The 144,179-nt window shown below is 37.6% G+C and overlaps 1 long non-coding RNA gene across 2 annotated transcripts; it reads right to left on the reverse strand.

Annotated features, from left to right (window-relative positions):
* Nucleotides 1-13,103: 13,103 nt before the first annotated feature.
* Nucleotides 13,104-118,978, reverse strand: LOC134299426 (uncharacterized). 2 transcript variants are annotated; one of them, XR_010006635.1, is made up of 5 exons: nucleotides 118,888-118,978; nucleotides 118,334-118,438; nucleotides 33,337-33,406; nucleotides 32,336-32,431; nucleotides 13,104-13,309 (listed from the first exon to the last, which is right to left on the reverse strand). It is a non-coding gene; the product is annotated as an uncharacterized LOC134299426 (long non-coding RNA). The 2 variants fall into 2 exon arrangements; XR_010006634.1 differs by lacking the exon at nucleotides 13,104-13,309 and having other exon boundaries at nucleotides 32,151-32,431.
* Nucleotides 118,979-144,179: the final 25,201 nt, after the last annotated feature.

Below are 144,179 nucleotides of genomic sequence, written 5' to 3' on the forward strand. Positions count from 1 at the left end.
GGTTTCTGCCAGAGTCTTTGAAGTTTAATCTTGAGGTCCTGATAGCGGCTGAGTTTTTCCTGTTGTTTCTCATCAATGCGACTGTCACCTGGGATGGCGACATCAATGATCCAAACCTTTTTCTTTTCCACAACTGTGAAGTCTGGTGTGTTGTGTTCCAGAACTTTGTCAGTCTGGATTCGGAAATCCCACAGTATCTTTGCGTGTTCATTTTCCAATACTTTTGCAGGTTTGTGATCCCACCAGTTCTTTATTGCTGGGAGGTGGTACTTGAGGCATAAGTTCCAATGAATCATTTGGGCCACATAGTTGTGCCCCTGTTTGTGGTCTGTCTGTGCGATTTTTTTACAGCAGTTGAGGATATGATCAATAGTTTCGTTATTATTATTATTATTATTATTTGCCTTTTTCTGGAAAATCTGTATATGATACAGACATAATAAATACATAGTTGTTTTCAGCATGTTAAAATCTACTTGGTTCACTCAAAATTGTGGAGGAAACAATATATTCCCAAAAATTTGTTGACCAGTGTAATTGAACAGCCTTCCGGTTTTACTGGATGTATGCAATAACAACAACAATGCTGCTGTTCACAATACATGACTGGTGTGGCTTGGTCATTCTTAAAACACAAAAGTCATTTTTATAATATCACCTCCAGTCAATGACATCACAGAATGGTTGCTTACAGTTTATTGCAAGTAACACATTTTTTATACTTTTTGGGAGGTAGAGAATATAAAACATCATGAGACAAAAAGAACTTCTTTTGCGCTTTCTTTAACCACCACCATACAAGGCAAGGACAGGGAACAAACAGGTGCTGCAAATTGAGTGGGTGCGCTGTAAATGTAATGAGTGATTTGCATGTGTAGTATATTTGCTTTGCATAATATGTAAATTAGAATTCTAAAGATTTAGCAGTCTTAGGTTTTGCAAGAGAACAGTCTCAACATAAATGTAGCTTGTTAGTACTCTCCCCACCCCCACATTTTTTTTATTTATAGCTTTCCTCTGAAATATAATTATTTCTCAAAAGTAATTCTGCTATTTAGCACTACATACCTATAGCTGACACCAAATTTCATCTAAATTTAAATTTGAGGGGCATTTTGAAAGTGCTTGCTCGCTCAAAACATCCATAAAATTTCAAGAGAAGACAAATTTCTCAAAAATCGCATTAGGGATGGAAAGATATTTCATTACACTCTATAGTCTTGCTGTAAGTAGCATTATTACATTTCCCTAGACTTTTTGCAAGAAAATCCTTGCCTCACCTTGAGCATGCATACATTTACAAGGCCTATAGGGTATTTCTGAAAAATAAAGTGCCTCTATAACTAGTTGCATAATTTAAAACACAAATGCTAATAATTAACTTCAACACTCAGCAATAATTCCAGTCAGTGAGATGTAGTTGTGTGAACTGGTAAATTTTGCAAATAAATATGCAATGTAAGAAAAAAAATGTATCAAAATGTATGGATTTCATCAAAAGGTGAAACATATGAAGAATTCCAATCTGATACAAAACCATGGTGAGATGAAATTCAGGTGGGATTAGAAGGACAAAACTGAAACAAAAAAGTGATTTACCCTATTTTATCCTCTTCAATTATTAAAATATTCATTATTTCATTTGTGAAAAGGACCAGACATCATAACCAGGAACTTTCACTGTTCACATCAATCTCTTCTTAGGTGATCCCTTGTAGTTCGAGGATGATGGTCCTCCATTTCTTGGAAGACGCCCAAGCATGATTTTTTTTAATGTGTGGAGGTCGGTGCACGGTCGGTCAACACACAGTCTTCACAGATTGAGGTCCCAGCAGTGGTGTGATTAACACAACGAGAGTGGCTTCTCAGTCTGTTGCAGCCTTCTTCCGCCTTCACAGCCATTGTAACATGTACCATGTTATCCTCCACCTGCTCCATCGTTGAGGTCTTTGGGTCTTCGGATTGTGCTTGGTCTGGATCCTCCCCTGTGGCCACTCCTGGGAGTGTGTGACTCCTGTGGTTGTGCCCTCAGGTTCATTGGAACACGCAAGCCCCCTCACCACGTCAAGGTGACAATCCATCAATATCTGCAACAGGCTTACCACCTCATCACATGGGACAATTTGCCTGTCACATGTTGCTTCCTCTCCATTTTCAGCACGGAACTCTTCACATGACACACAGGCACTTCCAGTCAGGCTCCATGCTGAAAAGGGAAAGGAAGCAAAGCCTTCCTGTGTTGCCTTCCCAGCAATGGGGGGACACTGTCCGGTGACACTTTCCACCATGGAATGAGGGGCATGGTAAGACAGGCAATGTGGGGGATGGAGCAAGGGGTTCTCCATGCCCCCCACTGGGAACCCATGGATTCGCCCTATTGCGGGGTGAATCCATGGGCCTTTATGATGAGATACTGATTCTATTTTCTTGAAACTTCCTTCAAATTAGTAATTACTATAGTCCCATGTCTTGCAAATAAGTTTTGATTGTATTTTCTTTAAAACAAATTGCATGTATAGGTGGTTAAATGTTGCCTTTAGAATTCCACTAAAATGCTAAATTGAGCATTAATTTTGAAGTTCCATTTCAAGGGTTACATCTGAGGAATAGTGAGCACCAAACGGAGGCAACCTACTTATTTATAAATGCCTCCTCAATTAGATCAATTAGAAATTTCAAAAGAAAACAGAACACTTACAATATTTCTATACACTGCAATATTTATCTAGTATATGAACAAATTTAATTAGTGGAGATATTTTTTCTTAAGCATTCATTTACCCAGTGAGCCCTAGCTATTATTAACTTCTATTTTGATACTGTTCTAACAGTTCGAGAGTGACAAATTTGGATGTATTTCCTGTCCAATTATTCCTTTCGAGAACAATGTGATGCAATTAACAGATGCTTGCAACTTGATTTTCTCAGGAGCTTTCAGTGATTACAATTAGTGGATAGATGATAATGAAATGAAAATATTGTCAAAGACCACCTTAACAGCACACGTTTAAACCAAAATGACAAAAATATCTTCGGGTCTATTTGTTTCCCTCCACAAAATGTTAAATACTCTATTAGAAGTTAATTTTAAGAAGCAGTTTAGAAAAGCTTTTTGCTCTGCTCAGCAAAACCAGCGTCTGCATATTATGGACTTTACTGTTCAATAGTGAGCAAACAATAATGTCATGTTGCACTAACAGCTCTACCATTACATATACATTCAGAGGTAAACCCCACAAACTCTAGTGGGCCCTTTTACTGAATATACAAAATGTTCATTTAAAGTCTGAAGTTGTAAATGGTCTGTTAATATGGCTTTAACTTTGGTGTGGTACTATTGTGATTGATGTGATATAATTGTGACTGTTATCACTTCGTTGCTGAAAGGAAAATTGTCCCCCATTAGTTAATTTTGTAAAAAAAAATTAAAAAGATGGCAACCATCATTACAACTACAAGAGGCTCTTAGTATCTGCTGTGGTTTGGTTTCAGGTTCCCCCAGGGATATCATAATCGATTGATGCTCAAGCCCAATTATATACAACTGTGTAATAAAGTGGTGTTTAATATGGCAAAATCAAAGTTTGATTTTTGGATTTTATTTTGAGGTGGAGAATATATTCAACCTGTGAATAACTGAAACATGTAGATCCCATGGATACCAAGGGCTGATTGTATCTTCATAAGGACTTCTTTATCCAGTGAATATGCATGATAAGACTAACCCAGAAGTGATAGAGGGCTTTTGTCAAGAAATGGATGGAGAAAAGTTTAATTCTTCTACTCTTTAAAAGGCATTTTTGTAACTAATCCCACCTTTTCTTCTTACAAAAAAATGGTTTAAAAACATGGAAGCATTATGAGCTAAGGACAGCATGACATAAAACCATGAAATTCAGTGAGTCGGCAGAGCAATGTCAAAATGCAGGTAGGGCATCCCCATCTGAAATTCCAAAATACCCCCAAAATTCCAAAATTCCAATTGCCCCCAGGGGCGACTGACAAACTTTGCTTTCTGATGTTTCAATGTACATAAACTTTGTTTCATTCAAAATAATTATTTAAAATATTGTATATAATTACTTTCAGGCTATGTCTGTAAAAGAGATGTATGAAAGATAAATGAATGTTTGTGTTTCCACTTGTGTCTCATGTGCAAGACATCTCATTATGTATGTAATTCATTTTCAAATGCAGGCATTCCAAAAATAAAATAAATTCTGAAGTCAAAAACACTTCTTCTGCCAAGCATAATCCTTTTCTACAATTCAAATTTTATTATAAAGTGATTTGTGGGTTGGGCTAAGCCGTCCACAAAAGTAGAGAAAAATCCTGGAGAGAAGGGAGATAAGAAAAAAATAATCAGTGTACCCATTCTTAATTTTTCATGAAGGGTTAGAGCCCTGCTCTTCAATATATTCAAGCTTCCCTGAGAAATGGAAAAGTATTTTTATCAATACTTATAGTTACCTTTTGGTATTTCACAATCGCTGTAGTAATATCATTAACATAAGATAAAAAGGTATATAGAGTGCTTTTTCTTTATGATTCCAGCCCGCCAGCTGTACTTTGTTCAATGATATTCCTATCCAACCCACATGTATATGTGAACATAAACACACACATTGTCTTTCTGTCCATCTAATGCAGTGGTTGCCAGACTGTTGGTCTCCAGATGTTTTGGCCTTCAACTCCCAGAAATCCTAACAGCTGGTAAACTGGCTGGGATTTCTAGGAGTTGTAGGCCAAAACACCTGGGGATCCACAGGTTGACAACCACTGATCTACTGATTTGCTTTTATCTCTTCTCATGGAGTTGCTGGTATCCTTCCCTTTAGGGTTGTCATCCTAATAACCAGTTAGTATGTTAGAAACACTGTGGTGATCAGAGATATATGTAATCCTGAGAAATAATAACATGGTTCTCAGTATGGTAGTGCTTTTCAGTATAGCAATCCTTACTAGTGTGGTTATAAGTGCTTATTTCTGGAGATCAGAATTTCAACATGCTTGCTCAAGGCAATTTCTATGCATATCTTTAAACTCATCTCTAAGTTCATTTATTTATTTTGTTTATTAGAAAAATACATATCCAATATGTTCACTTTTCATAATAGTGCTCAAGGCAGCCAACATTTTTTTTTTTAAAAAAAAACTATCTTCAATAATTAAACAATATAAAATAACCGAAAACTAAAATAAATAAACAAATAAAACAGAAGCATTATTGCAAATAGTTGTACACCGGCAGCTCTTCAAAATTATTCATCTCAGTTTTGTGAAATTGGAAGAAATCATTTTAGAGGATTTCTCCAGAAGCGGGTAAAGAGAAGTTGTCTAATAGCTTTTTCAACTTAAGGATTACTATTAGCATATCCTTAGGCTTTTATTTTGCTATGTGTCTTGGAGTTTTTGTTTTATTTTATTTGTACTGTCACTGTAACAATTCTGCTCTCAGCCTGTCCACCCTTTTGGGTCCTCTAAAATATTCTATGTTGAATGCCATCATTCAACTGTAAGGAAGAGACAGTTACCATCTGAGAACAGTTGAAACAATTTAGAGACTGGATTGAAAAATGGCCTTCAATTTCTAGTCAGTGGTCAAGAAGGCGAATAAAATCAGAGACATTTCAACTGTATTTGCATTGCCAGTGTTCAAGATTCAGCACATCACTTTATGGAGCACCTGTAACTGTCTGAAGAGCAAATCCTCACTGGTCTTCATTTTCCCACATATATTTACATATCTATGCAGAACTGTACCCGTTTTTCACCTAATGTTTTGTGTCCAGTTTCATTATTCCCTGGTTGGTCAGCAATGCAGACTTATACCTGTACAATGAAGGATGCTGTGTGAAGGGTACCATCCAATGGATGAGAGCCCAATGATGAAAGATATGGTGGAGAGCATAGAGGGTCATCTTTCCTCATTGCTTCAACCCACCCTCTCTCCTACATTGCAGTGTGAGCTTCACTATCCCTTGGGATTGGCCTGGGGGGGGGGGGCTTTGCCCTCACACTAAGTCATGTGACTTGGGAGTGGGGTTCTTTTGGTCTGCCTTCCAATAGATAGTCAGATGGGAGCAACTTAGCTATCAGGTTGCCCTTGGGGCTCAGGTGGCTCACCTGGAGAGGGCACTGAGGAGGAGGTCAGATGATGACCCTACAGTAGGTTTCTCCCCATTCTTGCTCCTTTCTAGTTCAATGAAGTTTAAGTAAATTGTCTAAATAAATTAGCCCTTACTCAACCCAGTTTCTGTGTCCAGTCTCATTATATATTCAATGGTCAGCTAATATTTATATCCAATCTTCCATATCTATATCTATAATTTTCCCATAATAGAGGCTTCTATTTATCTGTTATATTCTTGGAACCCTTTATAGTTCCTTTTTCTATTTCTTTTCCGGGTGTTTCTGACTTACATTGTAATTATCACCAAAGTCAAGAGTAGTATGCATTTTTCTTATGTATTATACTTGTGGCCAGCAAAATCCACTCCACCTCCCAGCAGTGCCAACTGGATAACCAACCAATGGGACAACAGTCTGCAGTTATAGGCAGTGCAAAATGGCAGCTGCAGTACAAACAATCACATCAACCTGTCAAAACCAAGAAGGGCTCTTTTTTCCCCTATTCTGCCTTGGTTAGACCACACCTGGAATACTGTGTCCAATTCTGGGCACCGCAGTTGAAGGGAGATGTTGACAAGCTGAAATGTGTCCAGAGGACGGCAACTAAAATGATCAAAGGTCTGGAGAATAAGCCCTATGAGGAGCGGCCTAAAGAACTGGGTATGTTTAGCCTGCAGAAGAGAAGGCTAAGAGGAGACATGATAGCCATGTACAAATATGTGAGGGGAAGTCATAGGGAGGAGGGAGCAAACTTGTTTTCTGCTGCCCTGCAGACTAGGCTGCAGAACAATTGCTTCAAACTACAGGAAAGGAGATTCCACCTGAACGTCAGGAAGAACCTCCTCACTGTGAGAGCTGTTCAGCAGTGGAACTCTCTCCCCCGGACTGTGGTGGAGGCTCTTTCTTTGGAGGCTTTTAAGCAGAGGCTGGATGGCCATCTGTTGGGGGTGCTTTGAATGCAATTTCCTGGTTTTGGCAGGGGGTTGGACTGGATGGCCCATGAGGTCTCTTCCAACTCTACTATTCTATGATTCTATGATTCTATGAGAAATGCCCAAGACAGGCAAAGTGGACCCTACAATTTATGGGGAAAACGCTAGGAATAATAATAATAATAATAATAATAATAATAATAATAATAATAATAATAATTCACTTCTTGTTGGGTGCGGGAACATGAGGAGGCAGATTGTCTCATGATATCTTCGCTTTTTCATGACAATATGAGAAACTGAGAAGCTTGCAGATTATATTAGAATTATTGTTACTACTATTATTGACTAGCTGATTGACTGAGCCCACCATTTTCTTAAGTCCCTCCCCACAAAAAACCCGCTAAAAATACACAACATGTTTTATTTAGGTGGTAAGGTACTTTAAAAACATGTTCTAAAACTGTTTTTAAATGCAGCAATGTATGTTTTAGGATTATATATTTTTTCTCTATTTTTTTAAAAAAAATCTGTTTCTGCTTTTATGTGCTTTTATCTTTATCTCCTTTTAATTCTGTTTAGGGTCACAGAGCTGAGAGAAGTTGGGCTACAAGTCAGCCATGGACACAGACAAGCAACTTTTTAAAAAGTGATTATAAGAACTGATTATAGTGAAGTGAAAAAGTCAAGTGATTATAATGAACTTGGAGAGCTACAAGAGAAAGTGAACTGCACAAACTCCAGTTCCATAATTAATTGCAGACATTCTCCTACTAAAATTGGAATTCTGTAGGAGTATGAGTCTGAATGACCCAGTGAAATAATTAAGGAATGGATTGAGAGGAATCTGTTCATATCTGGCTAGCCTAGCTGTGTATGAGGTGCTTAGCATTAAGATAATTGTATGAGCTCAGAAAAGAAAGAGGAAGATGATGAAAAGTCATTTTTGTGGACTCCAAAAAAGCAATATCTACCTCACAGCCTCAGCTTTTGATAGCATTTGCTCTGTAGGCATGAACATATAATAATAGCATGCACTTATGGCTTTGCAAATTTTCCCTCGAATCAGTTTTGCTTTACAAATACCAGGAATACAGGCCTTTGCATATGTTAATTGGGTAGTAAAAATAAGAGGGAGCACTTTGCTAATCAAAGCCTATGTTATGTGTCTTCAGTCTTTCCTACATCTTGAGCACCCAAAGGTCAGTTGCAGTTATTATAGAAGCTGATCTGCACATCTATAAGGAAAATGCCACATAATGTAGTGTGAGAGAATGTAGTTTTGTAAAAACTCTGATTTCTTAATTACAGCATATGGTTTTATCAGTTTCTCTCCAGTACATGTGCTTTGGGTGGGTGTCAAAGTTACATATCACAAGGCTTTTTCAATGCCCAGTGCACGTTGCTAAGTAATTCTTTCTGCCAGGAATGTCAAAAGAGTTTCTATGAAGGGTTGTTATATGTCTTTTGGGCTGTGTGGCCATGTTCCAGAAGTATTCTCCCCTGACGTTTCACCCACATCTATGGCAGGCATCCTCAGAAGTTGTGAGGTATGGATAAACTTCTGAGGATGCCTGCCATAGATGTGGGCGAAACGTCAGGAGAACATACTTCTGGAACATGGCCACACAGCCCGAAAGACATACAACAACCCTGTGATCCCGGCCATGAAAGCCTTTGACAACACAGTTTCTATGAAGTGTGTGGGACACAATATTCAGAAACACACAATATTATTGAAACCCCATCCATCTAAGATAAAGCAGTTCAAACTATTGCATGAAAGAATAAAACAAAGAAGTATTTGCATCCCTAACGAGAGTTGCATCTTCTGTGTGAATAATGGCATCTTCACCTCCTTGTCCTTTTTTGTTTAACAAGGGTTTTTTTTGCCAAAAAATGAAGACAAATAGTCCTGGTATAGATAAAAACTTCTTCTCACACATACCAGCATACTGTTAAGAAAAAAACCATTAGCCCTTAACAATTCATTTGAGGCTTCTAGCATGCCATGGACGCCTCTACTTCTATATCCATACTTCCATTTACTGGTATACATCATAGCTCCGGAGCAGCTATATCTTTCCCATGAGTGTATCACTCTCTCTGCAGTCAATGTGCAAAATGAGACTTCTCACAGCCTCACACATTTTGCTTATGATAGATCTCATCATTATAAGTCTTATTGACTTTACAGTATCAAGGCCATTCTTGTCAGATTCACAGACTTGTCCTCATTTAGAAGTTTATCACACAATAAGTACAGTGTCACACTACAGAGTATATAAAATGTAGTGTGATGTATCCTGGTGACAATCTGTCACATATCATGTCCATTTCCTTTGGTATGGTTGAAAACCACATTGATAAAAGAAGAAGATAGTTTACATGACTTCACAAAGAACCACATGGTGCCCTGAAACTTGAACCCACTTTTCATCATAACATTTTTAAAAGGAAGGTTTTACTGTTGTAATAATTATTACCAGATTAAATATTTTTGTTCCTCCTGAGACTATTTTTAACAGTGGATACAGATGTCTAGCCGTGCCATAAATTTTCAGAACAGCAGTGGATAGATAGGGCAGATTGTTTGGACACTAAAGGGCAACCAAACCTCTGGGATAAGAATGAGGAAAGGTTAAAAGGAGACTGAGAGAAAAGGTACATTTAAGACAACTTGCCTTTGAAAACCTGTGTTTTCCCACCCTTTTTTTTGGAGCCAGCAGGACTTTTAAAATATAATGAAGAATTCTAAGATCTAATGCATGATTCCTTTTCATTCTCTTAATATTTGTATTACTTTTGAGAAAGGGGGCAGGGATGAAACAGAGGCATAAATAATAAAGATTAAAAAATTCAAGAAATCCCTCTAGTGTCACTAAAATAGAGTCTCAGCAATTACATTCATAAAGGTAATTCATTCAGTTTTAAAAAATATGTCCCTTTCAGGTCCATAAGATAGGATGTTATTTCTGATTAGAAGTTGTCTTATATTCATGGTAACAATCAAATTGGCATGCTTGGGTCTTATTCATGCATACATCTAAAACATGTATTAGGAAACCTTTTTAAAAAAGTACCTTGAAATGTGATTGAAGGGTAGCATAAAAATGCCTATAATAAAGACATATTTCAAGAATACTATTATAGAAAATAGATGCCATCAAATAAAAGTGGCAGCCATTGCCATGAAAGCTCCTTGGGGATTTTTTAGTATAAAGTTATAAATAACATTTCAGAATAATATTGTAAAAGAATGCTGCTGGTTCTCTACCTGCTTGCAAAGTTTAGCTTTATAAGAATTACAAGATGCACCTTGGTACAAAATATTGTTTCCTTCAAAATTTCACAGAAAGTTCTTTGGTTCTCTGGGGCTAGTAAGGCTGTCTGGAGAAGACCAGCCTCACTACTTCAGAAAGAGTCTCTTTGATGGTGTGAAGTGGGTTGGCTCACTTGGCTGACAGGTGAATGGATTGCTGTTATTTTCTTCCTCTCTTCCTCAAGCATTCTTTACACCAGGCTCCTTCAGCTCCATCAAAAGACAAGACTGTCAACTGAAAATTCTCCTTTCCTCCAGCAAAAGGGGTGAAGTGCCATGTGGTTGGCTTCTGAAAAGGGACTCCTACACAACTGATGATTGAAATCTAGTATTAAATCTGTTTTCTAGCGCCTGAAAACTTAAAACAGATAATATGGAAGTGTGGGAAACAAAATGGAAGCAGTCTGGAAACATCCAGCAAAGGATGCCCATATACTTAACACAGAGCTGGCCCTAGGTATTTTTCAAGTGTAGGTGAACAGAATTTTGGTGCCCCCCAAACCAATCACTGAAAAATAAAAGCGAAAATGTTGGATAATGAGGAGGATAATTAAGGAAAAGCCTATTAAACATCAAATTACATTAAGATTTTACAAATTAAGCATCAAAACATCATGTTTTACAAGAAATCCACAGAAAAAGCAGTCTCAACTGCGCCCCCATATGTTTTGCACCCCAAGCGACCGCTTAATTCGCCTCATTGTTGGACTGGCTCTGTACTTACATTATAAAATATGTTCATGAAAATTAATGTAAGAATTAGCCCTAAATGCAATAAATGAACCAGCCCTGAGTGGAACAAAAATTGAATGGCCACATAGAATAGGAAAGAGGCTAATTTACCATACTTTATTCAATGAATTCCCAGACAAATTTTTACCTTTGAGACACCAGAAACTCCCACAAATTACCTTGCAGGGGAAAAGCCCTAGTGATTGATTGTACTGTGTGAAACAATTGTCATCTGCCTGCAGCTCTGCAGATATGAACCATTTCATAAACGTCACTGCATGCAGCACAATTATTATATTTAGATTTGATCTATTTGTCCTTGTTGACTGGGCATTACCTACCGTCAGTGTGACTGATGGGTGAACTGCACAGGCTATTTCCTTGCAATGGCATGTTGCTTTGTAGAATGTTGGCCCCAACACCTAATTTCTCACTTTTGAGATAATGCTGACTTGAATTTCCCATGCAATTTTGACACACTGTGGTGAAGACTAAATGTGTTTCCTTTAGCTACCGATATGCTTTGTCCTGACAGACTACAAATCATTTTATTCCCTGCATTCTATTTGGCTTTCGTACTTCATTATTTCAAGCTGCAGTTGCATATGCCAATCTGATATTGTCTTGAATGACTTGAGGGAGTTAGAGGAATTACTCTTAACTCATTTGTGTGGCATGGGCCCCAAATAAATCTAAAAAACATTTTAGGAACATTTAAATGATAAAATATCAAGTTAGAGAATTTAGATCCATTTTCTCAGCACTGTCTCTCTACACTGACTTGCAACTGCTCACCATGTTTTCAGAGAAGGGCATTACAAATCCTTACATGGGCCAATGTCAACATTCTGTTTTCCCCATGTTCCATGATGCTCCATGTAAAAAGGGATGGCACTTAACCATGCCATCCATCTCCATAGCAATAGCCACAGAGAACTCCTGTTCATCACAGCACATTTGGTGAGTAACAGCTGGGAGAGGTCATCTGGAGTTTTGGAGTGTGGTGTCATCTATACACAGATGATGGCCAACTTTATCACTCCTTTCCACCTAATTCCAAGGCAGTAGCTCCTGTGTTAAACTGGTACCTGGCAGCTGTAATAGACGAGATGAGGGCAAACAAATTGAAGCTTAAATCCAGACAAGACAGAAGTGGTGTTCCTGGTCAGTTGTAAGACAGATCTGGGAATAGGGATTCAGCTTGTGTTAGATGGGTTCTCACTCCCCCAGAAAATACAAGTTTGCAGTTTGGGGGTACTCCTGGATCCGGCTCTGAACCTGGAAGCCCAAGTTCAGATCAGTGACCATGAGTGCTTTTGCACAGTTAAAGTGAGTGTGCCAACTGCACCCATTCATGGAGAAGTCAGATCTGACCATGGTGGTACATGCCTTGGATACATCCCAGTTGGACTGCTGCGATGCACCCTACATGAGGCTGCCTTTAAAAAGTGCTCAGAAACTTCAGGTGGTCCAAAAGCTGCAGCCAAACTGGGGATGGCTACAGGGAGCATACAACTCCTTTGTTGCAACATCTCTAATGGCTGCCAACATGTTTCTGAGCACAATTCAAAGTGCTGGTTTTCACATACAAAACCCTATATGGCTCTGTTCCAGGTTGTCTGAAAGACCATATCTCTTTCTATGAACTTGGTAGCCATCTAAGATCTACTGGGGATGGATCTCTCTTAGTCCCTCCACCCACTCAAGTACGCTTGGTGGGAACACGAGAGAGGGCCTTTTCAGTGACTGCTCCCAGACTGTGGAACTCCCTCCCAAGAGAAACCAGGATGGCCCCATCCCTTCCTGCCTTCCGCAAGCAGGCCAAAACCTTCTTCTGCCAGCAAGCATTTGGAGAAGTGTAGGGGGCAGGCTTTGGGGAGGTTGGGTGGGATGGGGGCTGTGAATTTTAATGGCCATTTTAAGTATATTATATTTTAATCTGTTTTTACCACACTGTTACTATTTAAGAACCAATTCTATTTTTCCTGAAATTGGGATAGTCTCAGGGCTGGCAAATGTTACTCTTTTAGACAATCTTCCTCATTCTCTCTCCTCCCCCCTCATTCATCCTCTTCTATTTTTATACTTTTGCTTACCTTTTTGGACAAGCCAGCAGGGATATGAACCATGTCTGCTGTATAGAGGGGATTCTGGGAATTGTAGTCCAATTTTTTTCAAAGCTTTGGAATATCTTGGAAGGGATTGAAAGAGAGGTAAGGTGAATTCCATCCACAAGCTCTCAATTTTTCACATTAAGGAAAAGAACTTTTATTCCCATGTTGACTAAAATAAGCAGAATGAAGTGGTGTTATAACAGCTTTGATGCCATCAGATGAATGTGAGAAACTGGCCAAAATGAGACCAACTTCTTTTCCTAGGCATTGTTGCTAGGTTTGCTCTTTCATTTAGAATATGAATGTTTCCATCTATCCTTTGTGATTATTAAACACATGTAGCTCACAGTACTAGCAATTATATTTGGCGTTGTTTTAATGGTTATCTTTGTTTTCTGTCATCAGTCTCTTTTCCCACCTCACTCAGGAGAATACAGTCTCATTTGGGGGAAAAAAATGTGTATAGAAAATAATCAAAGACCTACAAAATTTCAAGTCCTTCCTGCTCAGAACTGAAGGTTCTCATCCCTTTTCCCCTTGACTGTTGGGGAAGCATATAAATAGAGCACATAATCCTTTCCCTTGTAGTGGATTGTTTAAGAAGGGTGAAGCAGAAATCCGAGAATTAGAGGCAAAGTTCAAAAGCCTCACATTGCCCCATCCATAGTCCTTTACTGATATGTACCCCAGAGAACCGACTAAAGCAAAGCTGGCTTCAATAATTTATTGAACTGCCAAGGACTCCATATTTGTTTTGGCTGTATCTGAAATATTGTCAGCAGAGATTGGGAAGGGGGGGGGGGGGGAGAGAGAGAGAGAGAGAAGAAGAAGAGAAAACAACCCTCTGATACTTGATGTTAAATTTGTTTCAGAACAGTCTCGTAGGGCAATCCACAGAAGCAATGCCTCAGACATGGATTTGTGTATTCCTAGGTAATTGGATATTTCAGTTCAGTTCTTCCCTCTTCCTTATTTTGCCTCAGTAGTTCTGTCAACGGTGTTTCCGAAGCAGTAAATCATGTAACTTGCATAATTGCCCTTCCTATCAGTTCAGAATTTAGATGGGAATATTTAGAAATACCCATCTCCTTTGAGAAGATCAAAGCATCTATTAAATGCTCAGTGTCTGGTCAATCACTAGGGAAAAGCATTTGGTTTGCTTTTGCATTGCTTTCCTTAACATATTGACTATCAAACTATTTGGCTCCCTTGATTGTTCAGGTTTCTAGAAGACTTTTTATTTTCTTTTTTTAAAAGACACTCGAATGGAGAGAAAATATATTTTTCTTACCAGTTAATGAGATCAAAACCATGCTTAATGTGTTTTAAAAGAACCTTGATCTGTGGATAGGTTTCATGTATTTTCATTGATTAGCTAAAACTGAAGATTTTCCCTAAGACACAACTCCAATGACTTAAAACTAGTAGTGGGAGGGGGAGAGAGATGGAGAAAAGGTTTTAAGAAAAGACTTGCAACCTAATTCCACAGTTGCTTCATTTCTGTCACTCTAACTTGGTGAATGGTAACTCAGCAACACATTCTGCTGGTGTAGAAGGCAGCTGCCTACTTATCAAGTAACATTTCCTCCTCATTATAGCTTAGCTCCGAACATGCTCTGTGTTTCATTAAACCTTTTGTGTGACAAGCTTTAATCATGGCTATCATAGCAAGAAGAATCTTGTGCAGAACTACAGCACTTTGAACATGTTGACTATACATGGGGGAAGGGAACTCTGCCACATCTATCCTATAAAATGTCATTTTTGTTCCCCTCATGTGTGTCTGTTGGGTTAGTCTGTATCATATAAAATGTTGTCTCATTAACCTGCTAATCCACTACACTTGCATTATCTTTGATAGCGGATACATACTGTGTTGAGCACCTTCAATATTAAACCGCTCTTTGCCAATTCACCAATCTGTAGCCCCACAATCTTACCTCTGCACATCCTCATGGCCTCATCTTCCTGCACTACCACATATTTTTGTTATTATTGTTGTGACTTCAGTGCAATTACACAATTCCATCATTTAAAAACCACAAAAATGCAAATATAAATATAAACTATAAAATAATATTGAAACAGTGAGGGGAATGGAGAGGAGAGGAGGAAAATCCCACCCTCTAATGCCACATTACAGCTGGCATGCTATCATGTAAGTGATTCAGAAGGAAGCAAATAAAAAAATTAAGACCTTAATCAAGCAGATTTAAGGAGGAAATCACATCTGCCATTAAGCCAAGTCAAATGTTGGGATCATTGTGTACCATTGAGTGATATTCCAACTTTTCCAACTCCCACCCTCCCTCATTTCTATGTCCTAAATTGGTAGAAGTGGGAAAGATCACTGATGTTTTAGTAGATTGATGAGAGGGGCGAGTTTCATTTTAGGATAGAATTTGTCAATCTGCTTTACAGAACATTTATTTATTTATTTATTTACTATATTTATATCCCGTCCTTCTCACCCCAGGAGGGGGACTCAGGGCAGCCTTATAACTGACAACCATTAAATGCCAACACAACAATAAGAACAAATACAGTTAAAACAATTAGTTAAAAACATCAAGTATAAAACATCATTTAAAAATTACACCAATTCAATGTCATAATCTAGAGTCTGTCCATTGTTGACCACAGAAATCATTCTTGTTAATTATTACTCCATCTACTGCTCAAAAGCTTGGATCCAGAACAATGTTTTGAGGTTTTTTCCTAAAGGACAGGAGGGAGGGGGGAGGACCTAATTTATTTAGAGAAAGAGTTCCACAGATGGGGGGCCACCAATGAAAAGGTTGTGTCTCTTATCTCCACCAATGACGCCTGCGAGGGTGGTGAGATTGAGAGCAGTGCCACCCCCGACAATCTTAACCTGTGAGGTGGATCATAGAGGGAGATACATTCAGACAAGTAAGCTGGGCCAGAACTGCTAAGGGCTTTATAGGCTAAAGGCAGCACTTTGAATTATGCTCAGTAGCAGACTGGCAGCCAGTGGAGCTGAAGTAACAGTGCGGTGGTATGCTCCCTGTACGCTGGTCCAGTGAGCAATCTGGCTGCCATTTGTTGGACTAATTGAAGCTTCCAAACAGTATTCAAAGGCAACCCCATGTAGAGCACATTGCAGTAGTCTATTCGGGATGTAACAAGAGCATGGATTGCCATGACTAAATCAGACTTCCCAAAGTATGAGCATAACTGGCACACAAGTTTTAGCTGTGCAAAAGCTCCCCTAGCCACCGTAGGACATCAAGATGAGTTCTTGCCTAAAATATAGTTCCCTCCCTCCTTACTTGTTTTAAAAGTGAATAATTGAAAAAAATCTAACAGCACATTCAAATATTTTTCCTTTGGGATAGATTTAGAAATCTTGTTTCCAATTTGATATTCTTGTTTTTAAAAGCACTTGATTATATATAGATTATAATCGTGATAATCTAAATAAGGTACATTTACACTGTAAAATTAATATAGTTGGAACCACATGACTTTGGAGGCATCTACAGATAACGCCAGCTCTTTGGCTTAGAAATGGAGATGAGCACCACCACCAGAGTCAGAGTCAACTAGACTTAATATCAAGGGGAAACCTTTACCTTTACCTTTATGGAGTAGTACTCACTCTAAAAGAAATAGGTAATGCCATCAGAAGAACACTAAAGAAAGATAACAATTCTTTATTCTGTCTATTCAATTCAGTTTAGTTTAGTTAATTAATAAATACAGTTTGGCTCCACTTTAACTGCTCAACACTTTGGAATCCTGGGGTTTTTAGTCAGGTGAAGCACAAGCATTCTTTGGTATATAATCATTGGAGTTATATTTTTACAAGGCCTTCAGCTTCTTCCACCAAAGACCCTATCTACATTGACCATTTAGGCTGCGATGGAGTTGGGTCAGCCTGTAGGTGGTCACAAAACACACACATGCTGATATGAGTTAATCCAATGAAAGCCATTTAATGGGTTAAAATAGTTTCTATGTGGAACTGATTGCAGGTGTCCTGGCAGCCATCCTGTGCCCCCCAGATCCAGGAGGGCAGGAACATGGAATGGCCATCCACTCCTGCCCCCTCCCCATGTCATTGCTGGCTATAGCAGCAATAATGAAACCTACCTTCTCCTGAGACCTCCACCAACCTCTTTCCATATCTTATGAGTGATGAAGGAGGATGTCAGGAGGGAAATGAAAGCTTTCCCTACCATTTACCTTCATGAGGCTCACAGCACCCCTGACAACCCACATATTTTTTTCTGTAGGGAACTATCCAAAGAATGCAAAAGGTTTGGGGGGGGGGCAAAATTCTTTTCGCCTACACTTGAAAATTATATTGGGCTGGCTCTGGTGGTACCTATTAATCTACTCACATTTGCATGTTTTCAAACTGCTAGATTGGCAGAAGCTAGGGCTAACAGCAGGAGCTCACCCCGCTCACCAGATTCAAACCGCCAATGTTTTGGTCGGCAAGTTTAGCAGCTCAGTGGTTTAACCCACTACACCACTGGGGTTCCATATATGAAAATGGAGAGGCTTGTGCTTTTAGTAGCTTTTTTTAAGGCAATCCAGAGAGAAACAAACCTGGGCTGTGTAAGAAGTCATTTGTGCCTCGTATGTCACATCTATTTTGTAAGATCTGTACATATGAGATGATATTAGGGAATGCAAGGGCCGCCCACACAAATAACTTAAGACTCAAAACACTCAACTATGATTTTTTGTTAAAGTTCAGTAAGCCTAGTAAGTCTCCCAAAATCAGTTTCATTTTCAGCACAAGCAAATTATACCAAGGGGTGACTTCAAACAGGCAATTCCTCTTTAAATTAAGGAGACTCAGGTTGCCTGTCACCATTGTGGTAGGGCAAGCCTGCACACACCAGAAAGCCCCAATAAGGTAGGGGACAGCTGCTGTCCATCTGTAGCAGCAACCAGCCACACAATTTAGAGTTCCAATAAATTATTGAATCTGCAAAGAGGACTGATAATAAATCTGTGCTAGACTGGGAAGAAAATCCCTAAGTTGAAATTCTATGTTATGATGTATGTCATATAGAGATGTCCAAGGGGATAGTTAATAATAATAATAATAATAATAATAATAATAATAATAATAATAATAATTCTATCGTTATTATTATTATTATTTTATTTTTATACCCCGCCCCATCTCCCCAAGGAGACTCGGGGTGGCTTACATGGGGACAAGGCAATATAAATAAATATAAATAAGCAATATAAAACTCAGCAATAAAAACAAATCATAAACAGATAAAATCACATATGTGATTGATGTTGTGGCTTTTAAAAAAAGTTTTTGTCAAAATTTTAAATCTCTCCCCCTCCCCAAATCAGTAGATGTGGGAATCTTTCTGAAAGTTGGGGGGGGGGGGGTGATGCCCTGGTTAGATTGTGTCATTGTAGCTAAAATCAAGGAGATAGCTTTTGTAGTTTTTTTTTAATTTTAGATGTCAGAGAACTTTTTAACTTGTTATGCTGTACCAAATAGATTTTCTATTGAATTCTGATCCAGCATCTACACTTGCTTAAATTATCATCCATCAAAATAGTTTATTGTACGGGCCCAAGGCCATGACAAAAAGCAGCACTTAAATTACAGTAGTAAAAGTAGATTAAAAGAGGAAGGTTGAATTGCTGGACAGGAGAGTGGACTGTTTCTGTTGTGAATGAGCCTTCTGGAGTCAATGATACTACTGATAGTAGCAGGAAGAGAAGAAAGACTCCTCAGGAGCAAGACTCATTTGAGGAGTTACAGAGAAAGAGGCTTAAAGAGATATTTGAGGAATCAACAGATAAGGATTTGCTTGAGGGTTTTGAAGGGGATGAAGGGCTTGAAATGGATGTTGGGGATGTGGCACGGGCTGAAGAGGATGGCATGGAGTGGACACGCGCTCCAGAGGATTGTGATAGGGAGACTGGGCTCACTGGTGATGGGGATGCTGAGGAAACCTGGAGTCCTTCAGGATCAGACCCAAGATTGTCTAATTGGAGGAGTGGGAATAGTTCCACAGCTGAGGGTAGGTCTGGGTGTCGGCAGGGTGGTTTCAGCTCAGATGAGGAATGGAAACAACCTGTGGGAAGGGCGGTGCCCAGCTCAAGTTCTGAAGATGAATTGTAAATAAATTGTGGGCATTTGGCCATTGGGTCCTTGCGTGTGGCAAAGTGGTTGTTGGGCGCCATTGGGTTTCGTGTTAGTGTTCCTGAAGACTGGCTTGAGACTGTGCAACTGACATAAGTTTATTCCGGGATACTTCTACGATGGGGGTTGGAACTGTGTGGGTTTTCTTTAGACTGCATTGTGATTACTGTCTGCATTAGTTCGCCTCCGTCGTTTTGGCTACTTGTGTCAACCCATTGACGAGGACTTTGCTGTGACGACTTCTCATCTTGGACCTTGGACTGGACATCGTTTTGGCATTATTCTTCGCTCCCTATTCTGGCTTGACTTCGTTCTCAATCCTGTAACTATTCTCCATTACCGACTGCTGGCTTCATTCCTGACCCTGAAGTAATGCTCCACTCCCAATTCTGGCTTTATTCCTGGTTCTGCGATTACTTTTTGTCACCGACCGCTGGCTTCGTTCCTGACCCTGAAGTAATGCTCCGCTCCCAATTCCGGCTTTATTCCTGGTTCTGCAGTTACGCTCTGTCATGGGTCATTGGCTTGGCTTCTGACCCTGCAGTAACTCTTTGCTCTTCATTACTTGTTTTTGGCACCGGGTTGTTTGTGCTGCTTCCAGTGGCAAAGTTCAGCCCGGTTTGGGACGCTGTTTGTTTTGAATCTTTGAACTCTGTTTTGTAACCCAGTTGGGATTCTGTTTATTTTGATTCCTTGGGAATTCAGCCCGTAGTTTGTTTTGTCTTCTCCATTTTGCCCTGCAACTTTGAGATGAATCTAAGCAGTTTTGTTTTAATCCGGATTATATCTCTGGATAATCCAGATTATTTTCCAGTTTGATTTTTTGGAGTTTTTTCAGTTTAAATGTCTGTTTCACACTGAAGTTTAAGCTCCTGTGTTTGTTTTAGTAGCTTTTTTGAGTTGTTTATACAATAAACTGTATTTTCATCCATCAGCTGGCGTCTGGCCTTGACAGTTTCTTCCACCTTTTCTAATATCTGCAAAAGCTTTAATTTTTTGGGAAGTTAAGTGATAGCATGATTGGATAAAATAGTAGGAAGGATGTCATGGAGGGTTTGTGACTTCATAATACACTTTATATCCTGCCCCAAACAAGTTAATGATGACCTCTCAGTCATGTCCTCATCTGTATACTTCCATGATCTACTGTGAAAATAAATTTTAAAAAACTTAATAAAATATACTTTAGAATGTTGTACAAATAGCTATGAAATATTTTTAAATGTAATGGTATCAAACAATTTCCAGTAATCGTTGTACTTTTCACAGATTTTTCCCCAAATTGCCTAATAAATAGGCAGCTTGTCACTATTTACAGCTCCAACAATCTTCTTTGTTTTTTACAAGCAAAGCATGTCAACTCCACCCCCGTGTCTAATGATTTGTTTGTCAATCAATAGGCTGACATTTGAGGACAAGCTTGACAGCAGGAAAATTAAGAGAGGTTTCACTTCAAACTGAAACTTCTATGGACTCTTTGATGTAATTATGAAGCATGACCCAGTGCCTTTTCTGTAATATCCACAACTTTATGAAAGGGACAGTATTCTTTACTATTTTGTAAGTGATTAAACCTGACATTTGCTGAGCTACCAATTCAAAAACATAAGAAATGTAGCATAAAGAGCAAATCAGTCAGTTGAAATGGTTACTTCTTCCATGCCCTTTTCACTGTCCAAGAGTCATTCTGTAAAACCTTTTACAGCATATTATTTTCACATATTTATTAAATGTATATTTAGGTTTGTTGGAATTCCTACAGGATAATGTCAATCAAATATCAATTGAAGGAAAGGGAAAGACTCCTGTGGACTAGTGCAGTTCTTTCTGTTTTCACAACATACTTCATATTTTTATTTTATAGATGAATTATGTGGTTTTCAACATAATGGTATCAGGTCCCACCCATAGTGCTGATGACAACTAACCCTGTTACTCCTTTCCAACCAATACCAAGGATGCCGTCCTGTCCTAAACTGGTGCCTGTTATCAGTAATGGACTGGATCCTCCTAGGTAGGGAGCAGCCTGTTTACTGTGTTGGAAAAATGAACTATACACACACACACACACACACACACAATCCTTGGAACATCATTCACCCCTTTAAGACAGGGAAGGCTGAGACCCCCCATTCTCTTGAAGGGCCAGTGTTATATAAAATGGATATGAAAAAGGGAAAACATCACCCCATACCCACTCCCCTTTTATATAATACTAATCCCCATTCTTTCAAAGGAGAAGCCATCACCCCCTAATGCTCCCTTTCCAAAGTATCTCTTGCCCTTTTAAGAAGAGGAAGGTGAGTCCCCTATTCCTTTTTTAAAGGGGGAAATATGGGGTGCTGGCTTCCCTCATCTTTATAAGGTCTTCCCCCAAAACATTTTCCTACACATTTCTTACTCCTCTCAATGGAAGTAGTATAGACCCAACTTTTATTAATTATTAAATTATTAAATCCCCCTCTTTCCAAATTATATGTCACCCTTTTAAGAAGGAGAAGGTGAGACCTCCACTCTTTTTTTTAAAGTGGTAAATATATGGTGCTGGGTTCTTCAAATTGAAAAGAATGGGACTCAATTTTTTTTTTCTCTCTCACTCACCATGATGCAGGCGCCTTGGCTGGGGCTACTGTGGTTGCTGAAGGTGGCGTTGCTAGCCTCCATGGCAGAGAGAAGGAAGAGGGAAGGAAGGGAGAGAAGAAGTAAGCCTGCATATGCAGCTCTCTTTCTTTGGCATGGTCACGAGGTCTTCTGAGAAATGTAGTTGAATCCGATGTAATGCTTGGCTGGGACTCTGTTTACTGGCATGCTCTTGAGACGCTCACCTCACAACGGTTGGTGTGTTTTGGCTTTGGGGGTTTTTATGCTAATTCTGGTTAATTTCTGTAGGATTTTTATTATTTTTAGTGAAGGACATACCTTGGATGTGTTTGTATATTGTGGCCAAATTTGGTGTCATTTTGTCTAGTAGTTTTTTGTTTACTGCATTGGAAAAACATACATTACATTTTTATAGAAAGAGAGATTGGTAATTTATTGGGTAATTTTATCATTTATTTTTCCTTGATTTTTTAAAATTTTTGGTTGTTGTGAATGAGTCTTCTGAGGCTGTGTGTGATAATGGTAGGATCAGGAGGGGAAGGAAGAATCCTTGCAATGAGGGCTCGCTGGAAGATTTACATAGGAAGAGAGTCAGGGAGATAGATGAGGAAACTTCAGATGAGGATTCATTTGGGGAGTTGGAAAGGAATCCTGAGGTGGAAATGACTGTTGAGGACCCGGTGGTGGCGGAAGGGGTTGGCATTGACTGGGCACGAGCTCCGGGGAGGAAACGGGGCCCATGGATGCTGAGGACGCAGGAGAGGCTTGGGTTTCTTCAGAAGCTTGGATTCTGATGAGGAGTTTGGGACACCTGATCCTAAGGCATTGGTTGTTTGGACGCCCAAGGAAACCTAAATAAATTGGGGTTTTGTGGCCATTGTCCCTTGTGTGTGCCAAGGTGTTGTTGGGCGCCATTGGGTTTCCTGTATTTGACTCCAAAGACAGGCTTGGGGCTTTGCAACCGATGTAAGTTTGATCCGGGTTATTTTACAACAGAGGACTGGAACTGTGTGGGTTTTCTGTGTGGACTGCATTGTTATTACTATTTTGCATTAGCTGCTGCTCGCCTCCGTTGTCTTGGCTCTTTGTGTTATTCCGCAACGTGGACCTAGCTGTGATGACTTCACCCTTTGGACCTTGGACTGGAACTCGACTTGGCATATCTCTTCGCTCTTTAACTCAGCTTGGCATCATTCTCGTCTCTGTGGCTGACTTCCATGGCTGACTGCTGGCTTCGGCTTCGACTCCAACGCTGTTCTCCAATCCTGTCTCCGGACCGGTTTGACTTCGCTACGACGTTTCATTCCCTTGACATCTGGCTTGGCTTTTGACTCTGCAGCAGCTTGCCGCTATTGCCTCAGTGTTTTCCTGCTTTATTGCCTGTGCCGCTTTTGGCAAAGAACTTTAGCCCGGTTGGGGCTTTCTCTTTAGTTTTGGGCATTCTGCTGTGCTTTTGGGTTTTGGGGAGGTTTTGGGCCTTTGATAACTCTTGCTTTTGTTTGTTTTGCTGTTTTGACCTTGCTTTGCAATTTTGAGCTGTTTTCAAGCACTTTGGTTTTAATCCGGATTATATCTCCGGATAATCCAGATTATATTCCGGTTTGCGTTTTTGAGTTTTCTTTGCTCTGAACTGTTTAATCACACTGAAGTTAAAGTGTTGTGAGCTCTCTGGACTTTGTGCTGAGCTTTTTGAGTTATTTTTGAATAAACTATATTTATCTTACTGGCTGGTGCCTGACCTTTGACATTGGTGGTGCAGAAGTAGTGTGGAGAAATTACAAATGGTAATTGAGTATGAAAGCTTTATCAGTTCCTGACAGTGATGTCTGTCCTACATCAAGATTCTTAGTAAAAATGAAACACAAAATGTACCCAAGTTTGATACAGTTTTATGTAGAAATGTGCGTGTTTCAATATTTATGCACATCCATGATAGCCTCAATGCAGGTCATAATGATCCAATTAAAACAGCAGCAGAGGGAAAGAGAGAGAGAGAATGCAAAAGCAAAAAAGCAGCAATGTGAAAAGTAGGTAACACTTAATCTAGTCCCTTGGTGCAGTGAATGAAAATACCTTTCCTAAATATGCCTAGGAAATTTTTAAAAGAGGGAGAGATGAAGCAGAGATTGTCTGTCTGTTAAAATACACAATGATGAGTTAGGCATACAGTTGTGTACCTAATATGGTTATATCTCATACTAACAGAACGACCAATATTTGTGACCTGATCAGCTAGCCTTGGATCCTGGAGTTGTAGTTTGGTGAGACACCAGCACTCTTTGTCAGAGAAAGAGAAAGACTTTGTAAAACTACAACTGCCAGGAACCATAGCAATTAAAGTGGTGTCAAACTGCATTAATTCTAACAGTAAAACTTGGAAGAGATGTAGTTGCTGGTGTTTGTACCAACTTGCTTTAACAATTCTAACCTACATTTCAAACAATATTTCAAGCATGTTGGGGATTATGTGTTTTTAAATGTTTATCTCGATGAATTAGGCTGTGAGGGTCTGGATGGCTTTATTATTTCTTTTATGCCTTCAAAATGGTCAGATAAAGGTATTCAAATGATATTTAAATTTAGCCAATTTGTTTTTTTGCATAGCCAGAACAACTGCAACTACTTTTCAATGGTAATTACCTAATGCTTTTTTATTGTATAGTTTATATTAATGTAAACTATAAAAGTAAGATGCACTGATAAGACAAAAGATTATATATATAATCAACAATACCAAGTTAATTCAAAAACTAAGTGGCCAAAGTTAAAAATGGCTACTTCTTTATCTTCAGGTTTTTTAATTAATATTTTAAGCCTCATTATATAAGAAAATACTTGACAACACATATAGAATTGCTGTGAGATAATACTAATCAAATTCACAAATAATACTGCAAACATTAAATGTGGAAGACCAACTAGCTATGTATGTGTGACTATAAACCATTACCTGACATTTGCTGGCAATGTCACATTCTTCCTATTTTTTGTACTGTATCTGAAATGCAATGTCATTATACTATTTTCCAAGGTCTTTGTTTCCCAATTAATTTGAAACTTTCAGATTTTAGAGACATTTTGATAGAAATTTGTCAAGTTTCATCTAATCTCATTAATAGAAAATAGAAATGAAGTAATGAAAAGTAATAGCTAGTACTGGTAATACATTTCACTACTTTTTATCATTCTGATAAGTAATGGCTCCAAATTGCATTTTAAATAATATAATTAATGAATAATTGGAATAAACTACTCTTTGGAAGTTACTGTATATACTCGAGTATAAGCCTAGTTTTTCAGCCCTTTTTTAGGACTGAAAAAAAAAAAACCTTCTCAGCTTATACTCGGGTGAAGGTCCTGGTGGGCTTATATTCAGATCGGCTTATACTCAAGTATATATAGTATATTTATTATTTTTCTCTATTATTATTGGTATTGTTACATTTATTATTTTACTCTATTAATTATTATTATTACATTTATTATTTTACTCTATTATTGTTGAGACTTTTACATTTATTTTACTCTATTTTTATTATTATTAATACATTTATTATTTTACTCTATTTATTATTACATTTATTATTTTGCTGCATTTATTATTATTATTATTATTACATTTATTATTTCACTCTATTATTATTAAAAGGATACATAAGCACATTTACATTGAAGAAGATGAAAATAATGATTTAATCAGAGTTGGACACTCATATCTTAAATTACAGTTTGATGTAAAGATTTAAAAACATTTAAACTACTTTTGCCTCAATTAATGCAATTTTATTGGTATCTCGGCTTATACTGGAGTCTATGTTTACCCAGTTTTTTGTGGTAAAATTAGGTGCCTCAGCCTATATTCGGGTTGGCTTATATATATATTTGAGTATATATTCCTCAAGTGAATTTCTTTTCAGGAATCAGTTTACCTGGTTTGGTCCCTAATGTCACTGATTATTTGAAACTGGAAAAATGTGTTTATAAAACCCAGTAATTATAAGCATTGGTGTTTGTTTGTGAAAAATTCCCTAAATTCTCTAGAATACATCATTCTCATTCACCAGCATGGGCTCTATTAACAACTTCTCAAAATCAAATAACATTATGATATATTGAAGAAATGTGAGGAACAGACTACTTTAGGATGTGTTCTTCCTGTTCATCACTGCTTATGGCAACTGAATGTGAAGGAGGGGGGAAGAGACTTTTTAAACCTAGCAGCAAAGATAAGAGACATGATTATATAACAACCTGTTTTCATAAGACCATTTTGTACTCAGTGGGTAGCTTAGCTAAGATTTCTTTGGTGGAACAATACATTGAATGAACTGGAAAAAAAAATCTATGGCTTTCCCAGCATCTCTCTTGGGGCAGCAGGGGCTCCTTTGGTATAAAATTGGATCAAGTAGAATGATTATCCCTTAAATAGTGTGTCTATAGAAAATAACTAATGGATGAAGTTGGAGGGCTCGGCCACTTTAAAGCTTGTTCTCGCAGTATGGGATTTCCTGCCCTGCAGGATGGTTCCTATTCAATTCTGTACTCAAAAGGAAGACCTTTCTTTTTATAGGGTACACAGTCTTTGAAATGGGACATGCAGCACATTGCTTGGAAGACAGATACAAAGAGAGTATAAGAGGGAGGTGGGGGGAAATGAGGAAGATATGTATTATTTTGCTTGGTTTGCTCTGAAAGACATTAGATTGCAAAGCAAAGCAAATGTCCCTGAAACCTCTGTAGAAAACATGAGTAATGGAAAAAAGCAGATGCTTTTTATTCCAGCCTATTTATTTCCATATTTCATCTCCCACAAAAGAAATACGATGTTTCCAATGTGCCAGTTATATAGGAATGTAATCTTTTAGTACACATTACTCCAGAATTCCCCTGAGGATTTCATATGGGATGCACACTCTTTGCCTAGTCTTTCAGCTCTAGTGTGATAACGGACAGAATAAGGCCTGGATTGTGAACATTCATATCAGTCCAGAATTTTCCTCATTAGGGTTTTTTTAAATACTTTTTAAAACCATTTACTGATTTTAAGTAATATTCTTCACAACCTGAAGTTAGAAAACTTCAGGAAAATAAGATTTCTGGTTAGGCAAACATCTTTCATGTCCTGGAACCATAGGGTTTTTTTTTCCGTGTCAGGAGCAACCTGAGATGCTTCTGGAGTGAGAGAATTGGCTGTCTGCAAGGACATTGCCCAGGGGACGCCCGGGTGTTTGATGTTTTAACATCCTTGTGGGAGGCTTCTTTCATGTCCCCTCATGAACCATAGTTGAAGCACCTGATATGGAGCACGATGATAAAATCAATCCTGTTAGTAACTGATATTTGGTTTCAAATAAGCTAATTACATCTCCAAGAGTCAATTAACTAAATTCTTGAAGAAAAGTATCCATGTTGTCAAATAATGTTCCCTACATACACTCACATCTTTAATTAGGATATCAAAAACCCTTTAAGACATCAAAGAGACATCAAGGAAAGGAAAGATCTACCTGAGCAAAATTAGTTTTCAGATGGGATCTAAATTGGACACTAATATATCGCAGGGTTAACTATTTTTGCCTGCAGATGGAGATAATTCCATTGAAAGAACCTAGAGGACCCCCCTCTTTCTGTTCTCTGTGAAAAAATACACGCCTACTGAGTAATAGAAGAAAACTTCTTTAGATGGATACAATGTCTTCAGCATGCTCCATTTATAAGCAAGAAACATCATGGTAATGCACCCTGCTCAAACCATATGTGCACAGACAAAATAAAATTTCACTTGAAAGGAAAAAGGCCCCCAAAATCTAAGATTATGGATTTGATTCTACATTTTCCAGAAATTTGTCTTTTCTGCTGCAATAGATGAACAAGACAGGGCTGTCAAAACAGGCATAATGAGTTATTCAAGACTTGAAACAAAAGACATCATTTGCTGACCATCAGATAAGGCAAATTTTAGTCAAATGATATTATCTGAGGTAACCAAACCTGGCACAATATAACATCCTTGAGCCCCCATATCATTAGAAAGGTGGGATAAAAATAAAGTAAATAAATAAATATAAAAGTGGGAAAGTGCAAAAAAAAATAGAGAATATATAAAAATTCTGTTTCCTTGAGAAATTAAAGACTTTATTATATGAAGTCATCATTCCACAGTAGCCACATGATCCTGGATCTTGGTAATATATCAAGATGGTCATTCCCACTATCACACCTTTCTGTAATGTCACAACTATGATGCGTCTCTAGTCCTGCTATCCCCTATACGAAGAGAACCTGTGGGTGCTGTGAGGCAGATGCAGAAGTGGAGGACTCAGGACACTTTTTCTTAAAATGCCCCTATTACAACAGGATTCGATCTTTCTATTTAGAGCCTCTGCTGGAGAACCATCCTCATTTAGAGAATAAGGAGAAATTGCACATCCTTCTACAAGGTTCAGATAAAAACTCTATTTTAAAACTGAATATTAATATTCATATTAATTAATGATATTAATGCCAATAACAAAATCCAAATTTAAAATTTACTATGGACAAGACACTAGTTTTACCTACCCTCGCCCCTGCTTAAACCTTACCTTAAGGGAATAATTAATTTTAATTTTAATCTTTTTATTCTGTATTTGCACAACTACCTAGGAGTGGGTTGGTAGGCTAGTAGGCCGGGATGCTTTGTATCTATACATGGTTTTACATGGTTTTACTGTATGTATGGGTAAGTGTGTACGTTTTGTATGTTTCACATGTTTTGATATGGTCAAAATTGACTAATCAATAAAGAGTTGTTGTTGTTGTAGTCAATGTGTTCAATACATCGTAATAAAATAGTCCTGCAGCTGGGGTTCATGTGGGGAGGGAACTGTGCCCTTCTGTGTTTCTGTTGCTCTGTACATTTTTTAAATTTATTTTAAAATGGAAATTCAGTTTTTTCAAAGTTTAATTCCTTAACAAAACACATTTAATTACTGGGAGATCTGAATAATCCACCTCCTGACATCATTTCTATGTTGGCAGAATCGACATATTGCACAAATAAATCCTGGGACCATGGCACTATCGTGCTATTGATGGGTTTCTCCCATTAATATCAGAGGGCAGGTTTATCACAAGCAGATGGCAGAGCAGCAATGAGTTGTATGGAATATTGTGCAAATTCTGCATTTATGCCAGTTTGCACCCTAGGGCAACAAAATCCTTAATGATAGATAAGGGGATTTAATAATAAAATGTGTAGCAATCCACAAGGTAAACTACAACCAGTACTTCAGAATGCAATTGTAATAGTTCCCTCAAGCAAGACAGATAGGCTCCCTTATCGGAAAGTTTCTACCTTTAGAATTCATGGCCTTTGGGTAAACATTGTTTTAGCTCCCACCAGCTCACAACGTAATTGTTTTCTTGAAATTGCCATCACCCAGTGGTCACAGTCTTTAAAATAAAAGAATTGCTTAAAAAACTAAACATCTAACAGGGCGGAAATAATGCTATAAGTCTGCATATGATGTGTTAAGATGGATGGACTTGGCTGAAGAAGCGAATTAGATGGAATTAGATTGGTCAATTATTTTAAAAATAATTGAAATTAAATCATTTACCATCTGTTGTGACCACATTAAAAGGTACAATGAGTTCCATGGTGGACATGGCCATGCTTTATATCACTACTATATTGACACTAAAAATGTGGTGCCTCTTCAACAAGAAGAGAGAGAGAAATAAGGAGGTGTTTTAATCGAGCACAAACATCAATGAATACATAGGGATTCAAAACCAGTTTTTTAAGAATTAAGTGTTCAGTGCTGTTGAAAAGGAAGGGCAAATTCTGCATTACCCTTCTACAGTAGGAAGGATGTGGGAGAAGATTTGATAATGGCTTTCTTAATAAATTGGGTAAAATATTTTAAAGAAAACATGCAAATAGTCAAAGGATTTGCAAAGGAAGAACCTTAAACTTGTGAGAATTTACAGAGTTTAGGATTTATTCTGAGCAGAAGATAGCATTATTATTTCATGTGAAGAAAATGTTGTTTCCTGTGTAGAAAATGCTGTTCTAAATAAAACAAGCATACACTAAAACAGAATAAAACAATTTGTGAATGTTGTACATAAAAGGTCTCCACCTTTCTGTAGAGGAAACAAAATGTTATGTGCAGAAAATAATATTTCCATGCAGGAAATGCTATTTTCTGTGCAGAAAAAGATGTTATCTTGCAACAAAGTGTGAATTTTTCACAAACTGAATCTGAATCTGAATTCATAGGTATTGAACAGTTCTATAGTGAAGGAGCCCTGGTGCACTGGTAGAACAGATGCATTCCATACCAAAAGTCCATTGCATTCCTAGGTAGCAAAAGAAAAGTCTGAAACCATTGAAAGTTGCTGTTATTCAGTAGGGCCAAATGATATCATTAGATATCATGTCTGACTACTGGGCATACTAGCTTAGTCTGATAAAAACTAAAGTCCAGTAGCATCTGTAGATGTACATGGACTTTGTCCACAATGTTAATTATATTGCTGTAGGTGGCCCTATGGTCTAATCTGATAAAAGGCAACTACTTTTGAGAGCTGACTAAATCTTTTATAAGTGGTATGTTATTTTGGCCCAAAATGAAATTTACCATCACTGGCAAAAAATAAAAATAAATCACAGAGGGGAAAGGCAATTTTGAGTATTATATTTTGTTGAATACATGACTTTGGAATGAGGGACAAAATGAGTCCCTTATGAGCATAACAGTCTCAAAGCAAATAGGGTCAAACCAATTATGTAGAAGTTGCTTCACAGCAACACGATTCAGACCATACCATGAAGGCTGAGATACATGAGGCAAAACTTTGCAATTTAATGGTATTGCAAGTCTCTCTCTTGCTCTTTTTTTTTTTAAACGTGTCAGCTCTGTTGGAAGTAGGTGTTTAGGTTCCACTTCATGAAGCAAAATATATTTGACTGGCAATGAAAAGAATGCCACTGCAGATCACTAAATGCACCATTGAGATGTTGGCATTGGAAAAACAACCACTCGGCCTGATGGAGGCCATCAAGTAACAATGTCTGCTAGATTGCAATATGAATACATAACATGATCCCACATTACAATCTGTCATTGTACATCACCTTCAGCAGGACTGTGGCACTTTCTTGGGAACAAGAGTGGCCAGCAGCAGAGCTCATAAGGATTTATTATTGTTTCAATACACAACTGGCCACAACTGGGTGAAATCTAGCAACCTATCCTCTCTTCAAGTTATAGAACAGGAACAAATATTTCATTTTATGAAACAGATAAAAACCTACACCTTTGGGGATTTTCCATAATAGTTGATGGAAGGGAGGTTAGGTGTCTTTACATATTTATCAAATTAAATCAGGTGATATCAGACACAAAGAAATAACAGATTACAGGGAAAAAAGAATACATGACTTAAAAGTTGACTTTCAACTTCTCTATCAGTGGTGTATGATAGTAAAAACAACTTCCCATACAGTCATGTTACCACACTTGTACTTGATCTAAACTATTAATTCTCAAACAACAAAACTAATGCTTTGTCACCATGGTCTCACAAAAAAGCAATCATTGGTTTCTAATTTTTCATAAAATTTCCCATTGAATTTTCTCTTTATAAACATAGATATATTATCCATTTATGTAAATCAGTTTTGCTCTCCAATCTTTCTGTCTTGGTATTTCCACATTCTTTCATTTCTTCACACACAACAGCTGCTGTGATCATAAGTTGAAGTACTCTCTCATGCTGTCTCCCTATTTTTCAGTCATCAGTTCCAATAAAAACAATTTATTGTTTTAATCAATTTTTTTATCTTAGATATCTTCTAAATTAAACAATGTACCTGACTACATTATTGTTTTTTTTACTTTGTCGCAAGTCTGCCATATGTGGTAAAATGTTTTTGCTATTTACCTTCGCAACATATGTTAGCAAGTCCTTTATATATTTCAGTAATTTTTTTCTGGAGTCTATTAGTAAAAATACATCATTTTATATAAATTCTCCTTAAGGTCATGATACAGCATAAATTTTAGTCCCTTCAACAACATTTTACCTATTTTCCCATCTGTTTATTGCATAAACCATATAATATTTAACTTGTTCCTCCTCCATCTCAATTTTCAGTAACAGTTTATGCACCAGAACAATCTAATGTTCAACGTCTGTTCACAACTTCAGTTAACCACTTAGTCATCTGACAATGCCCTCCATTTCAGCATTTTGTTTTTCAGTGCTCATACCTTTAATCCTCTCCTTTTGTGTTATAGCTCTACTTAACACTTTCTGAGCCAAAATAAACAACAGAAGTGTGTGAGTGAGATCTTACCTTGTTCTTTTTTGGAATTTCACATCTATTTATTCATTCTCCATTAACCAAAATCTGTGCTTTTTCCATGTTATAAATTATTAGAGCTATGCAATTCTGACAAAAAGAAAAGGAATAGAATAGATTAATACCATCACCTTTTAACTACTCGCCCATCCTGAAAGTCTACCCACTTCCAATCTTTTTAAGTGAGTTTCAAGTTCAGACTTCACAATACCTTAAGACATTTTGAAAGACTGTCCAGAACATCTCTACACAGAAATAAGATGGAAATCCATTAAAACATCCATTAAAATTGGCAGTTATTGTCAAGCTAAAATTACGAAATATGTCATTGATTGCAATTGAAAGCTAAGCATGTGCTTTGACAGCTCTTGTTGAAATAAATTTATCTTTAAAATACTTACTCAAGAGTGGTTTTCATCCAAAGGTTTAGACTACAAAAAGGACCTTAGAATGTCCTCAAAATATTGCCCAGAAAAATCCCTTCTTGTCATTTGCGTGAAGAATTTAACAGCTTGGAATAATACCGCCTATCTCTTCCACCTTTTGCGTCTAATTGCAAAAGTTTAAATGGAACTATCAGAAAACGAAATGACCAGTTATGCTTTCCAGTGAAAGGTAATAGTGATAAATGAAATACAGTCTGGCAGTTGAAATTTAACAAGCATGTCCCTGTTTTGTCTTAATATTGGTAAATCATCCTAGTTTGAATAGTCAATATATTGTTCTGTATTCTCTCTTTATTTACAGTGGAAGGAAGTAGTCACTCACTAGTTGAGCGAGGAGGCGTTAGTAGTTAAGTCTACAAATAAGACACCAAATTAAAACTGAGATATAGCAGACTTTACTGATGTTACAAGCCTGGAAAGAACCATGATCTCACCTTCTCCAGTTATGATAGTGAATATAGTCTACATTCTGAGGATTTCATTTGCTTCATCAAATATTTGTTTTGAAAAGTTTCATAGTGTTGAACATATGATTATTTATATATTTACCATATTTATATCCTGCCTTTCTCAACCCCTGGGGGACTCAAGGTGGCTTACAAATGGCATTACATAGTGCCTACAACATAAAACATAAAAAGTTGCATTAAGATTAAAATAAGCATACATAAAAACATATTTAAATACAATCCAGTGTTAAGACACAGCATCCTGTTAAAGCTCCTCCCTAAACTACAAACTCCAGAATTCTGCAGGAGGCAGAAACCAGATTTTAAGTAGATTTTTCTCTAGTGTGATGAGGTTGTACACAGACCTCTTTCAAGATTAATATCCCCTAATCTCCCACCCTCAGTTCAGTGTGAGTTTATCTGGTCACCTTGGGGCCATTTCAGCTAGGGTTTTTTTTCTTCTCTTTTTTCTCCTTTTATATGTCATCTTTGCTTACCCCACAATGTTTCGTGAGGACTTGGATTGTTGGCTAAGATTGTTTCTACAAATAGGTATTTGTCTGGCAGGTAATGGGAGGGAGAAAATTTAAGAGTTTGGTGTTCACTGTGGCACTTGTTGGTATAGGGTATTTCTCTGGATCAGTCACTATTGGGTTGCATAGCCTACGGGACTTGTAAAGGAGATACACTTAAGTTAAGACTGGGAAGTAGTAAGTTCTGAGGCTTCAGTAGGAGTGCCTGACATTTACTTTCCAGGAAAAAGCTGGAAAAGCAATTCAATTAGTTGGCTTGCCCTCAGGGCTCAGGTGATTTGCCCAAGAATAGGCTATGGGGGTTGATCTCAGAGAAGACACCTAACCACTGCTAATTCTGCATCAGCTTGACCCCCCCCTTGTTCCGTTCATCTCAATAAATAAATAAATAAACAAACAAGACAGATAAAATAAAGTGGTTGTGTTATTTCAATCCATGTTTTGTGTCTGGTCTCGTTATTGAATGGTTTTTCATCAATTACTTACCTTCAACTCCAATATTATCACTGGCTTCTGTGAGACAATAAATGAACAAATGAAGACTTGAGACCTATTTTTCACCATTTTAATCTATGAAGATAATCAGAATGCAGTATCCTTTGGGGATAGTTGACTCATCTTTGTGAAACCAGGGGATTTGTCATATGGAGGTGTACTACTGTCGGGGGACCACACTCCTTTCATGTCTTCTAATCCCAGCTCATGTTATAAGAGTTAATTGCACAGACAAACACAGAATGTTTGTTATTAATGAGAGCATCTTTTTAAAACAATTAATTCTTTCACTGAATCTTAATTAGTGTGCATCTGAAAAAAGTAGCACTCAGTTCCTCTCCCTTTATTATTTTCTATTTCTCTAACATCTGGCAGCTCAGAATTAGCAATAATGCATTCACCACTTTGGTATTTTGTAGGGAAAATTAATAAGCCTATTTAAAAGAAAAACAAAATTATAAAGCATGCCCCTATCTAATATTGTCCATTAAAATATCATTTAACTATTCTATATGCTCACCTGTAAGTCTAGAAATTTGAGTTAAAAAATCATTCCCAAAAAACTGGGTCAACTTATCCATGGGTCACTATGAGTACTGTACCTTAATACTTATAAAAAAATAAGCCATCTCCTTGTGTGAGTTAGGGAGGTGAAAGGCAAGAGCATAGTCTATCTTGGGAGTACCTAAAATAAGCACTAACCCCTTCTACACTTTCAATCATGGCACTGCTTCTGGCCTCTCTGAATACCTGAGCAAGAAAATTGTGGCAATGGCCAGGGGCAACTAGCCCCCTGAGATGGCATAGATGCTTCACCTTTTCTGTGGAATGACCCTTTACTTATTTGCTGGTTATACCAAAATCTATCATTTGTTCTCAAAACCTAAGGTTGACTTATATAGTCTACACTGTAGTTTAAAAATCCAATCTGTATGATGTATAATGATTGAGCTCTTATTATCTATATTTTCATATTCAGTCTATGAGCTGGTCATTGACTGTAATAAAAGTTTATTTACTTACGTATTCAGTCATTCTAGATGTGTCTTTACTCCCTGCTTCTATAAAAGTACACACACTGCTGAAATCCTAGAAAAGTATGTTGGGACATAGGGAAGAATCATGTGCATAGTCAAAGGTAGCATAGGAGTTTCTAGTGAATTTACTTTTACGGCCAAACAGGTGAGACAACATTGGTTGGAATTAATAATATTCCTGGTTCAAATCCTCTCAAATGACCTGCTGTCATCAAGTGCAGTAGAGGATCTCAATACTACTGTGGAAGTAAATTCAGCTAGAAATCCTGTCCTCATTGCCATATGGCAATGGGGAGGAAGGCACAATTCTATTCATCTCTGGCAGCAAAATTACTTGGGCTGGCTCTAGATGTCATAGCTGGTACTATATGTGTATGTGTATCCCCCAGGGAATGTATACTCCAGAAAATGTAGCAGCAGGATCAATAGGGAAGCGGAAGGATAAAAATAACAGGAAGGGAAGGAGGAGGGAGTAAGACCAGAGCCGGCCCTAGGTATTTTTCAAGTGTAGGTGAACATAATTTTGCCCTCCCCCCAAACCAATCACTGAAAAATAAAAGTGTTGGATAAGTGAAAATGTTGGATAATAAGGAGAGATTAAGGGAAAGCCTATTAAACATCAAATTATATTAAGATTTTACAAACTCAGCACCAAAATATCATGTTTTACAACAAATCAACAGAAAAAGCAGTCTCGACTGCGCCCCCGTATGTTTTGCACCACAGGCGACCACCTCTGAGTAAGACAAAAGGGGTCAAGATATGAAAGCAAAATGAAGATGCCTGCATGAAAGGCGTAATGTCTTTTAACTTAACATTGTTGCTTAGACTGATGCCTCTTCTCCACTGCCATATAAAATCCTGATTATCTGCTTTGAACTGGATTAGATGGTAGTGTAATCTCATAATCCAGTTCAAAGCAGATAATGTGGATTATCTGCTTCGATAATCTGGATTATATTGCGGTGTAGAAGGGGCCTGAGGTGCAAAGCTCAAGTTTGAGAATTCATACCTCCAGGTGGTATGTCACAGATAAATTGTTTGGCAATAAATAAATAAGGAAGTCAAGTGTATTAAATTTTCTTTCTAGCAGCAGCTCCTAAACTTTGACTTGCTTCTCCCTAAGCAATATTTGGCTGACCTAATGTCAGATCCTGTATGAGGAGATGGAGTGTAAAGTTTCTTCCAGCTGGAATGGCATTTCATCTCGCTCTCCTATCCTGTAGTTGTCACCTGTCTCTGTATTTTTCCCTTCCCTGCCATTTGTGTTTGGTAAAAACAGAGCTTCAATATGCTAAAGACAACAGATCCTGTCTGATTTTAGAAGCTGAGCAGGGTCATCGCTGGTTTCTACTTGGATTGATTACCAACAAATACTAAGTGCTATATGCTATATTTCAGAGGAATAAACTGGCAGAACCACTTCTGAGCATTTCTTGTCTTAAAACAACCCTATGAAATTTCATGGAGTCACCACAAGTTAACAGGCGGACTTGAAGCCACCCATACACATAAAGGACGGTGTAGTGGTGGAGTTTTTTTTTTTACTATAAGCATAATGTCAAAAGTGTCAGCTACGACCTCATCACCTTTCACTTCCAGAGAATGATGTTTTGCATACAGCTGTACAGACACCTTATCTTCTCCTCTGCTTCCTCCACAGTACTGTGGCCACTACATGGGGTTGGGTGTTGGGGAGGTTGCAAGTTATCGCATAATGAAGGTGTTCCTTTTATCTACACTGATCCCTCACACCCAAAAAAGATACATATTGTGTATGTCACAAACAAGATGATGACTCTAGCTATATTTTTGTTTGTTGTGTTTTATAATAAAAGAAGGGAAGGGAAGTTTGAAGACATTTTCACATTGCATTTTTCAAATTTGTGTGTGATAGGAGAAAAAGAATTGGATATGCAAATGGAATCAATATGTAAGGACATGGGGAAGATTGCTTTAGTAAGTTGCTTTTTGTGTAGCTCTTAGAATTTCCATTGGTCAGCATTGCCACTGGGGCTATCCTGCACAGCCAGTTTCCTCCTGCTTTAAGTCTCCACATCTTCAACCAAAAGCACCGCAAGATATATGAAAATTATCAAGAATTCTGCACCAGAGACTACTACAAATCATACATATACTGTGTTTCTGTAGGAACTGGAGTGTACAAAGAGCACTTCACTTATTATAGTGAAAGAGGCTACATTATATGTATTTTAAAGGTATTTCTCAAAGAAGTAGGTATTTTAAAACTCCCCAAACCTTGCCCTGACATTTCAAAAGTATATGTTTGTAACGTGTTCTTTTGTTAGCTCGCTCTTTTCTTTAGCTGAAGCGTTGCTATTTGGTTAAGTGCTAGAGGACCTTTTAAAAAGAAATATATGTTTTCTTCCCAGCAGGTGTAATTTTACTTTTTTGTGTTTCTTATGTTTCAAATGTTTATAGTGGAAAAAAATCTCTTTTGACTATGTTCAAAATGATTTAAATCTTAACTTTCGCAATATATATAATTATGCAGATTTTAGGCCTAATATGGTACTCTTCTTTCTTTCAGAAGGAAGGGCATCAGACATAGATCAATTCCTTTAACATTGGTGATATTTATTAAAAAAGATTTAGAGTAAAAGGTAAATTTATCTGCACATGTAAAACTAGAACAACCCTCCCATGGGCTTGCCATGTCAGGAAATTTCAGGACCAAAACCTGAGGCCTACAGCCTCTTCACTTTGAAACATTTCCTTGTTGTAGGACACTTCAGCCCCTTAAGTAAAGCATGGAGAGGCACAGAGCTCATCACATGATGTTAAACTACTTCCGGCCTCATACATAGCCCTTCATGGTGCCAATGGGCAGTCTTCTTAAGAATGGGACTTGAAAAGGAAAGTATCCCATAGAAGTGTCTTAACAATGGGGCTTGAGAAATAAAACATCCCACAGAAGTGTATTAAGAATGGGGCTTGGGAAGGAAAGCAACCCATAGAAGTGGTGTCTTAAGAATGATGTCCTGTGTCTCCTCTAAGTGGATAGTGGAGCTATAGGCAAGAGAAGGTGGAAGATTTTTTTTTCTTAAAAAAAAGTAAGATGGAAACAGCAGAGAAAATGCTTTTTGTGTGATGATTCGGAATCCAGGAGACAACAGGGCAGGGGGGGACGGGGACACTGAAGAGGCAAACAGGTGTGATGGGAAGACAGAAGTTAAAATGGGATGATTGGTGATCAAAAGAGACAATTGCCATTTATTTACTAGACATGTGGACCCCCACACTTTTCAACATCCATGTGATGAGGTCCCTAGGACTGCTCCTTGGTGGTATCACAGGGAGGAAGCCCCATTGATGTTCTGAAGCATGATATTGTAATCACAAATCACAGTTTCTTATATTATCATTAAAATAATATACACCAAGTGTAACACAAATTAAGTTATTTGATACACATTATGACAACATGCCTTTCCCAAAGAACTGGTCAACTGGGTCTGGATTCTGTACAGTGATCCAAAAAGCAGGGTGCAGGCCACTGCTGGCACGTCATCAGAGTTCCCCATCACCATTGGCGTGCATCAGGACTCAGCCCTCTCTCCCCTTCTATTTGTTGTAAACGATGCAGTTATTAGAGATCTGCAGAAACTGGCACCTTGGACTTTTCTGTATGCTAACGACATAATGCTTGCATCTGAGGACAAGGAAGAACTTGAACATCAAGTGCAAGCATGGCGTTACCCGCTGTTGCAATCCAGTCTTTGCCTTAATGTCAAAAAGATAGAGTTCCTGACAACTAATGAGGAGGAGACTAGTACCATCCAGGTGGACTCCCAAAAGTCAACACTTTCAAGTATCTCAGATGGGCGATAACTTCAGGTGACAACCTTTATGACAGTCACCACATGGATTAACGCAGCTTGGATGAAATGGTGCTTGGTAGTAGGTGTACTATGAAACAAGAAGATGCCCGATCACCTGAAATCAAAAATCTATTGAACTGTTGCAAGGCCTGCCACAATATATGGAGCCTTTATGTTGGCTGGCAACAAAGGAAGCAGAACGCCACCTCGGTGTTATGAAGATGAGGATACTGTGATTTACACCTGGAGTCACACATCTTGACCACATCCATAATGGTGACATCCAGCAATACTTAGGCATTGCTCTAATTGCTGACAAACTATGAGAATCACTCCTCAGATAGTATAGCCATACTCTCTGAGGTGAAGACAAGTCCATTTGCAAGATTGCTCTTGATTTAGAAGTGCCTTTCATGAGACCAAAGGGACGACAGAATGCTGATTGGACACATTGCACAACAATTTGAAAACTGCTGGATTTCACTGCTAGAGTCCAGAATGTGACAAGAGTCCTTTGTCAGTTGGAAGCCACACCCTGGACTCTCCACAGATATATATATTTTCCTTTCTTGCCTAGTTTATCCATGCCTCACAACCTCTGAGGATGCCTGCCATAGATGTGGGCGAAACATCAGGAGAGAACACTTCTGGAACATGGCCACACAGTCTGAAAGACATACAACAACCCTGTGATCCCGGCCATGGAAGCCTTCGACAACACATGCCGATCATATAGTTGCATCTTGTAGTCATCATACAGTTGAACTGTGTAGCTCAGCACTGGGATCTCCAAAATCACAGAGGTGAAACCAAGCCCCATTACCACTATTTTTAATTAGGAACGACATATTTACTGAGAATAAAAGTCAAGGCTTTCATGAATGGAAAGAAGCAATTCTGGGAAATACGAGAAGGAAACTGGAAACTCGGGCACCCTCTAGCTTCAACCCAGTACAATTTTAATAAGAATGTCACAATGCTACAAATTCCACATCATGTGGATCATTTTATAACGTCTGAAAAGATATATCGCATTGGAAAAAGAAAATATAGTAAACCAGTGAAGCAAAATATGGACTTGCCACAGCCTCTGAAAATGATTGTTTGAAGGAAATACTGTAGCAAATTGAAAAGAGCAGATGCAAGGAACAATAATCAGTAATGAATGGACATTATTACATGCGGAGGCAGGTGAAGAATTAAAAGTGGTATTTGATTACATTATAGTTAATGGACTAAAAATAATTTTAATAAAAATATTTCAAGAACAAGGGATATATTCTTCACAAGAACTATGAGTGAAGAAAAAATGTGTAGACTGGGGTATCATCTATCAAAATAGAACATGGAACCAGAAAAAAACCCCTAAGAATTAGGATTGTCAGATCTCAGATCCTTGTCTTCAGATTTCATGGGCTATTTCCAGGTGGGGACTAGGGTATAATTTATACAGCTTTGAACACATCAGCACTGTTGTCCTATGGTGTCATGGTATGGCTCAGAATCCTAAGTGCCTAGGTTAATCCTGAAAGGGCAGCCCTACCAAGAATGGTAGTAAAGGTAAAGGTTTTCCCCTGACATTAAGTCCAGTCATGTCTGACTCTGGGGGTTGGTGGTCATCTCCTTTTCTAAGCCGAAGAGCCGGTGTTGTCCGTAGACACCTCCAAGGTCATGTGGTTGGCATGACTACATGGAGTGTTGTTACCTTCCCCTGAAGCAGTACCTATTGATCTACTCACATTTGCATGTTTTCAAACTACTAGGTTGGCAGAAGCTGGGGCACTCACTCCGCTCCCCACATTCGAACTTGAGACTTTTTGGTCTGCAAGTCAGCAGCTCAGCGCTTTAACACTCTGAGCCACTGGGTTACCGCTAAGAATGGTACTGATATCTAAATGACACTAACCACTGTTTATTACCATGGGGCACACCTAAGTATTAAGACAACACTTACTGCAGCTGTAGCTGCAACTAAGCAAGTTACAATTTCATGGCAGCAATATTCTCCCTCATTACAATTTTAATACAGCCTTGTTATGTATTGTTTCAAAAATGAATTAAAATTAAAATTGGCTACTCAACATTATTCATTTCTGAACACAACATACAGAGGCAAATGAACTTATATTTCCACAAAGGAAAGTTATGGAAAATAGGCTACTGTTAGTATGTTCCACAGTATGTTCACTGCGCCTGACTAGTAGCTATTGCTTGATGATGTTTTAATGTATTATATGTTTTATGATTTTATGTTTACAGTATATGTTTTAAATGTATTTATGTGATTGTATTTTATTCTGTATTGTTGGGCTTGGTCCCCATGTGAGACGCCCTGAGTCCATTCAGAAAGATGGGGCAGAATATAAGAATAAAGTTATAATGATGACGATGATGATGATGAGGATGAGGATAATTATTATTATTACAACCCCAAAATTCACATTAATAACACCAGTATCAGTATACTATATTTTTCTGAAATCAGGAGCTTCTTGTAGTAATTCAAAGTAATAGAAGAAATTTTCCAGTTATTGTCAGCTGCCTACCAAGTGTTCCATCTGCATTAATTTCCTATTGTTCTATGGAGGTTTGTTATACTTGAACATTTTCTCCCATAAGCTGCCTCTGTCCTCCCAATTCCTGACAGCTGATTACATGACAGCTTCAAACTGTACTCATGAAAGAAAGGTACACAGATATCTTATTTAAAATGCTGATTCATAGTAATTATAGGAACACAGTATCTTTGTGACAGCTTACATGCTGGCAGAGATTTTGAAGAACTTTGAAAGAACTGATAATTGGCTTTCACTGAAGTTGGCTTATACTTTCAAATGAGCGATCATCTCTGATTATGTTAAAATGTCAAAATATATCATTAAATCAGTTACTTGGAATAGCAAAAAGCCTTAGTAAAATTGGACTTAACTCCTTAGAGGTGCATTATATTCTGAAAGCTATAGTAGCCATTGACCAGTGAATAGCTTCCATTGGGTGGTAATTCCTTGACTCAGTTCTCCTCTCTTACCAAAAGTTTTCTTTTCATGCAACATGAAGACTGCTATGGATGACTTTGGGATGAGTACTTAAAAATGAAAACCCACCTGAAGCTTGTAAACAGACAACGGTCTAGGATTTTAGTGTGCACAATCTTTTAATCACATAGCCTAGTAAGACAATGTTTTAAAGAAAAAAAGACAAGTAAATACATGGAAACTAGGAGCAAAAAACAAACTTCTCAAAATGCTTTTTCAGTTTTTGGGTACAGAAACTGTGTACATTCACCTGAAGACATATAGAACAGAATTCAGAGCAGAACAATCTCACATAATTGATAACCTCGAGTGTCTCTATATCAATACTGCAGATCCAGCCACGGTGACTTCCTTCATAGCTGTAAAGAGCTTTTTCCAGTCCCAGCAGCCACAAAAATTTCAACAGCTACATATTGGGCCTATAAAAGGAGTGCAGCCACAGTTACTTGCTCCTCTAGTTACTTGACTAGATGCTGTCAGCAAATGTATGCAGATCTTTAGCAATGGTGAATTAGCTTCAGTATTCTATCACAATGGGTTTTTAAATAATATATAATTGAAAGCAAGAGTAAAATTAAGAAAGACTACAGAATGGGGGGAATAATATTTTTGAGATATCAAAAAATGGCTGTCAGATTATGCAACTTCAAGACAAGAAGATTATGCAACTTCTAGCCATCTTAAAATGAGCAGCTATTGCAAAATTTAGCCATATTTTCTAGTGTCTATATAATATTCTTACTTTAGGTAGGACCTTGAGCTTATATTTTACTTTAGTAAAAACAAAGCATGGCCATTTTAATTTGGAGCAGCAAAAAGAAAGCAAATTGCATTGCAACTCAAGCAATCAATTATGTTATTGTTGAACGACTTATCAAAACAAATGATTTTTGGAAATGTAATGAATCATGTTGGATTCATTATATTCTCTAAAGGAAAATGCAGAGTAATTGCCTGTATAAGCCACTGGAATGAAACAGGAGTTTTATATTGACTTTATCTCATTGGGAAGTTATTATTATATTGTATGACACAGCAAACAAGATAGATATGCTGGATTTCGTATCACAAAATCACAAGTCGAACATTTATTATTATTATTATTATTATTATTATTATTATTATTATTATTATTATTATTATTATTATTTCTTACCCACCTCTCCTTGTGGCTTGAGGCAGGTTTCAACATAGCTAAAAATGCATATTCATCTTAAACATTCCATAAAATACACATATCAAAATGTATTTCTATAAAATATATATTAAAATACACAAGACACGAGGTTAAAATTCATGATTAAAACCGACAGTGTAGGTCTGCTGGAAGAGATAGGTCTTCAGATGGTTTTTAAATTCTGACAACTCATTTAGCTGTCAGACTTCTTCTGGCAAGTCATTCCATGGTTGTGGGGCAGTCAATGAAAAGTAGGTGACGGTTGTCAGTTGAGTTCTGGCTGGTTGGAGTAACCCCCCCCCCCCCCCCCCGCACTTCACAGAAGACCTAAGTGTTCAGGGTGAATTGTATGGGAGAAGGCGATCTTTTAGGTAACCTGAACCTAAACCATGTAATACTTTAAAGGTCAAAACCTTTAAGGACTGCATACTTGCGAGACAAAACAACAAGGAAACTTGAATTGATTTTACAGTTTGATCCTCATAACTGGCTCCATCTACACTGACCATTTAATGCCCTTTCAAATCAGTTTTGGAGAAAGTGGTTTCACTATGCAGATGATTATATAGGAAATTCTGGATTCAGTTTGAGGCCTGAATACAGCTTATATAAACTAGAGAGCCCTGATGCACATTAAGAGTTTTCTTTAACACACTTTTGTGGGAGTTGGTTGTCTCGCCACCATAACTTGTCTGAAAACACATTCAGAACTGCTTAATTTGGTTCATGACTTTTGAGACACCTGAACTTTGGTTTCTTTACCAGTGCTGTGCAGGCAGACCTTCTAGTATTCATATTTGTAAAGTTACAATATTTAAGCCATGCAATCCTTTTACTCCTTTGTTTAGCATTTTTAAAAAACAAAAACAAAAACATTTCTTTAGAGATTTTCAACTTTCTGCTATTCCACCGAATTAATGGACCGGAACTATTTTATTTTGTTTTAACAAGCTCACATAGGGAATCATATTGTAAGATTTGTAAGATTTGAAAGGTCTCTTGAGAGGCAGTTATAACATTTCAGAGAAAAAGAAAAATGAGGAGAAAAGAGATATATATTGTAGGTTATCTGCTGAAAAAAAGCTAACTTCAAAATTATTTTCACATGATACAATGGAAGGTTCTGGTGCTACTAACAAAAACATCTTAAATTAGATACCTTTTTTTATCTAGAAACCTTAAGAATTTCCTAAAAATAATGGGATGCTTCAAATGTTCTGAAACTTGGGGGGAGGGGTGGCAGTGGTAAATATGTCCTCCAAGTGTGGAAATATTCATCCTAATATCCCTAAAAAGGACATAAAGGGGAGCCTTGGAAGTTTCCACATTGCAGCCAATGGGCAAGATCTTCAAGGAATGAAAATGGATCTTTTGGCTCCCAGATTGAACAATGACATTTTCCCCTCCTGAATTTGGGAAGATCCCAAAAAATAGAATGGGGGGCCACGAAAATTAGGCCACCGAAAATGGTACTTGGTTTACCAAATTGCACAGCCCTAATCCCTAGAGCATGTCAAGGAAAAGTGGAGAGTGGTTTTGCCATATTTTATATGTCTCAGGGGTAACAGAGTACTGGTGCTCTTACTTCTATTGATATCTTGTTTTTTATTCATAGTTTTCCTCCATTCTTTTCTTTTTTTAATTTTTCTGACTGCTGAAAAAACAGCCTGTACAGTTTCTAGAGTTGAGCCTGTCTAGGAGTAGCAGTTATGGTATTGTTCCATTATGTGGGCGGACTCCCAAAGGGGGCCTAAAAAGAGAAGGATAATCTATTACAACAACAACAGCAACAACAACTTTATTTTTGTACCCCACCTCCACCTCCCCGAAGGGACCTGGGGTGCCTTACATATGGCACAAGGTGCTTAAAACAAGGCATAAAATAAACACACAGTAGAATACAAAATAAAACCACTAGTATAGAAAACAACAATTTGAACTCATAACAGCGTCAATAACCCATAATGTTATACCAAAGATAGCTATATATTTTATATATTTTTAAAAGTTAGGGATATTAAGGCGACCCCGTTTCTAATTCCCTTTTGTATCATCATTAAAATATCAAGAGATTGCATGGTGACATACAAGCTAAGTTAATTTAATCAAAGTAAAACGATTTGAGACAACAAAAAAATCAGACTACAACCCACTAAACATAAACACAGATTCCATGTGCATAAATATTTTGCAATAAATAAGATTTTAATAAATAACTTTGTTTTTACTCAATGTTGAAAGAAGCCAGCATTGATACCAATCAGATCTCTCAGGGAAGAGCAATCCAAAACCGGAGTGGCACAGGTGAAAAAACCATCTTGGACATAATCATTCAGTTTATTGTGACACAGAGGCAAGCTCCTTAAATTGTGTCAGTATAAATCATACTGTAACTCCCAATTAGACCAGACATGATAAATCAATGGAATTTACATAAATGTTTACATATGGAGTTAGTTGAGACTGATAATAAAATTTAGTGGTGTTTGAATATTGGACTACGACTATGGGAGGTCAGCATTCGAATTCCCACTTGGCCACTTGCAATATGAAAAGGGGGCAATAGCAAATCCCAGTGAACTAATTTTACTTGTGATAGGTTCACCATAAGGTTGTCATAAGCTGGAAATTACTTGAAGGCACATAGCAAGCAAACAATATTCTCCAACATTTTATGTGCTATGCTATATTCTCTGATTTTCACCCTTTCTCTTTCTCTTATTTTTAATGAATGGATCTTTGAGTAAATATGAATACACATTAATGGCCTACTCTTCTTTGTGAAAGTTACTCTAAAAAGCAAACCATTGTTAATGTTAACCAGTCAGGCTGAATAGTAACACTTAACTGTAAAATGCTTTGAAAACTCTAAATGGAAGAAACTATCAAAATACATGTTGATCAGCAGCAGCTGTATTCTCCCCCCCCCCCCACCGAATGAGGAAGTATATGTCAGCACAAAGAAGATAATAACCTTTTAAAATATTATGTCTCTTCTGTTATTCTGAACTAACTGTCAAATCCTTTGTAATACTTGAAGAAAAGAAGTGCACTGAACAAGGCTTTAACACCACTAATTAAGTGCACTCAATCGCTGTCTCCTAATCTCCTTCTCAAAAAAGGAGGATTGAAAGGAAAATGGATGCATGTTTATTTTTTCCATTCCATGAAAATATCTGAGTTTGAGAGCTGAGTAAAGAAAGTCCTTCCATTTTTCGCATTCCTTTCTCTAGGATGTGAAAAACAAAAGCATTTCTGGAAAAGTATTTCTGGTAATAACTGAGTCTTAACCATATGAGGGTTAATGCAAAGGGGTTGCATCAGCCAGTGTCCCTTACTGATGACCTATCAGCGGATGGCTATATAAGGATGTTGAAAGAATCCACATTTCTATCTCTTGGGTGACTTGATTTAAGTATGTTGTGAGTATTGGATGCAGGCATGTAGCTGGGGGGGGGGGGGGTGTTGAGAGGCTTAACCCCCCCCCCCCCCGAAATTCTCAGGGTAGTCTGCGAGAGGGCCTAACATTTATTATTTAAATTGTTATGTTTATTCATATCATGATCTGATCACCATGCTCAATATATCCCATATGCATGGGGGTATTGGCATAACAATACAAAAGGTTTGCTAGGGTAGACCCTCTCCCGCTCAGACTTAGCCCCCCCCCCCCCCGAACCAAAATCCCAGCCCCTCCCGAAACAAAATCCTGGCTACGGGCCTGATTGGATGACTGTCATACCCCAGCCACATTTGGCTTCTGAACCTGATCCAGGAATGAACTTTGATCAGGATGAAGCTGATTCTGACCTTTTGCCCAGTTCTTTGAGCTCCTTTCAGTTACAGCTGCCAACTGTTGATAGTTCAGATGCTTCCTTAATTGGGAGAGATACTGGAGATGTTACTCCCGTGGCTGAACCAGATGTCCAGAGTTCCCCAGAGAATGTGCCCTTCAACCAAAAGGAGTTTTTGCATCGCCAGAGATCAGAAAAAAAAACCTTAGAAGGAGTAACCGCTTGGCATCTCGAGGGGATTGTGGATAAGAATATTCCCTTGGGAACTTTTGGGGAGTTTGGTCTCCCTTCGTTGGGATCTGATCTTTGTTCCATAAAAGTGCCTTGCACTACAGACAATTTGCGGTGTCAACGTAGTGTTTTCCTGAGAACACTTCACCGACTCCAGTTCCCTGTTTTCACCAAGCCAAGCCTCCTGTTCCTGGCGGCCAAGCCGAGCCGCGACTCCCGTTTTAAACCAGAGTAAATTCACTTTCTTGCCTTGTTCCTGAATCAAGTTTGATCTTTGCTTCATCTTGTTCCTGCTTTGATATCCACCTAGGATATCTCCCAGTGATTGGGGACCTTGTTATTCAGTTTTGCTTCCATGTTGTTCCCCGCTCAAACTTCCCAACAGTTTGAGCGTGTTTCGGTTTTGGACTTTAGACAATAATATTGGACATTTTCCTTCATCTTTTTGGACTTATTCATACATCATCACAAAGGACTATTTCCCACTCCTCCTTTCTGCTTATGCATTCCTGAATTTATATTTGCTTTAATAAAGATATTATATGGTTATTGGTCTCTGTCTAGTTTCCAGTGTTCACGCTGCCTTGGGGTGCAACAATGACTCTGCTTGTTTGCAAGTCCAAGGAAAGTGGATCTGTGAATCCTGTTTGTACATTTGTAAATATTGCAACAGTAAAGATTAAAGCCTTTGGATATTTTGGAATGCACCTGAATCCATGAATTTACTAAACAGTGTGTGTAGATAAGGTCAGATGCTGGCAGTTGGACTGTGCTGATAGATGGGTCGAAGCACGTTTTTGCTGTCAAAGGTCTCTGCTGGTTTTTTGCTTGCTTCTGGGACACTTGCTATCCAACTTGTGTGGTTCAAGCAAGTTGTGATTTGGAAACTATAAATCACTTCACAATCAGCATCCCATGACAGAAAAGGCTAAAGATCTTGTACATTGACAGTTCCCATGGTTCTATTGCATTGAGCCATGGCAGTTAACGTGGTGCAAAACTGCATTAAATATTCAGTTTAGTTGCACTCTGAGTTGGCCAAACAACTTTTCTTTCAATAACTATTGAGACTTACAGAGATGTTTTAGTACACACATTTTTCCCCAAGCCAATAAATAATTTGAAAAGGTAGAGGAATAGGTTAGATGTGGTGGAATGTGTTGTAGTTTATAAGGGAAAAAAACAAACAAATAGGTGAATGATTTATATAGTCCAGTGGAAGTTTGACTAAAGTAAGTCCTCCAGTTTGTTTTAGGTTCCTATCATTCACCCTTGACTTCTATCACAGTTGTTGACAAATAAATGGTGTTTGCGTTAAATCATTTTATTGCTTCACATCTTTACATTTGTGAACTTTTTAGTGTACTGGTGCTGGCAAAGGAGGACCCATAATAGAGAAAACAATGCATCAAATGGCTCACAGCTGCAGAATGCTAAAAAGCTGTCTTAATAACATTAATTGTAGCAGATATACAAGGAGGTTTTCTTTAATGCCCAAATGGCTCTATTTCCATTCAGTTTAAATTTAAATACAGCCACAACAGAGAAACAAAAGCAAGAGTTTTTTTTGTAAGCCAAATCCTGAATTAAGCTGCAGTTTCAGGAAAACTATAATTTTCTAAATGGAATCTACTAGACATACAACATATGTTAGCGATGACATATTAGAAGGCCCAAACCAATCTAAGCACTCTGTAATTCCTGTTGGCTTCCCAGATAGCAATGCAGACCAAGGAGGTGTGGCAAGTGAAACATCTTACCAATATCTTACCTGAGCAGCTGAATGTTGTTGTTGTTGTTGGCTTAAGATTGTAAAGCTGTATCTAGGTAAAGTTTTATTTTGTTTGCTTTTTGTTTTTAAAGAGAATGTTGCAAAATGTTTCTGAGCTTGAAGGTACTGTATTCATGTGATCCTTCATATGTTACAAGAGATATCTATGTATCTATATCAGTAGCTATATCTGGGGCCTCATCTACACTGTCATATAATGTAGTGTAGGATCACATTAACCTGAAGTGCTCATATGCACAGGCTAATTCAGTTGTACCCGGTGCAAAACACTTGATACAACTGGACCCCAGATTTTAAAAAAACCTGGAAGATCCAAATCCTCCAGCAAGATTTGGATCTTTTCCTGTGTTGTGCCACCCAAGATCCCAGTGTGGGATCCATGATCACATCCTCAGAGCTATCCCACGCTCATTGGCCTCAGGCAGCCCAGGAAGGTGGGATGGCAGTGCCTTCCTGCCTGCTCATTCCATCTCCAAATAAGAAAAATATCCCTACCTACTGGCACTTTGAAGGAGAGGGATAACTCTTCCCAAGCTCCTTTGCTCCCTTAATTATAAAGAATCAGGCAGTACAGAGAAGACAGTTCTGGTATGTGGGAAAAAAGAATGGCCAAACAATTACCATCCGGTCAGCCTCACATCGATACCAGGCAAGATTCTGGAAAAGATCATTAAGGAAGTGGTCTACGAACACTTAGAAACAAATGCCGTCATTGCTAATAGTCAACACGGATTTACCAAAAACAAGTCATGCCAGACTAATCTGATCTCTTTTTTTCGATAGAGTTATGAGTTGGGTCGATACAGGGAATGCTGTGGATGTAGCGTACCTGGATTTCAGTAAGGCGTTCAATAAAGTCCCCCATGACCTTCTGGCAAACAAACTAGTAAAATGTGGGCTAGACAAAACTACGGTTAGGTGGATCTGTAATTGGCTAAGCGAACGAAACCAAAGGGTGCTCAACAATGCGTCTTCTTCATCTTGGAAAGAAGTCACTAATGGAGTGCCACAGGGTTCTGTCCTGGGCCCGGATTTGTTCAACATCTTTATTAACAACTTGGACAAAGGGTTAGAAGGCACGATCATCAATTTTGCAGATGACACCAAACTGGGAGGGATAGCTAACACTCCAGAAGACAGGAGCAGAATTCAAAATGATCTTGACAGACTAGAGAGATGGGCCGAAAATAACAAAATGAAATTCAACAGGGACAAATGCAAGATACTTCACTTCAGCAGAAAAAATGGAATGCAAAGATACAGAATGGGGGATGCCTGGCTCGACAGCAGTACGCATGAAAAAGACCTTGGAATCCTCGTGGACAACAAGTTAAACATGAGCCTACAATGTGATGCAGTTGCTAAAAAAGCCAATGGGATTCTGGCCTGCATAAATAGGGGTATAGCATCTAGATCCAGGGAAGTCAAGCTACCCCTCTATTCTGCCTTGGTCAGACCACACCTGGAATACTGTGTCCAATTCTGGGCAACTCAGTTGAAGGGAGATGTTGACAAGCTGGAAAGTATCCAGAGGAGGGCAACTAAAATGATCAAAGGTCTGGAGAACAAGCCCTATGAGGAGCGGCTTAAAAAACTGGGCATGTTTAGCCTGCAGAAGAGAAGGCTGAGAGGAGACATGATAGCCATGTACAAATACGTGAAGGGAAGTCATAGGGAGGAGGGAGCAAGCTTGTTTTCTGCTGCCCTGCAGACTAGGACACGGAACAATGGCTTCAAACTACAGGAAAGGAGATTCCACCTGAACATTAGGAAGAACTTCCTGACTGTGAGAGCTGTTCGGCAGTGGAACTCTCTGCCCCGGACTGTGGTGGAGGCTCCTTCTTTGGAGGCTTTTAAGCAGAGGCTGGATGGCCATCTGTCGGGGATGCTTTGAATTAGAATTCCTGCTTCTTGGCAGGGGGTTGGACTGGATGGCCCATGAGGTCTCTTCCAACTCTACTATTCTATGATTCTATGACTGTGTGTGTGTGTGTGTGTGTGTGTGTGTATATATATATATATATATATATATATATATATATATATATATATATATATATGTGGGTAGGGAGAGATAGGGGGTTAGGTGGGTGGAAAACTGAGCCCAGTCCTGCCAAACCAGGGTCAGAACACCTAGGATGTCAAGCCTTGTGTGATCTCAATGGAGCTTGCAATTGGAATTTTTCATGCCGGTTCTGAACTACATTATGTGCTTGTGTGGAAGGGTCCTCTATCAAAATATTTTGTATGAAACTAATCCACATGTAGGAATGAAGTCTGACTCCCATTCTGGACAAAAAGTAGTGCATAATTCTAATCAACCAATTTTGTTAGTTATGAAACACATAAATAGGCAAATGATTGGTTCTGATCCTATATTGCTGTGAGGGCTGAAACAAAATCGTATTCCCAATTTGTAGAGTCTGCAAATGAAGAAGGGGCACTTTTTAATTATTTTCACAATTATTATTAGCCCTCTAAATAGCTTCTTGAAATGGAGAAGCAGGCATTGCAATACTTCATTATTAAACAATTTTAAATCCACAGTTTTAAAAAAAGAAAAGAATCTACTTCTACCCTCATTTGAGATAAATAATGAAGATGGTACAGAACAATGCAAGGTGCTCCATCCTGCCAGTCCTGTTCAGCCTCAGTCAGCACTCTGGCATTGACATTTTGAAACAAGACAAGTTCCTAGGATGCTCATTTCAAGGGCAAAATCTTGCTTCCTTTTATTTGTCTTATGGTCCATTTGTTATGCAAAGGCTTTTTGGTCAAGGTGGAAGCTGTCATTTGATTCTGCAGTGATATCACTTTTTGATGATGTTGAAATACAATTTTTTTCACAATGAAAGGTTTCACACATAGCTGAACATAAATGTGTTGTTTGGCTATAACTATCCAACAGCTGCAGAGCTGCTGCACAGAATGAAATTGTTCACATTGTGGGGTTTTAAAAAAAGAAAATAATGATTTTAGGTTGCCTCAAGGTTCAAAGATACTGAAAAAGTTAATATATGATTACTTAGTACATATGTTTACCTTTTTCCTTGCAACTGCCCAATAAGTGGGAAATAACTGTGCATATAATGTGATAATGCAGGAGTGCTTGAATTTGCTAGTATTCTGAATATTAGCAGAGTGGTATCCAACTATTCATATCGACAAATTGGGATTCCTGGCTTATAACCCTGCAGCATGGAAACAGGGCAGAATCATTATTTGCCAGATCCTGTATTCTGTTCACAACAGCTCTTGGTATTGAATCAATAGCTGGTATTGGCAGTGTTGAACATTAGAGGCAGTCACTGCTGACCCAAATAGTTTCAGCTGATACATTTTGGCAATAAGAGTTGGGATATGCTATGTAAAGAGAATAGCTAATGCATTCAAAAACTAAAACAGAGAAACGTGCAAGGAAAGGAAGCGTAAAAAGTGAGAGATCAAGAAAAGAGGGAAAAGACAATATTTTCCCAAGAAGTAGTGGGCAGGACACAGTAATTAAGGTTGTAAACCCTTACTAACTTGTTTTTTTTTAATATGTGCTTTTAAGTATCTTGTCAACTTATAATGATCTCATTAATTTTTAAAGTTTTTTTAAGGCAAGGAATACTCAGAAGTTGTTCCTTCCTCTGAAATAGTGCCTACACCTAATATTCATTGGTCATTTTGCGTTAATTCTAATCAGGGCTGGCCCTGCTTATCTTTTGAAATTAGACAGGATCTGCTAATTTTAGGAAATGTATTCAATTTACTTGGGAGTAAAGTCCCACTGAATTCAGTGAGATTTCTGAGTAGACATATATAGGATTACACAGTTTAGAAACCTCAAAAGAAAACAAAATAAAAACACCAAACAGCATGGCTTGTGTCCATAGTGATACCCACTAGCTTGTGCAAAACTTCGGATTAAATCTGAACGAATTTGGACAAATGAAGGTGAGTTCCAAGGCATACAGGAAAGGTAGAGGGGGGATTTAGAATTTGAATCACTTACCCATTTTTTTCAGAAATGTTCTGTAATGTTCGGATGTCTGTCAAGGACAGTTTAATTTTCACAACCATTAAGCAACTTTGGTAAAGCCAAGGAAACTTAAAGTAAAGCCAAGGAAACTTTTAAAATCTTCTCTTTTTTGGCCACATTTTTGCCAGCGCTGCCAGAAGGAAGGTGGTGGGTGTTGCCAATAAAAAGCCATCTTAAATATAGTTTGGGAAGGCCAGGTCCCCAATAGGAGAGATTGCAAAAAGCCCTGCCATAAACTACATTTCTCAAAATGCAAAGCTGCTCAGTTGCAAAGCTGCCCAGTAACCAAATGATGGCTGAAGGATCCAAATAGCTGGCTGTAGCCATCTCCGTTTATAGTTAGGCTAAATATAAAACAAATAAACTGATTGAATCTGCAAAAAGGTCTAAAGTAAGCAGAGCAACTTTTTCAAAGCCAAGGTAACATAAACTGCTTTACTTTGGCCCAATTGCCATGAGCAAGGCACTGTGGGGAGGCAGCCAGACAACTGTTTAGAGTCAGTAATGATAAAATAAAATGATTGAATCTGCAAAGAAAATTAAAAGTAATAGTATAAATCTGTGCTAAATTGAAGTTATGAGGTTAATTGTGTGTCATATAGACAGACATTCAAGGGGATTGCTGTTATCGCTTTTTGGAGGGTTAATTGATTTGCTTTAAGGCAATCTCTGTGCTGGGCTTTAAAAACGTAATGACCTATATCAGGCATGGACAAGCTTTGGCCCTACAGGTGTTTTGGATTTCAACTTCCACAATTCCTAACAGCTGACAAAACTCCTGGAGTGCCAAAGTTTGCCAATGCCTGGCCTATATGGATGTGTGTTGAGGGTTCCCTCCAGCTCAATAGGGGAAGCAAATGTATGTCAGGAGAATTTGGATGATGTCTTTCTGCCTGGAAGAAGGGAGTCAGTCTAGATGTCCCTTGATGGTGTCTGTATTATAATTTTCCGCCAATCTAACACAGTTTGTGCCACATAAAGTTTATGGAGCAAAACACCTACTTTCAAAGTAAAGACCACACAATGAAACAAGAAATAACACTTTCAAACCAGGAACAGATTTTCTTTATTATTAAAAATGTTTTTTTAAATAACATTTTTGCAAATTTGCCAAACATCCATGGATAAGTCAAACGTTGTGAAATTAGGTGTGCTAACAGTGATAAATGTGTTCTAACACTATATCAAGTTTCATCAGGATAGCTCAAAATGAGGTAGAGAGAAGCCCCTGAAGTTTCCCCATTGACAGTGATGTTTTCCTTAATGTGCATGCATAATCGCTATTAATGAATACTTACGAAGAATTGTAAGTTTTGTTAGAGTTTCGAAATTTTTATCCCCAAAATTTGGAAGGAACTTTAGAAATGAAGCGCCAGCACCCCTGCTTTTGAACACAGTTTAGAACCATTTTTAATAGATCGCACATGCCTAATACCCACAAACACACATCACTCCAACGCAGCTGGAGATCTGAATTTTGTGATTCCTTAGAACTCTTTCATCCTCTACCCACTTGCAGTCAACAAATATTTTGTTCAAAAATGAGTAATTCTGTTGTTTACAGAGGGCAGGTCTAGCCATTTGCCATGTTTCACCTCTGCTGAAATGTTTTGTGCATTCGAAGGAGAAGATTCCATTGCTTTTGACTTTGGGGGAAAAAAGAAGTGCTCTGTATAAATAACTAGCTGTGCCCGGCCATGCGTTGCTGTGGCATTTTCTGATGCTGTTGGTGAGAAATTGTTGAGGTAGTGGTGGTATTGAATGTCTGTTGTATGGTTGTCTTTATGTTTAGTATGCACACTGAAGTGGATTATATGGCAGTGTGGAGTCAAGATAATCCAGTTCAAAGCAGATAATATAAGATTCTAAATGGGTTATATAGCTGTATGGAAGGGCCTTGAGTCTACACTGCCATATAATCCAGTTAAAATCTGATAATCTGTGGAAGAGGCTTAAGTGAGGCCTAACTGTGTCTGTCCCCTGGGCTGAGTAGGTTGCTAGGAGACCAAGTGGGTGGAGCTTAGCCTTCAAACTGGCAGCAATTGGATAAAAACGATTATTCCTCTCCCTGTAATTAGGACTTTATTTTTCTTTTCTTTTTGTTGTATCAACCTAGAGCCGTGAATGATGGGTTGTGTTGTCAAATTTCGAGGTTGGGGGGCCTGTAGTTTTGTTGTTTTGTCTGCTGCCCTGATGCCATCACTCTTTTACATATATAGATTCAGGTAATATCGGGGACATATGTAGAAATAGTCAATCATGCCTCATAAAAGGCACAATTAGTTATTCTGGAGCATTAGAGAATTAAGACACTCAAATACAAGGATATTTCAGGCTAATATATAGAATCATCTTGAATGCATGCAATATACTAATACCTTTCACAAACCAAACATAGCAACATGCTTTCTATTTTTGTGCATGTCCATCATTGTGATGGTTTGCTACTGTTCAACATTATTTCCAGTTATCCCATTGCTGCAAAATATTATATTTTGGTGTAAAACTATTTTAACCAAATAATCTAATTGAATGTGTAATTTAACCTTGTAATGAGCTTTCTCCATCATTGCACATGTAAAACCTTGTATTCAGTTCATCCAATAATATTGAAGTCAAATACTGGAAATTGAAATGATACTTGTGGGTGCACAAACCTTGACGTCCATTGCATTTTGAACCAAATGGCCTTTCAGAGGAAGGATCTCTGCAAGATTATAGCAGAAAGGTAACACTACTCCTCTGTGTTGTGAACCCTGTAATGCTAAATCTCCCACCCTTGCTCACACTATTTCATAACTTAATAATGATATATATATATATATATATATATATATATATATATATATATATAATATCTGCATGATGAATGAAAGGATGCATTTAATTTCAATCTTGTCTATTGTACCATTTTTGCTGAAGTCTGCATATGGATTGAGTTTTCTTTTTTGATTTTCTCATGCAAATATTACTGGGATTTCAGCCGCTCTGAGTCCCTTTGGGGAGATGGGGTGGGGTATAAATAAAGTTGTTATTTTACTCCATAAATATGATCCCCCCCCCATACATACTAGCTATTAGTTCTTCCTATCTTCTTCCTCTCTCTCTCCTTTCTGTTTCTCCCTCTAAAGAGAATCAGTGACAAAATCCTGGAAGACCCGATGACAGCAGTGCCAATTAGTTAATGTTCAACAAAATATGTAATACATTTCACAGTGACTGACTTTTTGGCATCAAAAATGTTATTCCTACTGCCATCATCTTGCAGCTAAACTTGTGCTTATTATTTCCAAATTCCCAGACAATCTGTTGTAAAACAGGGTTGAATTTGGGGTTATGATGCCAATCAGCTGGGTTGTCAAATATTGATCATCTCTTACTTGAGAATATGGGAAGGCACATTCCATGTTGGCCCTTGAAATCAATGATTTTCCTCTATACATCATTTTTATATTTTAATTTAATAATATTGTAGCTTTGGCATTCTTTCCATAGTAGCTTTCTTTAATGCTTTGGTCTCAAATGCTAATGGTGGATTGACTGATACTGATGCCAAAACTTTCACAGCCAATAGCTACATGGGTTTTAAATGGGTTTGTTAAGCATAGTTTCATACTTCTGCATTTTTCTCCTTGCTCACAAGTTTCCTTTCTTTTTATATGCTTATCGCATTTCAGGAGCAAATTAGCAAACCTGCCTTTTTTTAGCTCAGTTATTTTACTACTTCAACCTAGAATGATGACAACACCCAGAGGAGGCAAATTGTGGCTACTTTTTGCCCTCTACTCATTGCTACAGTCCACAAATATTCTTCCAGGCATATTTGGATATTATTTACATTTTCCAAAAAAAGGTGTTTTGTTTTAAAAGTAAAAGTTCTAGGAGTAAAATATCTCCATAAGTATTTTAATAAAGAAAAGCAACAAAAAGTCTACACATGTTTAAAACCTGGAATTGTTCTACAGAGATAAGAAACACTTTCCTTTTTGTTTTGTTTTGACAAGAGCATATGAAGACTGGCAAACTGAGCATCATCCTGCTGCTGCTGTTGAGTCACAGGCATTTTCAGTGTGCCAATACATTAATTCTTCTAAAATGTAGTTGTTCCTTAGCCACTGTTTGAAGTTTGATGATGCTCCAGACTAATGAAACAGCACCTCCAACTCTGAATAACTTAATACCCGTATTTACTTGCATCTAATGCACCATCAAATCTAATGTGCACCTAAATTTTCAAAACCCTGAAACCCCAAAAAAAGTATTTACCATATTATGCAGATCTAATGCACACCCCAATTTTGGGAGGGTAATTTAGTCAAAAAAAGGTGAGTATTAGGATTGAGTAAATGTGGCATATAGGGGAAATTAAGGGAAAGCAAAACACAACAGATAAAAATAGAGAAATAATCAGTTAAGAAAGAAGTTGATCTCACATCTTTGATTGGCAAATCCATGCCACTTCAGTTTTTGAACAAAGGACAATTCTGCATTTGTATTTATGTTACTAATGTCATTGGGATTTTTTATGACAAGTGGACCAAAGACAAATCTAAGCATTAAAGACAAAATCTTTTTTCAGGTCAACTCAACATGAATGGGTAACATACTGACTTTCCTTTAGCTCATCAGATATACCTAAGGTATATGAAACGAACACTATTTTTCATAAGTCTTCCCAGGCATGAAATCGAATCATGCATTTTTAAAGCGTGATGCTTTCAACATATTCCTCTTGGAGAATGCACATAATTAGAGTTGAAATCCTGCAAAATAGTCAATATGATGGCATTGCATGCCATGCTCCTTTCTATAAACAAAACATACCAGTACAAGACACACATTTGGTCTCAAAGTTTTACCTGCACCTACAGACATGAACAAAATAATCAATGTTTTCAGGAAAGCAAAACATGATTTTTTACACCAAATTCTACTGTCATGATGCCAATTTTAATTTGTTTGGCATGGAACCTGAGTAAAACAGCTTCTCATAGGTTCACATTTCTGCATTTTTCTTTTTAATTTTTAATGTTCATACTTTGAATGAATAGAAGTGCAGTAGTGTAATGCATATCATCAAAATGCTCCATTTGTTTCATGATCATAGCTTTCTAATAGGAGTGTGTGTGTATATATATATTGCTGTTCACCAGATGAGATATCTAACATCCATTTTCCCATTTAAAAAACATGTAATCGACAAGAGGGCTTAGAATGTTAAATCAGCCATCCATATGAAATGTGTCACACAGTTTTCTGTCATTCTAATTAATTAGGAAGCATTATTGGTTGTCCCCAGTGAACTCTGATGAGTTCAGTGTCTGATAATTTTTTTCTTGTCAAGTTTTAATTTTAATACTTTTGCGCTCTTGGAGAAAAACTATTCCATGTTATATTAATAAACACATATAGAGAAGGTGAGCATGAAGCTGAATGGGGTGTCGTTCCATTTATAAGAGGGTGTAGAGGGTGACTGTAGGTTGAAACCCAGCTTTGACTTCATATTAATGTCTTTTCCATACAAAAATCTTCAATGACAGCAATTCAAAAGTAATTACAGTCCAGTAATTATCTTACAGTTTGCTATAAGCTATCTAGACATGTTTTGTGTTATAGTTTCCATCCTTTTTGTTTCTTAAAGAACTTTTAAAATTAGTAAGTTCAACAGTGTTATTTTTCATCCTACATCACATGTATTAAACTGCATAAGGTTAATATGGTATGACTTTCTTCCAATCAACATTGTTTCAAAAATGTTAAGGGTTTGTTAGGAGGTATGAGATGATAATTAATAACTGTCAGAGCAATTTATTTAATATGATTGGCAAGGGACGTGAGATCAAATGGCAATGAAATGTGTAGCTGATGAAGAAAAGTAACCCTCTGTGACATTTGATTTTTAGTCCAAAATTATGAAAAACCAAACCAGTCTAAGGAGTATTAAATGTGTACTTCATGTTACTAGCACAATAGTACAGTGGGCCATTGGTATCAACTGGAGTTTGAATGCAAGACTCACCATGAATACCAAAATCCATGCATTCTGAGGCCCCAACATATACAATGATACAGTACATTTGTGTCCTTTTATAAAATAGTAAAATCAAGGCTTGCTTTTGGAATTTTTAAAAGATGCTTTCAAACCAAAAATAATTGGACCCATGGGTATGGAATATGTGGATACTGAAGACTTATTGTACAGTACAAGATAGATGAAGCAACCATAGTAGGAGACATCTGCAGTTGATAGTGACAAAATATATGATACTAACACTTTCTAGGCTTCAAATATAGTTTCTACTTGTTATTTGATGTATCTTTAAAATTACTTTTAATATATCACAGTTCATTACAATCCATTTTTTGGTGGTACATAATTCACTGGACTAATGTGATGACTCATGGGCCTTGTAGTCCTGTTCCTAGTACTATTGTGGCAGACGAAGAGGAAAACATGGGATTTTCGCCGGTTCAGCAAGAGCTGGAGTCTCTTCACCTGCAGGATGTTGATGTTTGCCCTCAAGAATTCAGCCAAACAGGCCTTGGGCAGAACTCCCCCCCGTTTTCCAGGAGGAAAATTATTCTAAAGATAGGGGAGTCAGGGAGGCTAATCGGAGAAGCCTGAGAATCACTGCCAAACAAATGGCTGATTAGGTCTGCTTCCCTTGGGAAATTCTAAGGAGTCATGCATCTGGACAGAGTTGGGTTTCGCTTCTCGTTCTCTAGGGAAAGAGTTCTGTTGGCGGGAAAACGAGACCCAATATAGGTGTTTGGCGCGAGGGATTCTTTGCGGAGTCAATTGATCAGCTTGAGGAGAGAGATCGTGTGTGGACTTCGTAATCCCAGTTCCTTGCTTCCCGGATCAAGCTTCAAGCCTTGCCTTGTCTCACGGTTTTACCACGGACTCTGTTTCATGCTTCATGTTCGTCTTGCCTCCAGTCACGGATCTAGTCAAGAATCAAGTTTATTTCCAGCCTTGTTTTCAAGCTTCATTGGACTTTAAAGACTCTGTTATTTCCCCACACTATTGCTTGGCAAAGTGTGTGTTTCGGTCAAGTGGATTAAAACTTTGAACTCTAATATCTTATATTGGACAATACATTTCTGGACTATGTTTGACCTTATCTGAAAGGTCTGCTTCTGAACTATATTCTTCACTTGTTTTTATTGATTTTATATATTTCTTTAATAAAGATATTAGATAGAGACTGGCCTCTGTGTAAGGTTATTGGTGCTCTGCAGCCAGGGTCCTGACAACTAATGGGTGGAATTGTACCATTATTAAATAGTCTCAGTTACATTCTCCAAAAAGTGAAGTTATCCTGTTTTAGAATTGTGATATCACTTAGTTGTTCAATCCTTGCTGCAAAAAAGAATAGATTGAATGTATTTCCTTTATATCAATTTATAAGTTTTGATAGCTACGAAATAGAAATGGCAAGAAAATTCAAACATATTTGATATAATGAACCATATAATGGTTGAAAAACATTTTTTAGTACTGAGAAACCCTGGTGCAAATCTCTGTAGTCCATTATATATTCTGCATGTGGTTGCTTTGGTTAGAAAACAGTATTTTCCGCACAAGAAACAGCACTTCTGTGCAATAACCAGCTTCTTCTGTGTTTAAAGAAGTATGCATTTTTAGTTGGGGATTTTTTTCTGTGTAAAATTTGTATGTGTTTGATTTGCAGGAAAAAAGTAATTTCTATGCCAAAACTTTGCATGGAAAAGAAGCATTTTTCTGCACGAGTATTAATACTGTATTTATTCAAATCTAGTGCACAATCGAAGCTAATGCACACTTCCATTTTCAAAAATCTGAAACCAAAAAATATTTGCTGACAAATGTAATATGCATTGACAAAAGTGAATTCTTTGTAATTCATTCCAAAAAAAGGTGTGCATTACAGTTGCTGTGAGCTTAGAATGCCCTCTTTAAAATAAAAAATTGATAGATCACCAAATCTTCCAGCAATGGAAAGTAACACCTGAGAAACAGGTAACCCCTGATGGGAAGATGGGAAGGAATGGAAGATGGGGGGAAATTGGAAGGAGGGAAGAAGGAAGGAAAAAGAGAATGAGAAAGGAGAAAGGAGAAGATGAATGGAGGATAGAAAGAAGGGAAGAAAAGAGGAAGAAAGAAAATGAAATTAAAGGAAAGGAAGGTGAGTGAGTGTGTGGGAGGGTGAGAGTGAGGGAGGGAGAAAAAGATGGAAAGATAAAAGGAAGAGGGGAAAAGGGAAAGAAAGGAAAAGTGAGAAAAGAAGAAGAAAGAAAAGGATGAGAGGGAAGAAAGGTTAAGATAGATGGATAGAAATAAGAAAGGAGAGAGGAAGAAAAGGAAAGGAGGGAGGGATGAAAAGATGGAAGAAAGGAAATGAATAATAGAATCATAGAATCATAGAGTTGGAAGAGGCCTCACGGGCCATCAGTCCAACCACCTGCAAGAAGCAGGAAAATCTCATTCAAAGGAAGAGGGAAGGAGGGAAGGAAGGAAAAGAAGGAAGTTAGAAAAAGGAAGGAAGAAAAAGATGAAAAGAAAAAGGAGGACGAGAATGAAAGAAGGCAGTAAGGGAAGAAAGAAAGGGAAAAGACAAGGAAAGTGCAAGTGAGAAAGAAGGAAAGGAAGGAAATAAAAGAAAGGGAGGCAAAGGGGGAAAAGACAGAAAGAAGGTTAAAAAGGGTGGTTAGGTGAGCACACAGGAGAGGCAGCAGGAGCGTTAGGAGATAGGGGAGAAATGGCTGGGTGGGGAAAGAGTGCTGTTTCTCTTCTGTCCCCCACACTTCCTTTTTCCTCTTTTCCCACACTTGAGCGACAGAGGAGACATGACTGGGAGGAAAGACAGCCGTTTCTCCTGTGTCACCCAAGTTGGGAAACAGGGGAGAAATTTCAGGGGGGCAAATGGGTGCCCCTTTTCCTCTGTCCCCAACTTGGGAGCAGAGCCGTCCCGAGGTAATTTTTGAGAGTAGGCAACCAGAATATTGGTGCCCCTCCTGAATTTTGGTGCCCCTCCTGAATTTTGGCGCCCCCCCCCCCCAATAAATTGCTGATAAATACCGGAGGTGGCGGAAGGCCCAGCCACCCGTAAGCGCGGCCGTCCTCCTGCTTTCCCTCGCTGTCCGAGGACTCCTCACCCACGGCCCGCCCGTTGATGGGCCTCTGTGTGTACACAGGCCCATTGACAGCACCCCCGCATGGTCTGCGCCACAGGCAAACACCTAATTCGCCTCATTGTTGGACCGCCTCTGCTTGGGAGACTTGTCTTCCAAGTTGGGAGGCAGGGGAGAAATGTCTGGAAGGGAAAGGGGTGCCCTTTTCTTTTCATCTCCAAGGGAAATGAAGAAGAAATGGCTGGGAGGAAAATGGGCACCCCTTTTCATCCATCCCCAACTTGGGGGATGGAGGAGAAACAACTGGGAGGGAAAGAGATGTCATTTCTCCTCTATCTTCCAACTTGGGGGATAACGGAGAAATGGCTGAAAAGGAAAGGGGAGCTGTTTCTCCTTTGTCTCCCAGCTGGGAGACAAAAGAGAAAGGGCTTAGAGAGGGAAGGCCCTGCTCCACCATCAGGCGGAGGCCAGTGAGTTCACTAGTCCCAACCTTTTGGCACGCGAGTATGATGCACCATCAAATCTAATGTACATCTCAATTTTGGCTAAGGAATTAATCCAAAAAAAGATGTGCATGAGTAAATGTGGATATTTCTGCAATTAAATATTATTTTCTATGCACAAAAATGCTGTTTATATGATTTTCTGAACAATACTAGCACATTGTGTGGTTTTTAAAGACTTCTCACAGATGGAAGAAAATTGCTGAAATTCCTAATTGCTACATAAGAGAAACAAATTACTATTGTGAATCACATCCCTATGGAATAGATAAAATATCATTCTTTAGACAATGAATCAATGTTATTTTTAATTTTTATACAATACCTACAGTTTTAAGTGTAACACAAAAAATAAAATGCAATATCAATAGTTAATGAGGTATCCCAAAAATCCTCTTTGAAGGTCAGTGATTACAGCCATGAAAGTCCTCACATTCTTAAGAGGGTAGAAGCTGAGATGACAGTGTGGGAAAGTTCTGTTATTTGTATATAATTCTGTGCATGCTTCTCTGAGTTTGACTCTTTATATGCAACTTTTTTTTGATGAAGAGCAAAATAAAATCAAACTGCCACCTGACATCTTTTAAAAACATATGGTTTCTCCTATGTGACTTTATATTCCTCTATTTCCATCTGCATCTTGGGAGTATTTCCAACTTGAATCAGCTTTTGACATCTTAGTTGAAAAGGCTCCAAATAATTGCTTTAGAGTTATGTTATTTGCTTATACAAAATAAGGCTTGGCAGCCTAAAATGCACTGGCATCTAAAGAAATCTTGTTACAATTTATAAAATAAATGAAACAAGAACCAATGCTTAGAAAGACAGCACCTTGCAGAAGCTTTCATATCTCCCCACTTTCATACACATACACTCTTTGACTTTTCCACATCCTATTATCTTACAGCTGTAACAGGTTTTGTTGACATTGTTACCATTTGATGTACACAAAATAATCAAACTTGTGAATGTGAAAAAATCTCTTCTCTCCCCCCCCCCTCTGGAAAAATAGACTAACCCTTGTCCATTATAAACGTTTGTACTTCTTTTTAGTATCACACTTCAACAAACTCTGTTATAACCCACTGACTCGAGAAGTCACATTAATTGTTGAATGACGTTCCTTTGAGTCTTATCAAATGATCTCAGATTTTAGATAGATGTATCTGGAAAATTCTAGCAATTTTGACAGCATATTAAAATGAAAAGCATCATGAAAGCCAAGAAACTGTCCAAGGAAGTTGAGGAAAAAAGTTTTGCAAAAGCAACAATTGCAGGTGAGTTATTGAAAAACAATTACAGAATAACCACCATCACCCCAAACTGAGGATCATCCTCAGGAGCACTATTAAATCCATCATTATAAAATAAAAATAATATGACTCAACTGTTACTCTCCTTAGGGAAGACTATACAGTAAACCAAAAGTCAACCAAAAGGATAAGAACAATATTAGCAAGGTGGATTTTTGAGCTCTCAGACCTATTAATTAATAGTTGTGCTATGTTAAAAAGAAAAACTTGAGTAGTCTAAAGTTGGGACTGATAAATGCTATGAGCCTCTGTATATGGTAGATAAATAGGAAACACTTAATAAATCTTATCCTAAATGAATTGGCCTGAAACAAACCCCTGGGTAAAGTGAAATCATTCAGAAAAAATGAATGAAAATTGAAACACTTTTCTCCTGAAGAAAGCCTGTATATCTTGTACATGCTAGAAAGTGAAAGATAGACTACCTACTTAAAGTTTAGCTATATTAACATCATTCTGTTGTGGCTGATGACAGATTTTCATTTCTCTATGACTGATGGCAGGTTTGCCCTATGAGGCCTAATGGTGGAAGCTGGGCTTTTTCTTTCTATATCCTGCTTAGGTATCTTAAGTAACCACAGAATATTTACTTCATAAGCTACAATATATGACTAATTGTCAATATAAGAAACCCACTGTTACTATATCCCAAAGGATGGTCTCTCAATCTTTGCTTAAACACTTATAATAAAAGTGTTCTCATGTTCTAAGGCAGAGGTTCTCAACCTGGGGTCCCCAGATGTTTTGGCCTACAATTCCCAGAAATCCCAACTAGTTTACCAGCTGTTAGGATTTCTGGGAGTTGAAAGCCAAAACCATCTGGAGATCCCAGGTTGAGAACCACTGTTCTAAGGCAAGAAATCCATCCATCCCATTCTTCCTAAATATTTAAACCAAATTTTGTTCCTTCAACTTGTTGCATTGGTCCTACTCCTTGGAATAACAGAGAGCATCTTAATACACTGTAGGTTATAAATCTACATAGCTACTAATATATGTTGAAAAGAATGAAACAGAACAATGTTTTTTTTTTAAAAAAAAGAAATACTAAATAGATATCAGCTATGATTATTTGTACTTATTTACCTACAATCTTCTATCCAGTTGGTTCCTGACCAAAGAAAAGAGAGAGGGGAGGATTGTCTGCTTGGCTTTCATAGCTATGGACGTGAGACTACACTGTGCATTGAATGTGTATATGTGCTACTGAAATGCTGTTGGCTATTAGCATAATCACACAGCAGAGCTGAGAATGTGTATGCAAATATTAAGATGGGACTATCCAAGAATCTTAAAATATACTTGCTTTTGAAGCTAAAAGAGGATTGTACTTTTGCCTTGGATTATATGAGCACTATTGGGAAACACAGAAGAAGTGAACAAACTATTGAGCATGGTTACGCAATAAAGGGAAATTTGACATTAATATACACACCTCATTTTGTTATAATGGGTAAACAGCTCCCAAGAGGTCGGCATCGAAAGTGCTTTCTAGCTGATGTACTTCAATCTCCGGGAGCCAGCCAGTTTGGTGTGTTTAGTTAATACCTTTTGAGAAAGGTGCCAGCCCAGAAGCTGTATATATTGTAATTGACATTATGGAAAATCATATTATAGCTTCATTTAATAGCTACTGGGGACTAGTAGGGAGGAAAATTCTCTTGCACTCCTCAATAAATGTATTTGAAAAGAAAGTCTTATGAGTTTGGATGGAAATACTTCTGGATAAGCAAAGAATTCGAGTTTTCTCCAGGTTGAGCTGGATCAGCCTCATGTGGCACTAAGACACTGCAATGCCCATTCTACCCCACCCTAACCTACGTGGTCAGTGTAAATAGATTCTGAAAAGTTCAGAAGTATTGTTAAACTAGTAGTAGCACTTTGGTCATCTAACTCATTTTCTAGTTTACACTCCAATGCACTTGGCCCAGTTTGCTTTTATGAACTTTGCTCATGTTTTAAATTGTGTGTTTTGACATCATTACTATTTTACTATGTTTAACATGTATCATTGTGTTTTATTTTGATGTGTTTTTATTTTCTAGTGACTGTAATTACCTGGGCATGGCCCCATGTAAGCCGCCCCGAGTCCCTTCGGTGAAATGGAGGCAGGGTATACAAATAAAGTTATTCTTCTTATTATTATTATTATACTGTGAATTGAGATTGTATTTTATTTACTTTGCCTATTTACATGTCACCTTTTCCCCAAAGGCAGATCCAAGACACTTCCAGCAACAGCTGTGTCTGTTCTTTGGATCATCAAAAAAAAAAAAATTGGTGGACCCTCAAGATTTGTGAACTCCAAATCCATTAATTAAACTGACTGTAGCTTGTCAGGCACAATGCTATTAAATGATGGCAACTTGAACATGGGCAGAATAAAGTATGCATGTTCATGTTGCTACCATTTAATCATATGGGCCATGATCATTTGCATTTTTTCATACCAAAACTCTTTGGATATGGCACAGGCCCAATGCATGTGAGAATGAAAATTGACAATGTTTTTCTCCTAATGTTGATTATGATGACAATCATAAAAGGCCATCTTGTCCACCCCTCTGCCATGTAGGAGTACATAACCAAGACACTACCAACAGATGGTCACCCAGCTTCTGTTTAGCATCCACCAAAACAGAATGTCCTACTGTCAAACAGCTCTTGCCAACAGAAAATTCTTCCTAATCTTTAAGGGGAATCTTCTTTCCTGTACTTAGAATCAATGTCTCCATGTCCTAGGACATTTCTATACTGCCCACTTATACAGGGGTGACAAATCCCAGATCAGCACTGGAATGGTATACACTGACACCATTCCAGCTGCTGTGGAGACAGAAGGGAGTTCTGGCTATACAGTGGTGCCAATCTTGGTTCAGTATCCTCGCAGGGACACCTTACTGTCCTCTCCCATTCTCCTCATTGTGGTGGCCAGTGGGCATGACATAGAGGAAAACTCACTCATCACCTTGAGTGATGTTAGCTGGGGCTCCAGAGTGATGGTGGAGGGGGGAGGAGAATTTCTGCTCCTCTACCTCTTCCTTTCTCTGATTGCATCATCACTCCAGCCAGTGTCTCTTCTGATGATAACCAACCGGCATGATTCATGCCTCACCTGCTAGCTGCTAAATGTGGCAATGGGAGGGGATATTGAGTGTTCCTGGGCCAATTGTGGTGTGCTCAAGATTCTTGGGATAATTCAGAGCATCCTGCAACTTTGATTAATGTGGTTCAAAGCTATGTTAAGTATCTTTCACCTCTATGTGTCATTTAGCCAACATAAAGCTGATTTGCTGGTCATTCACACTAAGTGGTCAGTGTAGATATGCCCATAGTCTCTGGAGTTGTAGAAAACAACCTGCTCCATCTTCAATATGACCTATATTCAAATATTTAAGTAAGGCTATCATGTCATCTCCCAGACCTCTCTTCTCCAGTCTAAATAAACATGATGATAATGATTATGATGACATTGATGGTTGTCATATATTAATGCTGTATAATTTTATTTGTATTACATAACAACTTGAGCCCTTTCAATTTCTCTTAAAATATTGACCCACTGCATAAAAAAGTTAAAATATAAGGATTTAATGTAATTTCATACACATCATATCCACTAATTCAATAGGATTTATGTCTAACATGTTCTCTTTTGACTTCAGTTGACTTACATTAAGCATAATGATGCTGAAATTTCACTTGAAGAAACTAGTGGACAAAAAGAAAAGGATGAAAGTTAACTTCTTTTTGCAGTAAATGTAGTAAATCCCAATGATGTCTCAGTAGGTGGATATATGATTGCAGCCATGGTATATTTAAAAAATAGAAACAAAATTAATGCATAGTTATGTTCTACAAAAAAAATAGAGGAAGCCTGGGGACTGGGTTTAGAAATGGATCCATAAATGAGGAGAGGAAGCCTGAAGAATGAAATCAGAGATTATGTTGAGACATATGACAGAAAAGATTTGAGTGTATATACAAACTTCCCAAGGCATCAATATTTCAGATCTAAGCTTCATTGATCATTGTGTCACTTCCACAAAAGGATGTGTGGCATTGCTCTGTGAGTTTACATGGACCATGCAGCATGTTTGTGAAAAGAAGCATATGAAGGATTTAAAATGAAAGACTTAAAATATACAGGGAGAACTAATGGAAAAGAAAGTCATTAAAATTAAGATAGCCAGAGAGATTAGAAAAGAACATGAGAATAATTTCCACACCCATTCCATTGCTAAAACCAATGAATAAGAGACTTTAAAAACTTTCCTGACTATGTGCCCATTCAGCCGAGAACTCCAAAATACCTGTAGGAGTATGGGTAGGTTGCCAGGAGAAATAATAGACAGGACTCAGATTCCTTTAATGATTGAATATAGATGGGGAAATTAGCAAGTGACCTTTTGTGACAAGAAAAATTTACTGAAAATCTTTTTTCTACACAACCACTAATAAAAGATAAGCCCTGTCCCTTATTTCACCTGGAAACCCTGAGTACTAGACACTGAAAAATGAAATCAAGGTACAGAACTGAGAATGAAAAACTGAGGCAATAAGAAACAAGGGATTATTTTTGAAGAGATAAAACTAATGCAAAGGTAATGTTCCAGAAAAAAATGAGAAGTGGTCAGTTAACAGAGATAAAAATATGTGTAGGTTTGTTGTTTTATTTAGGGAGCTCTCTGTTGATGCTGTCAAAGGCTGCCTTTAAGTCAATGAAAGCAACATAAAGTCTGCTCGTTCTTTTTAGATGTTTATATATTAGGAGGTTTAAGACCAAACAGTTATCCATGGTGGATCTTCCCGATCTGAAGCTGGCTTGTTCTTCTGATAGGATTTTATTTTCATATTCCCAAAGCTCTAATTTAGAAAGAAGCTACATTGGCACCAAGCTGGCAAATATCTGTATATTTTTATTTTATTTTAAGTGAATTAGATGTATGTTGTATGTTTTGTTTGTACTGTCTGTTCTTGATATGTCCAACTGTCTAATCAATAAATTGTTGTTGTTGTTTTATTTAGGGGGAAAGGGTCAAGAAAGAGTCCAAATGTTGCAAGATGATGATGATGATGATGATGATGATGATGATGATGATGATGACGACGACGGTGATTTGGGGGTTTCTGATTAAAAAAACTATTTGTGCAGAAAACTTGTGTGTACAGAATATTTCTCAGTGCTCCCACTAATTTCTGTCCATGTTTACACAAATACTATAGATAGAAAAGAGAAAATATAATTGCGTAGGACCCTTGACCTCTCCTTGCCTATCTAAGCCACTGCTGAAGATGAACATTCAACAGGAACAAACACTCTCTAGCATTCTGAGCAACCCCCCTAGAGCAGTGATTCTCAACCTTTGGTCCCCAGGTGTTTTGGCCTACAACTCCCAGAAATCCCAGCCAGTTTAAAAGCTGTTAGGATTTCTGGGAGTTGAAGGCGAAAACATCTGGGGGCACAGGTTGACAACCACTGGTCTAGGGTGTAGGAAAGTGTGGGCAGGGTATCACAGATCTCCTAGATTAGCAAAAAAAAAAAAACCACAACAAAAACAACTGGTCAAGCACCATATGAGATCTCAAGATATAAAGCCTTGTGATTCTTGGTGATAGACAATGTTTTAATCTGACTTGAGTCTAATGCCTGCTCTTGTTCTTGTCCTGGGATCTGACTCTGCTGCTTCTTGGTCTGTTACTCAAGGCTTTGACTTCTGGTGATCTGGCTTCTGGCTTTGGCATCTTTGCTTGTTTGAATTTCATGTTTCTCATTCTGGGCTGGATTTTTGGATATTCTACTGATCTCTAAGAACTCTTGCAATCAATATTTCTGAACCTGGACTGTTGAGGTTGGCCACCTTCCCTATTGCAGTGAGTTTATTTGGATTTTGCTTCTAAACCACAGCTTTGTCTATGACAGTAACCACCACATTTTGTAGCTAGCTTCAAACTAGATTATATGATCATTGCAGATGTGCCCTAGAGTAGGTGTGAGTAAATTCCAGAGTTGTGGAGACCTTGGATAGCTCCCCCCACCCGCCCCCCACACATACCTCAAAGCTCTGAAATTCCCCCCCCCCCAATTTCCTGTTTTTAAAAGCCTTCCCTGGGTCTTATAAAGATTTTTTGAAACATATGTTGAAAATGCCCCCACTTCTCCAAAAGACCTTTTGAGGGGAGGGCAGGGAGAGGTTGTTTTGTTCTTCATTTTAAATTATTTTCTTCAGAAAATGTGTTGACTTCTTGGCAACCCTTTGTTGCACCCATAGGCTGTAGAGGTGCCTCAAAACCACACTGGAGCCCTAGACTATAAGCAAAGCAAGTAGTTTATTGAAGAATATATACAAGCAATAGCAAATCAAAGTTCAAAGTCACTGAAGCAAGGCTTAAGTCCACAAGATACAAAATACTTGATAATTCTTGAAACAAGGGTCCTTAAAAGTCTTACACAAGATTAAAGCCCAAACAAGGTATCAAAATTAGTTGAAGGAACAGGATCAAAACTGGAACAAAGACTTCAAAACTTGCAACTGATTATGTGTGTTGGTTTTTTTTGTTTTGTTTTGTTTTGTTTTTTACTTACTGGGTAATGGTGCCTGTATGATGTTTTGTCTAGCCTTGTCTGTCTAGTAGACTAATGAATTATTGTGCTTCCTTAGTGTCTCTAAAAGATTTTACATTTATATTTAACAGTTAAATGGAATACAAATTTACCACTGAATTCCACTTTTTTATTATGGAATCAAAGTCAATCATTCTAAGCCTTTCCTTTCTGGAAAAATATTTTGTGATAATAAATTGAATTCTATTTCAGTTTTAATCTTAATATTAGTCTTAATATTATGAACACTCAGCTTAGATTGAGGGGGGAGGGGGGAAGAATGATCTTCCACTGAAAAGGCCAAAAAGGGTGCACCATGCTCCACCTAAGCATCTCTAAAATCCTGATTCCCCCCCCCCACTCCTCCATGACATATAATTCCTATTATTCAAGAAATGAATGTGGAGGAAGCCTAAAAAGCCATTAAAATTGTCTAAACAAGCTTCTAAAGAACATGGTGTCCACAAAAGAGAAAAATAAAATAAAATAAAAAGTACTGCTGAAGACATCACTAAGAAATTATTAAAAAAATAACAATATGAATACTATGAAGATACCTCAGATTGGTGATTTATCAGTGAGAGAATGTATCCACTTCCCTTTGGGTTTGGTGCATTATAAGTGAGGTAAATATAATAATAACCGCTATAGAATTCTAATACAAACGAGAAGTCTATTTAAAGTATTACATAAACAATTTAGTGATAATCAACTTTACTAATATTATGTTCCCAGAAATTTTTGTTTCTTTTTTTGTTAGCAATTTTGGCAATTTTGTATTCTTTTGTTGTAAAGAGACACAGGCACTGAAACTAGGTCCAAAACTTCATCTTGTGGGTTTTCTGACATTACTGTGGATGTAATTTGTTGATGGTTAATGATGTGTCAATGCACATTATTTCTATGTTTATTATCTAGTCAAAAGGGTTTTTTCCCTAAAAATAACACATTTGAAGTAGCCAGCAAGATATCAGGAAAAAATTCATGGGAATGGAAAACGCTTGAACCTGATGAATACCATTTTTGCTAATGAAAACACTTTGTGCATGATAAAGTTAAGTAATGAAATAGAACACTATCATTTGGACAAAAGTAATTTTAGACACATAATCTATGTGAGTAATCTGCATCAAATTCAGAATAACTTCAATGTCCAACTTCATTGTGTGTATATGCATTGTGTGTGTATGTATTCTCATTGGTGAGAATATGCAAGAATATCTTGACACCTGATGTTAATTTTCTTGCAACTGATTTTTTTCCATATAAAAATATTGACTTACCTATCAAAGTAATAATTGTTCTTTGGATTTTTTTTTCACAGATTTCTTGTTACAGTCATATGCAGAACAAAAATGAATTTTTATGAATTTTGCATCTCTCCCCAAACTCCAGGATTGCATAGGATGGAGAAGGGGTTGAACAAATATTCAGAAATATTGTAAGTAAGTAAAACTTTATTTCTATCCCGACCTATCTGCCCATGGGGCTCAGGGCAGTTCACAACCTAAAAGGCAAACATTCAATGCTGTAGAATACAACAATAGACTAAAGCAATTCAAAATAAATAAAACATAGCATTTGACAATAAAGCAAATCACATGAAAACAACAATAATAATAGATTACATGATGCTAATAAAACAAAGTTAAAAGCTGTTTTTAGTGAAAAATAGTAAAAACATGTTTTTCCAAGTGTTGAGAAACTTTGGACTAATGGGAATCTTCTGTGCAAAATTTGCACATAGTTGTTTTGTGCAGAATGCAGCATTTTTGCAAATAAAATATTTATGTAAAGAAATATTAATTCCTATGCAGAAAATGATGTTTCCTTTCCAGAAAATGCTGTAATGGAGAGTATCATATATAACATTTGCATGTAATTGAACAGAATATAAAACAATATTCTCAGCACAGACGGTATCATTTTCTGCAAAAGAATGTTTGTTTCTGCACTGAAATATTATTTTCTCTGCAGAAAATGCAAATGGTTTTTGGGGGTAAAAAATAATGTTTTCTGTACAAAGTGATCACATGCAAATTTTGCACAAAATAAATCCCAAATTGTTGCCTTTAAAAACTGTGTGAGGTCAAAAGATTTTCCTGGAACAGGAAGAAAATTCTTGAAATTACAGATTACTGCCTTTGAGAAGCTTAGTAAAGAATTACATCCCTAGGATTGGGCCATGGCAGTTAAAGTGAGATCAATCTACTATAATTACACTTTGAGGCTATAATCCAAGGTGGGAGGGGACAGGACTGTGACTGGATCACACTGGCAAATAATGCTATCTGAGCTGCATTATATAGTCAGTGTAGTATATATAATGTATATATAGTGCAGTAGATCCAGTATGTTAGATCAAGCAACAGAGCAGAATTTGAATTTCTCCCTCTCCCGCTCGCCCCCCCCCTCTCATCTGTCAAACAGTAAAGTACAAATTTATAGCAAACAATCTTTTTTTTTAACATCATTTGAATGTGTACACTGTCAGAAACCCTCAAATACTACACAAATATTTGCAGGAAGCAAAAGTTTCACATCAGTCTACCCACCCTTTGAGTTTTCCAAAAGCATGACTCACATCTGATCATCAAGACAGGTGGACAAATTTGATAGGAGACTTATTTTTAAGATACATGATGTCTCAGAAAATATAATTGAAATAAGTTCATTTTAAAGCATATTGATCTAATTTTGCATTTTAATCAGTGAAATAATTTAATTACAGGAATTAACTCAAAAACCTCAATGTCTTTGGACATAGATTTTTCATGCACATCGTATTTTAAAGTGATGGGTACTAATAGGTGTGTAATCCTATCTATCTATGTCTATACAATACATATGCATATATATTAAAATAATGTTAAAATGTAATATATAAGCAGTCCCTGAGTTAAAAACATCCAACTTACAAATGACTCCTAGTTAACAATAGGATGAGAGAACAGGAAGTAAGAGAAATCTACTTCTAAGAAAGGAAATTCACTCCTGAAAGAGTTATTATGGGGAACAGGTGTCTTCACTGAAGCTTTATCACAGGAACAGAAAGCGTCACGACCCAGGCTGCAGAGCACCAATAACCATACACAGAGGCCAGAATCTATCTAATATCTTTATTAAGGGAATATATAAAGTTAGTAAAAGCAAGTGTAAGAAATAGTTCAGAAGTAGACCTTTCAGGGAAGGTCAAAATTAGTCCAAAGAAACAATGTCCAGTATGAAATATTAAGGTCCAAAGTTGTAATCCAATAACCGAAACACTCACTTTGCCAAGCAAAGTGAGGGGAGATGACAAGGTCCTTTAGTCCATGAAACTTGAGCAAGGCTAGGAAGTAACTTGATTCTTGGAACACAAGGCTTGAAACAAGGCAACAAGAAACGAGGAGCAAGAACAAGATCCGTGGTAATTACTTGGCAAGGTCCGGGAAGCAAGGCAAGATCCGGGGAGTAAACAAGGCTGGGAGCGGAGGCTTGGAAACAGGAACGAGGCTTGGAAACAGGAACGAGGCTTGGAAGCGGGAGTAGCGCTGTCCACACACACTACTCCAGTAGCTGACGAATTGACTCCGCAAGATTCCTAAAGGGCAAGGAACCTAAATAGGTTCTCGTTTTCCCACCAAAGAACACTTCTCTGGGGAATCAGAAACGAAAGTCAAACTCTGTGCCCAGATGTATGACTCCCTAAAATTTCTCATGGAAACAGGCTTAATCATCTGAATGCTTTGCTGCGATTCTCAGGCTTCTGCGATTAGCCTGCTGAACTCCTTTTTGTTGCTGATAATAATTACGGCGAGAAAATGGGGGAGATTTTGACTCAGGGCTTGTTTGGCAGATTTCTGGAGGACAAACCTCCTGCAGGTGCAAGGGCTCCAATTCTGGCTGGGAAAGTTCCCTTTCCGGCTGAAATGGTGGAAAACCCAAGTTTTCCTCTTCATCCGTCACAACAGCACTAGGAACGGGACTACATGGCCCATGAGTCATCACAGAAAGTGTGGTGAAATCTTATGGACAGGGGCACAGCCAGCAAAAATAACACAAGGGGTGTTAACCTTTCCCTATGCTATCCAAAGTATGTGTGTGTGTGTGTGTGTGTGTGTGTGTGTGTGTGAAGTTACACTTACAAAATGTACCTGTTCCAACTTATTAAGAAATTCAACTTAAGACCAAACCTACAGATCCCATCTTTTTCATAACTTGGTACAGCTTGTATTAGGAAAAAAACCCCTCAATGAAAAGGCTATACTGGGGTGAATGTTTAAAAAATATATGTTCAGAAAGGTATATGCATCATTTATTTATAAAAACCCTAAAAAACAAGGTAAAATACATTTATTAGTGGAGGAAAGATCTCAAAATTTAGAACAAACTAAACATAAGATAAGGAAAATGGGGAAACGAGAAAATAAAAATTATTGATCCCCCTATTCCTATTCACAGAGGACAAGGCATTTCCAAAGCTGCTTTTATAAAAAACATACAAAGTAATTGTTTAGCACTAAAAGAAATCAGTACATTAAAATGTTTATGGAATCAGCAGGCTAAAATCTTTATCTTCTAAAGACTTACAAAACAAACCCAATAACATTCTTCTTCACCTTCCTACACATATACATTTAAGGATAATCTAAGAAAACCCAGATATATTAACTGCCCTTTTGATGGGTGGTTGCATTAAACTACATCAACCAGCAAGTTTATTTCAATACAAAATCTCTCTCTCTGTCTGTCTGTCTCTGTCTGTCTGTCTCTCTCTCTCTCACACACACACACACAGAGAGAGGTTTTATTGGATTGATTCAGTATGCTAAAGTAGAATCGATTTTCAAGCCTGCAGTGTTCAAACATTAATGTTTTAGGTTCTATCAATTTTTTTTATTCACAAAAAACAACCATGAATGAGATTTGCATGCAAGATGATCTACCTGTTTGGTTCCTGCTTTGAAAATATTATATTGCTAGAAATGCCAGATGTCTTATCAAACATTAGGCAGTTTTAAGGTTCATTTAGTAACAATGGGACAAAACAAATTAAGCTCAACTTTTAACAGAGCTGTAAAAATCGGATGGATCTATTAGTGAAATGAATGTAGAAGAGGCTGAAAACTGGCACCATAATGGTGGCTGTTGTTATGTGTGTCCTAGTGCACAAAGGGAGACAGCCTTGGGTTGAATCTACACCAATCTATACTAGGGGTGTGCAAAACTTTATTTTTAATTAGTAAGTCATATCTAATGTTAAGAAATATTAAGAAATGGGGGGAGGGGCACCCATGCAAAATCTTAAGAATCAGAAAGCTCCAATTGGGATAAAGGAGAGACTTTTCCCTCCTAGCAGCAGCCAGAGTTCCAATAAATGGTTGAATTTGCAAAAGAGAATGACTGTGACTCATACTTCAATACAAGTAAGTAAATCAATGCTGGGATAAAAAGAAATTCCTAAATGGAAGTTCTATTGGTTAACATGAGAGACATTTAAAGAGAGAACTGTTGTGGCCTTTTTAAAAAATGTTTTTGTCAACATTTTAAAAATTCCCAAAAATCAGTAGATGTAAGAATATTTCTGAAACTTGGGCAGGACTCTTCCCCTGTTATCTTGTGTCATTGTATAGAAAATTCCAGGAGAAGGCTCTTGTAGTTTTTTTTAATGATGTTTTTGAAATCTTTCAAAATTCCCCAAGAATCCATAGATGAGTGAAACGTTCTGAAACTTGATGGGCTAACAGTAGTAAATGTGTTCTATAATTTTTGCAAGTTTCATGCCAATAGCTCTAACAACGAGGGAGAAAGGTACCCCTGAAGTTTCCCCATTGGCACAATTAATTAATTAACAAAAAGTTTCACTCATTATAGTTACTGTTCAGACCCTGTCCAATTTCGGAAACACTTTAGAAATTATTTCCACTCCACCCTCTATTTTTTTATGAGTATGGAAGCATTTTTATTCTGGTTTAGGATTCATTCTTTCCCCACTTTGGTAACATGGGGCCGGGGTATTTTTAAGGTTGTCTTGTCTTATGTCATCCTGTCCAAATTGAGAGAAGGGGCCTTTGATGCTCTCTACATAAAGAAAGCAATATTACGCAGAGACCAAAGTTGCATCATGGTGTAAGATATCTCTTTACCTTTAAATCACAATAGATAGATCACAGCTCTTCAGTCCCAGTGTTTTGGAAAATTGATGTTTAAAGTAATATATTATAGGGGTGATTTAGTGAAACTAGGGGCACATCTGCAAAGTCTGTATACTCCAGTTTGATTCTAGTTAGTTTCCATGTAATTATCTTCCTGGCCTCAACTCTGTTCCATACATGTCAAACTAATTGTTTGCAAAGTGAAACTGGTTTCTGCCAAACAGGTTCCATACTGACCTAAGTGGTCAGTATAGAGCAGACGTGAGCAAACTTCAGCCCTCCAGGTGTTTTGGACTTCAACTTCCAGAAATCCCAGCCAACTTACCAGATGCTAGGAATTGTTGGTGTTGAAGTTTAAAACATTTGGAGGGCTGAAGTTTCCAATGCCTGGTATAAAGAATAGAAGAATTTAGCAGCACTGAGCTTGCTTATAGATATATATCTATATCTATATCAATTCTGTTACCCCCCCCCCCTGCATCCATTACCTTCAGTGGGTTTATATGAATATAATGAATTCTTCAAATATTCTAAATCTCAATGAGATGAGAAAATGGTCAACCCTAGAAAAACTTTAGGTGATAAATGTTTTAGCACTAAAAATAATGTTTTGACCAGAACACACTATTCAAATGCAAAATAGCTTGTCTCATTCTGTGTATGTATGTGTATATGTATATGTGTGTATATGTATATGTATGTATGTATGTATGTATGCATATATATATGCATGCATATTTGTAAATGGAAAAGTATCTGTAAATAGTAAATACTCTTTATCTGATGAGAAAAAAACCCTTTGATACCAAATCAGCAACTATGGGGGAGGGGTGGGATACTATAATTTTCTTGAATGTTAATGGATTAGGTTTGCCAGCTAAGAGATACAGGGTTTGGAATTCCATCAAAAAATGTGAAACCAAATATTGGTTGTCTACTATAAACTCACCTGAAAAAAGGGAGCAAAATGTTTTATCCCAATCTTATTTTGCAGGACAATTTAGTTAAAAAGGAATAGTAGATCTAAAGGAGCAGTAATATTACTATCCAAATTTTGTAATTTCAAAGTTACTCAGTGTTTGAAAGATGGAGAAACAATATACATATTCAAAAAGGGTAAATTAAAAGGAATTGTAATGGTGAGAACTTAATACGGGGGGAACAATAACCAAGCAGTTTTTATCGCACAGGTGTTAAAGAAATAGAGACCTTTTGTAGGGTGGTCTTTATTCATAGGAGGAGATATTAATTGTATAGTAGATAAAAAAATTGGACACTTCTGCTACAAAGAAAAGATCAGATAATGAGGGGCATTAAATACTGTCAATCCTCAAAACAAATAACTTAGTAGACGTTTGGAGAAAATTACACCCAAACAAATATATATATATATACACACACACACACACACACACACACACACACACACACACACACACACATGTTTTGCTCAGGAAGACATGCTAGATACTCAAGGATTGGCCATGTCTTAATTACAGAAAATATTATTTCAGAAATAACATATCCATTGCCCAAGTTTTTTTAATAAAAGTAAGATGAGGATCAGAAATAAAAACAGTTATGAATGTATCATGGAGACCTAATAATGCTCTCTTATTGAATAACCACATAATTAAAACCATGAAACAACACATGAAAAGTTTTTTTATGAGTGGAGCAATAAAGACTACTGTAGCCCAGGACTTCTGTGGGACACTATGAATGTAGTAATCAAAGGTAATTTTGTAACGGAGTGCACAAGGTTGAAAAAGGAGAATTATCTTCTGCCCTGATGGAAAGACGATCCTGCTACAAAAAACTGCTTCAACTATGCTGGTATTTCTAGACTAGGTCCACTTTCATAAAGTGTGCCATTTTCATAATAGCAATAAAAAGGTAGATAATAAGAACCTTTTCCCTTTTTTGTAACTGCCAAAATACAAATATTTCTCTTACCTAAAATCCCCTGTATATGTTCAACAGAAACTTGGCAGACTTGGTCTCCTTGAAAGGGATAATTATTCTTTAAAACAATTGCCCAGTTTACCAAGCAATTACAAAGTTATCAGTGGTTGTTTTTTTGTAGAAAAGTAAACCTTAAACATGAAATGCAGAAGAGCTATTACTAATTTATATGAAATTTAATACGTGTTATGCCCTCATAAGGAAGCAGTGTGCCTTCAGCTTCTCCAAATTACTCTCGCATATGTTGCTTTCTAATTGGCAACAAGAAACACAAAGATTTGGATATAAAAATTAAGATTCAAATATGAGCACACCTCTAAATAAATCTAGGATTAAGTGGTCTTTGCATCATTAAATTAGGGATGTCACTGAATCTTGAGTTTAGTGCACACTTCTAATACAGTCCAAGAAATATATTTATATTGCTTTTGTTAAGGATACAGAATATTCAATAATCACAGTTGAGACCATCAAAAATACAAATATATAGTATAATTTATTTATTGATGTGGCTCCCTGCATTCCAGAGTTAAAATATAGTGGAAAACAAATGTGTTTTTAATAAATATCTGAATTATTATAATATTACACAGTTATACTAAATGACTCTTAATAACATCCCTTGCAGTCAAGTGAGTACTTTCATTTAGAAAATACATGCTATTTCAATACTTTGACATTCACTAGAATAGCACATAATAGTGTGGAACTTTTAAGAGTTCATTTGTCTCACTGTAATTCATTTTACATTTTCCTGACAAAGGATGTCACTATGTGGAAAACTACATGGTCTAAGGTAACAGCAAAGACTCTGAAAATGAAACCAGACACATGCCAAGGCTTTTCCTTTGTGATTTCTTCCCTCTTTCATTCAATGATTTGTGCACAATTGAAGTTAGTGCTGTAACAAATGCTGAAAGATTTTACAACACAGCTGCAAATAAATGTTGATTTACACAACATATACCACAGATGGGTAATGTATATAAATCAATGCCTGCAACATTTATTTCATAATGTACCATAAAGCCTTACAGCTCTGCTGATTGCATTGTGTTGCTTAGCTTGACCAAATGAGCAAATCACTAAGAGAATTGATTTTATTTTCTGCCAAACAATGCCGCAGAATGTAAAAGCAAGCCTACATAAACAAGTCAGGGTTAACTCCTTATGTGCTAAGTTTAAATCATGCCAGCTTTCTAGTATGCCTATATCCCGCCCTAATGATCAAAGGCAAACTAGAATATTTCCAAGGGTAATTGGGGATGTGAATCCTGGTCTCCAGAGTTATAATCACATATTCAAACCACTCTACCACACTGGATTTAGCCATTATACATGTTGAGGTGTTTTTTTTAATACTGTGATATCTCTGAACTACAGAAAAAAGAGAATATCATTAAATGTGGCAGTTTCAAAAGATGTTTCTACATTGACACTTAAGCAGATATGATTTGGTATCCCAGATGCCAAGTTGAGTGCATTTTGTGGCCAAACAGGGGTGCGCTCTATGTGGGGGTGCCTTTGAAGACTTTTTGGAAGCTTCAAGTGGTCCAATGGGCGGCAGCCAGATTTTTCACTGGAGCGGTGTATAGGGAACACACAACCTCTGTTATACCAGCTCCACTGGCTGCCAGTCTTCTACCGAGCACAATTCAAAGTGTTGGCTTTAGCCTATAAAAGCCTAAACGGTTCTGGCCCAGCTTACCTGTCTGAATGTATCTCCCTCCATGAACCACCGTGGAGGTTAAGATTTTCTGTGGAGGCCCTGCTCTCAGTCCCACCTCCTTTGCAAGCATGACTGGTGGGGACAAGATACAGGGCCTTCTCAGTGGTGGCCTCTCGGCTGTGGAATTTCCCAGGGAAATTAGATCAGCTCCCTCTTTCCTTACTTTTTTTAAAAAGAAATTAAAAACTTGGTTGTGGGACCAAGCCTTTACAGAATAATTCAGTGCAATAAGTAGATATGAAATACGTGTAAATACGACAGGAATGGCTCCTGGATTATGACTTTGGATTTGTGTGGTTTTAGCAATTGGTTTTTAATGTATAGATGTTTTTAACTTTTATGGTTTAATGTATATGTTTATTGTTTCTATATGTTTATTTATATAGCATTGAATTGTTGCCAATTTGTAAAGCTGTTTTGAGTCCGCTTCGGGGTGAGAAGGGTGTGGTATAAATGCAGTAAATAAATAAATAAATGTGCATGCACATTTGCATATTGTGTGTGTGTGTGCATGTGTGTATTTGGGGTGTTTGGTGTGCTCATGTGCGAAATGAGATATAGGCATTTAAAGATTTTTTTTGTAATAAAAAATCAAGGTAGTACTGCTGCGGTTCAACTTAAAGATGGCTTCTCTGCTTCTAGGAAAGTATTCTAGCTCATGTGTGAAATGAGATACAGACATTTAAAGATATATATTTTTGTAAAAAGAATAAGGCAGTACTGTTGCGGTTCAACTCAAAGATGGCTTCTCTGCTTCTAAGAAAGTGTTCCAGTGCGTTATATAAGAAGACTGCATTCCCAGTTTGAACACTTCAGATATCTAAAAAATAAAGGTCATTGCTCAGTCTATGAACAGTAAAGTGCCAGGGCCAGATGGTGCTCCTCAAGAGATTTATAAGATTAGTTGCAGAGCTCCCATTGAACATCTGCAGAAGCCTTTTTGCCTTGATCTGGAGAGGGAAAATGATCCCATAGGAATTGAAAGGATGAGAATATTATTAAGATATACAGTGTTATAAGAAGAGAGGTGAAGCATTTCAAACAAACAAGCAGGTTTTCTTTGCCTTGTCTTTCTACAGCTTTCAAAAAAAAAAAGATTTGGAGTTAAATCCAACTAGGGATGCTTCACATATTATTTGATACAGAAGTTTACAGCACAGTAAAATTGTCTTATTTATTTATTTATTTATTTATTTACGGCACATTTACCCCACCTTTCTCAACCCCGGAGGGGACTCAAGGCGGCTTCACAACATAGGTAACAATTCAATGCCTTTAAAAAGAGAGTACAATAAACAACCATTTAAAATAAAAAATAAAATACTAAAATGCAATTAAAAGCATTTAACTCCATATAACAGGGTAAATCATGTGATCCATAGGCGTAGTCCGGGCTGTTCCATTAGTCAGTTCCACATCTTTCATATCTATTTTTTTTTACAAAAGTTAAAAAAGAAATATATAATAAAAATAGATAAAATAGTTAAAATGCATTTTAAATACTATTGCTAATAACTTAAAAAAAATAACATATAGGAAACACTTCACAAACATAACTGCTATATAATTAAAAAATCTAAGGCCAACCTAAATTAAAAGGTCTTGTCCTGCCAGAAAAAACAAAACAGAAAGAAGTCAACCAGAATTCAAATGAAAAAGAATGTCCTTACTAAATATGACTGTGAAGATGCTGAGACTGAGAGAACACATTCCTCTGCAGATTTAAATAATTTTGTTGACTTGTGTAGAGAAATATAGGATTTCGTACAGATTGGATTCAAGCCTTGTAGGGCTTCAGAGGTAAAATAGAGGGCCATCACAATGATTTGTGCCTAGGAACAAAATGGCAGCCAGTTTTTTCAACAGGTAAGTCAAATAAACACTCTGTCCATAGCATTTTTCAACTCTCTGAAGTTTCCGAACAGTACACACATTCAAACTGTGAGATGGGACATCTGGTGAGAAAACTGAAATCCCTATAGTCCCCATTTTCTAATATAAGACATCATGCTTCTTTCTCTCTTCCTTTATAACTAGAGAAATAAGTTAATTTGGGAATTTCTTTGTGCATTTACTTATTCTGTTTCTGAAGGGGAGGGAACCTTGTGGCTATGGATATATGGTGGCTTGCCAACTTCGAGAAGATGTCTCCTGCTCGTTTCGTCTATTTTACGTGATTCACCTGATAGAGTGCTATGATTTAAAATAGCCAAAAAGGTCTACAAATTTTTCTTTTAAAATATTAACAGATCTTTATGTCTATATGGTAAAATAGTGGAAACATTCACTGAAATAAAGAAACCAGTTTCACACTTCTATGGTTTTACCAGATTTGTTGAATAAATTGATAGCTGGATTTTTACAAGTGCCTTCAATTTTACAGGAAGAGAAGCATATAAATCATTGGCTGGCTCTGTACATTTAATTCTTGGGGAAGGTGGCACCATAAAATAGAGAAAGCAGTAACATTATGAAGTATTTATACTCTAGCTTTCTATGCTTGAGTCATCTTTCCTTACAGTATTTATTGCTGAGTGTAGATGCTTAGGTATGAGATCAAGACTTGATTAGTTTTTTACAAACTCCACATTTATGCCAAATTCATACATTGCAACCATCATTCAAGCTCTCTTGAGGACAAAGGCAAAAATCAAGGGATAGTTTTTTAAAGACAGTCTTCCAATACTGCTTATCCTAAACAGTTTTGAGTTGACAGGGCTTTAAAATGATAGCCACTCTGCCACTGACCTCATCCCACTTTGGACTGCTTTGCCCATCCAAATCTACACTACAAACACATATCAGTTTTGTACTGCTTTTTGTAATGATGTTCCTCCAGACAATCTCCTTGAGCTAGAGTGCAATATGTTATACAGTTACCTGTTAAAACTTCACAGATGATTATAATGATGATGGTGATAGTTACTGCAGTAATACTTATTATTACAGTAGAGTCTCACTTATCCAACATTCGCTTATCCATCGTTCTGGATTATCCAATGCATTTTTGTAGTCAATGTTTTCAATACATCATGATATTTTGGTGCTAAATTCGTAAATACAGTAATTACTACGTAGCATAACTGCATATTGAACTACTTTTTCTGTCAAATTTGTTGTATAACATGATGTTTTGGTGCGTAATTTGTAAAATCATAACTTAATTTGGTGTTTATTAGGCTTCTCCTTAATCTCTCCTTATTATCCAACATATTCGCTCATCCAACGTTCTGCCGGTCCGTTTATGTTGGATAAGTGAGACTCTACTGTATTTCTATTTCCGCTAGATTCATGTGATGTATATAAATTACTTCAGTATGTCCTGCTTAAAAAATTGCCACCCTTTCTTAACTAAGGGTGCATCTACATAGTAGAATTAATGCAGATTGATGCCTCTTTCACTGCCATGGCAGTGAATATTTTGGAACTGTGTAAGTTGTATTTTATATGGTTTTCAGTCTTCTTTACTAAAGAGTGCTTCTGCTTCTCTAAACTCAAAATGCAAGGAATCCAAAGCATTAAGTCGTGCTAGTTTAAATGGGGTCAAACTGCATTAACTCTACAGTGTAGATCAGGTATGGGCAAACCCAAATATGCAGACCAAATGCAGCCGCTGGGGCTCCGTCCTATGGCCCTCCTCTGTCTTACCATCCTCTCAGCATGAGGACACGGTGACCAGCCACATCACCATGTGGAGAGGAGGGCTGAGGAAGAGACACACAGTTGCCAAGAGTGCTATGGAGCTCTTGGCAGCCACATGTCTACCTGTCTTCTCAGCAAGAGGATGCAGCAGATAATGATGAAAAATCCCCCCAATTCTGCAAGGAGAATGGTAAGGAATTCCCCCATTTGTGCCTTTTCATCATCACTGTATTTCAATCATCCCTTCTGCTGAAATCTTGAAAGAAGCCAAAACAGCCAGCTGTGATGACTCATGGGCATTGTAGTCCTGTTCCTAGTACTATTGTGGCAGACGAAGAGGAAAACATGGGATTTTCGCCGGTTCAGCCAGAGCCGGAGCCTCTCCACCTGCAGGATGTTGACGTTTGCCCACAAGAATTCAGCCAAACAGGCCTTGGGCAGAACTCCCCCCCGTTTTCCCGGAGGGAAAATTACTCCAAAGATAGAGGAGCCAGAGAGGCTAATAGCAGAAGCATGAGAATCGCTGCCAAACAAATGGCTGATTAGGTCTGCTTCCCTTGGGAAATTCTAAGGAGTCATGCATCTGGACAGAGTTGGGTTTCGCTTCTCGTTCTCTAGGGAAAGAGTTCTGTTAGCGGGAAAACGAGACCCAATATAGGTGCCTAGCGCCAGGGATACTTTGCGGAGTCAATTGATCAGCTTGAGGAGAGAGATCGTGTGTGGACTTCGTAATCCCAGTTCCTTGCTTCCCGGATCAAGTTTCAAGCCTTGCCTTGTCTCACGTTTTGCCACGGACTTTGTTTCATGCTTCATGTTTGCCTCGTTTTAAGTCTTGGATCAAGTCAAGAATCAAGTTTAATTCCAGCCTTGTTGTCAAGCTTCATTGGACTATAAAGACTCTGTTATTTCCCCACACTATTGCTTGGCAAAGTGTGTGTTTCGGTCAAGTGGATTAAAACTTTGAACTCTAATATCTTATATTGGACAATACATTTCTGGACTATATTTGACCTTATCTGAAAGGTCTGCTTCTGAACTATATTCTTCACTTGTTTTTATTGACTTTATATATTTCTTTAATAAAGATATTAGATAGATTCTGGCCTCTGTGTAAGGTTATTGGTGCTCTGCAGCCTGGGTCCTGACACCAGCAAAGCCATAGAAAGCAGCCTGTGTTCTTCTCCTTCTATTGGGTTTTGGCCTACCAGGGTTTTGGCCTGCTAGTGCTGCTGCTCTTTTATTTTCAGGCGCCCAGCAAAGCTCATTTTTGGAGTTTGTTGAGTTGCATATTCCCTCCAACATTTGCAGGTGAAGGGTCATGCTTTAAATTTCTCCGTTTGAATAAGAGTGGTGTGATGGATTTTTCACTAAGAGGGGGGAAAATGTACCCCAATATGCTCTGGGTTTGCTCTAGAAGTAAGCCTGCCAGGTGCATGCAGGAAAGGTAGTGGTAGTGGAAGGGAGAACACCAGGCTGCTCCCCTTGGAATAGCAATTGATTGAGGAATTCTTATCCGAATGGACAAATTCAAATCATGTTGCTTCTCCTTTGCCTGACAAAGAGGGAAACTATTCAGCCCAACACATTCTGAATCATTCCATGGGGCAACAGTCACACACAGGAAGAGAAACAGCTACTGTCTTTTGAAAGGGGAATTCATCCATGTGTGGATGTATGAAGTCTGTCACTTCTTCCTTGATTATGGGGGTGTAGGGGATGCAGCCCACCAAGTTTTCAGTCCACTTTGGAAACATGCCTGCCAGGCACATGTAAAATTAGGAGCAGTGGCAACAGGCCAAGCAGAAATGGAAATTAACATAGAGAAGACTGCATATTTTCCCCTGAATAAATGTATCAATTGGTAAATGGAAGAATAGTGGTGGTGAAAGCAGGCCAGTGGCAGGAGTAGCTCCCCTTTCCCCATTCCCTCTGCAGTGGCCAGGAAACTGTTGCAGAGGGATCTGCTGTTTCCTTCAGGTTCTCCCAACCTAGAATTGCTCTTGTAGTCTCAAAGCTTAGTCTGTGCTGAGAAATTCTTTAAGAAATGCTGGGAAGCTACAACAGAGCCACTGCCATTGCTACATTTAAAGCAGGCATTCCATGGTGTCAACAGTGGTGTTACAACTGCCCGAGGTATGATGGTGATCCATGTGTATCATGTATAACCATGTTTTGGGGCGTATTTTGTATGCTTACAAGTAGAAAAAGATAGAAGACTTAACAGTGAAGATATGGAAGATCATTTTAACACTCTCTCTCTCTCTCTCTCTCTCTCTCTCTCTCTCTCTATATATATATATATATAATTTTCCCCTTTTTTCTTGCTTCTTTTCAACTATTCCTTGTCCCCCCACTATCTCGGTACCCCTACATTATATATGATTGTTCCTGTGGAAACACCCATGTGATAAGATAATTCTATATGTAAATTTGTAGGTATATATTTGTCTTTGTTGTTATTGTTGTTATGTTTTTTTATCCCTCTCCCCCTATATGAGCACCCCTCTAAAAATTCAATTAAAGATCAGTTAAAAAAAGATATGGGAAATAATAAAAATTGACAAATTAACAATGATGTTGAACAATACTTCATTGGGCACATTTTCAGAGGAATGGAATACAATTTTATCAATACATATAGGAGGGAAAATGAAAGAATTTTGACCTCATCACACCTTAAATAGCATCCTATGATGCTTCCACTCTGACTTGGGGACAGAACCCCACAACAGTCCTCACACAGCATCATGTGACTTCTGGCTGAGCCCCTGCCCCTAACTGAGGTGAAAGAGTCGCTAGAGGCCTCACTCTGAACACAGAAGCTTCTGGTGTTGTGCTGGCTCCAATGGAACTAGTACAGATCCTCGGCGCTTGGCTGATGCTTCCCCCATGCGATGGGAAAAGCGTCACCAAGAGGAAGCTGTATGTAGAGTGACAGATTTGTCCAGCTGCCCTTCTCTTTTCTCCCAGATGCCCCCAGATGTGGGACACTTTACCTGACCTTTGTAATGAGGCCCCAAAAGTACAGGTTTGGAGACCTAAATGTTGGGATATTTACTTGTAAATGTTAAAAAAACTCAGAATAACAATTTTCTGGATACAAAGTGGGAGAAAAATGTTAAATGTATGGCGCAATCGACAAAAGAGAAAGTGGAAATCCACTTTTAAAATATATAATGTATGATCATATGTTGGTATTTTTAGAGTTGTAGGTAGAGATGCATGTTTGTTGGGAAGTTGTTGTCTAAGTATCTCTGTCTATATGTATTTACAAGTATAGTTGTCTTTCTTTTTGTGTACTTTCTGTTAAAGATTTTTATTAAATATATTGGAAAAGTTGTTATGGGGAGATTTTTGACACAGTTGGTTTGACCTATAAAGGGGTATATATTGGAATTTGGAGAAATTCAAGTTGTAAAAAAATTCCCAAGCCACTGCTGACATGATTGAGAAATCACAGAAGAAGCCATGTCACAATCCAGTCAAAAACATACACTTCTCTGTCTATACCATAATCCTATCCATCCTTCTTTGTGACATTGGGAAGTGAAAGAGCCACAGAAAGAAATGTGAGAAGAATGAGGTGGAATATTAATTTAAACCTTCCACTCTCACACCAGTAGCACAAAGGGAGGGATTTACTGTCCCAAAAATTGCAAATTACATTTGTTTTCTTGGGATAATTTTTCTTGGGATAATTTAACAGATTCATCATTGCTGTGTTGGAATCAAAGGGATTTTAAATTGACTACTTTCATCTGTATCATGTCCATGGAATTTTACCAAGAAATATTTTGTAACTTTGCAGTGTAGTGATGTGAATGTGTTTTCCAGACTTCCAAGGTGACTTTTCGTCTCTCTCTTTTTCCCCTGTACGTACATTGCTTTACAAAAAAGAAAAGAAAAGATTGTCGGAAAAGGCAAAATGAAGTAGATTTTAGTTCACCCCTTCCCATAGCTTCCTTTTGACATTTAAAATAATTTCCTCTTTCTCTTTGGCTTCCTTTCTCCTTTTTGTATTTTTAGTCCTAATGGGAAAAGGTGAATCTTGGGCATGTCTGAATTTGCAAAAGAATTCGCTGTGACACTTAAAACTTTTACTGAGAGTTTTCAGAGTTGTGTTCAATAGACACAAGCTTCAAATGCTTAAAAATACATTGCAAAAACGTTCTTCCCCTCTTTCAAATATCTGTGCAGAGCAAATGTTAGGAAATCTAGAAGGAAGTAACACATTGTAAAAGGACAGAATTAAATAGGGAGGGGGAGAGGAAGAGAGAGAGAGAGAGAGAGAGAGGGAGAAAGAGAGAGGGAGAGACAGGAGTTAGAGACTTACAGCTACAGTTCTTCATATGTTACACAGACTGCTCATTCCTTTTTTCATTGTTCAATAACATATGAAACCTTTTATTATATGGTCTCCTCCTTATGGGCCAGTTAATATAGCCCCAGTCTGGATCATCTGCCTTCTTCTTTTTGTTCATTTGGGCGACTCTGCTGATGTTATGGCGATATGTGGCCATCTGCCAGCAGCAACATGGGACCAATCTATTTTCTTTTATCTATGCTGATGAATTCAGGGGAAAGGGGGTAGCAACCAACCAATGAGTCAATTATGACTACTATTTGACCTTTGTTTGGAAAACTGTCCTAATTTGGCAAGTTCTTGATTTTTTAAAGAAATTCCATTGCTTTCAAGATTTGCAGCCTCTACACAGTTTGGAACCAGGCTACCTATTAGGGCATATTTTATTTACTAATACAAGCTGATACAAAATTCTAAGATTTGAGGGGAGTTTTCACAAAATTGGAGATGTGTGAAACATGAAAGAAAAATTATGTTTTTAACTACACATTTGTATACAAAGTAATAATCAGGTCACTTCACGTTATGGTCTTACCACCTCTTCACACAGGGCATTTTTGCCACATTTTGCTTTTTTGCTTCACAGCAAGGACAGGGCCTGCCATGGGCTATCACACAATGCATGGCAGACCCCGTCCACTTTTCTCCCAAAGTTGGGGGAAGCTACAAAAGGTGCTTCCACCACAACTACAGGGAGGAAAGAGTATTTTGCATGGCTCCAACAGAGCTACTCACACTTTCCTCCCCATTTCCCTGCGTGATGGAGGAAAGGGCAGTGGGAAAATGTACATTGTCACTCTTTCTGCCATCTGATGTGTCAGAGTATTGCAGCGCAGCAATAGTAGTATAAAAACAATGGAGCGCAGAATGAAGCGACACTTCGAGACAGTAAAAGCAATATACAAAGCTTTACTGAATGGAGCAGTAAACAGCACAAACAGACTCTTGTAGACGACAAACAAACACAGGACTGATCTGTCCTCTAACAGATCTCAAACCCGACTCGAACTCAAGACAGACTGAACTGATGCAAATTTATGCACATACTCTTGTGTCTGGATCCTCCCTAGTTCCAGCCACAGACACCAAGGTCATCATAGCTCATTAGTGATTAACTCTTTACACACTATTACACACTCTGGATGATGCAATCTGACTGTAATACAAGCATGGCACAAATTACATTTAAACACTCACATTAAACAAATCTCACATTGACATGATGATGGGAGGGAAAGAACAACACACCCTTTCCTGTCCTCTCCGTAAAATGAGGGGAGGAGGGAGGGTGCCCCGTGTGCCTTCCCTTTCGCCAGTGATTGCCATGTGAAGAGGTCCTTAGGTTCATTTATTCTCAACATGTGAAAATGCACATGGGTGGTGGTCACAGAAAGTTAATTGGTTAGTGGTCACAAAGCTGGCCCTTCACACTAAGTGGTCAGTGTAGAAATGCCAATTGTTATACAGATAGCAATTCTCAGTCATCACCATGAAAACATTTGAATAGAAGCTGGATTTTCAAAGAAATGACCAAGAAGATCATTTTATTTTCTTCAACTTTCCAAACTTTCCTAGTACGACTAGACTTACCTCTCCCCTTAGTTGATTTATTATTGTGAGCATTGATTGCCACTGGTGAATTGTATGACTGGTCATGAAGCTAGACAAGTTCCAATAATATAGGATTGATGGGATGGGATCGAGCAACAATGAGATGACTTCATATATCAGTATTGTCTCATTTCTGAGCTTCTGGCTGGTAAACAAAATCAGCAGAGGAAGCAACTGTGTTATCAGACATTTTCAGGACTATCTTGGGGCTACACAATTTCTCAAAAATGAAATGAAATATATGGTACAGGTAAAGAAAACATACATAATGGAGAACAAAGGTACTTCAACTTTCAGGATGTTTGCTGATTCTGCAGTATATGTTTCCATGAGACTTACAATATAGAGGATCAGTATTACCAAGCTAAATAAATAAGCAATTTTAAAGACAAATTATTAAAAGAGGGACTGTGTTGATTGGAAAGTATCAGACTTCCTGCAGATGCAGGTTTTAGTTTATAATGATATCTGTCATGCTGATCACAAGATAACTGACAGATGCATGCAACAGAAACACTTTATTGTGCCAGATACAGTAGGTTACAATTCTGCCCAGAGTATGGCCTGTAGCTGTGTCACCTAAGAGAGACAGAGATGAGACCAATACATCACCTCAGCTTCACTATGCTTCGAGCTGAACACCAAGCTCCTCTACCACCTTCTGTTCCAGCACTGACAGTCCAACATACCTGTCAGTCTCTGCTAGTATTTTCATTTTTCATTTTTAATATCTGGAGAGTCCCTGTTTTAATCTTTTCTACCTTTGCCATTTCTTATGAAAAGAAATATGAAAACCTGGTTCATTTTTTAAAAGCCCTGAATGGGAAAAAAGCATACAGATGAAAAGACTAAAAGGGACTATTGCTGCTGATGTTAGTAAAATGGAGATGAGTACAGAATAGGGATGGAAAGAATATTCGAAAATTTGAAAAATGGCTAAAAACATATTTCTAAAGCAGTGATTCACAATGTCGGTCCACAAGGTGTTTTGAACTTCAAATTCCAGAAGTGCCAGTCAGCTTGGTCACATTACTAACACCAGTAACAATGGTGATTAATGTAATGATTGATGCAACTTTTTAAAAAGTAACATTCAAGGTTCTGGAATTATTATCTGCATTCAAGTGTGTATGTGTATTAAAATTATTTTCTCTTAAAACAGGGAAGTCACCCAGGTTGCAGTGAAAGAGATCATTCTGTTTTGTCAGGTGTGCACCAAGCTAACAAGTCTATTAATGTTTTAATATGTGCAAGCATAATGTTCAAAAACTTCATGGTTTCCTATCATTTACAGTAATAGCTATTTTCTTTTAGATGAAGCAATGTCAAGCTGAAGTTGACTGTTATGTCAATACAGGATTTTGAGCTCTGATGAAAAAAATATAGCAAGCACAACCATTGGAAGCTCAATTTGTTGAGCTGTTTGTTTCTCATTAAGCATGCTAGTTTGCACATTTCAGATTTTGTATAAGGAACCATTGTTCCAATGGAGCAGTGGTTCTCAACCTATGGGTCCCCAGATGTTTTGACCTCCAACCCCCAGAAATCCTAATAGCTAGTAAACTGGCTGGGATTTCTGGGAGTTGTAGGCCAAAATACCTGGGGAACCACAGGTTGAGAACCACTACAAGAGGGACCATAATAGTTTGTTTCATACCCATATTATTTTAAACAATTTTAGACTTTTTAGATTTGTAACCTGTATAATATATTTAGATTGTTTCAAATATTGTATTGTTGTTTAACCCCTACATTCTTTTAACAGTTTCAATGGATTTCATTTATGTTCCAGCCTAAGATCCTATGATATAGATATTTGACAAACACATTATAAAATACCAGTAGATTATAAGTATAATCACTCCAAATCATAGTATGAGTTATTATACTTACACTCTACTGGTATTTTAAAGCTAACCACTGCATGTAAAATAGTTTTGAAAAGCATTTAAAACATCATAGACAAAAAAGGGAAAATTGCGCCCACGCCTAGATAAAAAAATCAAGGATATGTACTGAGTAGAAAAACTGAGAAACATTTACAGCCAGTGGTTGTGTTATCCAAAACTCAGACTCCAAAAGACTGGAGACTTTGAGATCAGGGCTCATATGGGTCCCACACTCAGCTTTGGAAGCAGGAAATACCATCTTCTGGAAAGCCCTGCCTCACTCTCCTTCTTCCCACCAAAACAAAATAGGCATTAGGCTTGTGCATTTCAGCTGAACCGCAATCGGTTTCTACTGGCCAGATACCAGTAGACCTCCCATATCAGAGAACTATTACCTAGTTGCCTACCTACCTCCTACCTATATTTTATGCCTTTGTAAACAAGTTCTCTCTGTTTATATTTTTCTCTGTCCTCTAGAAAAAGAAATTTCTAGAAATCAGGAGATGACCCTAACATTACGAAACTTGGTGGGCTAAAATGGTTAGATGTGTCCTCCAAGTGCAATCATTTTCATCCTGATAGTTTTCTGATAATGAGGCTTTTCTGTTTGTTTGCTGGGGTTGTTATTGTTGTTGTTGTTGTTGTTGTTATTATTATTATTATTATTATTATTATTAATCTTTTAGAAGTATTTTCTGAAGAAGAGGAGGGGAGATGATGGATTCTGGCCAAAAAAATCAAGCTGAGCAACCGCAAGGCAAGACAATAGGACTGAAGCACAAGAACCCAACTGAGATCAATGGAAGTGGTTGCCCCATTGAATAGACACAGCTTCCATAAGACACACTACAACATTCTTCTATTCCAATTGTCCCAAGAGGCAGATCTCACAGGGAAACCCCGTGTGAGGAGGAGCACGAGTCAGCAGCCTCTTTGAGCCCTGCGTGCCCCCAAAAAGAAGAGGAGGAGCTGTGATTGGCTGCCACATGGTCCTATTATGGGCGGGAAATCATGTTGGCTGAACCCTTGCCATTACGGCCATCTAACTAAGCCAAAGAAGCCAAATTAGCCGAAGGAAAATGTCTAAAACGGATCCGCGCACAAGCTTAATAGGTACAAGTTATTATAACATGTCTTCATCAGACAAGAAAGCAGACTCAACAATAAGATCGGAATGCAGGTGATCAATCAGCTAGCAAGCCAATCTTACTGAGGTATGATCGATCTTACATGAAGCAATTCAAAAGCTTATCATCGCAGCCCCTCTCCCCCATTGTTTTGACAGAGACACTAGAAGATCTCATCAACAGGGTCATTCCTCCCTGTCAATGATCACTGTCACGATTGCCTCCAATTAGTACCCATTCTGCCACCCGGAAAGCCCCCTCCAACCTAAAGCACACAGCAGACACTCAGATTTTCCTCCAGTGAAAACTTTGTTAAAGTTCCAACTATACACACTCCACTAATTACAAGTTGTAAAACATGACAACAATTAATGTGCTTTGAACCGATAAGACGGTGAATCGTACCAATCATTACAATGTATATTGCTCCCAAATGTCTATAAAATACTGGTGTCTTTGATCAACAAAGTAATAAAATCAATCTCTAATTCTGCCCTCATCTCTGTGTGTCTTAATTGGGAAACATTGGAGCTGGCATGCCAGGACTTAACCTGAAATTCAGGACAATAGTTGAGAGGTGAATTTGGGGGGATTCCCAAAGACTTCCAGTGTCTATCAAGGCCTTTTGTGTAGCTCTTTTACTCGTGGAAATTGTTCCCACTCCCTGAAGTGTATCTACATTGTAGAATGAATGTAATTTGACACTCTTTAATGGCTATGGTACAAAGTTATGGAATATTGAGATTTGTAGTTGGGTGAGACACTAGCACGTTGGCAGAGAAGGCTAAAAACCTTGTAAACAGCAGCTCCCATAATTCCATAACATTGAGTCATGTCAGTTAAAGTAGTGTCAAATTGCATTAAGTCAACAGTGTCAACGAACCCTTGGGGAAATAATAATTGCAATAATAATTGCAATATGGACAAATTCATCTCCTCAAACAATAACAACAATAATGAGATTTTAATCTCCTATTTGGGGAGGGGGATCTCATCTGGAAGTCAATATATGCCCAACAGTCAGTTTAAAAGCAAGCAAGCAAAGAAAAAAAAAGAGGATAGGTATAGCCAATGTGCAATATGTTGGTGGAAAATTGTGCAATAAAACCCCACCATTTTTCATTTCTGGTCTATGAAGAAACAGTTTTCTTCAATTCTACCTTTACAGATACTTAAATAAATCTCCCACTGTATCTAGGATCTACTCAAGAATATGACATAGGAGTCTTAAATCAGATTTCTTCCCTTCGGCTTTATACTTCCTGGTAGCTTTATATTCTAGGCTTAGGTGTGAGATGAAAAGTAATTGCCTTTGTATTAAAAGGAAACTCATTACAGAAGGAGGAAATGTTGAATAATTTTGCACTGCTCAACCCAGAATTACAGTTCTGTAAGACTTTGAGAGAACACGTCCCTATAAAAAGCATTGCAAAGCCATTTGTTTTTTAACCTGAATCAAACGTCATAAATTTGCTTCAGACAAATTTGTATTTATTTACAATTTACTTACTACCTTCTTTATCATTTTTGCTCCAACTTTTTATCTATCCTTGATTGACCCCACACTTTAGAATTATTGCTGTTGAATACTAATTTAACTGCCATGGCTCAATGCTATGGATCCTTGGGATTTGACGTATGGTGAGTACACACACTCTTTAGCAGAGAAGACTAAATATCTTATAAAACGACAACTTCCATGATTCTATAGCATTCAGCCATGGCAGTTAAAATGGTGCTAAAGTGCATTAATTATACAGTGTAGATGCACTCATTATTTTGCACAGCAATAATACACTTTTAAAAAAGACATCTGTAGACAGCCTTACTCTTGTGTCTCTACCTCTGTTTCTATACTAACATCAATAAGATCCAATTTTTTTAATGAAACATACTTCAAATAGGTCCAATAAAGGTTTTTGAATATGTACTGAATGTCTTACATTTGATATTAAATTTCTACAAGCTAGCACCACATATTAAGGAGCAGCTGTTGAGGCCTGTGAAGCCCCTGAGGATGAGGATTTTCTGGTTGAGCCTGGTGTTTCTGTGGAGGGAAGTGAAAGTGTTTTTGAAGACAATGGGAATGTTTTGGGTAGATCTGTTGTCGGGGGAAAACAGGCAGTGATTCTTATGAGAATCGGCCAATAATTGCCTCTGAAAGGAATGTGGAGGAGACAGTAGGGTTACAGATAACCCAGAGTTTACAGATCAGAATAGATAATGCATAACACATACAAATCCGGTGTCCCCAGAGACTGAAAGATAAACAAATGGAACCCAAGTACAAGCAAAAGTAATATCATGGGCAAGAGGGAGTATTCTTAAGGAATTTGTGTCAATGTTCGGTGGAGAGATCAGTGCTGGATTTTCATGTGTTAAGATGCCTGTCTTGAGAACTTCAAGACAGGAGTTCTGATCTGTTTCTTCTTTAAGTTCCATGCCTCCTGTTTAGATTACAAATCTTGTTTTAAGTTTCAAGCCTTGGGGATTATAGTCAAGTTCAAGTATCAGGTCTTTGGAATATGGTCATGTTCAAGCCTTTGGATATAATTCTAGTTTAAGTGCAACAAACATTATTATTATTATTATTATTATTATTATTATTATTATTATTATTATTATATTGTATGACACAACAAACAAGATAGATATGCTGGATTTCGTATCACAAAATCACAAGTCGAACACTTCCCAAGTGTCTAGGACTGTGTGTATTTATTATTATTATTATTATTATTATTATTATTATTATTATTATTATTATTAATTTCATTTCTATTCTGCTTTTCTCCTGTGGGTAGGATTCAAAGCAGTGTACAACATATAAAATTCATACAAATACATCAAACAGCAATACATAATCAATTAAAACATCATGCATCATGTCCTGATATAAAAACCTCTATCTTATAAGGTAAAACTTCAATAGCAAGCACTATTTACAGTTATCCATAACCTCCGGCCACTGAAGTTATTTGTCAAGAATTATTTAAAAAATTGGATTAGTTTCTTGCTTTTGCCTTCAGTGATTTTTGGAATTCCAGTTCAAAGTTGGTCATTGCTTTTTTTAAGCTTCTGGAAATCAATTCATGGATGCATTTTGAAACTGTTTATATTGTATACACTTTTCTTAATAAACTTACTATTTTTGTTCATCTGTGTGGTCTTTGGGTGAAAAAGGAATCAAGTAGGTGGCTGGGCTGCAACAAGCCCTCCTTCTAAAACAGACGGTAGTGATCTTATACTCTTGTAATGAAAAAAAAATACTGTTTCAATGATAGCATGCTGAGAATATGGTTGTTTCAAACACACACTCCCACACACACCATTTTTCAAGCTTATAGAGATACTCACAAGCCACTGGTTGGCCTTATACTTGTTCTCTGAACCTGCCACTATCAGCTCATTTTCATCTCTGGAATTAGCCTGGAATTCCAGCAGGTGAAGAGCACAGGGCAAGAAAATTGCTACTGATGAGATGAGTGCAGTTTGAAGCTCAGCTAATCTTTAGAATGACTCTCTACAAGAAAAGTTATCACTGTGAAGGGAAAAGTACTGGCTTCTTACATGCCAAAGCTGAAACAGAGATATTATAGTGGATGGGAGGAATGATTGTAATTTACCTATCTAAAATATGTTTATAGTACCCTCCAATAAAGCTTCTAGGGAAGGTACAGTAGACTAATAAAATGATATACAGTAGAGTCTCACTTATCCAACATAAACGGGCCAGCAGAACGTTGGATAAGTGAATATGTTGGATAATAAGGAGGGATTAAGGAAAAACCTATTAAACATCAAATTAGGTTATGATTTTACAAATTAAGCACCAAAACATCATGTTATCCAACAAATTTGACAGAAAAAGTAGTTCAATACGCAGTAATGCTATGCAATAATTACTGTATTTATGAATTTAGCACCAAAATATCATGATCTATTGAAAACATTGACTGCAAAATGTGTTGGATAATCCAGAACGTTGGATAAGCGAGTGTTGGATAAGTGAGACTCTACTGTATGTGCTATAGATAAACTATTCAAAATAGTTTTAAAACTGCAGTACTATGTTAGAGATTGGCCTCCCAAAATTCTCCACTCTTTGATGAACAACCATACATTAACAGGATCAGACACAAATAGTGGGTTGAATAAGGACCACTTTATTTAACCTATTTGCTATTTAATTTATTTGAAGCTTAAAGGAGCAGGAATCAACCTGATGTTGGTCCTGAAGTTTCTACTCAGGGATAACCCCCACAATATTCAGCCCCAAGGGTTGTCCAATATTAGTGTTGCTTGTCTGATACAGTATGGATTAGGTGAAAATCCAAGGTAAAGGGATAAAATTCTTATCCAACCGAGTAGCAACCTGATACTGCACACTGATCTGAGGGCAGAATGATGAATCGCACACATGCAAGGGGAAATTCAGGCCTCAAATAATCCAAAGCTCCTGTCCCCATCACACTTAGCACCTCTTGCAAAGCTTCCTGGCTTCTGACCATGGTGGCCATCAAAGAAAGTCCTCCATGCTGCATCATTTTTCACATGGTACATGTACGTAAGCCGTGAAGAGACACTGGGAAAAAGGAAACAATTCACCCCACCTTGAAAAATTACTCAGCACTTTATTTGGGGTGCGACATTCACCATTTAGTATATTTCACTATGTCTTGGATTGATCATCATCCCAGATCATCAGGTTGGTATTAGGAATAGCTTCTACAAAAATGTAAAAATGATATACCAACGTTTTCTTCCTAGAAGAGAAGCATCTCAAAAGAAAAAAAGAGGGGTGTTAAAAAATTAAAGGGTCTTGGGAAAATTCAGCTCAACCTTATTACAATGATTTTAGAAGTTTTTAAAAAATTGTTTCCTCTGTCTCCCCCTCCCCCCCCCCATATACGTTGTTCATCCTTAGGAAGAATAAAATCTGATTTTTATGTGAAACGTTCTCCAAAATGAGACATATCTTGCAGTAATCAGAATACAGCACATACACTTAAAATGTCAGTTTATACCTTATATATTAATAGTTGCCTATGCAATTTTGTGTATCCATTCAAAGCACTTATATTACAGTGATGACACAAACACAACTTACAACCACCTAACACTGAGAAAATGAAAGACACAGGCAAATAAAAAGGTACTGTATGGATGGATCACCATAACTAAATATGTCCAATTTCCTGTCATATTTCACAGATGAAAACTGGGACATGTGTGATCAATCAGAATGAGATTATGGCCAAGATGACAAAAGTTATGAATGCAAAAGGACACACACACACTTGGAATGGCTGCAGCATTTTGCTTTTACCTGAATCTGCCCTGCACTTTCCCCCCTCTGTTGAGTTCATTGGGGAGAAATGTTTTTTGCAATTTGAGCTAAATTGGAATGGTTGAAGTAAGCCAAGAAGAAAGTGGACAAGTGGGAGTAGGAGACAGATGTATCAAGACTGCATGCCATATTAACCTTTTCTCTGAGGGCAGAAACCAATAGGAACAATTGAAGCCTTCCTCATCTTCTCAAAAGTTGGGGAAGTTTTGAGGATGCCTGTGGGTGAAACGTCAGGAGATAATACTTCTAGAACATGGCCATACAGCCCGGAAAACATACAACAACCCATATAACCTGTATTTTAAATCAGGCCATCTCAAATATACCCTCCAAATTTGGTTAAAAAAAACCTTGCTTTTGCATGTTATGATAACAAAAATGCAGATATACAAAATATAATTTTTATACCAAGATAGAACCTTTTATTCATGATATCATCCTAGTGCCATGACTAGAATTCTGGAATTTATAGTTTGGCAAGGCACTAGAGCTTTCTAGCGGAGAAGTTGAAATGTCCCTCTTTAAACCACAAACCCTGGGATTTCATAAAGCGCAGGCTTGGAAATTAAAATGGAATCATGATGCTATAGCTGTATAATACAAAAGCTCCTTTTTCACAGACCATGTACAATGGCAAATCAGATAAACTCTAAAATACTGATAGAAGGCACTTGGAGCTAATTGCCAAGATGATTAAAGCACAGTAAAATAGTATAGAATCAATTGTTCATTTTTCAGAATGCCTATCTATCCAATGACGACCAACAGAACTGATGAGGATTTTGTTGATTTACAATTATTTGCCATTGATTATTTCACTTTCAGCTGATGTGTACAATATCCATGGTCCTCAGAACAGAATAGACTAATGAAAACTTTTAATCTAATGGACATTCACAAACAATTTCTGGATTAGATATTTCAAATGGCACATATTTATGTGGAGAGTATATACTGTATAGTGTATGGAAGAAATGACCTTCCAACAACACAAAAATAAATTGTTGGAATCGTAATAAAGTGGCAACATGTCATATGAAAATGCTTAGAAGATATATGAACTATATATCTAGTCCATGATTAAATTATTTCCATTGTGTTATTTTTACCTCCTCCAGCATTATGAGAAAGACTTAATTTTATTTTGGTTTAAATCTAGAATCCTTATGTCATTTGTTCAAGATCAGTAAAGTATAATCAAAAGAATATATGCAAATAAATCATCCATAAACTTCTCAATTCAATTCAACTGACCAGTGTGAATTATATCTACAACTCCTAATGACAAATTTTAGGGAAGAAATAAACCTTCATATTTCCTTCAATATGCAGAAGAACACAAGACTGTGTCTAAGATGATAATCTCATGTTTGTTTTGGCAATACGGAAGTAGCAAAAGACATTTTTTTAAACTTCTGTTCTAGACTGATTTGTGCAGATCATCTGATTGAGATTCTAGCATTTTTAAAAAATGAGATATGCTTCCCTTTAATTGTACACCATAATTTTTGTGTCTCAAAAACAGAATTTATTTTATTTATTGTATCAGAAGTGAACTGAGGGTATAGTTGTAATGTATTTAAAAACACAGAGTAAAAAACTTTATACAAAATGTCCTTTGACCAGTAGCTGAACACTTGGAGTACCTTTGTTGTTGCTACAAGAAGGTCCTCCATTGTGCACGTGGCAGGGCTCAGACTGTATTGTAATAGGTGGAATAGGCTCTTCTCCACACTCCACTTTGTGGCCCCATTTCTTGAGGTTGTCTCTGCATCTCGTGGTGCCAAAGTGCAGTCTGTTCAGTGCCTTCCAAATTGCCCAGTCTTCTGTGTGCCCAGGAGGGAATCTCTCATTTGGTATCAGCCATGGATTGAGGTTCCGGGTTTTAGCCTGCCATTTTGGACACTTGCTTGCTGAGATGTTCCTGAAAGTATCTCTGTAGATCTTAGAAAACTATTTCTTGATTTACGTCATTGATGTGCTGGCTGATATCCGAACAGGGGATGGGCCGGAGATGTCACTGCCTCGGTCCTTTCATTATTGGCTGCTATTTCCCAGCAGATATCAGATGGCACAATACTGACTAAACAGTATAATATCTCCAGTGGTGTGGCGTGAAGACATCCTGTGATAATCCAGCATAACTACAGTTTTCCAAATTTTGTTTTTCTTGTGGCAAAATCACATAGTAGGAAGGAGCGTCAATTGACAAGTTAATAAATAGAAAATACAACAAAGGATAATTTATTTTTGATGGTCAAAGTTACTTTTCAAGACTCAGGCAAATAGTTTCCATCCATGCATATCTGCAAAATTCACAAATTGTTCCAAAACAAAATCAATTCAGTTCATGACCTTTTCCTGAAAGGAAGTTATTACTGGGCATAACTAAATCATGTCTTTGAGAGATCTGCGAGAAGAATTACCTCACTGTATGTTTTGTAGCTGCAGCAGTTTCAAGTCGACTTGAAACTGCATTAAAGGGGCAGTTGTAGATGGGAAGGAAATGCAAAGAGATATCCTGCATGTGGAATCAACCCAAAGGGGTGCAAAGTAAAGTGGTCCTTTGAAATTCCAAAATTAGGAGTCACCAAATCCTTTTTTACCCATGGTGGCACTTAATTCTCCATTATTCCTGCATGCTTCGTTAGACATCCTGAAAGCCTGTAATTACTTAACCAATGTGACAGACCTTGACTACTCTGCCTGAGTCAGTAAAAGTGAACCACTGAGGATCAAACAATCATAAATACTTTGGAATGTCACCAAAAAACTTGAAAGGAATCCAAGCCAAAATTGACTTTCAAATGAGTTTAATTATTTGCAAAGACGTGTTTGCATTACTATGCAATCTTATTTTTCCTGGCAACTCATCCAACAAACTGATTTGGTACAACCACCAATTAGTTTTATAGCCAACCTACTAGATGCTTGTTTTATGATAATAAGTTCAGTATTTTTAATGCAAATGCCGTCACGACTGAGAATGTTTGGGAATATGTAATTAGTGTGTAATGTGTTCTCCCCTGAAAGAGAAATAAATAGGCAGAAATGCAGGGCTAAGGAACAGTGCTATTGTGATATAGAAGTACATATAATTTCTTCAGCTTCACAGAAGTGGATAATTCAAGAAAAATTAAAAAGAAAGAAAAGAAAAGGAAAGCATATTGTCAAATCTGATATTAGGGCATACAGCCTGTCTCCCTCAGCCACACTGACAGAATCAGTGCTTCTGTCTCTTCTTTGTTCCAAATGTGCTAGAGTCTACCTAACTAGCCTTGTCATACTTACAAAGAACTTGAGTACAATTTCTCACTTTTTATACTCACTAATGCAAGCAGAGCATATGGGCTTCTTGTCTTCTTTCTACCAAACACTCCTTGGTAAAAGTAACATGGAATTTTCCCTTGATTTGTTTTCTCAGATGGGGACTTTGAGAAAGGCCCACTAAACTTAACAGAATTTTGCTTCAGGTATGTTTTAAAGCAGCCTAACTATGTCAGGAAAATTCCAAAAGTAGGGGTGAATAATGGGTTTAAATTTAGGCATGATTCTGTCTGCTAAAACCATTCTAGGGGTCAGAGCATATCAAGGGATGGATCTTCCTCCAAGCACTTCTTATTTGTCTGACATTATTGACACAAACACAGACACACATTTACCAATGCTTTTTATATGTGTGAGGAGTGACATGGAGAAAGGACTTTTATGCTGATCCCTTCCTGCAGCACTCAAATGGCTTTCTCAGTCAAAACATCTCATCAACTGTTTTCCAATTGGGATAATATGCACTGAGCAAAGGCTGAGTTGTAAGCTGGCCTTGTTCCTTTTCTATCTTGCTCACTTGAGGGATGTGAGCAGAGCAGATACTTAGTGCAAGACCATGGCTGAGTTCTAAAATGGTCCATATCCCTGACTGATTTTGTTTGACCTCTGCAAACCTGACAGAGGAAGCAGTGGGAGAAACAAAGCAAAATGAGTTGTGACCTTAAAGCCAAGTCTCTTTGTGTAACTTTCTGAGAGTGATAGGTCCCACACAGGTCTCATGAAGTCCATGAGCCCACTTGATATGCCAAAGTTGGTTCATGGGCCAGAGATTATTGATCCTGCTTCCGCTTTTATGATGGCTCTTTTGGACTCAATCCATTTCCCTTTGATGTTCTGCCCAATCAGAAGTCTATATATTTTGAATTTCATTTTAAGTCTACATCAAAATAGACACTATTTAAAAAAAAAACAGTGAGTTTTAGCAGTATTTAAAAGTTAAACTAGCCAGGCAAAAAATGAGAGAGCCACTTTACTCTGCACACACAGAATTGTTTATCCGTGAAATTATCTTTTGTGTTAATAGACATATAACAATTAGTGAGACTAATCATTGATAAACATGTTATTATCTGGAGTAGATTATAGAGGAGTGATTCCCAAGTAGTTGGGATATAGCATAATGGAAACTTAGTGTGGTGATTTGGGTTTGAAAGGGCACTGTAGTATGGCAATTTGAAGTTGACATTTTCTAGCAAAGATTCATAACTACCTGATCATCTGACAACATGTGGTCCTTTCATAATTTGTAGAGGAGAAGAATTTATGCAAAGTTTAAAATACTTATGCAAAAAACCCTGCTCACTTTGAATCTAGAGCCTTTTGCGTGAGTATTTTAAGTTGCACATGAGTTCTTCTCTACATATTATCAAAGGACCATATGTTGTCAGATGACCAATCCCAACTGAATGTATGAAGTGAGGTCATAGGGGTATCATTTCAAACTGCGTTGCTGCATTGGAGAACAAGCCCTATGAGGAGCGGCTTAAAGAGCTGGGCATGTTTAGCCTGCAAAAGAGAAGGCTGAGAGGAGACATGATAGCCATGTACAAATATGTGAGGGGAAGTCATAGAGAGGAGGGAGCAAGCTTGTTTTCTGCTGCCCTGGAGACTAGGACACGGAACAATGGCTTCAAACTACAGGAAAGGAGATTCCACCTGAACATCAGGAAGAACTTCCTCACTCTGAGGGCTGTTTGGCAGTGGAACTCTCTGCCCCAGGCTGTGGTGGAGGCTCCTTCTTTGGAGGCTTTTAAGCAGAGACTGGATGGCCATATGTCGGGGGTGCTTTGAATGCAATTTCCTGCTTCTTAGCAGGGGGTTGGACTGGATGGTCCATGAGGCCTCTTCCAACTCTACTATTCTATGATACTATGATTCTATGAATGCAAGTTAGAAGTCATAATTTGACTTCTCTTTCCAGGTCCTTATACACTGTCAATGAGCAAGAGAGAATATATGTAATCATCTCTCCCTCTCTCTTTTTTATAATCCTGAAATTGCAGAATTGTGCCATTCTTAATAAATAAATAAATAAATAAATAAAACACAGGAGGGGTACAATAGTGTACAGAAGTATGATTGCAGGATCACAGATTAGTGAATCAGTACAATTGCACTAGTGAAAATATTGAAGGTGCCCATCACAATGTATATCCATTATATCTACTAATGCCCCTGTAGCAGAATAAGTTGATGTGCTAAAATCCTTTGAAACCGAGTAAAGTACTATTCCTGCTACTTTGCCTGCTACTACTACCATATTACTAATAGTACTGCTACTACTACTACCCTGAGTCCCCTGTTGGGTGAAAAGGGGGGATATAAATGTTGCAATAAATAAATAAATAAATAAATATTATCTTTCTTATCACACCTTTGGAAGATGTTATCACCTCCTTCTATCATACAGAAACATGTAGAACATCTGCTAAGCTGTTTCTCACTCCTATATTCCCATTCCTTACATCTATTCCTATTTGCCACTGGTCAGATATGTTTTCATTTATAGATAATTTTCAGAAACTACTGTGCAAATGCAGATCATATTTTAAACAGGAGTGTAACTAAGCATATTTATGTAAATTATGCAAATTCTGTGTGAAAAACCTGATAGCAGTTTACATTAAAGCAGTAACCTAAGATGAACTGATTTGAAATGTTATGAATAGAAACATCACAATAGGGAAGCGTTAATGACATGACATTTTGAATTGCATTAATTTAGTGTTATAAAATTTACATATATAACGCATGCTTGACTACATGATCAAACCATGTTACTTGGTACTTGATGGAATAAGGAAAGCATTTTGAAAGCCTAGCTGTTGTTAAATTGGCTTGTGTCCGTTTCACTTTCATTTTCACAAATTAAATGAAAGCAGTAAATGAATTAAATGAAGGTGAACTGAATTAAAGTAAATTACACAACCCAAACTCAGCAAAGAAGCATCCAATAAAGGCAAATTGAACCATTATGAATCAAAGGCAAAGTGTGTGAATCCCAATTTGATATGTTAAGGGCAACTAAGACTCCTATTAGATTTAAGTACTGAAAAGGAGCTGTTAAATTGTTCAAACTACAACTCATATGTATTCTTAGCATGAACACAGAGATAGAACTTGACCTAGGATAAAAGCATGCTCTGTGGCTGTAATGTCTTGTTTTTAAGGCAGGGGATGACCTGTAAGCCAAACATAACCCTTACCAGGTCCACACCACCCAGAGTGACAAATGTAATGATGGCACCAAGCGTAATATATATCTACTAGTAAATTCTGAGTGTTCAATTCACTCTGTGTTCTAGTGTTGTTCTAGCTTCTGCAAAGAGTTCCTCAAAGCTGGAAGCAGGTTGAGGAGCATGGAAAATTACTCCTAATCTGTGCATGCCCATGAATTAAACTTTTTTGTGAGGGTTACTGGGCAGTAGATTCACAACAAGGAATGAGTGCTACCAGCTTTGCTGATCTCCATCTCACAACACCTTTACATGTGTTTCCCTTTCTTTTTAATTTCAGAGTAGCACAGATGGTGCATTTCTAGCTCATTGCCTACTGACATCACTACATTTATTGTAACAATGAACATGGGAAGATGTCAGTGTAGAGACCATTTACTGTGCAATGCAATATGAAAAGTGGCACCATTAATATCACCCTGGGTAATAAGGAGCAACACTATTATCTGGGATAATCTGAATGGCCATAACACCAGAGCTCAGAATAGTACAGCTAAAGAACTTTCGTTACTGACTGAAGTAACCACATTTGGTGTTTTGTCCATCCAGAAGGTAGCAGAAAACATTGATGAGCTCCTGCTGGTACTACTTTGTTGGACTTAGGGGAAGGAGTTCCAGAGATGATAACTGAAAAACAATAGAGAGAACCACTATGTATGATATTTGGTGTCTTATTTGTGAACATGTTTACCATAATTACAGCATGATGATAATGATGATGATGATAGCTGGAATTTATGACATGTCATTCTTCTGTTGTTCTCTCAGTAGGAGATCATATGAAAATTGTTTTCTTTTACAATAAAAAAATTAGTAATTTCCTTTCTCACTACAGTTTTTCTACAATTTCTGCAGTGAAACTCCATTTCTGCTTTATGTTGATTTTGAGTAGGCAGAGAAAACCTTTAATCAATGTGGGGAAAATCCAGTGGCATATGAACCTTCTCCCATATAACAACAAATGCGGAAGAGTCTGGTGAAAGCCATCCTGGTTTCTAAACTAGAGAGTTTCAGGACATCACCCCGTGAGAGCTAATCTGAATACAATCACGCTGTCAAATATTATGACAGTTTTTTTCTTTTCTTTTTAAAAACTTCTGTTTCTTGTCTTTGTTTTATGATATTTCATTTCATTGTTGGCTTAATCTGATTGTTTTATCATGCTTTCAAGAGAAATTAACAACAAAAATGCATGCCTTTCAATATTCATTACTCATCTAATCAAGTAATATGTCCTCTGGCAAATGATACATTCTTAGAGAGCTAACAAGATCTGTACAATAATTGAATCTTTTGTGAAGATCCATTTTGAAATATTTCAGTCCTTTACATTTTCATTTGCCTCTTACATATAAATGAACCACCACCCTAATTTCACAAGTGAATTCCATACAGTAATGGTTGAATATAGAGATCTTTCAGAAAGTCACTAAGCAGGGACTTTACCTTGTTTGCCCATATGAGTTTAGGGTGCATCGACACGGTGTGTGTGTATATATATATTTATATGTGTGTGTGTGTGTGTGTGTGTGTGTGTGTGTGTGTGTGTATATATATATATATATATATATATATATATATATATATATATACACACACACACACACACAGCAAGTGATATCTACTTGAATTTTATATACAATACACAAGAAAGCCAGGACATCAAAACCACCCCCCATATTTCAGAAAGATTCACACATTTACTGATTTTTTGGGATTTTTTAAATTTTAGACAAAAACATTTATTCCCCCGCCAAACAGCCACAGCAATAATCCCCTTGAATGTCTATCTAACAGTGTGCCTACATGACACACAATTAACCATAGAACTTCAACTTAGCACAGATTTGTTACGAGTTTGTAGAAAAACAAACTGCGTGCAGTCCTGTCCAGACTTATCCAGTCCTTTGTTGTATCCACAATGAGCAAAAGAAAAACAAGCCACAAAAATGGAAGAGAAAATCAAAAATTTACTCTTAAGTAGCAGAGTCAAAAATCATAATAAAACTTCCAGCAACAAAAACTCACATAGTCTCTTGCATTAAATTCATGCATCTTCATAGTAGGCTCTCAGCAAGCATTCACTAAGTCCCCAAAAGACATTGAAAACATTTCCCAGATATACCCCATTCAGGGAGTGGCTCAAGCCTGTTAGCCCTGATTGTTCCAATTACTCAACCATGAGTTGTAATTAACCAGGTGTTTTTCTCTTAACACACACTTACACAAGTAGTGATCCCACAGAAACTTAGTCACATACATGCATATATAGTAATATATACACTATTTACTTACTTTAGTCCTCTTTGCAGATTCAATAATTTTATTTATTATTATTAGACTGACTCTAAACAGCTGGCTGCTGTAGCCCTCCTTGGGGCTTTCTGATGCTGAGAACTGCATTCTGGAAATTGTAGTTTAGATCAAGACCTTTTGAATTCTCTGCCACAGGGGCCTCTCCTTCCCAAACTACATTTCCAAGAATGCTGTGTTCTCAGTCTCCCGCCCAGCTCAGCTAGTCATGGAGAGACCTCATCTCATTCCCACTCAAGAAAAGAACTATCTTTGTGAAGATCTCCAGGGTAACCCACCCTTTTTTTTGTCTCAGAGATCTTGATTCAGATTTATGTTTTCTGCTTAGAAAGAGCAGTGTCTGTGAGGATCTCTGTGACAAGAAGTGGTAGGGATAGATTCAGCACCTTCTTTCTTTCAGTAGCCAACCAGATGTCTCTAGGAAATGCACAAGCTGAATATGAGAACAATGATCCTCACTCACAACCCTTTGTTGTTCTTGGCAATTGACTTCTGAAGCAGCATATATAGCTATCATCAGGATGTTTTGTATCGTTACATGGTTTTATTGTATGTATGCGTAAGTGTGTACGTATTGTATGTTTTACATGTCTTGATATGGTCAAAAGCGACCAATCAATAAAGAATTGTTGTTGTTATAGCTATCATAAGAAATAACCATTGTAAATACGCTTTTTAACCAATAGCTATTCCATACCTTTAACTAAAAATCACTTTGATACACAACATTTAACAGACAAAACATTGACAGTTTTAACATACAGCTAATAAAATGATCATTTAAAAATACACTATCTAGATAACTACTTCATGATGTTTGGATTAGCCTGAAAGATGAGTCATTGCCTGTCCTTTTAATGAACTATAGCAGAGTTATTGTACAATTGCTGAATAGATCATCTGCTTGCTAATAAAATCATTGAAGATCTTCTGGAATCAAAGTTGTCTTTTAAAATGACTTTGGTATCTTGTTTTCTTACTAAAATAGTGAGGTCTTTTTAGAAATATTATATTTTATAATTTTTATAAAAAATATTGAGGTATTTTTGTAGGATGCACTGTTACATCTTTGTGATCTACGGTGCTTCATAAATTTTCCTAATCTGATGAATTAGTTGGAACACACTGCATTAATATTCCCTTGTCTGGTCTAAACCTTTGTTCTATCACTCAGCTCTGTAGCAGAGGAAAGCCCAAACATATGTTATCCCATCCCTTACAATGATGTTGGATCATTTGTCTTCCTTGATCTACTACTCTATTCATTTCCTTTGCTGGGATATAAGGGCAATGAGAACATTGTGTGTTTTTTTTCAAGAAGTATAATTCCAGATCTTTTCTCATTATTAAATAAGCATGGCTACATAATATCTGAATGAAAGATTATTTACAATATATGCACAATGAATGGCATATAAAACGTGTTGGCAAAAGTGCTTGCTTTCTGGCTAGGTAAGCACATTAGATTTAGATGGTACCATTTTCAGTGGTACCAAATGCATTTAGAATAGGTGTTATAACTATACTCCCGGCTCAAATCAGCATCAGGAATTCTTCATAGTTCCTCCTATGCAGAGCAAATGTTTTTAGAGATGCTGAAATGCCAAAGAAAGACTGAGTACTCTTCCCAGACACCTACTTCTTTTACCCCTCCTTGCACATTAAATAGGATGTTATGCTTCTGCCAAAGGTTAACTTAGAGTTATGTTGGAGGACCAAGAAATGCTTGAGAAGTGTTCTCCCTAGGTATTTTCTAAGTTCTCCAGCATTATTATTTGGCCTCGTTTAATCAGAGGTTGACTATTGAGTCACTCTAGAGTAGTGTTTCTCAAACTCCGCTCGTTCAAGTGTTTTGGACTTCGGTTCCCAGATATCCCAGCCAACTCTCCAGCTGTGAAGAATTATGGGAACTGAAGTCCAAAACATCTGGAGGATCTCTTGGGGATCTAGAAATGCTATAGAAGTATTCTCTCCAGGCATTCTCTAGGTCTTCCAGCACAATTCTGTAGCATGCTCCCACAGGTAGTTATTCATTACAACACTGGCTATTATCTGTAATTTCACATTTCCATTATATGTCCAGGGACCTATCCTCCATGGATATGAATTCTAGAAATTCTTGGTCACATTTTTGAATGAATATCCATGTGGAATTAAGCCATTTCTCCTACTTCCTAGAACTTTAAAAAAAAGTTGTATATATACGCATTTCTATTCAAATTGATGATTAACAAGGTATTTCTGTCCTTAAGTTATTGGGAAGCAATATGTTCTTTATGTAGGATCTAAACCAGAAAATCCTAAAACTAGATAACAGAAACATGCTTGGTGATAACCAAGCTATAAAGTTGGTTTTCTGTTTAAGACACATGAGATCATTCATTCTGGTTTTTATCCTAATCATGAAATGTTTGTCCTTTTGATCGATGCTGTCTAGACACATTTGGTGACTAAAACAGATCTGAAGAAAAGTAGACATAGAGGTGCAGACCATGTGTTTATTGGAACTGAAAAAAGGCCCTTAATTGTACATTTGATGTCTAAAATGCACTGCTGGTTTGAATTAGATGGATGCTCAGATGATCAAACTTGCTATCCACTAGGGAGAGCTTACTATAAAATACTGCTTTACAAACCACACATGGCTACACGTTTTTAGATGTAGATACAACAAACATGGCATTTTTCTTCTTTCACTGGGGATTTGAGAAGTCAGACATTCAGAAAACATGCTTTGCTTCACTGGTAAAATTCATACAATTCATAGGCCTCTTAGCAACAAGAGTATTTGAAGTAAAAGCAATTTACTAAGGGAGGTTGTGAGAAAAAGCCCGTGCTGGCAATGTAGAAATTCTCCAGTTGGAATGATGTGCAACTAGGAAATCTTCATATAAATAAAAATAGTAAACATTTCCATAATAGTTCAGTGGAAATATTTATTTGATACTAAAACTGAATTGGTGCTCGCAAGAGCAACTGGCATGGCAAGAAATAATTTATTTAGTTTATCATGCCTTTCCAATTTAAAGATTTCTCAAGGCGTTTTGCAGGACCATTAGAACAAGAATTCAAGATCTTCATTAGCAATTCAACCTAAACTAATTAATAGGCTTAATAGATCCATGCATATTGGGCTTCAGTGTGCAGTCAGTCCTTCGCATTTGTTGGGGTTATGGACACAAAGACCCTATGATGTGAAACAATAAATATTGTTTTTTTCCAAACTTATTGAATCTCTATCTATGAATCTCTTGGTCTTCCAGCATGACTCTATGGTCAATTTTTGGGTATAACTGACCATAAAATAGTACTGGAAGACCTATAGATGTCTAAAAAGAATATTTTAATCAAATCTATGAATATTCAAACCTGCATAAGTCAAACTCACAAATGTGAAGATCTGACTGTATTGCTATCTTCTTTGCACAAATATTAGCTCATAGCTATATGCATGAATTGTCTCACTCAATAGAAAAAAAATGCCCTCAAGATGTCATGTGATTAGAAAACTAACCTAAGAATGTATAGTCCTGGAGGTGGTGAGCATGAAAGGCAAAATGTCTTGCTTGACCCCATTGTTGAACAAAGAAGTGGGATGCTGGACTTTGGGGAACTTAAACTTCATTAGTGATTGAGGGGGTTTCTTTAGTCATTGTGGAGTGTGATGCCCCATTTTACATAGTTGGGGCAAAAAGTATCACAGACTGACACATGTAACCTATTGCTCAAGTTGTCCAGTCCTGGAAAAGAGCAATTTGGGGTTTATCCACACTACTATGATGTACAACCATGTTCTACAATGACTGAAAGGAACTCAATATACACAATGTCAATCTGCCTACAGTAAGAGAACTGACCTTGCTGTAATTCTGTTAATAAATCTCTTTGCAACATTGTGGGTGGATGTATATGTATTTTCATTTTTGTGGTGATCGGTAGCCCATTTGCAAGCTCCTCATAACTGTATAATATTTTATAAGCTATCACATCCTTTTCTCAGTAACTTGCATTTACTATGACAGCTTTAATTTGCATATTTATCTCTTTCTTCTCTCTTGCTTCTGAGTCCCTTTTTGGCAGCTCACTATGAAGAAGGTTTGGCTTTTCCTCCTTTAAACACACTTTTCTTTCTTGTATAGATTCCACTTTCTTGCATGGCTGAATTCATCCTACTTCTATAAAACTAATCCAGCCACTTTAACTCTTTGCGTTTTCACAGGAATAAGTACTCAAAAAGCTTTGGTGGTTTGTGTTTACCTTGTACAGGTTGAGGCTTTTTGATATATGTTCTATGAGGATTGTATGCACTGTTGATCTTGACAGCTATCACATAAAGAGGCAAACAGTGTCAAAAATAAGTTTCTTGACCAGTCAAGAGAATGAAAGGAATATATTTTTGGATGCAGTTCTCGCTTTTGGTAGGGGTGGAGAAATATGTTAGTTTTGTTTTCTCTTACATGATTTGTTTTAATTTATTTACTTACTTATAAAAGAAAATATCCCATTCGTGAAGAAATTTCAGATTCTGGACAAAGTCATATATTCAACAAAAGAATGAAGCAAAATGCTCACTCATCCCTATTGCATCCCTGATGTATGCTTAAGCTATGCCTTCAGTTATGGTTGTAGATTTGGAAGGGACCTCCACAATAGAAAGTCCAACCCCCTGCCATACAGAAAATATACAACTAAAGAACTCTGAAGAAATGGTGATCCTGTTTTTGTTTAAAGAACCCCAAAAATGACAGTCCAGCCTCCTATTAGACAGTCTATTATAAGGTAATGCCATTCAAGATTCCCCCCTTACATTCTGGTAGTATCTCTTTTCTTTTAGTTTGAATACATTAGTTCTTGTTCTAGTCTGAGAGCACACTACAAAATGAAAAAGAAAAGAAAGAGAACCACAATTCATTTTATACATGACATCCTTTCAAATATTTAAAGATGACTTTCCCAATGTTTTCACATTCAGAACTGATTGAAACACATCCATCTCTAGATTAGAACCCTTGATGGCAAACACCTCTGTTTTTTCTGGATTTAGTTTCAATTTCTTTTTTCCTCATCTAGCACATTACCTCCTTCAGGCATTCATTCAGTAGACACATGCTATCTATAACTGAAGCTTTTTTTTGAAGACATGGAAAAATATATTTCGGTGTCATCAGCATACTGATAACACCTTTCCCCATGCCTACAGATCTCTTCCAGTGGCTTCATGTAAATATTAAAGAGCTATGGGATAGAACGGCATCTTGTGGGATACTATATAACAGCTCCCTTTTAGAGGAGCGGCTATCCCCAGGCACTACCATCTGGAACTTGCATGAGCGGTGTGACCATAACCACTGTAGCACAATGACTTCAGTTCCCAGCTCCTCCAGGCATTCCAGAAGGATACCATGGTTGATGGTATCAAAGGCCACTGAGATATCTAGAACCACCAAAATGTACACACTCCACCTGTTGGTGTTGAGACAAAGATCATCCACTAAGGTGACCATAGCAGTCTCAATTCCATGTCCTTGGAGCCCAAAAGATTGGGAAGGCAATGGGGATTGATCCCCAGGATTGAGGAATGTGGCCCCGGGAGTCAATCACCACAGGCCCAGCATCTCATCAGATCCGGACCTTTTAGTAAAGTCTGGATCTGCTGAGATGTTTTATTAAACCAGAGGAAACTGGGAAATCCCAGTTTATTCCTGATTAATCTGTGTTAAACCGAAGCATCACTTGGATGTCTCAGGTTAACCCATGATGTGTCATAGGTTTTGAGCCTGTGTAGAAGGGCCCCATGAACACCTCTCTGGATTGAGTTTTGATTTGTTTAACCTCATCGTCTATTACTAACCACAGACATTGATATAGTAGAGAAAAACCTTCCTTAGAGTTAGATGAGAAATAGAGATAGCACTGAATGTCATCAAACTTCAAACCCTGGATAGCATCTCCCAGATATTCAGTTGTGCAGGAAATGCTATTTAACTCAGCGGAACCCTACAGGCAAATTGATAGGGTGTCATATAGGCATTCCATTGAATCCTCTTCTGAATATGCCCCTCCAAGAAAGACTGCAACCACCTTTAGTCACATCCCAGAGAAGCAACCCAACAGGATACTACAGTTGATGGTGGTGAAAGCTGTAGAGAAGTCAGGAGATGCAACAGAAACACACTTCACCTTTCTAGTTTGCTGCAACATCATCCACTCAGATTATGAAAGCTGTCATAGTCCTGTAGCTTTATTTATTTATTTGCTCACTTACTACATTTATATCCCCCCTTCCCACTTCAAAAAGGGGGATTTTCAAACTGTTAGGTTGGCAGAAGCTGGAGTTAACAGTGGGGGCTCACCCTGTCCCTTGGATTCAAACCGCCAACCTTCCGGTCAGCAAGTTCAGCAGCTCAGTGGTTTAACCTGTTGCACCAGTACGGTTTATTTTCTACACACTTAAGAAACTGCCATCGATTGTTCCCTTCACATGAGGCAAGCTTCAAATGTGGTGTAGAGGACATATCTTATCATTTCTAAAACTAAAATTATATATATATATATATATATATATATATATATATATATATATATTCCTTCAGGTGGTGTGGCAGTGTTTAAAAAGGATGCCTCCCTTAAGTCAGCTTCATTGAAATATGTTGAGAGCAAACGATCCCAGAAAGAGTGGTTTCTTAAGTCTGGTACCTTTAACCCAGGTCTTACTGAAGAATGTAAAGAGAAAGGATCCCAGAAAATATGGTTTCTTAAATCTGATGCCTTTAATTCAAGTTTTATTGAAGGCTATAAGAAGAAAGGATCCTAGAAAGTATGGTTTTTTAAGATAGAAAGGGGAGCTTTGTAAATTCCCTATTGCCACCAATGTGCCAAATCTTTCCAGATATTTTGGTTGCCAGATCGAAAAACAGATTTTTTTCCCCCCGACTGAATTTGGGAGGCACCTAAAAATTAGATTACCAAAATCTGGATACCGAAAACTGAACAGGGTCTAAACGAATTGCGTAACCCTAGTAAATAGACTGTCAGAGATCTAACACTAGAAAATAATAATAATAATAATAATAATAATAATAATAATAATAATAATAATAATAATAATACATTAAGTGGGGTGAGGGTGATCCATCATGTGTCAGACCCAGGATTCAATTGGTTAAAATCTTTCTGAAGATGAAATGAGTCAGACCAGTGCAGTCTATGAGCAGAATTCAATACAGTTCGGCATTAAAGGATTCAAGAACAGATAAGAAGGCCTGGAACCAGAGGCTTATTTTGTTTCTAACAACTCCTCCAATGTTGAACTGAGGCTTTTGTAATTTAGTTTCCTAGATTGTCCTCAAGTCTCAGATACAAGCACTTTATCAGGCCTCCCCACCCACACTACCAGATACCTTTATACATGAAATTCATATTCTACATCCTTTATTGGTTCTTTCATCTTATGCTGCTTGGGCTACAGAAGGCATCTACCCAATTATCTGAGGAACTGGATAATTGAACCTGCTTCTTGAATCTCCTTCTCACCAGATCTTCCAAATTTGCTTCTTTATGACAACCAACCTTGACAGTTTTGTGTCTTCCCACAAAGAAGAATCTTCCAACTATGTTGCATTCACCTGGCAGTTTAGTTCAGAGAAATCAGCTACTGAGCATGCATGACTATAAACAGCTATTTCCTTTTCATACTTGAAACTCACTATTTTAAAACTTATGGGGTCTGAGGGACTGTGTATTTTTGCTCTGCTTGCAAAATTAGTCATCAACAGTTCCAGCTATCCATATGTTCATATTGCATAAATAATGCAACCCTTTCTCCCCATTTCCCATTTTTAAAATAAAAGGTCATGCAGTGCTACTCTGATTTCTCTGGATTCATTAATGATGCTCGGTACTGCCACATGGCATATTGAAAGACCTGAGAATGTGGAATGAACTTGGTGACCCACCATACTCTGTATTTAAGAATATTAATTGTGTAGAGTCCTAAAGGCACAAACAAAATCAATGAAGCACTAAGTAAGCACTAATTTTTCAGATAATTTTGTATGCTACTTAAAGTTAACCTTGCTTCTTTCACATATGCCTGATTTGCAGTTGAGTCAACAAAAGTTGGTACTTGAAATAAAATAATATGGATTTACCTAAAATCAAGTACAGTAGAGTCTCGCTTATCCAACATAAACGGGCCAGCAGAACGTTGGATAAGCGAATATGTTGGATAATAAGGAGATTAAGGAAAAGCCTATTAAACATCAAATTAGGATATGATTTTACAAATTAAGCACCAAAACAACATGTTATACAACAAATTTGATAGAAAAAGTAGTTCAATAGGCAGTAATGCTATGTAGTAATTACTGTATTTACGAATTTAGCACAAAAATATCACGATGTATTGAAAACATTGACTACAAAAATGTGTTCGATAATCCAGAACATTAGATAAGCGAATGTTGGATAAGTGAGACTCTACTGTAATGAACAAGCTGTTGTCTTTCACTTCTTGGGATACCCCTGCCTCAATGTATATTGTCTCATGATATTTTGGGAATTTTATTTTTGTGTGTGGGGGGGGGGGATATTTTCAAGTCATGAATTATTGAATCCATAAGTGCAAAATCTGTAGATACAAGGGGCTGATAGTATTACATCATGTTCCCATTCAAAACACAGATGTATTTTGAGGTTCTATCATTAATTCATTTGCTGCTTTGTTGCACATTAAATCCATATTCTTACCCCAAATTTATTGAAAATAGTCAACATCAAATACAATGTTCACTATTTTCATACATTTTGTTGATCTAGTTGCCACCTTTAAAATATTCTTTCTGAATCTGTAGAAATCAATATACAATTCGTTTGTTGTGACTGTGACAAACTGCAGATACTTAAACATCTGTGTTTTCTTCTTCAGGTTGCTGCTATAGGTTTCTTTATCAACGTCTTTTCACTTAACTTCATTATCCTTATACAACCCACAGAAAGAGACTCTCATAATATCATCACTTCTGTAGTTCACCCCCTACCCATGCTTTTATATAGTTCTTGACTTGGACACCTTTACAGGGAGGGAGGTTAATTAGAACCTAACCTTACTTCACAACCTTCACAACTTTTTTCATACTTTGTGGTAGAAACAAGGCAATAAAATGTTTCAGAAATTGTTTCAGTCCTCCTGAGAGTTTCTGTCTTTTTTTCTTCAGTCTTCTTCTCTGATACAGACATTTCTTACCTGCTGAACATTTAGCACTTTCATTTTTGTTCCCATCTGTCCAAATGTTATTAATTAAAAGAGGTGCTTTTTAAAGCAAACTATTTTGCATGACTATTAATTTGGATCTAAATATGAAAACTTCCTCACCTTCATGAAGATCCAGCTTCATGTAAAAGGATGCAGAAAGGGTAAAAACAATATACTGTATATAGCCATTATAGAATGCACATGTCCATCGTTCTCAGATTTCATTTTTACTTTTGAAGGCCAAAAATCAAGATAATGTCACATCATGTTTTGGTTGGGACATGTACTAGGTGAATAAAAATGAGAGGACAGCTCATGTAACACAATTTAGGAATGGCCTGAAATATTTAATATAGAACTGTAATAAATATTTTCTCATTTTGCTTTCTTTTTGAAAACCATAATTTCAGGTTAAAGGAATATAAACATTTATTTAAATATGCTGTACACAAATTATTTTTTTTTAAAAAAAAAATATTTGGTGATACTGGGTTTTGTTTTTGTTTTTTGTTATGATGGCTATTGACATATTTCCTTTGTTTCTGATACTTTCTCCTCCTTGGGTCTTTTACATGGTTAATCTCATCTTGTTTGGGATCTTATGTAGAGAAATGAATCATTTAATAACCATAATGTAACCAAAAAGATGTGGTTACAATATGGCCATGTTTACATAGGCCAAATATTGTAGACTCAACTCTCAGCTGCTGCAGGTTATTTAGAACCACAGCAGACCTACTTCATCCAGCCATCAATGTGGCTCAAGAGGAAATGGAAAACTGGAAGCTCTGGAATGATTTTGGTGTTCTGGAACTGCAACAGCTATATCAGGCTGGATTCAGCTAAATCAGTGCTGGTGAACCTTTTAGAGATGGAGTGACAAAACTGGGGGGGGGTTGGAACTTGGGGTAGTGAGTGGGGAGGCAAGTGGGGGGAGGGGGAGAGTGAGCGAGTGGGGACAAGCAATAAGGGGGAGAGCAGGGGGTAGGCAGGTGGGTGAGCTGGGGAGCAGATGACTGGGGGACAGGCAAGCAGCGAGTGAGCAAAGAGGTGAGCAAATATGCAAGTAAGTGAGCAGGGGGATGGGCGGGCAAGTGGCAAGCAAGCAAGGTGGTGGGCAAATGGGTGAATGAGTGAGTGAGGGATGATGAGTGGGGGGCAGAAGATGGTATGTGTGCCACAAGAGAGAGTGTTGTGTGACCCTTCTGGCATGCATACCATAGGTTTGCCACCACTGAGCTAGATCAACTATTCATAAATCCAACAAACTCAGCAGATTTGCTGACCACTTGTGGTGAGGTTACATCTGGGCACCCAGCCATGTGACCAGAAAATTTGACCAGAATTCGTCTGGCAAGGAACTGCTTCTGGTTGACAATGCGCTAGGAGCAGCTTTTGGTTGAAAAGCTACATGGGCCAGCTGTAGATGCCCAAAGAACTCCTAGAATGCTCCTGTGCTGCATTGAGATAGCTCTGGAGCAATTTCCCCTGCATTAATTTGATATGTTTAGAGACACAGCCTAAGATATCATATAAAACAGATAAAGTCATTTCACAGTGAAAAGAACAAGCAATTTAAGTGAATAACTGAATATTTTCTCAAACTATGCCAAAATGATTTTTAAAATATACTAAATGTCATGGCTAGCAGCTTTTCTGACCTGGCTCAGTTGCTGCTGGGGGCTTGGAATGGGTTAATCTTGTTATGAGTGAAGATACGTGTTGAACAGTAGAAGCTTGGTCCTTTTGTATTTTCATATGAGTAACTAAAGTAGAAGAAGGAAAATATAAATTTTACTCTTATGCAGCAGAGTTCAAAAAATCAGTAACTTCAACATAAACTTGCAGTATTGCATTAATACAGTCACAGTTCCTCTGGAGTAGCACACTCATGTATAGTTCTTGCATTTAACTCATGCAGTTCTTCCCACAGAATTTATGTCTCTTCCAATCTTCCTTTCTTGGACATGGAGACAAGCAGAGAAGATAAACTTGCCTGCATCAAATAGGTAGCAAGCCAGGAGCTAACACAGAGTAAGCTCAGGAGCAAACAATCAGTAGGGCCAAAGTTGAATTACAAACACTCCCCAGTTACACCCCTTTGGGAGTGGCGTAAGCTTGCTGCCCTTAATTATCCCATTCTCTCAATTGTAATTAACTAGGATGAGTTTTTCCTCTAAATATACACACACACAAAACGTAGCCAGTTCCTTACCATCATAAATCTGACCTCTTTCCCAAGGAAAGCTTCACAAGCTTTGGGGATTATTTGTGAAGACTTGCTGAAATGAGCAGCAGCTGAGAATCTCTGGATTCTCAGCTGAGGGGAAGTCATAGGGAGGAGGGAGCAAGCTTGTGTTATGCTGCCCTGCAGACTAGGATGCGGAACAATGGCTTCAAACTACAGGAAAGGAGATTCCACCTTAACATCAGGAAGAACTTCCTCACTGTGACAGCTGTTCGACAGTGGAACTCTCTCCCCAGGACTGTGGTGGAGGCTCCTTCTTTGGAGGCTTTTAAACAGAGGCTGGATGGCCATCTGTCAGGGGTGCTTTGAATGCGATTTCCTGCTTCTTGGCAGGGGGTTGGACTGTATGGCCCATGAGGTCTCTTCCAACTCTACTATTCTATGATTCTATGATAAAAAGAGTCTGAAAGAGATAACTATTTGGTAGGAAGCAACATCGTACTTTGGTACTCTTATCCTGGATCTTGGTTGTTACCCTTGGGTTAGAATTCTGGATCCTAATCTTGTTTCTGTAATCCTGTTTTGGATGCTGCTGTTCCTGTAACCTTGTCTTGGACCTTGGTGTATCCTGAAATCTTGAATCTGAACTCCGGACTGACTTCCTGGCTTGATTTATGGACTTGAATTTCAGTTTGTACCTTTGGACTTGTTTGAAGAATTCTGGTAAGTGAATTCTTTGTATCTGTCTTTTGGACTGCAAAGCTGGCTCCTGTTTGTTCTTGCTCCTGACCTGGCTTTATAGTACTTTCTGCATTAATTGGACTCTTGAATTAGATTAGAATGGAGCAACGTCAATACCAGACAATTTCACCTTATGTCTGGAGTCTCTGTCGAACTGGCTACGTGCTAGTAGACTGAAGGTGAACCCAGCAAAGACTGAGATTCTCTGGAATGGCTGCTCGACTGGTCTGACCAATTTGCTACCCACCTTCGACGGTGCTGCCCTATCTCCTTCGCCTACCGTTAAGAGCCTGGGTGTCATTTTAGATTCGCAGCTGACAATGGAAGCTCAAGTCGCTGCTGCCAGCAAACAGGCCTTTTTCCACCTATGACAAGCAAGGCAACTGGAACCCTATCTATCTGATGAGGCGCTGGAAAAAGTCATCCATGCCACGGTCACGTCTAGGCTGGACTATTGCAACGCCCTGTATGTTGGCCTTCCGATGTCCACGACCCGAAAGCTTCGTATTGTTCAGAATGCGGCAGCCAGGCTACTCACAAGAACACCCATGAAATGCCACATAACTCCAGTGCTGCAGCATCTGCATTGGCTTCCAACTGATTACCGTGGTCTATATAAGATGCTAGTTCTGACCTTTAAAACTCTTTACGGCCAGGGCCCATCGTACCTTAGGGACCGTCTCTCCTTCTCCCATCATCGGAGGTCACAACGACCGTCCCAACGAGACTTACTTTATGTACCGGGTCCTAGAGAAGTGCACTTGGAAAGGACCAGACACAGAGCTTTTTTCTATTTCTGCCCCTGCCTTATGGAATGCCTTGCCGCCCCATATGAGAGCCATGCGTGAGTTAGGGCCTTTTACCCTAGCACTCAAGACCTGGCTCTTTACTAGAGCTTTTAATCTATGTTAATTTTATCAATATTTGTATGTATATATTTTTATCCTTTACAATTTTATCTTGTAAATCGCCTAGAGCATCGTGGATGGAGGGTGATTAATAAGTAATTAAATGATGATGATGATGATGATGATGAATATTACTGCAGTTGTCTGCTGTAATTCTATTTTGTTAGCCAGACCTTTAAAAGACTCAAAACTTTATTTTTCTGTTCAAGGAAATATCATTTCTGTTTGATCCATTTCAGCCCTTGATACTGGGTGAGCCATATATATATATATATATATATATATATATATATATATATATATATATATTGAAATATAGCATCCCAAATGTTGACTATGTTCATCTTAGCAGTTATAAATATTTGAAGTTTCCTCATAAATGACACTGTTGTAGAATTAGGAATAACACGTTAACTCAAGCTTTCTCTCAGAGCAAAAACCTCTTGCAGAAAGTGATGGATGAACAGTTGTGACTTTAAGGGAATATATCAATTCTGGATATAGCCTATTGAAAATCAAATTCTCTTAAAGCCTACTGAGTTCAAACATGGTGAAGTGAGCATATGCTCAACGACCTTGACAAATGTAATTTTGACTGCAAGCCCTATCTTCACTTTTCTAAAATAAGTCTCATTTTTATGTAGATATATCTAGGCTTCTTTTATTAAAGTGTTTAATATTGACAGGATTGTGCCCCTAATGTATTATACAAGAACAAATAAAGTTGTAAACCATTTTTTGGTTATTGATGAAGGTGTTAACTTTGTCCCATCCCTTTTTCTTGGTGCTTACAATGGCTGATGTCTTTTTGTTTTCAGTTTCTACAAGCTTTCACATTTTCTACCTTGCATGCTGAAAGAAGTTAAGGCATCAGCCTAAAAGTGTGGACTTACTATTTCCATGAAAACTATTTAAAAGCTACAATACCTTCAGAGCTACAATGACTGTTACTCACATTGCAGCTCTTTAACTGTTCTGGGAGATTTTATAGTTCTGGCTGCTGTGGTAAGTGCTATTATACAAGCAGCATTTTGATTCCCTTGACAGGACATATTCTGAGATGAAGGAATAAAAAAAATCCATGCATGTTCCATCCTAATGGATAGCAAATCTGAAATCCATTCAAAATCCTAGACAATGTCTACACAAAGGTTGCCATAAGGAATGTATCTACTGAAATAGCCAAAGTTTAGAAATATATTTATATTATTAAATATATTATATTTCTCTGTTCACTATTACAATATCTAAGTTTGCTAAATGTTAGAAAATACCTTTTTAAAAATTTCTCCTACTTCAGTTCATAATATCCTTCTAACTAGTACAGTATTCTATCAATCTTTTCCCTCTCCCAAAGGTATTCATTTTCATTTGGTTTTCATTTTCCACTGTCAAATCCATCTGATTTTTTCAGCCTGTCAGACAGCAAACTTATTCACACCTTTATGAGATGATGGTGTCTGTGTGAATACACAGGATGAATTAGTCTCTGTATATTTTATTTGGAAGCAAACACTCAGATAAATGGAATTTTCTTTCATTCCTTCACTCCAGTTATTTGGTTTTAAGATGAAACTGTCTTCCCTGTATTCATGCATGTAATATCTGTATAGTATCAGATGTGCATTGTAGTATAGTGTGCAGAGCTCAGATAAAAGAATCCATAAGCCTATACATGTTCAGTATAACCATAAATATCTGCCCACATAGTTATTAGGGTTGTGCAATTTGGCACAAAACCATGCTGTTCCAGGTTCCATTTTTGGATAACCTCTCATTCTGTTTACTGGGAAATTGTTCGTATTGGGGAGGGGAGGGTGGTATTTTCATTCGGCGAAGATTTGGCCCATTGGCTACAATGGGGAAAGTTTAGGTCCTCAATCCTCAGTCATATTTAGACCTATCCACATGAGACCTACCTCAGTTTTAGACCCCATTTACATCTGCAGGCCTGCCAAGATTTGAAACAATTCACCTATCTACTGATTTTTTAAGAATTGTTTCAAGTTTTTACCATAGCATTTTTCAAAAAAAGACAAACTGCAGAAGAGGATTCTAGGAATTGTAGTCGTTGTTTGTGTCCATTCTCAGCCAATCAGGTCATGTATACAACCAGGCCTGTTATTGACTGAGAAACGGAGAGAAAGAAAAACTTCACCTCCCATCAGAGGCTTTTCAATGCCCTCCTCATGCAAAGCAAGTTTCCAGCAGGACCCTCTCTGGAGGAGGGACCTAGGGAACTTTTCCAAAAGGAATAGATGCTGCCGCCGTTGCATGGGAGGACAAAGAAGAGATGTTGCAGTTAACTCCATTATCTCCAGGAGCCCCTGCAGTTAATTCCATCATCTCCAGGAGCTGAAAAATCCTGCTGTTTTGATTTGTTTCGGCCAGTTTTCCAGTGTGACCCCCCTTCTGTTTTGGTGGATTTAGCAAATGAATCACTGAGTTTTACAAATAACTTTTCATCCAAGCTGATCCGGACCAACCCTAATAGTTATGCTGAACCTCTTAGTTGTATATTGAATGTACAATAGATGCCACAGCCATTGTGAAATAATTGGCTAGCTCCTCATTCACTAAGTAAAAAGTGTGTCAGAAGGCTTTTTGTGGACATTTGAAATGATTGGCTATGCAACCTCAGAGAAAGTGTGACCACTTGTGTCACTTGTGTGGCTACCTTTTTACTAGTACAGTGTCCCAAAAGGATTCTGGAATACTCACTGGCATAGTAATGTGGTAAATTATGAATTACTAGGAAATGCCAAAAAAATTATATTCAGACTTACAAGTACAGTAGAGTCTCACTTATCCAACATAAACGGGCGGGCAGAATGTTGGATAAGCGAATATGTTGGATAATGAGGAATTAAGGAAAAGCCTATTAAACATCAAATCAGGTTATGATTTTACAAATTAAGCACCAAAACATCATGTTATGCAACAAATTTGACAGAAAAAGTAATTCAATACACAGTAATGTTATGTAGTAATTACTATATTTACGAATTTGGAACCAAAATATCATGATGTATTGAAAACATTACTACAAAAATGCGTTGGATAATCCAGAATGTTGGATAAGTGAGAGTTTGGGGTGTGATCAGAGCTCTTACAGGTAGTACAAACACCCCAACGAACCTGACAGGTTAAAGTCTTTATAATCAGGCAATTAATCAGAGTAACTCCAAAATAAAAAAAGGAAAGGGAAATCAGGTCAAAGACAAGCTGATTTTGAAGCAAAAACAATTAGTTCTTTATTAAGAAGACAGGAAACGATAGTAATAGAAACCCAACAGAAAAATCTGTGTTCAATACAAGCTCTTTCTCAGGGACTAGAAGGATGCAGCTAAGCTTAAGGAACTGCAGACTATGACACACATGGATTTTATCTCTCTTTTATGCAAAGAGTAGTACAGATATGCCAGATGCTGAAGATGTAGTAGTAGCAGCAGCACTATTAGCCTATGGGTAGAACACACACACACACTTTCTCTTTCTCCCTCCCTCCCTCCTTATAATATTTGTAAATTCTCTCTTCCTCTGGAAATTCTGCTTTTTCTCTGAGGACTATTCTGAAGTTTCTGCTTCTGCTTGCTTTGCCCCTTTACTGGAAACTGTTATCTGGAGTGAAGGAGATACCTTTCTATAAAATAATCTTAACGTTGCTCTATGGAGAGTTCAAAAAAGTAGGGCCCACATGCTTAAAGTGATGAGTGCTAAACATATGGCTTGTGTGCAAAAACAATATGTGTGCAAAGGACACATAAGAGCATGATTTTTGTCACTTTCTGGGTACTGATAATGACTTTTAGATGATCTGGAGAAATGAAAACAACGAAATTTCTCACATGGGGCAAACTGATTTCAACAACAAAACCACTTCCTTCTCAGCAGGAGGGATGGGGGTTTGAAGGAAAATTACAATTTGTAATTCAAAATGGGACTTGACTTCTAAGATGACCAGGGATCCTGGATCTTACCTCCTACCTTGCCAGAATTGCTCTTGCAATGAGTTCAAACTCTAGTAAGAGGCAGATCCATGCCTAACTACATCAAAATCACTCCATTTTCATATTTATCAAGCATAATTCATAACATTGGTAGAAAAAAAGACAAAATACGAACAAATGATGTTGAAAGTGGTGGTAATGAATGTTGGCCTATATACTAGCCCTCATCTTTGACACTAACATTGCTTATATGGCACCAGAGGTAGGGGCATTTGCAATAAACTTCCCCAGTGGACATTTCTTATATGTGTTAAATTTGCATAAAATTTATTTTCAATCCTTATTTTAAACTAGCATCCCTCACCACTTTCTTCACCTGTGTAGAACTATTAAAATATAAAGTTATTTTGTTATGACAATTGTATTTGACATGAAAGGAGATTAGGTTAAATTCAAACCCCACCCCCACCCCTTTTTAAGCAAAGTAAACTGAATATAAAGAAACAAGCAAAGCAAAGTAGGTCGACAGAGTAAGAGAATTATTATCCCTTGAATCAGGGCACCAACTCACCTTGCCTTAATTCTCTAAGGCCTCATTATTTTCTTCACAAGTTAACAAAAAGCAGCCACATAAATCATAAAACTAGAATTCCAAGTTGCATAATTACAAATGTTTGCTGACACTCTTAACTAGGATTTTAGGAAGAAGCATTGGCAAACAGGCTGCAATTTGTTATAGCTTTAGGGGATGACGACAACAACAACAACAACAAAAGTCTGTTCATCATTACTTGTAAGAACAAACACCCATCACTGGAAATTCATTAATCATTTGCAGACACTGCATCCAAAAAGGAAGATGGGAAGTATTTGCTATAGAAGTGGGGGTTTTATTCTGCCCTCTCACTAGCCTAGTATTTGTGTCAAGAAGATGGGGTGCTAACTGACCCTACAGTACAATGTGGGTTGGATTTGTCTCAAGCAGGGAAAAGGTCTTATTTGTAAAACATTTTCTGGACTTTTTTCTTTTGGAGACTTTGAGTGTGCATATCTTTTACTTGTCTGTCGATTTATGATGACCCCATGGATTAGCCAAGAATTCTTCATCTGAGCAAAATGTCTGAGGATGAAATGCCTACCTACCCATACACCTATCATGAGAAAAACACTTCGATGTTGCAAAATTAAATCCATTGGAACTGTAAAAGATCTATTTTAATTCAAACTAGAAATGTTTGTAGCCCTAGTCATGAAGAAGGAGGAATTGTCATGGGACAAAATAAGTCTTAGGTCTGAAAGTTCTTCTGTGGGAAAGTCACATTACCTCCATGACCTTACCTTTTCTCTAACTCTCATCTTTCTTGCTACCCTGAATGGAATTCATCCTATTTCTGATCACTGAGAAGACATGGGGTTTTCTATGACTTTGTTTCTCCTCCCTGTTTCATTCATGATAATAATAATAATAAAAATCTTTATTTACATCCAGTCCCATCTCCCCACCAGGACTCGGGACAGCTCACAAAAAAATGGCAGCCATTAGATGCCAGACATAAATAATAAATAACCAAGTAATATGACATAAGTAAGCAAGATAAACAATAACAAATCAATAAAAACAATCAAATAAGCAATTCATGCAAATATTAAAAGCTGAGTCAAAAAGTTAAAATACATATCCATATTTAAAAGCTTTTTCCATTAAACATTCATTTCACTGGAAGCCAAGTAGTTAAGCATACAATTCCTCATAGGCCTGGGTACATAGGTGGGTTTTTAATAATTTCCTAAAGGAGGGTAGTGTGGGCATAGAGGAAGAAGGAAACTGATGCACCAAACCCTTCACTTATACAATGAAGAAGTCTTCTACCCAGTTCTTCATATGGGACCTATCAATATTGGATATATGGCATAACATACTGGAAGGTATCACCAGGGTAAAAGAAAGATTTTACATAGGCAAATAAGCCTATGTAAATAAACCTATGTAAATAACTCCCCCCCCCCCCGGTCTTTCCGCTGTAGTGTAATCACTCATTCCTACCATTACTGCTACACAGAACAAAGTCAGAATTTTATCAGCAATGAGAAAGAACCATGTTCCACCATTTGTGTACCTCATTCTATTGATCTCCCCAACCTCTAAGATATGCAATGGCAAGACAAGCATGTACTGTGAAAAACATACAAGAGTAAGATTGAGAAGAAAATTATTTTGACTGTTCAGATAAATAAAGCCAAAGCTGATCCCACACTGTAATAGTTAGATCTGACTACTTCTAACTACTTACAACTTTGATTTGAAAGTTTGAACATTAACATGACCCCTTAAACAAATTATTTGCTAGAGTTAAGTGTTTTGAAGTAAAAACACATCCAGTCTATTGAAAAATTCTGGCAACTTGAAATGTCACTGACGATATTTGAATTGATTGATTCATTTTCTTTGTCTTCTTTTGTAAAGGAAATGCAAGTTTAGATGCATGGAGTTGTTGTTTTTGGGTCAGCCCCTAGTTTTGGGGTTGGCAAATTTTGTTTTGGGAGACATGTAATTCACCAAGCCTGTTTTTGCAATGGATAACCTTTCCACACTCTTTTTTTTCTACTGCCTCCTCAAAAATGTAAATTGCCTCTTTTGAAAGCTATCAGGAGCAGCAATTCACTTTACAAATAAATAACTGTTTATTGTGACATTTTTTTAACATGAAAAACCTCCAGTCAAGGTGGGCTTCTTTCCCTCTCTTTGGGGGAGAGGAGTGGACTTATTTAGCAAAATGCACAGCCCCAAAGTCCAAAGGAAAATTACTCTTCTCTGAAATGTACTCAGACATGTATAGCCACCTTGAGTCCCCTCGGGGAGAAGGGTGGGGTAGAAATATTGGAAATAAATAAATAAATAAATATATTTTTAACCAGTCTGTACTGAAAAGGCGGTCTTAATACACAGATTTAGTCAGGCTGCCTGTGCATTTAAAATAATATTGCAGGAATGGAAGCTACCACAAAAAATATGGTATTCCCTTCTTGCTAAAGTACACTAACCCCCTTTTTTTAACATCTTAGAACTGGTTGTTCCATACTGTGGGTAAAATTGGCAACTGGTTTTGACTCTGATGAGAAGTTAAGTGGCATTACAAACAAACAGGACGAGCTAGTAGAGTTTGACATGCTCATCAACCTTTGACATGCTCACCAACTTATGCTCCTCTGCAAACCTAGTGACTGCTAACAATGACATGAATAACATAATATCTTCATTTTCCCATAAATGCTGTCAATTTCTTTTTTAAAATGACAAGATTGTTTGCATAAAGGCCATTAACATTTCAATTGCCATGTTAAAAGAGAATTTCATTTTGCCCTTTTCCCCATAGATTAATGCTTTCAGTGGGAACACTTTGCTTTAAGTAATCCTGTGGTGAGGATACATCCGTTCAACAAAATTTCTATAGCAGACTTCATTCAATTTGTTCCAAACTTCAAAGGGTATGACATAAATTGTTATTATTTCTGAAAATGTGGCCTACATATCCAGTGTTATATCTTTGATAGAATACAATAACTTTCTAACTATGCTTTATGCATCATCTGTTAAGAAAGGAAAATGTTAAACAAGAAAGACCCTACAATAGTCTACAAGGGCAAGTGAAAACATTTTGCTTTCTAATTTGGGTGATCAAGTTAACATTTGATGTCCCAGTCATCATGCAACAAACAGACAGATCAAGGATCATAGTACCCAAAGTCAAGTGATCCTGGCTCACGACAAATGAAGATCTTTTTCTGGAATCCAGTGATATGAGTAGCAAGGTCTGTCAAGGTTTGAGAAGATCCTGTTTTCATACATTAACTGAATGGCAAGAACTGTGTTAAATCTTTTATATATTGTATATTGCTATGTTATTTAACTATTTTAACTGTTTTAATTCTTAATTTATTGTATTATGATGTACTGGTAGTGATCCTGCCAGTTGTGTAAGCCGCCCTGAGTCCCCTTGGGGAGAAGGGCGGGGTAGAAATATCAGAAATAAATAAAAATAAATAATTTTTGCATTCTTGTTCAAAGGTACATTTTCCGTTTCCTGACTCCTTATGACAAGAATGAGTTTTCTGTCTCTGCTCATTTAGTCCATATATACAGCGATAGAAAACAGGCCAAAAAGAAGAAACCAATCCTTCAAGAAGTTGAAAAAGAAGAAACACCTTTCAGCAAGAGTTGTAGCATTTAAACTGCATGTTCGTATTTATATACTGTATAGTACTCTGTTCTGTTGCTCCTTTGAATTCCACCCTCTCATATGCTACTAAAAAAAAATTAAGGTTCTAAAACTCCATTGGTGTCATTGAGCCAATAAGCAAGCATCTTGACAATTGAAAGGTAACACTCAGGATCAAAGCAGGACCATATGCACACATGAGTACAGCCTTTAAACACTTTTGTATGGAGCCTTGGATTTTTGCAATAACAGCAGGCAGACTGTCCTGTTATTTTTCCCACTAAAAATACACCAAAAGTAACCTGAGAAACAAGTTTTTGTTGTTTGTTCTCTTAGGGATAGTGACTTCTATGTCCCCTCTCTCCCAATCAATTGACCAATCTTTCCAGTATTTTAGACTCAATTTTTCTTGTTCAGCAGTGACCTTGATGGATTCCATTTATTTTCACCATTCTTCCCCCAGACTGGTTGTTCAAGCAAAGGGCTTTGAAAAAAAACCCTCAAAGCAGATTTTACATGGTTCACCTGTCACACAGACATGTACTGGATCAATTTACAGCGTGGGACAAAGATTAAACCTCCTCTGTAGAAAGGGCTCTTTCAGAGAGACTGTTCCAGTGATAATATTTTGTATTCTTTTTTAGGGGAGGGGGTGTTAAAAATCTGGCACTATATAAAGAATACAGAGAAGCTAGACAAATGTCTGCCTTTATTTAATATTTTAAGACAGCACTACATTCTCAAAAAAAATTTCACTGTGAATTTCAGAATATGTCACCATTGTCCCATTGTTTACTGTTTTACATTTTTTCCCCTTCAAACACTAATACTTGTCCTTTCCTGGTTATTATTTCTGTTCATTTCTGTTTGTTCCTTCTTATTTGTATTAATATGCGGATACCATGATGCCTCTGACATCAAATGAATATTTGCATATGTGAAAGTAGTCTGAATCATGCATCACTTTCATAACACATTTGAAATTATGTGTGAAATAGAGAAAGCAATCTATTCAATTGGCAGTATTTATGTGTTAAATAATTACACTACTTAAAATATTATATGTGCAGACGTATACATACATTTGGCCCTCCACATTTTTTGGTTTAATTTTTGTTTCTGGATTTAATTAATATATTTCTAGAAGTCTCTAGGACCTCTACTGTGATTCTATTGTCATAGAGTTCTGGACTATAGTATATGAGATTGCTGATGATGGTTTCCATTTATTGACTATATCTTCCCCAAAGTACTCTTCATGTACTAAACTAGTACACCAAATTAGTGTCTAATTCTCCGATGCTTGTTTATTTTATGCAATAGAAGAATTTATACTTAAGAATTTATTGTAAAGATCTGAAAAGTGATACTGTACTAAATTAAACTTGAAAGACATTGAGAAGCTGGTAGTGGATTTGGATGGAAGATTAGCTGTTAACAGGAGAGAATTCCAGAACTCAAATATTTAAACTAACTATAGAAAATCTAAATATTTCCTATAACCTTTGCCTTTTGTGAACCAACTAGGCCAATTTTAGGTATCCTTGTTACTAGCCTGAATAGAAGAGGCTAAATATCTTAAATTCAGAACATATTTCCAGAAAATATGAGTCCCCTCGGGTGAGAAGGGCGGGGTATAAATAATTGAAATAAATAAATAAATAAATAAATAAAAACACCTAATTGAGATCCCAGTTTAGACTTCAGCAATCATTCTTGTATATATGTAGTTCTAAATGAGACAGTACAAAAGCATAACATTTCTTTAAACTGACCATTTAGAAAATGGCTTCACTGTGCAGATAATGACACAGGAAATCCTGGAATAAATTTGTTGTATGCTTTCCTTTTGAGGCAATTTAATATTTTGCCTTGTGTCAGAAACTGCCCAGAGTCCTCTTGGGGAGATAGGGCAGTACAGTAGAGTCTCACTTATCCAACACTCGCTTATCCAACATTCTGGATTATCCAATGCATTTTTGTAGTCAATGTTTTCAATACATCCTGATATTTTGGTGCTAAATTCATAATACAGTAATTACTACATAACATTGCTGTGTATTGGATTACTTTTTCTGTCAAATTTGTTGTATAACATGATATTTTGGTGCTTAATTTGTAAAATCATAACCTAATTTGATGTTTAATAGGCTTTTCCTTAATCTCTTCTTATTATCCAACATATTCGCTTATCCAACGTTCTGCCAGCCCGTTTACATTGGATAAGTGAGATTCTACTGTATATAAATATTGCTTTTTTAAAAAAAATAAAAATAAAAACTCTTTGTTTACTTTTGTGGGAGTTTTGTTATTCTTTTGTTGTTTCCAACTGTCATCCAGTCAAGTTGACTTATGACAAACCTATGAATATGATATCTGAAAAAGCCTGTCTACACTGGCCACACACTATAACTGGGTCAGAAGTTGCTCCTAGGTGTCCAGACAGAATCTAGGGACTTCCCGTCCTTAGATGGGGTAAAACTAGCTGACCCAATTTTACCTGACAATAGCAAAAGTTTGGTGCAGGTATAAAGCTGGGCTGGTTTTAATTCAGAACTGTCCCTGCTATTCACATGGTTCAGGGAAAACAGGATTATACTTATGTTCATCATTGTTTGTCTCCACAGTGGTAGCCATGGAGTTCCAGAGAGTGCCTGGCCAATGCTAGGCACCTTTAATAATGTCAGAAATGATACTTATGTGACCCAGAGAGAGGAGAGGGATTAGAATAATATAATAATAGAGTTGAAAGATACCACATGGGACATCCAGTCCAATCCCCTGCCCTGTAGGAATAGTACAAATCAGAGCACCTGTGACAGATGGCCATCCAACCTCTGTTTAAAAGCCTCCAACAAAGGAGCTTTCACCACCCTTCAAGGCAAAGAGTTCCATTGTTAGACAGCTCTCACAGTCAGAAAATTCTTCCAAATGTTCAGGTGGAATCTCCTTTTCTGCAATTTGAACCCATTGCTTCCAGCCAGAGCACTCCTCCTTTCTTCCTTCAGATCTCCAAGTTGTGTAGGTGCCTTTGAGAACATCAGCAAAAGCACAGGACAATATTCAGGAGCTCTCTGGAGCTTCAGCAACTAATAAGATAAAAGTTAGCTAGGTTCATCCTGATTGGATGGTTAGGACTTTGCTCCCACTTCTGCTACAGTTCAGGAGCAAGAGGTGTAAACAACATTGGAGACCCCAGGGCTGGATCAGCAATGCTTTTTACCAACCCTGGAATTTGTGGTACTCAAGTCAAGCTATCATCAACAGCACTGCTCGGGTTTTGCAGACTCATGACTGTGATTATCTTTATTTAACCTATTTCTCTACAGGCAGTCCCCAAATGATGGACAAGATACATTCTATAGGTTTGTTCTTATTTGAATTTGTATGTAAGTCAAAGCAGGTACATTTTAAGTGCAACTCCAGACACACACACACACACACACACACACACACACACACACACACACACATATATATATATATATATATATATATATATATATATATATATATATATATATATATATATATAAGTTTTGGATAGTGAAGGGAAGGTTTAACACCCCTGTGGCGTTTGTTTTGCTGTTTGTGTCTCTATTCAGATGCTTTCACCTCACTTTCTGTCACAGTGACAGTTGGATTTTGAAAATGTTGAGTTGTTCTGGAAACAAAGATGGGTGAAAAAGCTTCAGTTGAGACACCTTTTCCCCATGATAGTGACTTTCCTTTCCTAAGGGTATTCCTCTCACTGCCTGTTGTCTTAGGCTGAATTTACTCTGTCCTATATTCCTGGAACTGATTCCAGATTGTCTGATAATGTCAACTCATATAATTTAGTTCAAAGCAGATAATCTGGGATAAGATCCTGGGATATAGTGCAGTGTAGATCCAGCCACACCCCCATTCCTAACCATAAGTTGTATGTAAGTCGGATGTCTGTAACCCGGGACTACCTTGCTGCTTTTTCAAGGGTGCTTTTACACTGATACTATGGACTTCATCAGAGAGAGCTGGAGAAAGTGTGAGAAAGTGAGCAAAATAGTCTTTGGCCTCTTCTACATGGGCCTTAAATTCCAAAGCAAAGTGGGATAAAAAGGGGGGTGGCTAGATGACGTGCACTGAAAATGTGCACTGGATCGTGGGATGGCATGAAAAACATGTGATAAAAAGGTTCACTTAAAATCATAAAATTGTTTCTACACACTACTGACACATTTCACTGTCAAAGTCTGTCTGCCTCATATGATTGGCTCCATGGTACTTTGTCTATGAATTGTTTTAGAAGTGTGTGGGAGAGGGGGGGGTGCGACATTTCCATGTGATGGAAGTCTTAAACTGCAGTTGGGAGGTGGAATCAAACAAATTGGTTTTTCTGTGATGGTGAAGCACTTACACAAACACCCCATAAACCAATTGATATGGTCAGAGGATTAATCAATAAACAAATCTATCTATTCTATCTACTCAGTACAAGGGTAGAATGGTGGCCACATTATCTTTTGATTGTGGATTGGTACCAATCCCAGAAGTTATTTTTCTTACACATCGGTGCATCTCAGTGGACTGGTTATCTCCATATCTGTTCCGGATCAGTACTAAGCCATGGCAGAACACAAGAAATGAGAACAAAGGGATGGAAGGCAAAAATACCATTAGGAATAATGTGGTTTCTTTCCTGTGGGTGTCCATATTGACCTTTTACCCAACTGTGTGACCTGAAAAGTGCTCCACATTTCCTGCTCCCAGTTTTGAGCCCTGCATAGGATATACTTTGGTGACTTCAGCACATTATCTGCTTTATTTCAGATTTTCTGGTGCATTTTAATGTACTGTTTTGAGTTTGATGCATGCTACAGCACAAATTGGGAGTATGCATTTTGTGAACACTCTGCCCACACATCATCTTCAAGCTGCATTATGTGGTCTGTGTAGATGCACCCCAAGTCTTCTGATTTCTTGACTGCAGTTGTCATTCTAACTAATAATTGAGCCAAGGTATGGAGAATCCTGAACTATTTAAATGTCTTCATTATCTATTTTAAAGTCTGGAAAAAAAAAGAAATTGTTGCAATTTCTAATTCCTTTCTTTTAGATTGAAATTTGCAAAGAATTACATCCCTACCTAAGTCTAAATTGAATTGTCTGTCCTAACTAGGGGCAGACCCTTTGTTTCAATGAAAACTTGGTAAAACAAGCAATTAGGTCTATTGATTTAAGTCAGTCCATTTTAGTTAGGCATTAACAGCTGGATAAGGTTTATTGTCCAAGCTGAAATGCTCAACTGTCTTTCTTTTCAAGAAACTTTAAAAGTTATAAACATCAGAAAAGCAGTCCAATGGATTTTGGCCATCTTAAATGATTCATGAAAACCAGTCATCTCTGGGTTATATAAGCCCTGGTTGCATAATAAAACTTATCTTGTTGACAACTGGAGAAAGAGTAAAACATGTTCCCTTTCTCTCACAAACAGAGAGAAACACAAACACATGCAATCTCTCTGACCTAAAATTATCACAACAATAAAAGTCAGGTTTCAGAAACTAGAACATTTCTGACAATTTCCTAAACTGTTTTCTAGAGATAAAGAGAAACATGGAAGGTGGAAAGAGAAACGCAGATCAAACAACTAAAGTGGAATATTAGTGGGCTAATCAGAACTGTCCCTGCAAATTGCGACAGTTTGAGGATAAGCGTCCAAGATGGCAAGAAGAGAACAGCAAAGCCTTGGTATGGAAAGTAGTCCAGCATAACTACAATTTCATAGAGGGCATCCATGGTGTTACACCTAATTTCAACCATGCAGAGGACCACCTGAGCCAGGATGATAAGAGGAAAATTAGTTAGAGAGAATTTGAATTATAAGGAATATTCTTATTAAGGCATTAGTGTGCAGAATTCTTTATTCTCTGTGAAAAAGCATTTAGTAAAACAGCCCACATAGTCCCATCTACTGCAAGCATCATTATAAAGTAATTTACCATGGGACTCAAGCTGGCTTTTAAAAATAAAAACAGATGCAGTTAAAATTGAATTCTTACAAATGCACAGAAACGTATGGATCAGTATATTTCTAGTCTACATCAGTTCATATGTGTCTCACCATAAATTTATTTCATGTTGTTTTGTGTTATTCTTTTTCTAAAAACATCATCACATTAAAGTTGTATGCATTTCCATCTTAAATAAACATTTCCATACATAATGTCATGTATTTTTGAACTGAGAATTTGAAGAATGTGAAGAAATGTGAAATGTCAAAGATAAATATGTTTCAACCTGTGTATTAGTATGGAAATTGCACAGCAGGTTGATTTACTTTAAAAAGTGAACTAAACATCATTATCCAAAATCCTTTGCCCAGCGACAGTCTTGTCAATGAAATGTGAACATTATCCTGAAACACTTTTATGGGTCATTTCAGTCCTAAGATATTTCTTTCCAACAATACATTGACTAGATGAAAGGTAGCAGATTACAGGAACTGTCTTCATAGACGTGTTGTGACCAAAATATGCATATATGATATGTGGTATGAATGGAAGAGTGAAAGAGAGATAGAAATTTGAAGACACCAGTCTATAGACTAAGGCCTGCAAACTATTAACTACCTGCTCAGGAATTGTAATTAAAACCTGCTAATGAGACCTGAAATAGTTGACCTGCCCGGAAAACTGTGATAAGAACTGTGACTGATAAGAGAAATGTTTACATCTGTTAACATATGTCAACATTTGCTAACTTGATGAACTTCTGGGGCAGAGCTGCTTGTGTTTGCTAACACCAATCAAGAGGAATCAACATCTGGTCCAGGAAACTGAGGATATTCCATGATAGAAGACGTCTATGATTCATTTACAACTTTGGGACAACATCATCAGCAAAATATTGCTATATAAGTGACCTTATGACAGTCCAGAAGGTGTGACAGACAGCGACACTGTTCACCCGCCATGCTCAGTGGAGATGGTGTACTTGGGAGTGGCAGATCTGCTCTGGGAAAGCAGGATTCTGATCACTGTTTGGGGCCTCCTTTTCTTAGGGAAAGAGGAAGGAGTGCGTTTTGAAGTCATGGTCTTTTTTAAGTTTTGAAGTTTTGGCAGTTTTGGAACTATGTCTTGGCAGGCGGCAGTGGAAGCTGGGTCTGGCCTAAGCAGGTGCTTCTCCAAGAAGGGAGAAAGAATATGGTAATATTTGTGTGCATGAAGATGGATGCATGTTGTGTGTGAATGAGGAATGAAAATGTAAACCCCCTCCCTTTGTTTGCTAGCCAATGTAACTGTAGGTTGTTTGTGAATCCAATGTAGTTGCATAGAATCTGTATGTCTGTATGTCTAAATGTTGTTCTTTGTTGTTCTGTAAAAGTTCTGCTATACCTCTCAGACTGGAATTGCAATAAAAAGAACCTATGCTTTAAAGTTATTGAAAAGTTATTCATAACATTTTTGGTGTCAGAAGTGGGATATTCTGTTCAGTGTGAGCAGTAGGCTTGCTCAAATAATTCGTTTTCCCCGTTAACCGTTATTAATTCGTTATTTTCGTTTGTTTTGAAGCAATTTTGAAGCATTGGTTGTCCACACGTCTTGATATCGCGGTTTCGAATCGCGAGAGGCCGTTTTTCGTTATGTCGTCGTTTTCTTCGTTAGGAAAAAAAGCTTTTGCAAATCACCCAAACCATTCAGGCCCTTTCCTTTTGCCCCTCAGCAAAAGGGGCGTCACGGGCTCAGCCAATGGGAGGGGGCGAGGGGGAAGGAGGCCGAGGAGGAGGAGGAAGACGGAGGGGGGAAATGGCCGCCGCCGCCTCGCCTCAGCTCAGGCCTGGTGTTTCTCTGAGGCGGGAAGGCGACGGATGGAGCCGAGACCTAGAGAGTCAGAGAGGGGCCCGGCGGTGAGGTTTTGACGTCTGTGCGAAGCTAGGCAAGTGGGGTTTATATATCTGTGGAAGGTCCAGGGTGGGAGAAAGAACTCTTGTCTGTGGGAGGCAAGTGTGAATGTTGCAATTGGTCACCTTGATTAGCATTGAATAGCCTTGCAGCTTCAAAGCCTGGCTGCTTCCTACCTGGGGGAATCCTTTGTTGGGAGGTATTAGCTGGCCCTGATTGTTTCCTGTCTGGAATTCCCATTTTCTGGGTGTTGTTCTTTTACTGTCCTGATTTTAGCTTTTCTGTAGCTAAAAATGCATATAAAATTGATTCTATAGGGAGGATAAATGATTGGATTTCAACTCCTACAGCTTGGCTTTCTCTGCCAATAATGGTACCCATCTTGGATATTGTAAGGGATTTTTTATTATTATTATTATTATTATTATTATTATTATTATTATTATTATTAGACCTTGCTCCCAGGAAGGTGCCTTCGCTGTGGCTCCCAACTTATCTATCTATCTACCTTTCCACATATTCTCCACATTGTGTGGATGTGTATGTATATTATATATACATGAGCCCCGATGGCGAAGTGTGTTAAAGCACTGAGCTGCTGAACTTGCAGACCGAAAGGTCCCAGGTTCAAATCCCGGGAGCAGAGTGAGTGCCCGCTGTTAGCTCCAGCTTCTGCCAACCTAGCAGCTTGAAAACATGCCAATGTGAGTAGATCAATAGGTACCGCTCTGGCGGGAAGGTAATGGCACTCCATGTAGTCATGCCGGCCACATGACCTTGGAGGTGTCTATGGACAACACTGGCTCTTGGGCTTAGAAATGGAGATGAGCACCAACCCCCAGAGTCAGACATGACTGAACTTAACGTCAAGGGATACCTTTACCTTTACCTATACACACACACACACACACACACACACACACACACACACACACACATTATGCAGGGACTATATATATATTATATATACACAGTATATATCACACACACACCAATTTAACAAAGTTTCAGCCACAAAAACAAAGTTTCTGAAGTAGAACAATGACTTTCACAGTAAAGACAACCCAATTTAACAGGAAATAAGACTTTCAAAGCAGGAACAGATTTCTGCAATTATTAAAAAATGGTTTATTATAAAAGCTATGAAAATTCGCCAAAAATCAGAGGATAAGGGAAACGTTCCAAATTTTGGTGAGCTATCAGTGTTAAATGTGTTCTACCACTGTACCAAGTTGGAAGAAGATCACTCAAAAAATGAGGGTGGGAGAGTCCTGTAAAATCCTCTCCCTCTGTGCTGTTTTTGGGAATTGCGCATGCGCGTCCGCCATTAACGAATTAATTTAGAAAATAACGAATTTTCGTTAATTTCGAATTTTTTGGGGGGCCAAATTCGGAAATACCATCAGAAACGAAAAGCTGCCCCCCTCTAGTTTTGAAACGAGTTTAGAATCAAATTTTTCGTGGATCGATCAAGCCTAGTGAGCAGGATGTTTTAACTTTTGTTGTAAAAGTCTTCATGACAGTGTCAGCAGCTTATGACCCGGAAAATCATCACCTTCTCTTGAGAAAACCTTATAATATCACAAAGGACTACAACCTCACCCGCTTCACAGGAAATCTGCTACAAAACATGAGGGTTTTTTTTGTTGAATTCCAGGGCCAGAGAAGCAGATGGTGAAAACAGAAGAACAGCCTGCCTCAGGGGAGTGTGCTTGCTCCATCAATGTTTAACATTTACACAAATGATCAGCCACTGCCAGAAATGGCAGAGAATTTCATCTATGCTGACAATCGTGCCATCACCACTGAAGCAGGGAGCTTTGAATGGTTGAACAGAAGCTCCCAGAGCTTTAGGTGCTCTTATTGCCTATTACAGGAATAAACAGTTGATCCCTAATCCATCTAAAATGCAGACATGTGCTTTTCACCTTAAGAACAGACAAGCATCTCGAGCTCTGAGGATTACCTGGGAAGGTATCCCACTGGAGCATTGCAGCACACCAAAATACCTTGGAGTTACCCTGGAACGTGCTCTGACATATAAGAAGCACTGCATGAATAACAAGCAAAAAGTAGGCCCTATAAACAATATCATATGAAAGCTGACAGGCACAACCTGAGGATCGCAACCAGATATAGTGAAAACACCTGCCCTTGCACTTTGCTATTCTGCTGCCCAGTGTGGAACACATCTTACCACAATAAAACTGTGGATGTGGCTCTTAATGAGACATGCTACATTATCACAGGATGTCTACACCCCACACCATTGGAGAAATTATACTGTTTAGCTGGTATTGCACCACCTGACATGGGAAGTAGCCATCTAACATTGAAAGAGCCAAGGCGGTGACATCTCCAGACCACCCCCTGTTCGGATATCAGCCAGCACGCCAACACCTTAAATCAAGAAATAGCATTCTAAGATCTACAGAGATACTCATAGGAACACCTCAGCAAGCGAGAGTCCAAAAGTGACAGGCTCTAACCCAGAACCTTAATCCATGGCTGAGACTGGATAAGAGACTCCCTCCTGGGAACACAGAAGACTGGGGCTACAAAGTGGAGTTTGTGACATGCGAGTGTGGGGAAGAGCAAACCACAGACCACTTACTACAATGCAATCTGAATCCTAACACATGCACAATGGAGGACCTTCTCTCAGCAACAAAGGCACTCCAAGTGGCCAGATTCTGGTCAAAGGACATTTAGTATAATGCCAAGTTTTTAACTTAGTGTTTCTAAATACATTAAAACTGTACCCTCAGTTTCACTTCTGATATGATAAATAAACACATCAATAAATAAATTAACTGGGGATCAGGATGTCATCAATATACAAACCTGAAGTTTTCAGCATCCATTCTTGCTTTTATTTTAGCCTTAATTCCTGCATTACAATATATCCAGACTGTATGCTTGCATAGTCCTTTGAAAGGACTTATACCAGAGCTTCCTACTGTATTTCAAAGCTGGCTCCATTTGGATCAATATCTTATTTGACTCTTACAGGGTTCTTTATTCCCCCCCCCTTCTTTTACTTTACTGAGACAACAGAAACAATAAATGTCAAGTTGAAGATAGCATTGGAACTATAGCATTTTCTATCTGATTAGTTTCCCACTCACAGCTACTCTTCAGGCTTGAGTTATTTTGGACTAGAGTTCTTGTAGAGGTTCTGTTTCAATATGTTTTCCCTAGTTACTTTTCCCAATGCTCTCCTACTGTCTTTTAAGAACATCCACAATCAAACAAGTGGAACATTGCCCATCAATTATGTATTCCTACCTGCCATGTACTTGAAAATACCCATTTTTGCTAACACCAACATGGAAATTGCCATTTACTGCCATCTAAAATGCACTATGTACAAGAGATTTGGGCCCTCTTAATCTCTAATGATATATATTCTTGAAAAAAATAATTTTATCTCATTGGCTTTCATAATCTCACAAGTGCATGATCAATGTAATGAAAGGTTATATAATCTTTGTCACCCTTTCTTAGACAATGAGTGAAGGCTTAAAGGGAATAATATTGTTTAGGATGTCCTGTTTTGGTGAAGAGTAACCATTTATGGCTTGAAATGATGGAAGAGGTGGCAGTCCTGGGAGATCAAAAAGCTTCTTTCAGGTGAATGTGTAGGGCCCAATTATGCCTGAAATGTTTCTTCCAGAATTGCTTTTGAAATCAGTCTTGGAATCTAAAATGAATCTTGGATATTTACTTCTAAGGGGACAGTACAAATTTAACATCCTGTCTCCCATAATTGAGGAGGGCCACATTTAAATGTGAGCTCCTTTTTTTGTTTCCAGGCATGTGTGGATGTCAGCAGTCCTGGAACAATAATAACCAGAGCAAACCATGTGTTGGATGAAATAAGGTCACAACTTCATTTGGTTACAGCTTATCAGGGTTGGTGCACCTGCTGGGTCATGAATCCTTTCTCTCTGTCAGGAAACAATGTAAAATGGGATACAGGATAAGGAAGAAAATAAAATGAGTATTTTTGAGAACCTCAAACAGACGACTATGTATAAGATTAATAGGATTCTGAGTGATAATAGAATATCTGGTGAAATCAACGGAAACGTTTACATGCTTGATCATACTGAGGTATAAATATTCATTAGTATTTCTGTACCTTCATATTACGTAAGGATAAGTTCATGTTTGAGAATGGGAAGGTGGCGGGATTGGGGGAAAATACTTGTATTTTACAATATATATATATATATTTTAAAAAAAGATCAATTCCCTTGTAGGAGAAACAGGAACTGAATTATTTTCTCCTTCCAGGTCCAGGGGTTTGAGTTCTAAATTGGTAACAACATAGGTTTGAATCCTGGTGTAATTATCTAATGCTACAAAATTGCCTACCTAACTGCAAATTGGAGAATGGAGTATTTCATTTTATTGCTGAAGGATTTACTAAACTTATGCATTTCCTAATCACTGAAATGGATATAACTTGACATTTAACAATAACAATAACCTGAACAGAAGAGGGCGAAACTTCTCTATTCCTAGACTCAAGTAGGAATATTCCTATTTTCTTTCTTATAGACTCTGAACTACTAATTAACATCTAAGCATTCAACAAAGTTCCTTTCTTCCTTACTGCTTTTATCAACAGCTGCAAACCCTTGAGCCAATTGACCTTGTTGTTCTTTATATAGCCTTGCAGAAAGCAAAATCAAAGCATAACAAGCTGCATCCTACTTTTCTAATGAAAGCTTGTTATACAGCTTTCACAACCTTTAGCTGAGACATATTATGTGACAATACTATCGAAACATTAGAGATCAAAAGTATGACATCTTTTTGCACATGTGCAGTATCCAAAACACATGTACATTTTGAGTCCCCTTCAGGAAAGATAAAGGGGGGGGGGGGTAAATAAATACATAAATAAATAAATTTCCTAACTTCTTACAGGTCCTCTAACATTACTTCAAGATACAACCAAACTACATGAAAAGGGTTAGCAGAACTCATTAATCAATATTTTAACCTTTTCAATTTGTTGTTTATTCATTCAGTTGCTTCTGACTCTTCGTGACCTCATGGACCAGCCCACGCCAGAGCTCCCTGTCGGCCATTGCCACTCCCACTTCTTTCAAGGTCAAGCCAGTCACTACAAGGATACCATCCATCCATCTTGCCCTTGATTGGCTCCTCTTCCTTTTTCCTTCAATTTTCCCCAGCATCATTATCTTATCCAAGCTTTCCTGTCTTCTCACTTTGTGGTCAAAGTACTTCATCTTTGTCTCTAATATCCTTCCCTTCAGTGAGCAGTCGGGTATTATTTCCTGGAGTATGGACTGGTTGGATCTTCTTGCGGTCCAAGGGACTCTCCGAATTTTCCTCCAACACCACAGTTCAAAAGCGTCTGTCTTCCTTCACTCAGCTTTCCTTATGGTCCAGCTCTCACATCCATAGGTTACTACGAGGAATACAATTGCTTTAACTATGCAGACCTTCATTGCCAAACTTTTCAATGCTAGGATGAAATCCTATACTTCAATTCTCATGGCAAATTATGTGGAGCAGATCTGGTGAAAGACGATGTGTTGTAATGTGTTCGACCTGGGAGATCTAACTTGGAGTCTTAAATCTTGTATCAGTCATCCCCTTTCAATTTTATGTATCTCATAATGTTATTGAGAGGTTGAAGAAGGGAAGAAGAGGCTATGTATTATTTATAGATTTGTTACATTTATATCCCATTTGTAATATTATCACCTTAAAAGATAAATATTCATTAATGTCAGGGACATTGAAGTAGGGTATGTTCTGAATTGTGGTGACCTTTTTTTTCTTTGTGTGTATATATGCAAATTGTTTTGCCTTAATAATAAAATTAGCCTTACTCTTAGAAATCCAGAATGTATCTATTTTAGAAAAATGATTCATGCTAATTTGGGAGGGGGGAAAAATCTCAGAACTGAGCTGTAAATAAATACCCCCAATTATTTATTACTACAAAGTATTCTGTATATTCATTCTGACCCCACTTCCATATTGATCTATTGATATAGATTACCACAAACACACACAAAACCGTGTTTTTATGCATTTGATGCACGTTTTTGAAATGGGCGTATTTCCCTAATATAATATAGCATGACTGAAACAAGTTTAAGTGTAACTATGATCACTTTATAATATTCCTTGAAGGGCATTTCGAGAATATAAGGGCTTTGAGTATAATAATCTTGAATGCAATCTAGAATAATCTTGAATGCAATCTAGAATAGGCTCTTGCATGATGTAGTATGATAAATCCACATCAAAATGATCAAACAAAATTGTCAACAATTCCTACTGCAATATCTATATTTTGTACTACGTAATTGTCATGAGTGTGATAAACATCTCTGGGAGATGCAGATTAAGCAAGAATTTGTACATCATGACTTGAAAAAATTACAATATGTGAGTAATTTAGAAATGAAGACATGAACAAAAAGGCTCATAGGGTCTTACCTTTTTGGCCAACACAGCACCATTTGTTGCAATTCTGGTGAAATCAACATAATATATTTTTGCTGGGTACAAAAAGATTCTAAATGGCAGATACAATTTTGTATGCTTATTTTCAATGATTTGTCACCTACAGTGAAGTCTAATTGTTCATGCAATTGTGATTAATTTATTGAATTTGCTGGGGATAATAAAATATAAATAGAAACATTTGACTATTCCATTTTTGGATTACAGCTGAATTTCTTGAACAAACTCAGCAGGCAATATATGATCTCAGAGATCCTACATAACAATGTAGTTGTCGTGAAATCTGTAAGCATTTTTTGTTTCTAAGGGCATTATTTGCAGTGTAGAATTAATGCAGTTTGACACTACTTTAACTCCTATAAGTCAATGTTATGGAATTGTGGGAGTTGTAGTTCTGCCACTCTTTGGCAGAGAAGACTAAAGACCTTGTACAAATACAGCTCCCATGAACCCATAGCACTGAATCCAAAAGACTGAGTCAGGGCAGTTAAAGTCGTTTAAAAGTGCATTAATTCTACAGTGTAGATTTACCTTAAGATGAGTGCATTGCTTGAATTGTTATAGGTGCCAGCATGTCTTTTCACACACAGCCCATTATGTGTGTATGTGCTGTGCTTTCCATTAGAAACTGAAACAAGCCATAATCCATAATTTTGACCCAAAAACCTGTCCTCAATTTACATATGAGTATATATGGTACCTGATTTAAAAAAAACATAAACTCAATAATTCCATTGTGGCAGTGATAGTTTTTTTTGTGTTAATTCCATCAACTTGCTTGGTCTTAGTAACTAATATTTCTAATTTTGTGCAGACTTCCTATCGCTTTTCAAACTGGATGTTGTCAATAATTAAAGTTGCTTCACCCATCACTAATCACCAGTCTATTCTAAACATAAAATGACTGTTACCACCTGCCAAATACTCCTATTCTCCTAGATGGTGAACAATATTCTCTATAAAAAATGCTGCCCCTTCTGGCTTCCAATGTTCCAATTTATTAATCCAACCCTCAAGAAAGCATAAGCAGAATGGACTATTTTTGGTTCAATTGTTTTATTTGTTGTCTGGTTTTTAAATAGCAGTATGTTTATATGTAAACTG

This window comes from Anolis carolinensis, chromosome 5, assembly GCF_035594765.1.
Source record: "Anolis carolinensis isolate JA03-04 chromosome 5, rAnoCar3.1.pri, whole genome shotgun sequence".
Taxonomy (NCBI): Eukaryota; Metazoa; Chordata; class Lepidosauria; order Squamata; family Dactyloidae; genus Anolis; species Anolis carolinensis.